This window comes from Humulus lupulus, chromosome 9 (genome assembly GCF_963169125.1).
Source record: "Humulus lupulus chromosome 9, drHumLupu1.1, whole genome shotgun sequence".
Lineage (NCBI taxonomy): Eukaryota > Viridiplantae > Streptophyta > Magnoliopsida > Rosales > Cannabaceae > Humulus > Humulus lupulus.
The window spans coordinates 89,737,304-89,881,482 of record NC_084801.1 but is presented as its reverse complement, the minus strand read 5'-3'; positions in this window follow the sequence as shown (position 1 = coordinate 89,881,482).

Here is a 144,179-nt window from a genome sequence, read left to right as displayed (position 1 = left end):
GTTTGAATTGAGAAATGGGCAGGGGAGCTGGGATTGTTGGGTCAAGTCGCGACCAAGTTCATCCAAGTCGCCACTTGGACCTAAGCCAGAGCCTCCCCTAGGCTCTGTTAGGCAGGCGCGCCGCGACTTGATAGGCCAAGTCGTGACCCACCCCTGGTACCCCAGACAGATTGCTCTCTGTCTTGGGGGTGCGCCGCGACTCACTAGGCCAAGTCGTGACCCGCCCCTTCCTTTTGTGCTAGGGAGGAGTTTTTCAAGGGTTAGGCTCGAGGTTTCTTTTCCTAAGGCTCAAGATCGAATCTACTATCCATTTTAGTACGATTCAAGGCCCCAGGAGCGAGGTTTTAGATTGTAAACCCTTTTATTATTTATTTTTATTGATGGGATTCTATATTGGTTATGACTAGGTGACCGCTAAGGAACTTAAGGGTTGATCGTTCTCAAAGGTCGTTCTTTTATTATTTCTCGCTTGAACCATAGGTAAGAAAACTGCACCCAGTATGTGACATGCATTGTAATGACCCGAATTTGCTAATAGGGCTTAAGGCCTTGATTAGTGTGCCTGGAGGGCAATAAATGAATTATTATGTTAATATATGAATTAATGTGAATATGTGATAATGATGCATGTTTAGTTGAGTTAAATGTGCATGTGGGCCCCGTTTGGATATTAGGGGTATAAATATGATAATTGCGATATATATGTGATATATCTGTTCAGCACAATCCGAGACAGTCCTGGGGAGCGGTTAGCCAGAAAGTCACAACGAGGTTGAGAATCCAACTTGGGGCGAATCGAGGGGTAATTTGGGCATTAGTTATTATACGGGGTTATCGGGTTATGAAAATAAATATTTGGAGATATATTTGAGGATAGAATGTCTAGGAGGGAATATTGGGGAAATTTATCATTTTGCCCTCGGGGAGTTTTGGTACCCCGAGCCTTGAGGTAACCCTATAGACTTAAGTTGAATAAAACAAACCTTAGAATTTCATAGAACTCTCAGAAACCGACTCACCTCTTCTCTCTTTCTTGAAGTGGTTTTTCTTTTCTTTGAAGGCTTAAGGAAGATCTTGGTGAGGTTAGCTAGAAGCTAAGAGAATTCAGTTGGGAAATCTTGGGAGCTAGAAGCTTGAGGATTAAGGATCAAATTCAGAGATTTAACTCAGCATAGGTAAACTCTAACCATGGGAATTAAGCTTGAATTTTCGCTGTGTTTTTATGATATGCATGTGATTGGAACTTGATTTGTTCTTGAGTGTTTTAGTTGAGTTTTGGAGCAGGTTTTGATAGGTTTTGATGTTGATATTGAGCTAGAATGTTTGTGTTGATTATCTGGGATTGTTAGCTAAGTTTTGGGTGAATTGGCTTGAGGAAAAATGCAGAAAAATGATGAAGATTTCTGGGTTGGAGGTGAGGGCCGCGGCCCTAGGATGGGCATGTCGCGACCCGTGTGCGCGCGCGGCCATGGGAGGCCGAGATGCTTGAGGCGCGCCGCAGTGCTTGGTGATGTGCGTCGCGGCCCGTGTGGATTACAGAGAGGTGCTAGCCTCTGTTTCAAGGCTAGCTGCGGCGCTTGTGGGAAGGGTCGCGGCTCTTAGTTCCAGTTTGTGTTTTTAAGGGTGTTTAGGCTTGGGAACTCAATGGTTAAGGCTCGGGATGGATTTATCACCCGAATAGATAGAATTCATGGTCCCAGAGGTTAGAGATATGGCTCAAAGTTATTTACTGGATTAGAGCTTGATGGATGGATATTGTTAATGTGTTGTGACTAGGATTTTGGCGAGGCTCAAGTTAGAGGACTGTGCTCTGTATAGCGGTGCTCGGAGAGCTCGGGACTCAGGTAAGAAAACCCTTATTCCCATAGAGCTTGTAAGCAGGGCTGAGCCCAATGTGTTTGAATTGTAGGGCGTAGCCCCTTTGATTGTATTTGCTAGTATCATCTACTTGTTTATTATGCTATGAGTGCAATTATGTGAATGATCGGCAAGAGTTGGGAACGGTGTAGGCCGAGGTCGGCAGGGGCCAGGAATGGCAAAGGGCCAGGAATGGCGTTGGGCACGTTGAGTGCAAGGCCGAGTACGGCAAGGGGCCGAGAGGAGCGTTGAGAACATGGAGTGCGCGTTGCCAGGGTGAGTCCCTAAAGGATACCTGGGATATCCTCACGGTGTGGACCGCGAACCCAGGGCCTTGTAAAGCGCCTGGGAAAGCTAGGCCGTATGTGTTTAGCCTAATGATGGCCAGTTTATATACTTGGTGTATGTTTTATATATGTTATAAGTTATGGGTTTTCTTGCTGGTCTTTGGCTCACAGATGCTTTGTGGTGCAGGTAAGGGCAAGGAGAAAGCCAACCAACCATGAGTGTAGCAGGCATGAAGCAGCATGTACATGTTTGGCCTGCCTGGCTGCCACAGCCAGTGGATTTTGGGAGATGATTGTGAATAAACCTAGATTTTATCGTTTAGACGACTTGGTTCAATTTATATGTTGTAAATGTTTCTAAACTGTATTCTGGGATCCCAAGTGTTAAAATTTTATGATTTTCAATGAAATGGAGTTATTTCTAAAGTTTTTCCTCTGTTTATGGCTTAATTACATTGTTTGACTTAAAACCTCGATTAGCGAGTTGAATGCACGTTTTTAAACTCACTTAGTAACGACTCTAAAGAAGTAGGGCATCTCAACTTGGTATCAGAGCGAGCCAAGGTTATTGGTTCTGGAGATTGACCGAACATGTACACTCGCTATCAGTGACAAGCTCGACTCAGGGTTGGTTGGTAAGATTGACTAATATGTTTGAATATGTGTTTGAATGCCCTGTTTTCCTGCTTATCTTATATAAAGCATGATGAATGAGTTAACATATGCATGATGCTAGGGCATGGCCCGTTGTGTGTTATATGCTATATGAGTTATTGCTTGTGGATGGCTAATGTGTTTGGGAGGTGGTTTTTGGATGTTGTTATCATGCTTGATGAGCGGCGTCGTTGGTTGCTGGCATATTTGTTGAGATGCCTCGGCAATCAGCTAGACTCCACGGCAGTAGGGCCGAGGATGACAACCAGGATCAGGACCCTCCACCTGCCCCACAGAATTGACAAGAGATGTTTGTCGAGATGGAAGCAAGACTGCAGTGAACAGAGGAAGAGTTGCGACAGTTGAGGCAGCAGACCCTACCTCAGGTTACTGGGCTACCAGTGCAGCAGGTTGCAGCGCCAGTGCCAGTGCAGTCTGGTATGCAGAATAAGTGGGAACCTTTGTATGAGAGGTTCAGGAAGCAGCATCCTCCCACCTTCGAAGGTGGATCAGACCCAGTGCGGGCAGAGCAGTGGATGAATATGACTTCCTCAATTCTGGATTTTATGAGAGTTCAGGGGAATGAGAGGGTAGCCTGTGCTAGCTACATGTTTAGAGAGGATGCCTGCATTTGGTGGGACGTGGTGGTTTAGTGAAGGGATGTATCAGTTATGACCTGGGAAGAATTCAGAAACTTATTTAACGAGAAGTATTACAGTGTGGCAGTTCGAGCTACGAAGGTTCATGAGTTTGTCAACCTGACTCAGAACCGATCGACAGTGACAGAGTATGCTTTAAAGTTTGACAGATTGGCGAAGTTTGCGCCAGATTTAGTGTCGATTGATGCGGCAAGAAGGGACAGGTTTGTGCGGGGGTTAAACGTTATGATCGTCCGCGATGTGAATATTACCTTGGATCTAGAGACTACCACTTATGGCTAGGTAGTGGACAAGGCCCTTACTTCTGAGAGGGCCGAAGATCAGATTTGGAGGGAAAGCGCTGTTAGGCGCGATGCCAGGAGGACAGTGCCTCCTTTTGTTGGATTCAGTTGTGGTGGTGGTTCTAGTGAGCAGAAAAGGAAGGCCCCAGATTTCTTTGTTCCTCCCAGTTCAGATAGGAGGGTACAGGGTGCTTCCACTGGCCATCAGGGTGGTAGTGACAACTGGAGGAGTATTCCAGTGTGTTCGCGGTGTAGGCGACGACATCAAGGTGAGTGCAGGATCAGGGCCTGCTTTGTTTGTGGGAGTGCCATTCATCTGAAGAGGGATTGCCCTCATGTTAAGAAGGAGGAGCAGAAGCAGAGTGACAGTCTTTCTCCTGCCAGGGTATTTACTTTGACACAGACCGAGGCGGAGGCTAGCCCCTCAGTTGTGACAGGTCAGATCTGTAGTGCTGGTTCTCTGTATACTGCATTGTTTGATTCAGGGGCTACCCATTAATTTGTATATGCTAGAGTGATAGACCAGCTTTGTAGACCTAGTGGTGTGTATGCAAGGGATTTTAGACTTTGTTGCCAACAGGGGAACTGGTAGTCTTTAGGAAATGGATTAGAGCATTGCCAGTAGAGGTAGATGGTAGGGAACTGTCTGTTGATTTGATTGAGTTAGAGATCGATGATTTTGATATGATTTTAGGAATGGACTTTTTATCAAAGTATGGGGAAAAAATTTATTGCAAGCGCAGAATGGTGACTTTTGAACCAGAAGGGGAGGTACCGTTTGTGTTTGTGGGGACAGTTAGTGGATTACGAGTACCAATGATTTTAGCATTGAGGGCTAGAGACCTGATGCAGGAAGGTTGCATAGGATTCCTAGCGAGTGTTGTGGATACCTCTAGGGTGGTGTCGGTTGGACCGGGTGAGACTAGATTGGTGTGTGAGTTTCCGGATTTGTTTCCAGCAGATTTGCCAAGGTTGCCGCCGCAGCGGGAGATTGACTTTATTATAAAGTTGGTAGCAGGAGCGGAGCCAGTATCTAGGACACCTTATAGAATGGCTCCAGCGGAGTTAAAGGAGTTGAAGATTCAGTTGCAGGAGTTACTTGATTTGGGGTTCATCAGACTGAGTTTCTCGCCATGGGGTGCTCCAGTGTTGTTCGTTAAGAAGAAGGATGGATCCCTTAGGATGTGTATTGATTACAGGGAGCTAAACAAGTTAACCATTAAGAACAAGTATCCACTGCCTAGGATCGATGATTTATTTGACCAGTTACAGGGAAGAACAGTGTTTTCCAAGATAGATCTCCGATCAGGTTACCATCAGTTAAGGATTAAAGAGGAGGACGTACCAAAGACTGCTTTCTGAACGAGGTATGGACATTATGAACTCCTAGTTATGTCCTTTGGATTAACCAATGCCCCAGCAGCCTTCATGGACATGATGAATAGGGTTTTCAAGGATTATCTGGACAAGTTTGTGATTGTATTCATCGACGACATCCTAGTGTACTCTCAGTCAGAGATAGAGCACGAGCAGCATCTAGGGTTGGTTCTACAGCAGTTGAGAGAGCATAAGTTATATGCTAAGTTTAGTAAGTGTGAGTTCTGGTTGCCACAAGTTACATTTCTGGGCCATATTGTCAGTAAGGAGGGGATTCTGGTTGACCCAAGTAAGATTGAGGCAATAAGAGATTGGCCTAGACCAAGCAATGTTCCTGAAGTGAGAAGCATTCTGGGTTTAGCAGGGTATTATCGGCGGTTTGTTGAGGGGATCTCCAGAATAGCTACGCCATTGACAGAACTGACAAAGAAGAAGACAAGGTATGTATGGATGGACAGATGTGAGAGCATTTTTAAGGAGTTGAAGCGGCGACTGATCACTGCGCCAGTGTTAAGCTTGCCGACAGAGAATGAAAAGTTTGTGGTTTACTGTGATGCATCCAGACAGGGTTTGGGATGCGTGTTGATGCAAGCTGGTAAGGTGATAGCCTATGTATCGAGACAGTTAAAGGAATATGAGCAGAGATATCCTACGCATGATCTGGAGTTGGCAGCGGTGGTGTTGGCACTTAAGATTTGGAGGCATTATCTTTATGGTGAGAAGTACGAGATATACACCAACCATAAGAGCCTAAAGTATTTCTTTACTCAGAAGGACCTGAATATGTGCCAGAGGCGGTGGCTGGACTTAGTTAAGGATTATGATTGCGATATCCTATACCATCCTGGGAAGGCTAATGTAGTGGCTGATGCATTGAGTCGGAGAGGCCCAGGACAGTTGTTTAGTTCGAGTCAGATATCTGACAAATTAGCTGAGGAGATGACCAGAGCAGGTATAGAGTTGGTGGTTGGTCAGTTGGCCAACATCACTCTTCAGTCTACACTCCTTGAGAGGATCAAGGAAGCACAGGGGAAAGATTCCCAGTTGAGAGGTCATAGGGAGAGTGCCTTAGTCGGAGCGACTAAGGACTTTTCCATTTCAGAGATGGGGTTACTGAAGTATAAGGGTCGGATTTGTGTTCCAATGGATTCTGATATCCGGCGAGAGATCTTAGATGAATCACATACCACTTCCTATTCTATGCACCCGGGTACGACGAAGATGTACCAGGACTTGAGAGCTCTGTACTGGTGGTCGGGCATGAAGAGGGATGTGGTGGATTATGTGGCCAAGTGCTTAACTTGCCAGCAGGTTAAGGCTGAGCACCAGAGGCCAGCAGGGTTACTGCAGCCTCTGGGGATCCCAGAATGGAAGTGGGACGATATCACTATGGATTTTGTGGATGGTTTGCCGAGGACTGTAGGACAGTATGACTCGGTGTGGGTGATTGTGGATAGGTATACCAAGTCTGCCCACTTTTTGCCTGTTAAGACATCTTATATTGTGGAGCAATACGCTGAGTTGTATGTAAAGGAGATTGTTCGACATCATGGGGCTCCGAGGTCGATAGTATCCGACAGAGACCCCACCTTCACTTCCAAGTTTTGGGAGAGTCTACAGAAGGCTATGGGCACGCAGTTACGGTTTAGTACTGCTTATCATCCTCAGACGGATGGACAGTTTGAGAGGACGATTCAGATATTGGAGGATATGTTGCGAGCCTGTGTGTTAGATTTTGGGGGATCGTGGAGTAAGTATATCCCTTTGATCGAGTTCTCGTACAACAACAGTTATCAGACGACCATCGGAGTGGCTCTGTACGAGATGCTTTATGGAAGAAAGTGTAGATCACCTATTCATTGGGATGAGACAGGTGAGAGGAGATATCTGGGTCCAGAGATGGTTCAAAGGACCAATGAGGCGATTGAGAAGATTAAAGCGCGTATGCTCACCTCCCAGAGTCGACAGAAATGTTATTCAGACCTGAAACGCAGGAGCGTGGAATTTCAGGTTGGTGATCATGTGTTCCTTAGGGTTTCACCCATGAAGGGTGTGAAACGGTTTGGTGTTCGGGGTAAGTTGAGCCCTAGGTTTGTTGGCCCCTTTGAGATTCTGGAACGGGTTGGGGAGGTAGCTTACAGATTAGTGATGCCTCCAGCTTTATCAGGGGTTCATGATGTTTTCCATGTATCCATGCTCCGGAAGTATATGTCAGATTCAACGCATGTTCTAAGTTTTGAGAATCTGGAGCTTGATCAGGATTTATCCTATGAGGAGAAGCCGGTTCAGGTTCTTGACCGAAAAGATAAAGTCTTGCGGAGCAAGACCATCGCTTTGGTGAAAGTGATGTGGAGAAACAGCAAGGTTGAGGAGGCAACGTGGAAACTTGAGTCAGAGATGAGGGAGCGGTATTCCGAGTTGTTCAGGTAATTCGAGGATGAAATTTCTGTAAGGAGGGGATAGTTGTAATGACCCGAATTTGCTAATAGGGCTTAGGGCCTTGATTAGTGTGCCTGGAGGGCAATAAATGAATTATTATGTTAATATATGAATTAATGGGAATATGTGATAATGATGCATGTTTAGTTGAGTTAAATGTGCATGTGGACCCCGTCTGGATATTAGGGGTATAAATGTGATAAATGTGATATATATGTGATATATCTATTCAGCACGATTCGAGACAGTCCTGGGGAGCGATTAGCCAGAAAGTCACAACGGGGTTGAGAATCCGACTCGGGGCGAGTCGAGGGGTAATTTGGGCATTAGTTATTATACGGGGTTATCGGGTTATGAAAATAAATATTTGGAGATATATTTGAGGATAGAATGTCTAGGAGGGAATATTGGGGAAATTTACCATTTTGCCCTCGGGGACGTTTTGGTACCCCAAGCCTTGAGGTAACCCTATAGACTTAAGTTGAATAAAACAAACCTTAGAATTTCATAGAACTCTCAGAAACCGACTCACCTCTTCTCTCTCTCTTGAAGTGGTTTTTCTTTTCTTTGAAGGCTTAAGGAAGATCTTGGTGAGGTTAGCTAGAAGCTAAGAGAATTCAGCTAGGCAATCTTGGGAGCTAGAAGCTTGAGGATTAAGGACCAATTTCAGAGATTTAGCTCAGTAAAGGTAAGCTCTAACCATGGGAATTAAGTTTGAATTTCTGCTGTGTTTTTAGGATATGCATGTGATTGGAACTTGATCTGTTCTTGAGTGTTTTAGTTGAGTTTTGGAGCAGGTTTTGATAGGTTTTGATGTTGATATTGAGTTGGAATGTTTGTGTTGATTTTCTGGGATTGTTTGCTAAGTTTTGGGTGAATTGGCTTGAGGAAAAATGCAGAAAAATGATGAAGATTTCTGGGTTGGAGGTGAGGGCCGCGACCCTAGGATGGGCATGCCGCGGCCCTGGGAGGCCGAGATTCTTGAGGCGCAGCGCGGCGCTTGGTGATGTGCACCGCGGCCCGTGTGGGTTACAGAGAGGTGCTAGCCTCTGTTTCCAGGCCAGCCGTAGCGCTTGTGGGAAGGGTCACGACTCTTAGTGCCAGTTTGTGGTTTTAAGGGTGTTTAGGCTTGGGAACTCAATGGTTAAGGATCGGGATGGATTTTATCACCCGTATTGATAGAATTCAAGGTCTCGGAGGTTAGAGATATGGCTCAAAGTTACTTACTGGATTAGAGCTTGATGGATGGATATTGTTAATGTGTTGTGACTATGGTTTCAACGAGGCTCAGGTTAGAGGACTGTGCTCGATATAGCGGTGCTCGGAGAGTTTGGGACTCAGGTTAGAAAACTCTTGTTCCCATAGAGCTTGTATGCAGGGCTGAGCCCAATGTGTTTGAATTGCAGGGCATAACCCCTTTGATTGTATTTGCTAGTATCATGTACTTGTTTGTTATGTTATGAGTGCAATTATGTGAATGATCGACAAGAGCTGGGAACGATGTAGGCCGAGGTCGGCAGGGGCCGGGAATGGCAAAGGGCCGGGAACAGCGTTGGGCACGTTAATTGCAAGGCCGAATACGGCAAGGATCCGAGAGCAGCGTTGAGCACGTGGCGTGCGAGTTGCCAGGGCGAGTTCCTAAAGGATACCTGGGATATCCTCACGATGTGGACCGTGAACCCAGGGCCTGGAAAAGCGCCTGGGACGGCTAGGCCGTATGTGTTTAGCCTAATGATGACCAGTTTATATACTGGGTGTATGTTTTATATATGTTATCTGTTATGGGTTTTCTTTCTGGGCTTCAGCTCACATTTGCTCTGTGGTGCAGGTAAGGGCAAGGAGAAAGCCAACCAACCATGAGGGTAGCAGGCATGAAGCGACGTGTACATGTTTGGCCTGCCTGGCTGCCACAACTAGTGGATTTTGGGAGATGATTGTAAATAAACCTAGATTTTGTCGTTTAGTCGACTTGGTTCAATTTATATGTTGTAAATGTTTCTAAACTGTATTTTGGGATCCCAAGTGTTAAACTTTTATGATTTTCAATGAAATGGAGTTATTTCTAAAGTTTTTCCTCTGTTTATGGCTTAATTACATTGTTTGACTTAAAACCTCGATTAGGGAGTTGAATGCATGTTTTTAAACTCACTTAGTAACGGCTCTAAGGAAGTAGGGTGTCACATGCATGGTTATTGATGAAGCATGTTGAGTGCTCTATATATTGATATTGGTTGCATAGTAAATGCATATCAGTAAATTCATATCAGCTTTGCTTATCTGTGTATGGAACTGACTTATTAGTTAGAGAACAACAATGGTGTTTAGTATTGATCCTGAACCAGTGACTTATCTGTCAAGTTCAGCGGTGATATGAGCATTGGTCGTATGGTTGTAACACCCCAAATTTGCTAATAAGGTTTAGGACATTGATTAGCGTGCCTGGAGGGCAATAAGTGAGTTGGCATGTTAATATATGAATTTAAATGAGTATGTGATTAGAATGCATGTTTAGGTGGTATAAATATGCATGTGGACCCCGTTTGTATGATAGGGGTAAATTGGTAATTTTAGCTCGCTGAGGGCATAATTGTGATAATTGTATTATATGATTCGTACCACGTGTGAGAGGTGATATGATGGTGATGCACGTGCCGAGACGGTCCTAGGGAGCTAATTAGTTTAAAAGTCACAACGAGATTGAGCGGGGAGGATCCTAGGGGTATTTTGGGAATTTTGTACCTTGGTTTGTGAGCTAATGGTTAATGGTGATTGAGTAACTTGAGTGACCATTAGTAACTATTAAGAGTAACAGATTTTAGGTGAGGAAATTGGTAGATTGGCAAGGAATGTGAAATGTCTAAAATGCCTTTGAGGTTTAGTTAGGAAATGATTACTATGAGGGGTAAAATGGTCATTTGGTAAAGGGTAGATAAGTTTCAGCAGAAGGAAAAGAGGAACCACGTATAACACTTAGTCACATATTTGTTTATGCTGAAATTTGAAGAAAAAGCTAGAAGGAAAGGGAAACAAGAAGGAGAGCTGAAATTTGAAACCTAGGAGGAAATTCAAGAGGTTTGAGACAACCAAAATCAAGCTTAAGCTAGGATTGTTCAGAGGTAAGAGTTATGCTCTGTTTTTGCTTGAGTTTAAGTTTGATTTTTTTAGAGATTAAGTGTGGGAATTTAAAGGAAGTATGGCTGGTTTGGTTTGGAAAATTCAGTTTGAATAATCAAGGGGGAAGTGGCTTGAAGCTGGAATGAAGGAAGCTTAAGTTTGAATTATCTACTTGAGGTAAGGATTCTGTGTAATTATGAGGTTTATCTCTGTTGTGGTTTAAGGAATTTGAAGTGTGGTTTAGGTTTTTGTAGGCTTTGGTCTAAGTTTCTAACTTACTGGTTTGAACTATTGAAATTTGGAATCAAAGTGTGATTTATGGGAGTGATTATGTTTTTATGCTTGTGGATGATGTTTATAGGTTGTTAAATGGTTTATTTGGGGTTTTAAACTGATTTTGGGGTTTAGGTATGCATTGGGGTGGAATTGAAAGTGTTTTGGCTCGGGGAAAATGCAGGGGAAAACACAGAAATCTGGGTTCGCGTAGGGGCGCCGCGGCCCTTGATGGGAGTGCCGCGGCCCTAGGCAATTTTTTACAGTCAAATTTTGCATTTTTAGGACTTTTGCCCGGGGGCTTGGGGGATGGTTCCAATACATTGTTTTAGGAAATTATAGGTCCCGAGAGTACGGGATTGGTCCCGGGAAGTGGTTTTGGATTGGTTAGTATTAAAGGATGTTTTATATGTGTTTTATATGGGCACGACCCTAGATTGCATTATTGTTAGGATGTAGCTTTGATTGAATTATTATACGCTTGAGTGCCGTTTAAGTATGCTATATGTGTGGATTAGTAGAACGAACGGCAAAGGAGCCGAGAACGGTGAGAGGCCGAGAACGGCAGTGGGGCCGGGAATAACGCTTAGCACAGGAAGTGCTTATAGTTAGGGTGAGACCCCAATGGATACATGGGATATCCTTACGGTGTAGACCGAGATCCCAGGCTTTGGTAACGCTTCTGGGACGGCATGGCCGTGCATGTGTTTAATCTTATGGACTATCTGTTTATCTGTGAGTTATCTGCTATAATGGTTGTATGATATGCATATGTTATGTGCTGTGTGGGTTTTCTTGCTGGGCTTCGGCTCACGGGTGCTCTGTGTTGGAGTAAAGGCAAGGAAAATGTCAACCAGCCATGAGTACGGAGAGTGTGGGGCGGCGCGTACATGTTTGGCCTACCCGACTACTTTGGTTGGGGGCATTTTGAGAAATGGCTGTATTAAACTATGTTTTTGATAATTAGTCATCTGTAAACCTATTTTGAATTGTAAATATTTTACAAACCTTATTTTGGGATCCCAAATGTTAAACTCTTGGAATTTACAATGAAATAGAGTACTTTTAAAGATTACAGCTTTGATTTCTATTTAATCACACTTTTGTTCTAAAAACCTCGTTTAGCGAGTTAATTGCACATTTTAAACTCATTTAGTAACGACTCTAAGGTAGTAGGGTGTTACAATGGTATTGGCTTAAGAGTCAAGAACATCATTAATGTGTTTAACACAGGCCGAAATGATTAGACCTAATCACCATAAGTATGAAAGGCTTGACCGACCCGATGTTCAATAAAAACTAAAAGCGCTTGTCTAGTCTAAAGACTAGTTACATAGAGCTAGAGCCAAAAGGCTCAGGTGACTAAATGTCACGTGGCTTAGGGTGCAGAACCCAAGAGATAGACTTAATAGTCACATATCTAATTAGGGTACGGAGCCCAAAGTGTGACTCACTTATTTGATTAGGGCTGCAAGCTCCAGAATGATTACCAAAATCATTTATTGATATTACATACATGCAATAATAAGTTTTCTTTCTGAGCTTGGCTCACGGGTGCTATGTGGTGCAGGTAAAGGGAAAGAAAAATTCACCCAGCCTTGAGTGGAGAGCTTAGGTGGCGATGTGTACATATGCGGCTGCTTAACCACCATGACCAAGGTGTTTCTCAGAGGAACTAGGGGTTAACCCTATTTTTGCCGCTTAGTCGGCGGGTTATAATTTTTACAATAAAATGACCATTTTGGATTGTAAATAACTTTGTAAAGACTTTTATGGGCCCATGTATAGTTTTATGTTTTAAATAAAATATATCCATTCCTTTTGAATAGATATTTTTTTCACCCTAGCCTATTAATAACACCTAGATGCACGTTTATAACCAAATTACTCATTTAGCGAGTTAAGCACTGTTTAAAGTCCATAGTAACGTTCTTGGAGTAACCAGGGTGTTACAATTACTCACTTGAGGATTGATGTCAAATCTCAAACAACTATTGATTAATGAATGTTGAACTTCTATATTTTAACGGAGATAATCAGAAGTTCTTTCTTTCATCGTGTCTCAGTCCAATACAATCTATATTGTATACGGTACCTCTATCTCTTTGTGTCGCTACACTTAACAGTCTGGATAAACTGCTCTGTCTTAAAAAGAAAATAGACCGTACTCATAATCTTTATTAAATAAAGCTTCCACTTTATTTAGTGATTACAGACAATTTTTATATTATTATCTTGAGTTAAATCCTCTTGTATATATATCATTATACATACACTTAATTCAAAACTACATCAATAATATTGGATCTTCATGATAAATGACATGTATAATTAAATATAAATATAAGTGCAAAATATTAATTTTATTTAATTAGCAGTAATCGTTCATTAAGAAATACACTTTAAGAGCACAAATCTCAACAACATTTTAGTTGCTTATGATATCAATAAGATACCAATTGATTATTTTTTCATAAAAAAATATTCATTTTTTAGATTATATTATTTTATATACATTTTGGGTAACACGAGGATGAATAATACTTGAGAGATCCCCTAATGAGTATGAAAAATGTATTCAAATGTAGAAGAGACTTCATGTGAATCAACGTTGATCGTAATTAAGTAGAGTGACTAGTTCTTTGAGAATGATTGAAAAATATTTAATCGAAGAGGAAACTCAAGCAAGAATAACTTGGTCGATGGGAAACACAATAAAATTTGCATATATTTACATCTTTAATGCTAATAAGTTAATCCTACAAAATAGGAAAATATTGCTAAAGATATTCAATTATATAGATTTAGTAAACATAAATTGAGTATTTAAAATTTAACAAATCAAATAACTATTTCTCTTAATCATAGAAAAATCTAATGCACCGATCACTATAACTATGATGGTCATGATAAAAAATGTAACTCAATCTTGAGTATACTAATACGCTGCAAAAATTGCACCAAAAAGTAGTAATAAGAAACACGGGTGAATATAGATCACTTTTGAGGGTCCAACCTCTATATACTCAATGGTGATACCCCCTTTCTTCATTTGATTCTTAATAGTTTATATCTTGCTTCTTTTTGTAATTTTGTTTGACAAAAATATGAATCAATAGTTTAGTGCTTTTAATGATAAAATCGTAACTTTCTCGTTTTCCTAAAGTAAAACCTTGTCATTTACCACAATTTCTCCGTGTAGAGTAGTCCCCAATGCTTTTAAGAGTTCGACCGCATTAGTGGCAGTCCTTGCTAATCCCATATTATCCCAGCATCCAAAGTAAAGACTTGTCACTTTGGATATAGCCTTTTGGGGTGTTCCCACTAACGGAGCAACCCCCAATGTGAGGAAGGAGTCGTCCTCCTCAGTCAAGTTATCCTATAGGGTGTATTTCCTATTGAACTTAGCTAGAGAAATACATCATCCTATGTAGTGTTTTTTTTTCCAAACATACAACATGGTAAAATGACTATATATACATGTTTGAAATCTTGGTTTTCAAATATGCTCTAATGATATATAAATAAATAAAAAAGTTAAAAGGCTTTTAATTAATAAATAGCATTAACTAATGGTAAAAAACTAAATAAATATGTAAAATTTATTGTGGGTCAAATTTAACTCATACTACATCTTTTGTTATGTTTTAGTATGCATCAAATTTGACATATATTTTACAATACAATTTCAGTCACTTTTTTTTAAAACAAAATGTGTTAAAATATAATAATACATTATTTTTATAGCACTCAATTAAAGATATTCTTATAGAAAGAGTGGTAGCAACACTATGTTTCACTCCTTTTTACATTCACTATTAAAATGGACCCATATAATATTCATCAACAAATTTGAGATTGTTAAAGAGATTAGAGAAAAAATAGAAAAGAGAATTATGAGGATTTTCTTTTTCTTATTTCACTTTGTCTTTCTTACTTGCAACTTGCAACTTGCAACCTCGTGAAGCTCCCTTGTACTCTTTCCTCTATTCAAAACACCGGCCTTAGCTCTTAGCCCTATATGTTTGGTATGAGGACAAATGGAATTAAAATGAAAGGCCAAGAATTAATATTAAAGTTTGAGATGTATTGTTGATATATATATGGGTATTCTTTGTAATCTACATTTTATCATTTTAATTAATGAAAAAATTACTGTGAGAAATAGACATGGAAATACATACAGCATTAGGCTTAAAAATAAATTAAGGATAAGATAAACAAAAGTTTATCATGTAATGAAAAAATTATATTATTTTTAGTCTTTTTGTTTGACTTAATTTGCAAAATAGATTTTTTTTTTCTTTTGTTGGATTCTAATTTTTAAATGAATAAATTTATCTCCTAAACCCAGATTTATTGATTAAATAAAAATAAACTAAAATAACAAAATTTCTAATTATTATATTTCAACTAATTAATAAAATTTAAAACATAATTTTAATAAAATAAAAAATAAAAAACAATAACAAAACATAAATTAGAACCTAGATATAACCTAAATTAAAAACAAACAAATAAATAAACAAACAAAACAAACTATTTTTTTTTCTTCTTCCTCTTTTTCTCTTCTTGCTAGCTTTCATTTCTACACATCTTACCATTCCCAACCTCATTGGATTCATCTTCGAATTTGATCCCAAGGTCTTGATCTACTAGCTCACGTGACTGGAACATTCTGCCTTGAAACACAAATTCATTCCCTTTTATAAGTATGTTTGTAGCCTTAATGGCAAAAATCATGGACAATGTTCAATGAACAAGGTTGTCGACTAATAATGACCAATTAAAAATTTAGGGTTCTCGAATGATTTTATGTTATAGATGTTGAGTTCTTGCAATCTAAGCTGGAACTCTCTTTTTCTCTCTATTTATTTGTTTAGTTTGTTTAAGCGAAAATCCCATTCCTAGGCCCTAAAAGCTTGTCTTTGGTGCAAGATTTGTGTGTCATAAAGGTTTTAATTTTATTGGCTAACCCACATTATAGCCATTCAATGATAAAAAAAATACTTTATAATTTCTGGATTAATGCCCAATGTTTATCTCATCTAAGATGGTTTAAGAGTCTAGTTGCATTAAATAGTTGAGTGTCAATGTGCTATGAGTATGGTGAAGTACCCATTATAAAATTAGGAGAATTTATTTGTTTGGTACTCTATGTTTTTGCAAAGTATCATTTTGATACTTTATTTTTTCAATAATGCTCAGATGGTACTCTCTATTTTAAAATCATACATATTTGGTACTCTAGACTCAGATTTGATAAATAAAATTTATCAATATGACCAACTTATCATCAGTTATAATTAATTAATTATATTTAAATTTGGAACTCATATAATTGAGAATAATTTAATTAAATTGGCAAAATTGTATTAATTAAATTTGAGTTTATAATACCAAATATGTACGATTTCAAAATACAGAGTACCAAATAAGTATTATTGTAAATACATGGTATTAAAATGACACTTTACAAAAATATAGGTACTAAATAATTACCTACCTAAAATTAGAGAGCTAGACAGAGAAAGAAAAAATACAAATAAAGAGGAATGGGAAAGATTCACATGCTTGTATATGGAGGCGGAAGAAAAGAGTGGGGAGAGAGATTGAGCGAAAACTCTAATTCTAATTTAAAATTAACTAAGTTTTATTTTTAAATATATTAATATATTTTTTAGTAGATGAGTAATTTAATTCAGAAATATTTTGTCATATTTAAATTTATTTTGAATAAATTCAAATTTAGAAGATTTTAACTATTTAACAAAATAGCCATTGTTGAGGCTCAACAATTAAATTTATTATGGGATAGTGGTCGGGTTAACCCATGTTCCTTGGTGGTCAGGAGAGAGAGGCCTTTTAGAGGTCTTTTATTTCCTAATCTCCACAATTTAAATACATTTATATTAAATGGGAAAATACCTGTTGGCCCCTGTATTTTTTTCGAATACATGATCGGCTTTTGTGTTTTGTTAAATGACAATTTGAATTTTGTGTTTTACAAAATGGATCAAAATAGTACATTATACCCAATTTTGGTAAAAAAAATTTCAAATATAATCTTTCATTCTCAGCTCCTCGACCACTTTCTCCGCTTCTCTGAACCCATTGCATCACTAACGATCCGAGCCTTGATCTTATAATTGAAATATTTTCACCAAAATCGGGTCTAGGGTACTATTTTGATCCATTTTGTAAACACACACGGTCTGAATTGTCATTTAACAAAACACAGTGGCCGATCGCATATTCAGGAAAAATACAGGGGCCAAAATGATATTTTCCCATATGAAATTTATGAGCTAGTATGAGAAGATTTCCATGATTGAATTGAAATGGGTGGAAGGGATATCTGAGCTAGATCCGTATTGGCGTACTTTTGACCACGCTATTAATTATGTTAGAAAACCGGGTTGACCACCTAATATTTAGGGAGCAAGTATTTATGTTCGTTGCAACTTCCTCTAGGGCTGTCCATAAATCAGTGTAGACCGACAACCCAACCCAACCCACACCGAAAATGGGCCGACCCTTCCTAGGCCAAAGCCCATTCGATGGCATAAACAATAAGCTGAATAATTTTGGCTCGGCCACGGGCCCATATGCTGATAGCCCAATCCAACCCAATGTACCCGTATATCAAGCAGATATTATATATACATATATATATAATATTATTTACTTTTTAGTTTTTATTATTATACACTGTAAAAATTAAAACCCTACACAGTACATATAAAACCTAAATATCTCAATCTCTCTCTCACCTTCTTCCGCCTCACCCTTATTCACTCTATCTCAAAGAGAGACTCAGAGAGTCACTCTTGTTGACCCTCAAATTGGTCAACGACACGGAGTCAGATAAACAATAGAAAATGAGATGAAAACAAGAAGAAAAATCAAATGGAAAGCAAATGACACAAACAATTTATAGTGGTTCGGCCGCAATTGGATGGTAATGACCTACATCTACTTAGTGTTCTTATTGATATTGAATCCCAACACTGTGATCAATGAACTAGGATTCACGAGTTTCACAAGCCTTGGGAAGATTAAAATTTCGGCGAATAATCACACTATATTCTTCTCTCTGAGTACAAAGAACAAAGTTCCAAAATCCAAAAAACCTCCCTTCCTTGAGCCCTTTGATTCTTATTTATAGGCTCAAGAAGGTTACATGTACTCATGAGCCTTAATTACAATTAAGACTTGCGTATCAAGGTAATAACGGAAAATACAATTAATGCAAATATTATAAAATTGCATATCCATAAGAAAGTAAATGAAAGTGTGCGACCAGACTGGTCGCACCTAAGCATGAGGCTTAACGAATCAATAATTCTTTGGTCGATGGTCGAATAGGATTCATTCACTTGAAACTGTCACGTGCCAGCCATGTGTAAGTCAATCCTGCCACATCATCAGGAGCTATTTTTGGGTAAACATTTGCCACCTAAGTTTATTTTACTACGACCAGCATAAAGTAAACTTAGACTACCGACCTTTCGTATGCCTTGTCAAATCTGTCAGAGCCGCCATGCCTCCTCGAGAAAAGCAACCAATCATATATTTGTAGTTTCCCAAAAGTAGTCTGACAGCTATTACGCTTACCCATGCCTTGGAAAGTTACCCCTTATGATTACCTAGGTAACTGATCCTCGCCTAATATAAATACACCTTCAAAATTACCTTTTACTTTTTACTCTCTCCTCAAGAACACCGAAGAACACGCCATAGAAAGCCCAGAAACTCAGACGGCCTTTACGATTCACGAAGCTTCTGTCCAACCATCTGACTTAGCATTTCAGAAATTTACTCCAACCTTCATCCAAGTAAGTTTCTCAAACTTTTCAGTCGTTGAGATGTCATGCAAGATCTATTTTATATCCGTTTCAGATTCTGAGTTCTTGATGAAATTATTTTGGGGTAAATGGGCACATAGATCCCAGCCTAATATGATAGGAGAATAATATTTTGCAGGGGTTAGGAAACAGTTTGGTAGTTAGGATTATTAAGTTAGGGCATAAAATCGAAGTAAAAATTCGATTTTTAAGCTTGTAGAAAAAACTGGGCTTTTCCCGCCCTTTCAGAGTCGAAAAGTTTTTCCCGAAAAACTTTTCACTTCTGCTTTTCAATCCATTTTCCAAACTGCTCGCATAGAACTTAGTGTTTTTGCTAGAATGCTGCTGGTCGTATAAAAGCTTAACTTTTATACATGAGCAACGCTATTCCAACTTTTACACTTTCTTGGTCTTTTCGTCGTAGATTCTCATCTCCCTTTCTTTGTTCGCAGATTTTCATGCACAATCTGTGGGGAGGTGAGAGGTCGATCGACGATTACTTGCTCGCCCAGTTGCTTGAAGGTCAAGATCAGCCATCTTATCCTGGAGATTCCTTTTTCCCATAACCCTTCTAATAGACCTTCAACAAGTCCACCAAACATGGGTCGAGTAAAATCAACTGCCCAGAAAAAGAAACCAACCAACCCACCTGCAAATCAGCCTGCTCCTCGGGCTGAAATTTCTTCGACCAGTAGACGAGCTCCTCAACCATAAATCCAAACAAAGGTCCAACCTCGGGACGTCCTTCGACCAGACGTTGAATGGTACATTGCTCCTCCTAGCAATATTACTGTTAGGATGGTAACCAAATACCTTAAGAAGTATCGACTTCCTGGGGTAACTTTGAACAAACCCACCATCGACCAGCGAGCAAACCTACCTAGCGGTGCCTCCAGCGCCTAGTCGAGATACCACATTGAGGCAGGAGTAATCCTGCCTCTCCAACCTTTTTTCCAGGGAGTGGCCAATTACTTCAGGGTCGCTCCCTTCCAAATAACTCCAAACGGGTATAGAGTGTTTTCTGCTCTCTATATCCTTTATAACCATAAAAGTGGCCTGTTCCCACGCCACATGAGATCAACTATCTGTTCGATCTCAAGTCCAACCCCAACCAAAATAATACGGGGTTTTTTCACTTCTGTCATCAAGAATCTGCTCGTACTTTCCTGAGTGAGAATACCTACAAATCTAATGTGGGAAAGTACTTTCGGGAGTACTTTTTAACCATAGACCTGGTCACCAACAACTTGGCCTTCACTGAAGGAGGTAAATTCTTTATTCACTGGTCGCTTAAATTCCTTTAGCTTTCCCGCACATTTCTTTGAACTTTAATGCCATTCAGGTCCATGGCATCGACCAGCTCCTACTCCAGATATGGAAATACGAGCCGCTTCTTTGGCCAACATGACTAACATAGGAAAGAGCATCAAAGAGCTGGTCATAGAGGCCAATCTATGGCTGGTCGGCCTTCTGGCACCTCACCAGGATGCGAAGGAATCAACAGCGGGGAGTGCCACCAGTAGAGAAGTCCCTAATCAACACCAAGACATGTCACAGCCCCCGAGGAGGAGGGCAACAGGAGTGACCATCAATGAACCTTCCAGCGCCTCGCGAACTGCCGTTGCTCCAGTCCCTTCAGGGAAGGGAAAAAAGAAGGTCTCTAAAAGCCCCAAGCCTATTCTTGAGTCTTCATATGAGAACGGTACTGACTTCTCACTTTTAGACAACTTGCCCATTCTTTGTCATTTATTTGATGGGGATGACAGCTTTAAATAAACGCCTAATTTAAATTCAGACTTCTTCAAGCCAGAGAGTGAGTGTCGCTGTAGTATAGTAAATATTGTAGCGACCAGTAGGTGTAGCTCGGGTATTTTACTTATAATTTATTTGCTCTTATTTCTTTAATGTAGACAACATTTATAATTATATTGCCTGGTTGTTCATATGTTTCCTTCCTTGCAGATATGCCTGCTGAGAGAGCTTTCGACCTGTACACCAATCCTACCACCACCACTCCTACGAGCAGGAAAAAATCGAACAGGCGCCAGGCTGGAGAAGGCTGCAATGATCCATCTGCAAAGTGGGCTCGAACGGAAGACCATCCTGCTCCAACTCCTACAAAAGAGACAACTTCCCCCCAGGGTCTACCAACCAGACTCCCCCTGCAACCATCGACCAAAATCCTCAAGCTGCTGCCAACCCAAATCCTGTTGTCGAACCAGATAAAACTCTGGTCGAAGCAATCCTGAACTCTGCCTGAACTTCGGCCGGTGACAGGCTGAAGAAACTGTCCAGAAACCTGCGTAGTTTTGAATCCTTTAGTAATGCTCCTACTATGTCGATCGACCAACTCCTTAGCCGCGGGCTAAACGAACTACTCACTGTAAGATGCTATTTTCATTATGGTTTTATTGTTCACCTCTCCAATAGATACTAACAGCCTTTTCACTTTTGTGTTCTGATCGCAGGTTATTTTGACCGTGAGTACCAGTTGGCGCTGCTGAGAGGAGGTGGTCGCCAAGCCGGCTGAAGAGATCAAGGCAGCTGAGGAGAGGCTAGTCGAGCAGCACAAGGTGGTTGAGGCCAAGCACGCTGAAGAGCTGCGAGCAGCTGAGGCTAAGATCGCCAAGCTTGAAGAGGAATTGAAGAAGAAGGAGGACTCCATTGCCAAAATTACTGCCTCCAAGAATAAGTACAAGGAAGCCTTACTGATAAACTACAGAGAAGCCCACAAACTTCAATCGGAGTTGGAGATTAGCCGTAAGGAGGTCGCTGACCTTGAGGAGTCTGTAACGACCCAAAATCACTAATAAGGCTTAAGGGCCTTGATTAGTGTGCCAGGAGGGCAGGTTGGGATTTATGTGTGATTTTATGAGTGGAATGCATGGTTATGATTTAAAGCATGTTATATGACTATTTGTTTATCTGAGATGCATGACTATGTATATTAGTATGCATGTAGGCCCGGATCGTGTTAGAAGGGCATAATTGTAATTTTGGCCATGCTGGGCATAACTGCATTGATATGTGATGATTGTTGAGACCATAGTGGTATGTGGGTGTATCTATGATTTGTGACTCGAGACGATCCCAATGAGTAGGCTAGCGGAAATTCATGACGGGAATTTATACCCGGCTCGGGGCGAGCCTGGGGGTATAAGCAGGAATTCAGAGATTAGATTGAGATTTATTTTGATGATGGGGGATATTTATTTGGTGGTTTATCGGGTGTTGGAAAGCAACGGGAAAATATTAGAGACACTTGAGGATTAGCGGGATTTGGGTAAAATGACTAAAATGGCCCTACTTGGACAAAAGGATTTAGAATTAATAGGAAGGGCATTTTGGTCATTTGGCTTTTAGAGATTGATTTATGAGGCTTTACACTTAGTGGGATTTATAGAGAGTGTTGGCTGTGGAGAGAAAGAAAGAAAAGAAAGAAAACAGAGGGGTTTTCACAAGGGTCTGTTTGTGCATTTTTGCACCATTCCGCTCCATTTTTCTTGGAGCAAAGCTTGGTGGAGAGCAATGGTAGGCTGAGCATCAAGGATCTTGGGTTAGACTTGAAGATTTGGCAAGAACGCATCAACTTTTGAGGTAAGCTCTTGGAGATTTCTGTTTTAGGGTTTTGATGGTTTGAGCTGTGTTTTGAGCTAAGTTGATGGGAATTTTAGGGAATTTCTGGGCAAGCTTTGATGATGAACAAGCTAAGGAGGCCTAGGGTTGAATCAAGGTTGAAATTGCATTAATGGTATGATTTCTAAGACTCTATCTTTGTGGTTTGCATGAATTTCTGGTTTAGGGTTGTTCATGGTAGATTTTGAGTTTTGGGTTGCTTGAGCTCGGGATTGGGTTCTTGGGATGCTTGGGATGATTGTGAGGTGTTTATATGCTTGATTTTGGGCTTGGAAAAGGTTTGGACAAGTTTGGGGTTGAATTGGTTGAAGGAAATCGCAGAAATGCGATTTTGGGTTTTCTGGGCTGCAACTAGCGCTACAACGCTAGTCAGTGGGCGCTGTAGCGCTAGCCTCTGTTCTGGGGGGGTGCATTCTGCTTGTAGCGCTACAGCGCCCTCTTTAGAGCGCTGTAGCGCTGTACTGTTCACAGAGGTGAATTTTTGGGTTTTTGATGAGGGATTTTGACCTAGGGTTCGGGGCTTGATTCCGCCACTTTGTTTTGGGGATTTAGGACTTCCCGGGGGCTCGGGATTGGTCCCGAGGCTAGGTATTCAGACTTGGGGTTCGGTGTTGACTTTGACCTATGTTTGTGCCTAGGTGTGCGCTAAGGCTCGGGTGGGATCGTGCTCAAGGAGTCAGGTGATCTAAGCTATTGATTAGAAAGGTAAGAAAACTATAACACCCGTAGGATAGGGCAAGGGCCCACAGTGTGATTGCGGGGCACGGCCCTATATTTCATATTGCATGATGAGATGATTGCCGGGCATGGCCCTATATTGCATTACATGTTAGGGTGCAGATTTAAATAAATTGACATTTGTGTGAATGTTGCTTGATTTATGCTATATATGATTATAATGAAATGAACGGCAAGGGCCGAGTGCGGCATAGGCCGGGTACGGCAGCGGAGCCGGAAGTAACACTTAGCACATGGGATGCTATAGTCAGGGCAGGGCCCGGTGGATACATGTGTTATCCTTACGGTGTGAACCGATACCCCAGGCTTCGGTAAGGCTTCTGGGGCGGCATGGCCGTGTTTGCTTAGTCTAATGGTTGACTTGTTTATCTGTGGATTATCTGATATGATAAACTGTATAAATTGCATATGTTATGTTCTGCATGAGTTTTCTTGCTGGGCTTCGGCTCACGGGTGCTCTGTGTTGCAGGTAAGGGCAATGTCTGAGTCAACCAACCATGAGTACGGAGAGCGTGAAGCGACGCGTACATGTTTGGCCTGCCCGACTGCTTTGGTTGGGGGTTTTTACGAGAAATGGCTGTAATAATCTATGATTTTTATAACTAATCAACTGTAAGCTTAATTCAAGATGTAAATAGTTTTCGAACCTTATTTTGGGATCCCAAATGTTAATACTAGAAGTTTTAATGAAACGACGCATTTTCAAAGATTACAGCCTTAACTTTTTTTTGGTCACACTTTTGTTTTAAAAACCTCGGTTAGCGAGTTCATTGCACACTGTTTTGTCTTAAAACTCACTTGGTAACGGCTCTAAGGTAGTAGGGCGTTACAAGTCCAACGCGCACAACCTGGAGAAGTACGAAGGAGCAGTGTTCCAGTGCTTCTACATGTTCTAGAAAAGCAATCTTAAGGTTGATTTTACTTATCTACCCGACTTAATATGGGAGGCAGAGTTGGCAAGGTGTGCTGCCCGCCTGGAAGAGGAAGAGAAGGCTCAAGGATCCCCCGAGATATCCCTGGCAATAGGTATTGAGGGTGCCAACAAAAATGTTGGGGCCACAGTCGACTAGCAGCCTCAAGAGCCTCAACAGAATCCTTCGACTGCTTCATAATTCTATCTGCTTTCCTTTTATTTTAACTTGTAATTCAAGACACACGAACTACAGTTTGTGATGTCAATACAATTTATATTTTTATTGTTGCACGAGCAACTTTTAATTTTAATAGACAATTACATCTGAGCAGTAACTACTCGCGGTGTAAAAGGTTTTCTCTTTTGATATTATAATATTTTAATTTTATTATAACATATGTTTGCATGACCGAACTTAGCATAACACTTTGGTTTGATTTAACAAAATTTAAACAAAATTTTGAAAAATATTCCAAGTACTGTAGCATGCTTTCACTTATTTTGCTTGTGTGTTTACATACCTGTTGAGATGCTCTGCTTGCTAGATACCTTATACGCCCTCCCCCCCCCCCCCCCAATTGATTAAGGAGTTTTAGTTCCTCGGTCACTTTCCTTGACCAAGACCTGTTCGAACATTTCTCCTCGTAATAGAGATATATAAAAAAAATGATTATTATAGCAAAACAACACACGTAATGAGCAAATAATTGTAATAAATACAATAGTTGGCAAGATTGACTGGCTACGCACAGTCCCTTTTATTTCTCGTAATAAATGGACAATCGTGTCTGTACGAGTGATAAAAAATATGATCTTACACTTATAAGCTATTAGTCACAAGATTGACTAACCCTTGTTCATAAACTTGTAAAAAGTAAAATTAATACAAGCCAATTCTTTAAGAAGAATTGTTTATTGATAGTACTTGTGCATGTGTTCTCCATTCCAATAGAGAGGAACGAGATCTCCATTTAAACAAGCAAGTTTATAAGTGCCTGGATGGAGGGCTTCTTCGATTTGGTATGGCCCTTCCCAATTAGGTCCGAGTACTCCAGCAGCTTGATTGCAGGTGTTAAGGAAAACCCTTCTAAGTACCAAATCTCCCACATTAAATTTTCTTTTACGTACTTTAGATGTGAAATATCGGGCGACCTTTTGCTGGTAAGCTGCTACACGGAGTTGGGCTTGCTCGCGCCTTTCATCGACCAAATACAAAGATTCCATTAATAGCTGGCTATTAGAGTCTTGATCGTATGCTATCCATCAATTTGATGGCAGATCTAATTCAACAGGCAACATAGACTCATATCCATAAGCCAAGGAAAATGGAGTATGACCTGTTGTTGTTCAATGGGAGGTTCTATATGACCAAAGGACTTCAGGCAATTGCGCTGGCCATGCCCCTTTTACTTCTTCATGCCTTTTCTTCAAGAATTTTTTAGTGTTTTATTGACAGCCTCGACTTGTCCGTTTGCCTGTGGATGAGCAACTGAAGAAAGCTTTTGATAATTCCATGTCAATCGCAAAAATCTATGAACAGATCACTGTCAAACTGCGTGCCGTTATTTGAGACAATTTTTCTTGGTAATCCATAACGACACACTATGTTCTTGACTACAAAATCCAGCACTTTCTTGGTCATTATGGTTGCAAGTGGCTTAGCTTCGGCCCACTTCATGAAGTAATCGACAACCACCACAACGTATTTGACGCCGCCTTTTCCTGTGGGCAATGACCCGATTAAGTCTATTCCCCATAATGTGAATGGCGAAGGACTTTGCATATGCTTTAGCTCATTAGGGGCTGCTCGCAGAATCTTAGAAAATCTCTGACACATGTCACATTTTAGAACAAATTCCATCGAGTCTTCATTCATTGTTGGCCAGAAGTATCCTTGCCTTAGGGTCTTTTTTGATAAACTCTACCCCACAGCATGATCCCCACATAAACCTTCATGGACCTCTCGCATTAATTCTTTGGCCTTTTCTTTTGAGACGCATCTTAGGAGTGGAATTGAGTACCCCTTTCGGTATAGAATTTCGTCGACCAAGATAAACCGAGCAGCTTGCCTCTAAAGAGTCCTAGCTTTGTTTCTATCCATCGGCAATACTCCATATGTCAAGTACTCAATTAAAGGTGCCATCCATGTATCTTCTGCCTAAATTACCAGAGAGGTTTCTTCTGCTCTAATGCTTGGTGTGGACAGCCATTCAGCAAGCACTATATTCAGTGTGTCAGCATCCTTTGCAATCGCTAATTTGGCCAAGGCATCAACGTTTGAGTTCTGGTCGCGAGGTACTTGCTGGAGAGTATATCTTTCAAACTGTGCCAACAGATCCTTTACTATGTTCAAGTAAGCAACCATCTTCAGACCCCGGGCTTGATACTCTCCAGTAATCTGATTAACCACCAACTGGGAGTCACTATAGATTTCAAGTGACTTTATGTTCCTGTCCCTGGCTAATCGTAAACCTGCGAGCAGGGCTTCATACTCGGCTTCATTGTTGGATGCTGTGAATTCGGATCTGATTCTGTAGTGGAATCGATGTCCTTCAAGCGTTACCAAAATCACTCCGTCTCTAGTGTGATGTTCATTAGAAGAACCGTTTGTAAACAACTTCAAAGAGGGAGTTTGACCTTGAGGCTCTGTCTCTCCTGTCTGTTCGCTGTTTGGAAGCCTAGTGAGCTCTGCAACAAAGTCGGCTAGAGCTTGTCCCTTGATTGCTACTCGTGGTAAGTACGAAATTTCAAACTGCCCATTTCACTAATCAACCAGCGGCCTCTGGCTTCAGCAGAACTTGCCGTAGGGGCTGGTCAGTTAATACTGTGATGGGGTGAGCTTGAAAGTATGGCCGCAACTTTCTACAGGATAAAATCAAGCAGTAAGCTAATTTTTTGATCGACGGATACCGTAGCTCTGCTCCTATTAGCCTTTTGCTTACATAATATAAGGCTTTTTGCACATTTTCCTCCTCTCTTACCAAGACAGCACTAGCATCATATTCTGTGATCACCAAATAGATGAACAAAGTTTCCTTTTCGATCGGCTTAGATAGAATCAATGGTTGTGCATTATGGGACTTTAAATCCTGGAAAACCTGTCCTCACTCCTCCGTCCACTCGAATTTCTTATTGCCTCTAAGTAAATTGAAAAATGGGACGCACTTGTCCGTCGATTTGGAGATAAATCTACTTAGAGCAGCAATTCTCCTGGTTAAACTTTTAACATCTTTTATCTTTGTTGGAAATTTCATATCGACCCGGGCTTTGATCTTTTTCGGATTAGTTTCAATACCTCGTAAGTTCACTATAAATCCCAAAAATTTCCCTGATCCAACTCCGAAGGAACACTTGAGGGGATTCAGCTTCATCTGATACTTATTCAAGATGTTGAAGAACTCTTGCAAGTCCCCTATGTGTTCTTCTGCCTTCTTCGACTTAACCAGCATGTCATCAACATATACTTCCATATTTGTACCGATCAGCTCCTTAAACATGTCATTGACTAGTCGCTGGTAAGTTGCACCATCGTTTTTCAAACCGAAGGGCATTACTTTGTAACAGTAAAGCCCTGTATTGGTCCGAAAGCTAGTGTGATCATCATCTGGTGGGTGCATACTGATTTGATTATACCCGGAGTATGCGTCCATAAATGATAGGATCTCGTTCCCTAAAGTGGCATCGACCAGCTGGTCGATCCTTGGGAGAGGGAAATAATCTTTCGAGCAGGCTTTATTAAGATCTGTGAAATCCACGCATGTTCTTCACTTGCCATTCGACTTGGGTATTAGTACGGGATTATAGACCCACGATGGATAAAACGCTACCCTGATCAATCTGTTCTCCTTTAGCTTCTCGACTTCTTCCTTCAGAGCCTTCGATCTATCCTTGTCGAGCAACCTTCTTTTCTGTTGCACTGGTGGAAAGCTTTTATCTATGTGTACGCCCTGGTTTTCCCACGGGCTGTTTAGCAGGACGAGCCTCAGACTAAACATGATTTAGTCCGAGGCTCCCACAGGCCGGAGGCTCTATTTCCAGGACGGGCCCTTGCTAGCTCGAAGGGGTCCTGTTTCCAGCTCGCACTTGTTGCCCCAGGAGCTAGGAATAACATCCGACGGCCACGGACGGATAAGCTCGGGTTATGGACTGCTCCGGTAGCGAGCTTCTCAAGAAGCTCTGACCCTATGGGAAGTCAACACGCAAGATAAACGTGCATATTCCTGCCATCACGTGTCCGATATCCCCCTGACTTCTCAGACACGCAGCAGGAACGTGCGTATTCAGACATCCACGGACGAGTTGGGCCGTGCGGCCCATTATCTCCTTCCATACTGATTAGACCACACTTGTGTGTCAGGTTTAGGAATTAATCATGAATATCACAGACTTGATGTGACTAATGGAAAGGTCACTGGATGACCTCCCTACCAACTTCCAGGTGCCTTCTCCTATAAATATGGAGACCCTGGGAGTTGATAGGGGTTGGAAAAAATAGTCTTTGAAGAACTATATACTTTGTAAACCAATTACCCAGAGAATATCAATAATATTGACTAGTGGAGTAGAAGGATTTTAACCTTCGAACCACTTAAAAACGTGTCTCGAGTCACCTAGTTCTTTCCCCAAAGATTTCCTATCTGTGACGGTTCTACTTTTAGTACTAATCTCTTTCTCTTCTTTTCTTAATTATCTGTTGCCGAAGAACCGCGTCAACAGTTTGGTGCTTTCATTGAGAGCAAGTCCGATTAGTACTACTATAAACATACAACTATGGTGACCACTCGATCCAAACATGGCAACGAGACAGAACAGCATGATGGGCAGGAGGCCCGCCATGTTGCCCTCCCTGATGAGCAAGTTCCTGAAGTCCAGCAGAGGCCAGGAAAGCAGCCAGCGGGCCAAGACGACACTGGTAGTTCAACGCCCCGACCGCCTAATCCGAATCCGTGTTATTACACTGCGGTGGAGATGGAGAATGCTCAGCTGAGGAGCCAGCTAGCAGCAGCTGGTCAGCAAATCCAGGATATTCTGAGTCGACTACCCCCTCTCACAACCAACGGTAACGTTGGAGAGAGGCAAGGCGAGGCTCCTAAGTCTCGCCGGAGTAATCGATCCAGGCATAGTCGTTCGGGTAGACTCCCTGCAGCCAACTCCACCCCTTCACCACACCATCAAGAGGCGAACTTCAGGGAAATGCCTCGGACCGAACAGCAGCAGTACAGCCGTTCGGTTAGGACGTCAACCCCTAGCTCTCAGCCTTCCTCGAGGACGCCCAGAAGAGATCGAGGAAGTTCCCAAAGGAGGGCCGAGGAGATCCGGAGATGTCAGCCCGTCCCCGAAGAACGTCCAGTTCCTCGTCCAGCTCGCCCAGCGCGAAACCAGCAAGCTGGCAGGGCCGAGAGGCCCCCACCTAATTTAGTCCGTCCCGACGGCACTAGGATCGCCTCTCCGGTCAGGCATCCTCCTTCTCCCATCAGATATCCGTCTCCTCAGCCCATCCGAGACATCCCGACCTACGGGAATAGCAGGAGGGGCCCGCCGTCAGCTGAACCCTCTTGGCGCGGCAGGGTGCCGGAGGAAGGATCAGGTCGTGGCCGCCAAAGACGCACTCCGAGTCTGTCCAGCAGGAGTCACTGGACCGGCAGTGCACGGAGTGATCTTTCGGGAGGAGAACTGCGCCAGCGGCTAAGTTCAGCACAAAGTCACCATACTACCCAGGGAGGCGACCTTCGAGATCGCCTCAACTCTCACAGAGAGGATCGAGTTAGGGATGGTAGCCAGGCCCGCTCAGTTGGGGTCCGATCCGAAGTACGTAACGGCGGGAATGCCCCAAACGACCTATCTCAAGATAGGAGGGGCAACAACCCGCCTAATATGTACAACGGGTCCGGAGCTGTTGAACAGCCCCGGAATAACCCAGGATCTCAGGACAAAACCCTAGAGTGCTTAACTCAGATGGAGGAGCTGATGAAGAAGCTCCTGTCGGAGAAAGAAAAAGATGAATATGATTCAGGGGATGAGATGGAACTCTTCGCCCCCAATATAGCAGCAACGGCATACCCTTCTGGCTTTCGTATGCCTCACTTGTCAAAGTTCAACGGGGATGGAGACCCATCTGACCACTTAGGGATGTTCAACACCCTAATGATGGCTCATAACATCGGACCATAGCTTCGTTGCTTGATCTTTCCTTCCACCCTAACTGGACCTGCCAGGCAGTGGTTCAAGCAAAGTAAAAGGCAGTCAATCAGCTCCTGGAAGACCTTTTCGGCTGACTTCAAGAGGGCATTCCGCGCCTCTCAGGCCGCCAGGGTCCAGGCCGACTCCCTAGCTAACGTGAGACAGCAACCTGGAGAGACGCTAAAAGCCTACTTGAGCAGATTTGCAAATGTCGCTGCTCGAGCCAGAGACGCCGACGACAGCTCCAAACTCATGGCTATGAGGACCGGGATCCTAGTAGGCGGAGATCTGTGGAAGGATATTCAAAGGAGGGGGGTCAGCTCGGTTAGTGAATTCCTTAACAGAGCCCAAGAGTGGATAAACTTGGAAGAAGCTGAAGCTTCAGCCGCAGGGACCAGCCAGGTCCTCGAGAAGCCCACTGGGACGGGAACAGAGATCGTAGTGGCGACTCCCGACGTCGCGCAGAGTAACCAGACCGGTGGCGGAAAAAGAAAAGGAAATGGTGAAAACAGCCAGCACGGTCAAAAGAAGAATAAGTCCGCGGATAAATTCAAGCCCGTGTTCACAACGTATACCGAGCTCACCCAGACCAGAGAGAATATTTTCCTGGCCAACGCTATGCGAGTCCCCTGGAAAAGGCCGGAGCCAATAAAACACCCTAAGGGAAAGAGAGACGCTTCCAAATTCTGCCGTTTTCATAACGACGTCGGGCACAATACCGACGACTGCAGGCACCTCAAAGATGAAATCGAGACTCTCATCCGAGCAGGTCCGTTGGCACAATACTTGCGGAACAGGGTCCCGACAAGTCGACCTCGGGTAGATCAGGACGTCCTTCCCCCCGTGGTCGAGGGAGAGATTTCCACCATCTCTGGAGGACCACACATGGCTGGCACGAGTAGAGGCGCCCAGAAGAGGTATGTGAATGAGTTGAAGGCCCACAATGGAGTGGGGTTCGTCCCGGAACAGCGTCAATCAAAACAACAAAGATTAGAGAAACAACCGATTATCTTCGCAGAGGAAGACGCAAGCCATGTCCAATTCCCTCATAACGATCCCTTGGTCATAGCAGTCCAGCTCGCCAACCGGAGAGTAAGGAGAGTGTTAGTAGACAATGGGAGCTCGGTGAACCTCCTATTCCGGTCCACCTTAGAAAAAATGGGTCTGACCGTCTCCGAGCTCAAGGCAACCTCGATGATGCTGTATGGTTTTTTAGGAGAAGGATCAGCAGCGATAGGGACGATTGAGCTAGTGATCACCCTTGGAGACGAGTCCCGAACAGTGTCTAAACTACTCGAATTCGTAGTCATTGACTGCTCCGCTGCTTACAACGCCATCTTGGGCCGACCTACGCTCATTGCTTTCGAGGCTATCACTTCCGTCCGGCACCTCGCCATGAAATTTCCTACTCCGACAGGGATCTGCACTATCAAGGGCGATCAACTCGCTGCCAGGGAATGCTACAGCATTTCCATGAAGGGAAAATCCAAACCCAGGCAGGTGACGATGGCCGTTCAGGATGAAGAGGAATCTCGGGGACCCAAGACGGCTCCCGAGATTGAAAAACCTCAGATTTCCGAAGGCGAAGAGCTCGCCCTAAGCGAGGACATTGACCCCCGAGTAGGCGAGGACAGGTCCGAGCTCCAAGCTATTGAAGAGCTCGAAGGGGTAAGCATCGATGAACAAAACCCGTCACGGACGGTTAAGCTCGGAAAGAACCTCTGCGATGGAAGAAAGGCGGAGCTAACTGCGTTTCTGAAGAAGAACCTGGACGTGTTCGCATGGTCGCACGAGGACATGATAGGGATCAGTCCGAGCGTAATCATGCACACGCTCCACCTAGACAAAAGCGTCCGTGCCAAGTCTCAAAAGCAGAGGCGTTTAGGGACAACCCGAGCCGAAGCCCTTGAAGAAGAAGTAGCCCGGCTCAAAAAATGTGGCTTTATCCGCGAAGCCAAATTTCCTGTTTGGGTTGCCAATCCCGTGTTAGTTCCAAAGCCCAATGGGAAGTGGCAGACCTGTATCGACTTTTCCGACCTGAATAAAGCCTGCCCCAAGGATTGCTTTCCATTACCAAGGATCGATCAGCTGGTGGATGCCACGGCGGGGCACGAGCTTATGTCCTTCATGGACGCGTACTCGGGCTACAATCAGATCGCGATGAATCCAGCCGACCAGGATCATACCAGCTTCATGACCCCAACTAATGTCTATTGCTATAAGGTCATGCCGTTCGGTCTGAAGAACGCCGGAGCTACCTACCAAAGGCTAGTAAACAGAATGTTCGCGAACCAGATCGGGAAAAACATGGAAGTGTACGTTGATGATATGCTTGTCAAGTCTAAGATTGCCAGCAACCATGTCACCGATCTGGAAGAATGCTTTAACATACTGCGAGAATATGGCATGAGGCTCAATCCTCAGAAGTGCACTTTCGGTGTCGCATCGGGGAAATTCTTGGGTTTCATAGTCAATACCCGAGGAATCGAGGCAAACCCCGACAAGATCAGGTCACTGCTCGAGCTTCCTTCCCCCAGGTCGCGGAAAGATGTCCAAGGCCTCACAGGAAGAGTGGCTGCACTGAACCGGTTCATTTCCAAATCGACCGATAAGTGCTTACCCTTCTACAACCTGCTCCGGGGAAACAAGAAGTTCGAATGGACAGTAGAATGCGAAGGCGCATTCCTCGACCTAAAAATGCACCTGGCTGAACCACCTGTGCTGTCAAAGCCCAAGGTAGGAGAACCTCTTTTCCTCTACATGGCCGTAACTGAGGACGCAGCTAGTGCCGTTCTAGTGTGAGAAGAGGACCAGACTCAGAAACCGGTTTATTACATCAGCAAGAGACTCCTTGGAGCTGAGTCAAGGTACCCATTGATGGAAAAACTGGCGTTCTGCCTAATCACGGCCTCGCGAAAACTCAGGCCATACTTCCATTCCCACTCTGTACACGTCATGACCGATCAGCCTCTAAGGCAGGTTTTGCAAAAGCCTGAAGCCTCAGGACGCTTGATAAAGTGGGCGGTCGAACTCAGTCAGTTCGAGATTTTCTATACTCCCCGAACTACCATAAAAAGTCAAGCCTTGGCCGACTTCGTGGCAGAATACGCGGGATTCCATGAGATCCCATCAGAAGACTCACATCAGCTCGCCTCCTCAGGTTCATCATGGAAGATCTTCGTTGATGGCTCATCTAACGAGAACGGCTCCGGGGCTGGAATCATTCTGATATCCCCAGAGGGGCATAGATTCCACTCGGCGCTAAGGTTTGGGTTCAAGGCATCTAACAACGAGGCAGAGTATGAGGCCTTGTTAGCTGGACTTAGGATAGCTAGCGAGCTAAAGGCGAGCTCTGTCCAATGCTTCAGCGACTCCCAGCTCGTGGTGAATCAGGTTCTAGGCGAGTATCAGGCGCGGGGTCCCAAGATGGACGCCTATTTGGCAAAGGTAAAGTCCAAAATGTCTGCGTTTGGGCGGGGGTCGATCGAACAGATACCTCGGGAGCAGAACGCCAACGCAGATGCTCTCGCCAAGCTCGCCACCTCGGGAGAGACAAAAACCCTGGGGTTGGTGCCAGTTGAGTTCTTGGAGAAACCTAGCATAGATGGAGATCGAGCAGATATTGAAATGATTGACATCAGGCCGACCTGGATGACTCCCCTTATTGAGTATCTCGTCGAGGGTAAGTTACCCGAAGGGCGCAATGACGCACGACGAGTCCTTTATCAAGCTTCGAGGTATACGCTAGTCGAGGGGGTGTTGTACCGACGTGGGCATTCCTTACCTCTCCTCCGGTGCGTTCTTCCAAGTGAAGCGAAGGCCATCCTGCAAGAAGTTCATGACGGATTCTGCGGAGATCACACTGGGGGGCAAAGCCTGGCCTTGAAGATCCTCCGGCAGGGTTATTACTGGCCGACTCTGTCCAAAGACTCGATCTCTTATGTAAAAAAGTGCGACAAGTGTCAGCGGTCGCTGCGGTGGCACAAGCTCCTCCGACCGAACTAAAAATGATTTCGTCTCCCTAGCCCTTCGCCATTTGGGGGATAGATCTAATAGGCGCCCTGCCCACCGGAAAGGGCGGGGTCCGTTACACCGTGGTAGCCATTGACTACTTCACCAAGTGGGCCGAAGCAGAACTGTTGGCGACAATAACATCGAAAAAGGTGCTAGACTTCGTGGTTAAAAGCATCGTATGTCGATTTGGCCTACCTAAAAAGATCGTCTCTGACAATGGTACTCAATTTGACAGCGATCTGTTCACTGAATTTTGCAAGAGGCACGGAATTGTGAAAAGCTTCTCGTCTGTGGCCTATCCCCAGGCGAACGGCCAGGTCGAGGCTGTCAATAAAACTCTGAAGGCAAGCCTCAAGAAGAGGCTAGATGAGGCAAAGGGGATCTGGCCAGATCAGCTCCCCCAAGTTCTGTGGGCCTATAGGACCTCACATCGGACTCCCACGGGTCACACTCCCTTCTCCCTAACCTTTGGAAGTGAAGCAGTCCTCCCCGTGGAGGTGAAGGTCCTGTCACACAGGGTCCGGTCCTACGACCAAGACGGGAACCACGAGCTCCTATGCCACTCCTTAGACTTAGTGGATGAAAGGCGAGAGGATTCACAACTCCAGCTCGCCCATTATCAACAGAAAATCACTCGTTACTTCAACACTAAGGTCAAAAGACGTGCCTTTAGCGTCGGTGATTTGGTCTTGAGGAGAGTTTTCCTGGCCGGGAAAGATCCCAAAGATGGGGTTTTGGGACCAAGCTGGGAAGGACCATACCAGGTCATCGAAGTCATCAAAGAGGGAACTTATAAGTTAGCTCGACTTGGTGGAGGGGCGGTCCCACGGACTTGGAATGCTATCCACCTAAAGAAATACTATCAATGAGCCATTTGTAAGGCCTAGAAGGTCACCTTCCATGTATAAATAAAAGTCAAATGTTTCTCGTTATTTGCAAGTGTAATTTTAAAGTAACAACGAAAGACCCTTTCCCAGTTACTTGGGGGGCATATGGTACCTGGATATAACCAGGTCTCCTTAACGACTTAGGTGTTAATTTTTATCTACGGATAAGAGTTATCACAAACTAAGTCCTATCCTGGTCTTAACCAGGTCACAAAACTTAGAAGTTAACTAAAATTTGTTGACCGCGGTTCTCCTTTAAAGAGCCCGGGATACGGATAAAAGTTGACGCGAACTAAGTTTTTCAAAATAAGTTCCTGGTCTTAACCAGGTCACAAAACTTAGAAGTTAACTAAAATTTGTTGACCGTGGTCCCGGGATACGGATAAAAGTTGACGCGAACTAAGTTTTTCAAAATAAGTTCCTGGTCTTAACCAGGTCAAAAAACTTAGAAGTTAACTAAAATTTGTTGACCGTGGTTCTTCTTTAAAGAGCCCGGGATACGGATAAAAGTTGACGCGAACTAAGTTTTTTAAAATAAGTTCCTGGTCTTAACCAGGTCAAAAAACTTAGAAGTTAACTGAAATTTGTTGACCGTGGTTCTTCTTTAAAGAGCCCGGGATACGGATAAAAGTTGACGCGAACTAAGTTTTTCAAAATAAGTTCCTGGTCTTAACCAGGTCAGAAAACTTAGAAGTGAACTAAAATTTGTTGAACACGGTTCTTCTTTAAAGAGCCCGGGATACGGATAAAGTTAACTCGAACTAAGTTCATAAAAATAAAGAGATGAATTGTAACCAAATGCATAAAAATATATATATGTCAAACTGGCTGAGCAAATTGTCTCGAGATGGAAACGCCTCACATAAAAAAGAGAATTACAATAGAAAGAGAGTTCAAAATACTTAAACGAGAAGTGTCCTAAGCCCCATCAGTTGGCCCTTTGGAGGTCGCGGTCTCATCCTGCTCCACCGCGACAGAGGCCTCTCCAGTCTCCGATGGAGGAACCTCCTTATTTAGGCGGGCTTGGAGCTGCGGCAACAAGAAAGCCCAGAGGTCCGGCGGCATGAAAGAAAAGTCCGCGTCCGGATTGTGGGACCAGCAGTGATAGAACAGGTCTTGTAAGGACTGCTCCGAGACGACCCGCTCGGCTTTCAGGGCGGCCTGGGAGGCCTGGGCTTCGGCCTTCGCCGCCTTAAGATCTGTCCGCGATGCGGCCAGGGAGTTTTTAAGCTCTTGGTTCTCGGAGCGGATCTTCTCTAGCTCGACTTTAGAGGCCGCCAGCGCGTCTCTCGCCTCCTGAGACTCCTGGAGGGCGGTCTGGCGATCAGCTTCCAAACCCTCGAGCTGGGCCTTGGTCCTAACAATGCCTCTGTATGCAGCAGCAATGCCTTGCAAGAAAAGAATGATAAATTAACAAACTGGAAGGAAAAAGGCGGCGTGTGAGTGTTAAAGCCTTAAAAGAAGGGGGCACTTTACCGTTAAGGTCATGTCCATCGCAGACTCTATAACTCGGATCGGACTCGTTGTTTCGATGGCCCGGAGCTCCTTCTCCCTGATATTGTAGAAATGGCTGACGGCGTAGCTAGCCGACTCATACACCGTACCTCGGAATGCTTCGGGCATCTTCTCCAGAGCCCAGGGGTCGACCGGGATACGCACATCCGGGGCTGCCACGGCCAGATTCCCGACCTCTATTACCCCGTCCTGGGCGGCTAATGGAGATCGTTGGGGTGGTGGGTGCATGAGCCCTGTCCTGGAAACAGGGAGGTTCGCCCCCGCGACCTGGGATGGCGGGGCTTTCTCCTTCTCCTTAGCCGGGGATTTGGTGGAGGCCCCAGCCGAGCTCTTGGACTCGCGGAGCCTCTTTAACCTCGGCCCTGCTGGGGGGTTCCCACCGAACACAACGCCCTGCAAACTATTTCCGGGCTGAGACATCTCTTCTGCTAAGAACAAAAAACATGGTTATTACAAGGTAGAAATCATGCAGAAATAGAGGCCAAAATTTCAAAGGCAATAGGTAAGAAAATACTAAGGGAGCCCTACCCCCCGAGCTGGAGGAGCCTAAGACGATTATCTCGCGATCTATCGCAGGTTCTAGGTCCGGCTCTGACTCAGGACTGGACTCTCCTACGTACTGCCTAATCCCCGGAGCATAGATGCCCCCCTGGAGCGCAGGCCACGTGCACAAGTTGGTCCCGTACTCCTAAAAAAGGACCGACCTAAAGGCTAGGGTATTATCTACTACTACGGTACCCTTAGGCCGACTCTCTTGGTTGTCCAGCACGAGCTGGTCAACGCAGTGAAGCAAGAGCGTGTCCAGGTCCGGATTCCTGGGGTGACGATGGACGAGCTGCCTAGGGTTGAACCTAACCAGCCGGGGGTCTGCAGTGGCCCTATCTACGTTCTTAAACAAGTAAGGGTTACCTTGGCCGGAAGGACTCGCGGCTGCTCCGGATTGGACCCTCTCCTCGCCCATACCTTGGGCGACCTCCAAGGTCCTCTTCCTGTTTATCACGAGAGGAACTTTGTCACCTTCCTCCTCGCCTTCGTCGTCTGCGACCTCCTCCGCGACGATCGGTCTGTTGTCACGAGCTGGAGGAGGCCCCCGGGGCCTTTTCAAATTCAAAGTCTGATTTGGGAAAATCAGCTTGCAGAATACCATCGTCTCGTCCGTAACGAGCACGCGGTAGTCTTTCTCACTGGGGGGCAAGTTCGCCAATGTATCGTATTGACCCCCGAGGGTCACAGACTTTCCGGTCCTCGCGTAAATGGCTGCAAGGTCGGTTGAAATCAAAAGTGGAATAAGGGAGGAGCTAAAACAAGATAACCTTTAAAAGGCGAACTAAATCAAGGATCACTTACGAGGACGGTTGAAGTAGTGATGCTCGTAATTGCGAAACCCAGTTGACATGAAAAACTAGTCTTTGAAGTCGTTTGGATGGCTCGGCAGCTCGATGACTGCTGCGGTGTTAGGGAAGCGGGTTAAATAATAGAACCCGTCGCCTCGCCCCCGCTGGTCCGGGCTGGCTTTAAGGCAAAAGAAATATAGAATATCAGCCGGAGTGGGGACCTCCCACTCATGCTTTTGGAACAAATACCTCAATCCCGCCAGCAGACGGTATGAGTTGGGGGGGAGCTGAAATGGGGCCAACCCCACATAGTTCAAAAAATCAGCAAAATACTGATCCAGGGGGAGGAAGGCCCCTGCCTTGAAGTGTTCACCGTTCCAGGCCGCGAACGACTCGTCGAGCGGCGTGCAGCTCCGCTCCCCATCCGCAGCAGGTCGGGCGATCACGGAGGCCACCCCCAGGGGAATGTTGTGGTTGAGGAAGATTTTGGTGATCTTTGCCTGGTCGGTTATCTTCGAGACAATTCTCTCCGCCTCGAAAAACGCGTCAGGGGCCACCTCGGCTTGCTTCTCCACCGCCGGCCCAAAGTGAGGAATTGGCGAGCTGGGCACCACCGCCTTTCCTTTATCCTGTTGGGAAGACGAACTTCCCACGTTCTTCTGTGGCAGATTTCTCTTTGGAGCCATCTGGTCGCCTATCGAACAAAAGAAAACACTTTAGAAAAGGCGACCCAAGCAGGAGAGTGAAGCAAATATTAAGTACACAAGCTGGGGTAAGCCCAGCTCGTGGAGAGTGGTGCCACGCGTTCCAAGGAACACGCGCCTATGCCCTCAACAGATCCCAGATTACTCGGAATTCGTGTGTCAGAGGACTCAGAGTAAAAAATTGCCTTGGGGGAAAAGTTTCAACAGGCAAGGCGTGGCAAAACCGCTTTTAAGGCGTATTCCCTAAGCTACCCGGTTTTTGCACCCAAAATTCCTAAGGATCCTACCCAGAAATTGTTCCTAAGAGAGAACCATGGAACCCATATTCTAAGACGATGTCCCATGGCAAGTGTGCCCTAATCTAAGAAGGGCTGTCACCCTCCATATCCGCGCGACCCAGAAAACCTCTGCATGTGGCTACAGTAAATTTTTTTACCTAAGCTACAGTGGCATGCTTTCAAAAATAAACTGGGACAGAAGACTTACAGTATATGGTTAGATGGTGAGCGAGGTTGCTGCGCTGGTAGGAGCTTCGTTGGTACAGTGGTCTCCAAGGCTTTGAAGGAACTCGTACGCTTAAGCTTCGTCAACGGAGAAGATGAGAGCAATGGAAATGAGGGTTTCGTTCTTCGGAAGGTCAAAGAGAAAAGAAGGAAATTTGAGAGGTTTTGAATGGTAAGGTGGCCTGTGCGTGGGATGACCACCCCCTTTTTATACAAGGGAAGGATCACGTGCAAAAGGCTCTTGGGAGACCCTCCACTCGAAATGTGAAACGACGGCTGGACAGTAGGCTAGGCCATTTAATGCGGTTCTCGTAGAGTGTACCGTCGTCACCCACGGCGTTCCACGAATCAGACGCCTACGAAAAGCATGGAATACGAAGGGTTGTGGGGGAAGTCTAAAAGCCCCTACTATGGTCTCCCATATCTGACGTCATAGACCGCGAGCAGGAGCTTGCGGGGCAGATGTACGCCCTGGTTTTCCCACGGGCTGTTTAGCAGGACGAGCCTCAGACTAAACATGATTTAGTCCGAGGCTCCCACAGGCCGGAGGCTCTATTTCCAGGACGGGCCCTTGCTAGCTCGAAGGGGTCCTGTTTCCAGCTCGCACTTGTTGCCCCAGGAGCTGGGAATAACATCCGATGGCCACGGACGGATAAGCTCGGGTTATGGACTGCTCCGGTAGCGAGCTTCTCAAGAAGCTCTGACCCTATGGGAAGTCAACACGCAAGATAAACGTGCATATTCCTGCCATCATGTGTCCGATATCCCCCTGACTTCTCGGACACGCAGCAGGAACGTGCGTATTCAGACACCCACGGACGAGTTGGGCCGTGCGGCCCATTATCTCCTTCCATACTGATTAGACCACACTTGTGTGTTAGGTTTAGGAATTAATCATGAATATCACAGACTTGATGTGACTAATGGTAAGGTCACGGGATGACCTCCCTACCAACTTCCAGGTGCCTTTTCCTATAAATATGGAGACCCTGGGAGTTGATAGGGGTTGGAAAAAATAGTCTTTGAAGAACTATATACTTTGTAAACCAATTACCCAAAGAATATCAATAATATTGACTAGTGGAGTAGAAGGATTTTAACCTTTGAACCACTTAAAAACGTGTCTCGAGTCACCTAGTTCTTTCCCCAAAGATTTCCTATCTGTGACGGTTCTACTTTTAGTACTAATCTCTTTCTCTTCTTCTCTTAATTATCTGTTGCCGAAGAACCGCGTCAACACTATGTTCAGGACATGGTTGATGACTGCTAGGTCAATTCCAACCATGTCTTTATGCGACCAGGCAAAGACTTCCTGGTTCTTCTTTAAAAATTCCACCAGTGTTTGTTTTATTGTTGTCTCTAAGTTTTTATCAACTTTCACAACCCTGGTCGGATCTGCTTCATCAAGTTGAACCTTTTTGAGGTCCTTGATCGGTCCTACTTCTTCCTCAAAATCCCCAAAGTGAGGATCCAAATCCCTATCCTCACTTTGGGCAACACCCTAATTGGCGACGTGCTCACTTGATTGGGCTTGTGTTTCATTGGCTAACTGCAACTCATTCCTGGCATCTTCCCTCGATCCACCTCTCTTTGCCTTAGATATCGAGGAATTATAGCATTCCCTCACTTCTCCCTGGTTTCCCAACACACATCCTACCCCTACGTCAGTTGGGAATTTCATGGCAAGGTGCCAAACCGAAGATACAGCTCGCAGGTCAACTAGAATAGGCCTTCCAATCACACCATTGTACGCGGAAGGACAATCAACTACTATAAAAGTAGTGAGTAATGTCCTATTCACGGGCGCAGTTCCTACTGTAACCAGAAGCCTAATTGATCCTGTTGGCGCGAACCCTTCGCCAGAAAAGCCATAAATGGTTTGATTGCACGGGTCCAGGTCCTTCACGGACAACTTCATCCTCTCTAGTGAAGATTTGTACAAGATGTTGAGTTAGCTCCCTATGTCAACCAACACCTTTTTGACCATCATGTTGGCTATTTGGACGTCCATGACTAGGGGATCTGAGTGAGGAAATCGGATATGCTGAGCGTCAGACTCAGAGCAAGTTATCAATTCTTCCTTTGTTCGAGCCTTCTTGGGCGTTCATTCCTCCACATTCAACATCTCGATGTCCTGGTCATGGCGTAAAGTCTGAGTGTATCGTTCTCTTGCCTTCCCACTATTTCCTGCAAGGTGTGGTTCGCCACAGATGGTCAGCAACGTACCTACCACAGGAGCTGGCTGTAATGGTGGCGAGCGTTGGCGTCCAGGCGCCTGCTTGTTGTCTCCTTGAGCCTCTCGCTGAGAACATCCAGTGGCTCGTACGTATCTCCTAAGGTGTCCCTATCTGATAAGGAACTCAATCTCATCCTTCAGCTGGTTACACTCATTAGTGCCATGACCATAGTCATTATGGAAATGACAAAACTTTGTTGTATCTCTCTTGGAGATATCTTTCCATATTAGCATTGGTCGCTTGTAAGGGACATTGGTGTTGGTAGCTTGGTAAACCTCTGCTCTGCTCTCGACAAGGGCTATGTAGTTGGTGAACCTTGGGTCGTATCTATTGCCTTTGGGGCGATTATTTTCAAACGTTGATGGTTCAGCGTTTGCCTTTTTTCCACAGGATCTTCTCTTGTTCCCTTGTCTTTTGCAGGCGATTTCCCCTCGTTGGCAATCGCATCCTCGAGCTTAATGTATCGATCTGCTTGATCAAGAAACTCCTGGGTACTCTTCACCTCATTCTTTCTTAAGTTGTTCCAGAGGGGAGAATGGCGCCTTACTCCAGCAGTAAGGACCGTCATTTTCCCTTCATCTCTAATAGTTTTAGCCCTAGCAGCTGCTTGCATGAAGCACTAGACATATTCCTTTAAGGATTCTCCCTTCTTCTGACGTATCTCGACTGGCTGGTTGGCTTCAGTCAGGTGAACACGACCAGCATAGAATTACCCATAGAATTCCTTCACGAACATTTCCCATGATACTATGCTAGCAGGAGGGAATTTATAGAACCATTCCTGAGCAGTGTCGGAGAGGGTGGCCGGAAAGATCCTACAGCGAGCATCGTCCCACACTTTCTGGATATCCATCTGTATCTTAAACTTGTTAACATGAGATACTGGGTCCCCGTACCCATCAAATTTTGGCAATACTGGCATTTTTAATTTGTTGGGGGTTTCCGCCACAGCTATTCTCTGTATGAACGGGGTACCTCTTCTCCGGTCGTACTCGATGTGGGATGCTTGGCTTCCCACCAGTTTCTGGACAACCTGGTTTAGTGCATCAATATGGGCTTGTATGGCGTCTAGGATCGCTGGGGCGACTAGTGCCGAAGGAGCATACTCATTGTGCCTTTCACGCCTATCGTTAAGCACATCCCTTAGGTCATCATCTCTGTGCCTTTGCTCGCTAGCGCCCAAATGATCAAAGATGTTATCCTGCCTAGGCTGCCCCCAGCATTCTAGCTCGCACGCCTATTTTCTCTTGGTGGGGGGGTTCCTTTCTTCACCTATTTCTTCTCAGCCTCGACCAGCATTCCTTCTTCCGGAGTCAGCTTCATTATAGTCATGGCCGTCCCTGAACTGCGACCGACTATGGCGTGACTGGATGGTCATGCTGTTCCCCCTTCTTGCTAGCACCTCCTGAGCGTTAGGGGGAGGCCTGCGTTGGTCGGTAGGTCCCCAGGCATTATCATGCCATTGGGGTCCCCTAACCATAGAGCCTGACTCAGTGTACCTTTTATTGGCAGAAGGATGTTGCCTCCTGCTCAGTGGATTTGAATCATCAGCCATTGGGCGTCTAGGGCTTCGGGGAGGCTGGCCAGTCCTATTCTGCCTTTGATGCTGGGGATTATCTCGACCAGCGTTAGAAGGCAGCTGCTGCTCAGCATCCTGAATTAGGATATCCTATTGAGCTGTAGGTGGTTGCTCCCGCCTTTGAGGACTCACCGGTTTAAGCAGAGGACTCGGGTTTGGGGCCCGTTGTGGTGGTGTGTTTGGTGGCTGATCCAGTTGAGAAGCAAGTGCAGCTTGCCCCCGGGCCAACTGAATGGTTGCTTCTAGGGCGGTAGTGGCATCTCTCTACTGGTGGTCCATGTCTGCCTGTCGCTCATTCAGTTCTTGGCATTGGCGTTCGATTTCCCTCTGTTGTAATGCCAACATCTCAGACACATTCTCTTGATTGGCCCTTAGATTGGCCAACTCCTCTTGCAACACACTCAGTGTTGTCCTCAGGTTAGGTGGATGTAGCACCAGGAGTCTGCCCCGTCTTCTTGGATGTCTTCGCCATTTGATCTTCTTGAAGTGATTTATTAGTCTCTCAATGAAAACACCAAAATGTTGACCCTCAAATTGGTCAACAACATGGAGTCGTATAAACGATAGAAAATGAGATGAAAACAAGAAGAAAAATCAAATGGAAAGCAAACGACACAAACGATTTATAGTTGTTCGGCCCCAATTGGATGGTAATGACCTACGTCCACTTAGTGTTCTTATTGATATTGAATCCTAACACTATGATCAATGAACTAGGGTTCACGAGTTTCACAAGCCCTCTGAAGATTACAATTTCGGCGAATAATCACACTATATTCTTCTCTCTTAGTACAAATAACAAAGTTCCAAAATCCAAAAAACCTCCCTTACTTATTTCCTAATGGTTAAATAATTCTCAGCTTGATGTGCTCAATCAAACAGGTTCATTTGTTACATGGACGAATAATCAAGAAGGCCAGGCTCGAATTTATTCGAAAATTGATCATGCTTTTGCTCATAAGAAATGGCAGGACTTATTTCCTACTGCCACAGCAATATTCAAATAGGAAATAATTTCGAACCACTATTCTTGCACGATATCTATTCAGACTAAGGAGTTTCTGGGGGTCAAACTCTTTAGGTTCTATAATTTCTGGGCAGACCATAGAAGGTTAAAATCAGTGGTTATTGATAGCTCGAGCAAATTTTCTCAGGGGACTGGCTTAAAGGCTCTGTATTATAAACTGTTGAGGCGGAAACATCAGTTGAAACAGTTTAATAAAGATCAAATAGGAGATATTGGCTCTCAATTTCTAAAGGCTAAATCTGACTTTCAAGAGGCTCGTCTTATTGCTCAGCGCTTCCCTGGTGATATAGCACTTCAGAATGCTGTTAAGACAGCTGCTGAAATATTTGGCAGGAAAGATCAGATGTATCATAGTTTTTTGATGCAGAGAAGTAAGATAGATTGGCTTAGGAAGGGAGACTCTAATACAGCTTATTTCCATGCCTACTTGAAGAAACGAAGAGCTGAAAACAGAATAGCCTCGTTTATAAATGAACAAGGCAGTTTGGTGGATAATTTTTCTGAGGTGGTTTCTCATTTTTTGAACCACTTCAGGAGTATTATGGGAAGACCTAGTTCAGCTAAGCAGAAGATAAATACTCATTGTGTAGCGCTGGGTCCTAAACTGAATGTTGACCAGCAACTCTCTTTGTTAAAGCCATTTTCTCATCAGGAAATTCGTACAGCTATATTCAGCATTCCTTGCATAAAATCCCCAGGTCCGGATGGCTTTGGATCAGGATTTTTCAATGTAATGTGGCAGGAGGTTGGGCATGAAGTTTTTCTAGCTATTAATCAGTTTTTTGATACAGGGAAAATCCCTGAAGAGTTCCTAGACACCACGTTATCTCTGGTCCCCAAATGTGAGAATCCTTCAAGAACTAGTGACTATAGACCGATTGCTTGCTGCTCTACCATTTATAAGTGTATTTCCAAGCTAATTTGTTCTCGATTAGCTAAGGTTCTACCTGTTTTGGTTCAAGCTAATCAGGGTGCATTTGTTAAAGGCAGATCACTAGCTCACAATATAATGATTTTTTAAGACCTTATCAAGAATTATGGGAGATCAGCTGCCTCCCCAAGGTGTGCTATTAAAATAGATATAAGCAAAGCTTATGACACTGTTGACTGGTGGTTTGTTGGTGATCTTTTATTTGAGTTGTGCTTCCCTGAGAAATTTATCAAATGGATTATGACTTGCTTGACTAATACCTCCTACTTTTTGCTCATGAATGGAAGGGTTCAAGGAAAGTTTAAGGGTGAAAAAGGGCTTAGGCAAGGGGATCCTTTGTCCCCCCTTTTATTTGTTTTAATCATGGAATACTTAACTCGGAGGCTCCAAATGGCTGCTTGTGACTCTTCCTTTAGACACCACCCGATGTGTAAAAGCTTGAATTTACTTAACCTATGTTTTGCAGATGATGTAATCTTGTTTTGCAAAGGCACCTTAGCTTCGGTCCAAGTGTTGAAGGAAGCTCTTGAGGAGTTCAGTTCAGTGTCTGGGCTGGAAATCAGTACTAGCAAGTCTCATGTTTATTTTGGAGGTGTTCCAGTTGAACAAAGGCAGAGGCTGGCTACTGAATTACAACTCACTGAGGGCTCGTTTCCCCTTAAATATCTTGGGGTGCCAATGAGACCTACTAAATGGAAGCATGAAGATTGTGACATCATAATCCAAAAGTTTAGAGTGCGAATTCATAGCTGGGCTAGTAGGCACCTATCTTTTTCAGGTAGAATTCAGCTTATTCACTCAGTCTTATTTGGTCTTAGGAATTATTGGATGGGGATATTCATTCTTCCGTAGAGCATAATCAAGGAGATTGAAAAATTATGTCATATCTTTCTTTGGGGAGTTAATGGGAACAGAAATAAAATTCACTTAGCTTCTTGGAATAAAGTCTGTCTCCCTAAAATCTATGGTGGTCTGGGTTTTAAGAATGGTTTTGCTTGGAACAAAGCAATTTTAGCCAAGTACATATGGGAAATCACTGAGAAGTTGGACTTGCTGTGGGTTAAATGGATTAATGCAGTTTATTTAAAAGGGGAAACTTTCTGGTCTTATCAGGTTCCACAAGACACATGTTGGTACTGGAGAAAGCTTTGTAAACCCAGGTGTTATCCAGATTTCCGGATAGCGTTTAGATTGATGACCTCGGGGAAGCAGAATTATCGATGTCTTTCACGGTAGGTGACCAGAGCTCGCGGATGAACAGAAAGGCTTTGCCTCTCCCGTTTAGTGTCCGGATTACTCTTCCAAGCAAACACAATACGGAAACTCGTCAACTCTCCCGGACTCCCGAAGGGGTATCCTTCGGGGAAGCTCCTTCCAGGAGAAGCTCTTCGAGTGGTCTCCGCGGAAGCAGTTCCGTGCCTCGCACGGAACAAAGCCAAACGGTCGAGTCCTGGAGGAGGCATATTTGGAATGATATCCGCCTGACACAGGATCCCGCCTGACACGCCCGTCAGGTCAAAGCCGCACACATCCCAGCACGCCTAAGGGTACCTTTTCGCCTACTGTTCCGCTGACAACTTGGAAAAGACGGCTGACTTTGTGTGTTCCCCATACTTTCACGTAAATATACCCACATAGAGTCTTGTAGCCATGCTACTATAGTAATTGTATCCCTATTTATGGCTGGTGTAATTAAGACTCATGTACGTAGAGAAAAACCCTAATCCAAAACCCTAGCTATAAAGACCCCTTCATTTTACAAGAAGGGGGACGAACAAATCATATAGCAAAAACTCTACTAAAATCTCTCTAGCTTCATCTTCTTCAAGAGAACCCGAGAGAAACACTGTGAGTGTGTGAAGTTCTTGTGCACCAGCTATCTTACTGTAACCTTTTCCAAGTATAATAACATCGACTCGTGGACTAGGGCTTGTTAACGCCTGAACCACGTAAAAACACTGTTTGTTTAGTTACATTTCAGCATTTCTACAGTTCTTATCTTTTTATTATTCTGTTAGTTATTCGTTTCCGAAAAACTCGGTAAACATTTTGGTGCTTTCATTGAGAGCTGTACGAAGTAGTTAGTCAGCTCTTTTTCTGTGTACGTTTTTTGTATTCACTTCGTGCTAAAGAGATGGTGACTACAAGAAAATCCGCTGTTGACAAAAATGCTACGGTCAACCCCGATACCGTGATTGAAGATGTGGTGCAAAGCGAACCCTTGAACTACCAAGGTGAAGACCCGACATCCCGCCAGGATCGGGTCAGTACCGAAGATACAACATACTTAGAAGACGAAGAAGAGTATGTCCAAGACGGTTATTACAAGGACGGCTGCTATTATGAGAAGGACCCAGAACTGGTCCAAGTAGCCGAAGAACTGGTGGCCACCAAGGCCAAGCTTGCTGAGCAGGAGCGCGTCTCCGAAAGAATGCAACGCATGATGGAGCGCCTCCAAAGTAAGTTCGGAGACCTAGGCGACTCGGACGAGGATGCCTCTGTTCTAGGTGGTGCTGATGCCCCCATGCCGGATCCAGCCGCTGCTGGACCATCCAAAGCCGCCCCTAACAAGGGCAAAGAAAAAGTTGGAGAGCCTGTGCGCGCTGACGCCCCTGCACCTCCTAAAGGCGTGAATCACCAGGCCGACTGCCCCCCCCGCGCGCAGAAGGTCTCTGGCGCTCCTAAGCCCAGACGTCCTTCAGCCCCAAGGGGGCACTCTGTGCCTAAAGGGCCCGGTGCTAAGGCACCCAGGCCTAGGGGAAGGAACAACCGCCCCAGTGATTCCATCAACCAGGACGGTCGGGCTGCGAACTCGCACTCCGAGGATAGCTGGTCCACGGTGGACCTAAGAAGAAGGTTGGAGGCCAAGTATGAAAAGGCCAAAGGAGAAAAGGCCCGGCCTCGCGGAGATGACCTCCGAAATCATATTAATGACAAGCTCCGGGGACATGACCTCCCGGAAAGTGATACGAAGAGGCTCGAGGAGCAGATTGCGGCCTTGACCAAGCTGGTCCGGAAGCAAAGTGGGGCCCTGTCAGACTCTGAGGATGAAGACCCGGAACCATGTATTCGGAGGATCACGGAAACGTCCCTCCCGGATAACTTCAAAATGCCTCACATAGAATTATATGATGGGAGGACAGACCCGCGTACCCACCTAGCTAAATACAATAAAATGATGCAAGTGGCGCGTGTCAGTGAGGACGCCAAATGCATGTGCTTCTCACTCACCCTTACCAAGTCCGCGGAGGACTGGTGGAAAAGATTAGCTCCCGGATCGATCCACAGTTGGAAGGAGCTACAGTCCGCGTTTAGGAGGCAGTTTATTGCTGCCCGGGACCACGACATGGAGGTTGGTTCCTTAACCAACATCAAGCAGCAACCCACGGAGAACCTCAAAGCTTTCATTCAGAGAATGATGGAAGCTGCTGCAAAAACCAAGGTCAGCGATGACATGAAGCTGATCGCCCTTCAATCGGGCCTTACTGTCGGCTCCCTGCTATGGGGGGAAATGCAAAGGAGGCGGGCAGAAACGCTGTCCGAATTCATGTCAAAAGCTCAGGGAATCATCAACCTTGAGGATGCCTACCAGCAGGCCTTTGGAGTTCCCCCGGCTCCAACGCCTTCTGTGACTGCGCCGAGCTTTGCTTCGCAAGCTCCCGCACCAGTCCTCACGCTTCCAGGAGCCCGATTCACTCCCAGTGTGTATGGGCCTTCCGCGTCTGCTCAGACGCCGAGTCAAACCCATTTCTCTGGGTACGGAGCAGTACAAACCGGATGTAGTATCGCTCCTGGCATGCCGCAGCCGCAAGCGGAAGCCCCATAACGAAATTTGAGCCAATCGCGGAGCAAACGAAGCGGAAGAAACTCCAACCGGGGAGACCATTCAAAGAAACCCCGGAAGGACTATGAGCCCAAGTTCACGGAATATACCAGTTTGATAGACTCGCGAAAGAATGTCTATCGGGCGACCTGTAATATGGTCAACTACAGGAAGCCCCCAAAAGTGTCTCACGGAGGAAGGCGTCCGCGAGACTCCAATAAGAGGTGTGAGTTCCACGGAGACGTGGGGCACACCACGAATGAGTGCCTTCAGCTGAAGGATGAGATCGAGTCCCTGGCAAGAGCGGGACACCTCGGTCAGTGGGTGAGGATACCCATTATCTATCCCGGACAGGGGGTAGTTCACGGAGCTGCATATTCCCCGGGACAGAGGGGGGCCGCTAGCGCTCCTGGAGCCGGTCACCCCCAAGCTCCCGGGTCTCAGTTCCCAGCACTTCCTGCTCCACCCGCTCCGGCGCCCATTGCCTTGTTGGCTCCAGGACCAGGCAACCCATATCCGCCCGGCCTTGCTCCGCCACCCGTTGACGGACACGTCGCCACCATTTCTGGAGGACCGCACCTTGCCGGAAGTACCCGCAACTCCCAGAAGAGGTACTTGAGGGAGTTAGAGCACGCCGAGGAGATGTGCGCCTTGGTTCAATCACCTGCTCAACGTCCCCGAATGATGGATCTTCCCATCACCTTCACGGAGGACGATGCTCGACATGTGCACTTCCCCCACAATGATCCCCTCGTGGTGGAAGCCCAGATTGCCAATAAGAAGGTCTCACGGATCTTGGTCGATAACAGAAGTTCCGTGAACATCCTCTTCAAAGCGGCCTTCCACGCGATCGGACTGACCGAGACGGACCTGGCCCCATGCCCCATCCAGCTTCAAGGTTTCAATGGGGACGCACTCATGCCATTAGGCAAAATTCAACTTCCAGTCACCCTCAGAGGAGAAAGCGACGCTTGTGCCTTCAAGCATAGCACATTCGTGGTGGTCGACTGCCCCACGGCGTATAATGCCATCTTAGGCCGACCGGTCCTGATCGATTGTGGGGCCATAACCTCGATACGCCACTTATGTTTGAAGTTTCCATGCGACGATGGGCGTATTGGCACCCTCCGAGGAGACCAACGAAGTGCACGGAGCTGTTATAACGTCTCCGTCCGATCCGTCTGCACGGTCCAGGAGACGTTTGCCGCCATTCCTTTGGCGGAAGAATTACCAGAAACTGGGGGTGCTCAGGAGGCATACTTTGACGAACTCGACCCAAGAGTGGGAATCGAGAAAGCAATAGAGCCGATGGAGGAAGTCGAAGAGGTGATCCTCAACCCGGGAGAACCCACCAAAGTCATTCAGGTGGGGAAAAACCTGCCGTCGGCCATTCGAGATAAAATCGTGGCCACTGTGAAGGATAATCAGGATATCCTGGCATGGTGCCATGCTGATATGATGGGGATTAATCCCAATGTTGCGTGCCACGCTCTCAACATAGACCCATCTGCAACTCCAATTCGCCAAAAGAGGAGGCCGCTGGACCCAGTGAGAGCCGAAGCCGTCAAAGCTGAAGTGGACAAATTGATGTCCATAGGCTTTCTCCAGGAGTCGTACTATCCCGTGTGGTTGGCCAACCCAGTTCTGGTCCCGAAACCCGATGGGTCCTGGAGAATGTGCATTGACTTCACGGACCTAAACAAGGCCTGCCCGAAAGATTGTTTCCCTCTTCCGCGAATCGATCAGATGGTAGACGCTACATCCGGGTACGAGCTCCTATCCTTCATGGATGCGTACTCCGGATACAACCAGATCAAGATGCATGTCGCGGACCAGGAACACACCAGCTTCCTCACGGACAAGGGTGTCTACTGTTACGTGGTCATGCCTTTCGGTTTGAAGAACGCTGGGGCGACGTACCAGCGTCTGGTAAACAGAATGTTCAAGGACCAACTGGGGAGGAACATGGAGGTGTACGTGGACGACATGCTGGTAAAGTCCAAGAACTCTGGGGACCACAGTGACGACCTTGAGGAAGCTTTCGCCGTGATCCGAAAGTACGGGATGAAACTAAATCCAAAGAAATGTACTTTCGGGGTCTTGTCTGGGAAGTTCCTCGGTTTCATTGTCAGCTCCCGCGGGGTGGAAGCCAACCCTGAGAAAATAAAGGCGTTCATAGATATGCCTTCCCCCCGGAAGCATAAGGATGTCCAGAGCGTTACCGGAAGGATAGCTGCTCTCAGCCGCTTCGTATCCAAGGCCACTGACAAGTGTATCCCCTTCTTCAATGTGTTGCGAGGAAACAAGAAGTTCGAGTGGACCCCCGAATGCGAAGCAGCCTTCCAACACCTCAAAGAACATTTAACCCAAGCTCCTATTCTGTCCAAACCTGTCGAAGGAGAGGCATTGTTCTTATACTTAGCTGTGACTGAGCACGCAGTGAGTGCCGCTCTCGTCCGGGAAGATGGCCGTATCCAGCTCCCTGTGTATTACGTAAGCAAGAGGTTATTGGACGCCGAGTCCAGATATTCAATGATTGAGAAACTCTCCCTCTGCTTGCTGATTGCTTCACGGAAGCTGAGGCCATATTTCCAGGCGCACACCATCAAAGTACTCACCAACCACCCTCTCCGACAAGTCCTGCAGAAGCCTGAGTCTTCTGGCAGATTGCTTAAGTGGGCCATGGAACTGAGCCAGTTCGACGTCCACTACCAACCACGTGTTTCCATAAAAGGTCAAGCTCTCGCGGACTTTATTGTGGAATGCTCAGGAATGAATGACCTCCCGGAAGATCCTGTCCCGGAACTTCCCACATGGAAGGTCTATGTAGACGGAGCCTCAAATGAAAAAGGAGCTGGAGCGGGGGTCATCCTAATATCTCCCCAAGGACATCAGCTCCAGAGCGCCATCCGCTTCGCGTTCCCAGCATCCAACAATGAGGCAGAACACGAAGCCATGTTAGCTGGGTTACGACTGGCCAGAGAAGTCGGAGCCCAAAAAATCGAAGTATACAGCGACTCCCTACTTGTGGTAAACCAAGTATCCGGGGAATACCAGACGAAAGGCGAAAGGATGGCTGCCTACATGTCTCTCTCCCGCGACCTACTGCAGCATTTCAAGGGCTACCAAATCCGCCAGGTCCCCCGGGACCAGAACTCACTCGCGGACACGCTGGCCAAGCTTGCAACGGACCCGGAGATTGAACAGTATGGCTTAGTCCCCATCGGGCACTTAGAGGCCCCCAGTACTGAGACACGAAGGATAAACGCCATCATCTACCATTCCCACTCCTGGATAGGACCCATCCTCAGATTTCTCACCACCGGAGAGCTCCCCACTGATAAAGCTGATGCAAGGAAGCTCCAATATCAAGCTCCCCGATACGTGGTTATGGATAGAAAGCTTTACCGCAGGGGGTTGTCCATACCCTTCCTTAGGTGTGTTGCCGGAACCGAAGTCAGCACCATCATCCATGAGATTCACGGAGGCTTCTATGGCGATCATACCTCCGGGCTGAGCCTCTCCAAAAAGATCCTTCGACAAGGATACTTCTGGCCCACCATGAAGAAGGATTGTGTGGATTATGTCAGGAAATGTGAGCAGTGCCAGAGGTACGCCAAGGTTCCGCGAGCGCCGCCTACAGAAAATACCCTAATGACCAGCCCCTGGCCGTTCGCCGTTTGGGGCATTGACCTAGTAGGTTCCCTCCCAACTGGAAAGGGTGGAGTGAAGTACGCCATAGTCGCGGTAGACTACTTCACCAAATGGGCTGAAGCTGAACCTATGAACACGGTCACATCTAAAAAAGCACTGTACTATGTCATCAGGAATATAGTGTGTCGTTTTGGGCTTCCACGAAAAATTGTGTCCGACAACGGAAAGCAGTTTGACAGTGAACACTTCACGAACTTCTGTGCTTCGCATGGAATTATCAAAAGCTTTTCCGCAGTCGCCAGACCCCAGGCTAATGGGCAAGTGGAAGCTGTAAACAAAATATTAAAGACCACGTTGAAGAAAAAACTCCAAGCCTGCAAGGCTCACTGGCCGGAAGAACTTCCGCGAGTACTTTGGGCCTATCGCACAACAGAGAGAACTTCGACAGGGCACACGCCTTATTCCATGACCTTCGGTTGCGAGGCCGTCATCCCAGTAGAAACTATGATCCCCTCTCACAGGCAAGATACCTACGATCCTACCCGGAACCATGCCCTCCTCCAGGAGTCCTTGGACATGATCGAAGAGCTCCGGGAGCAGTCGCAGGTCCAACTAAAAATGTACCAAGGCAAGATAGCCCGACACTTTAACATGAGAGTCCAGAGCCGTACATTCGAAGTTGGGGATCTTGTCCTACGGAGAGTATTTCCTGCTACGCAGGATCCGGGAGTAGGAGTCCTCGGACCCAACTGGGAAGGCCCCTACGAAGTCCAAGAAAAAGTGGGCCATGGGACGTATCACTTAAAGAGACTCGACGGATCTAAAGTCCCGCGCGCCTGGAACGTGGAGCACCTCCGCCGTTACTACCAGTAGGCCCCGGACCATCCAGTCGGAAGTCCTTGGTGAAATTAGCAAAAGTGAAAAATGTGGAAATAATCCTCCCTATTGTAAAACTCACGCCTAGCAGGCTAATTTAATGAAACACGGAGAGATTCACTCCGCTTTTACTGCACTTTTTATCCCTGTGTTCAAAGCTGCGTTTTAACAAGTGACCACGCGGTCCGGAGACGTCCGGACCCCACGCTCACTTGGGGGGTATACATGGCTAAGGCATAGCCATACGCCCCTTGAACAAAACGTACACAGAACACCACTTATGTGCTAGCATTGTGTTTGAAATTTTTAAATTGTTTGAAATGTTTAAATTGTTAAGCTTAGGTTTATTTGTTGCCATGAACATGTTTGCAATGCGTGTCATATGTGCATTATGTGCTTATGCGAAAATTGCCATGGAAATGCCTGCCATTATGTATCATGAAAATTATCTCCTGTGTAGCCCAGCGATGGACGAGACTGGGGGTTGAGGCACGTTCATAGAGCTACGCCAAAACACCCCCAACTCCCTGACAAGTCCTTTGCAGAATTCTCCGCGATCGCTGTAGAGCTTCGCTTCGCAAGCTCCAGCTCCTGGTCTCGGAAGGCGAAAGATGGCAAGATCCGCGAGCGCTGTAGAGCTATGCTTCGCAAGCTCCAACTCCGGGTCCCGCAAGGCAAAAGATGGCAAGATCCGCGACCGTTGTAAGCCTTGCTTCGCAGGCTCCAACTCCGGATCTCACAAAATAATGCATGGCAAGCTCCATGGCCATTGCAAGTTTCAGCTCCGGAAGCAGACATGCTCGATCCCCCACTCACAGCCGGCTTTGCTTCGCAAAGCCCCTGCTCCAGGATCACACCTGGTGGGCGTGGCGACTTCCCCGACAGCAATGAGCCTTGCCTCGCAGGGCTCCATGCCAGGTCCCTGAAGTTAGCCACCATGAGGTTCGCAACAACAGTTAGTTTTGCTTCGCAAAGATCTAACCTTGAGTCTAGCGACGCTCACCGAAAGAACTCCCGTTCCAAACAATGGAACGACTCACCTTAGCAATCCCAGCGAACAGTATAACTACAAGTCCCGGGATTGGCTATTTGCCTCAGGAAAGCTAAAATACGGTGAAAGGAGCCTGGCCGTTGGAACCAGGAAACCTTCGTAACCTAGAAACTACGTGGGAAAAGACATCATCCGTTAAAGCTTCAAGTGGGAAGTGCATAGGTTTTGGCCGTTGGAACCAAAACCCCATACGCCCCTACAACAGTTTCTACCGTATAAATGTCTATCCTAAGCGCAAAGATAAATAAAGAACTCGGCAGAAAAGAAAGGAGAATGCTATGATTATGGAAAAAATGTCCGCAATGAAAAACTCAAAATAAAAAATAATTAAAGATAACACCCCTTCAAGCATTGGGGGTAACTACAGCTTCCACGACCGCAGCCTCGGGAGCATCGGTTTCAACTGAGGCTGGCGGAGTCGGCTCATTGGAAGGCGGAACTTTGTCATGAGAAGGTTCAGAGGTCCCCGCCTCTCCGGGATCTCCCACCTCAGGAGCTCCAGCACGTTCGTCAATGTTGTAAGTTTGGACGTACGCCTCTGGGCCCTGATCCCACACGAGCGGCTTCTCCCTCATGGCTTCGGCATCATCTCCCAGATAGCCTAATACCTCCGGGTTCACTTTCCAGAGTTGATGCATGAGGACCACGTGCGATATATTAATCGTCCTGTTCAGTATCACCTCAGCATCCTCCTTCTCCTTCAAGCGCTCCGCCTCGGAGGTTGCCAGCTGTGCCTCCGCGACAGTTAGTTGAGCCCTCAATTTTTCCAATTCGGCCTTGGAGGCATCACGCTCCCCCTTAAGAGAATCAATCTCCTTGCGCTGTTCCCTATTTTGGCTCAGCACGGATTGCTTCTCGGTCGCATGCCCCCTGGCAGTGAATTGTAAGGCCCCGATCTCTTTATCCTTCTCGGCGAGCCCCAACTGCAGCATAGACACGAGATCCCTGCTCCTCTGATGGAGTTGCTCCTCCCCGTGCAGCTTACTCTGAAGAGTGGAATATTCCTCTTGCTGCTTAAGGAGGAGATCATTTTTTGATTGCAAGCGAGCTTCCAGGGTATCCTTCTCCACCTTAGCTTGGGACAGCTCTTCCCGGAGCTTAGAGTTTTCGGCCTTCATCCCGTCCGACCGCTGTCTAAACTCATTCTCTGCCTTGGCCTGGTACTCCTGATATTTGGCAAGATATTTCTTGTCCGCCTCTTCCTCAGTCGTGCGCCGGGCCTGATCAATCTTCTCCGAGGCCTCCAAGGCCTGTTGGGTCAGTTTCTGCTTCTCCGTCTCCAAGGCCTGGCGAGCCAGCTGGCTCTCCTCCAGTTGAACCAGAACTGCACCAACCTCCCGGAACGAGCGTTCCGCGATCATAGAGGCCTGCAAGGAAAGACAACAGAATGAGCTAAAGCCGGACAAAAGACAGATGATCCCAAAAAATAACAACTGACGGCTTACCCCGGATAGTTGCTGCTTCACAGCGTGTGTCAGTAACAGCGGATCCTTACTGCTACTGATGGCCCATTTCTCATAATTGAGCTCGCATAAGCTCAGGGCCATGTCCTCCATCATCTTAGCTCCGAACGGCGCCAATGCACGTCCGAGCCTAGGCACCAGCCTCTTCTCCAAGGCTGGACCATCCAAAACCGCTCCGGCCGGGTGAAGGGATCTCACCCCCTCGGCCAGCTCAGCTCTCTTCACGGCAGACAAGTTATCCGCCCTTCCCTGAGTAACAGCCTTCTCCGCCTCTAACCGCCTCTTCAAAAAACTATCGGCCCGTCTTACACCCTCCAGGAGAGCGGCGGGGAAACTGGTTGGCTTCCGCGGAAAGTGGAACTTCAGGCCAGGCAGGGGAAGATTGGTTGTCTGAGAAGAAGGAGACCCCGGAAGGGTGGACCCCCTTTGGGCTGAAGGAGGAGGCAGACGGGTCATTAAGGCCCCGGCCTGTTGCTTTTGCTGCTGCGGCAGCAGAAGTAATTGCTCTTGTTGCTGCTGCTGGTTTGGATGTTGTTGTTGCTGCTGCTGCGGCGTTGGTGATTGTCTCTCTTGTTCTTGTTGCTGCTGTTGTTGTAGTTGTGGTTGCTGTCGTTGCTGCTGTTGTTGCCTTCGACCGGGAGAAGAGTGTCTAAGGCGTTTGTTCTTAGCGCCCTCAGCATCTTCTCCGGGACGCTTGCTCACCCCAGTTGTCCTCACGGGGAACACAAGCCCTTCCCCGTCACTGCTGCTACTCGAGACCATCATAGTCTCGGAAGGGCCGTCAGCAGGGGACTTCTCTACCCTCGGAGACGCTTGCGCCTCGCCACTTGTCTTCTTGGGGGAGGCAGCTTTACCTCCCCTACCAGCCTTGGTCTTCCGTCCTTTCCCCGTGGACGGGTCTAGGCTGGTGGCAGCCTTCTTAATGAGTAAAGTAACCCTCCCCAACATCTTGGCTTCTGGATACTCTGCAAGAAACGTACAAAGCAAGGTTAACGAACCAACAAGCAATGAGAAAGAAGATAAGCGGAAGACAAGACAGTCAACAACATAAAAGCACAAGCAAGCCCGCCAGCAGGGAACAAGAGACAAGAAAAAGAAAAGTTTGAAAGGGACGACCATGCACGAGAAACGTGGATGGCCTTCCCCGAGCAAAACAAAGCATCGCTTCCTGCTCCAGGAAGCTCCCGTACTCCTTGAAGTCCGGGAATGACATGCTGAGAGAAGAAGGGTCAACCATGATGACACCTTCTGGCAGACTACCGTCACTCAGACACCAGAGGAGCTCATCTACCCTATCGCAATACCTGTCGAAAGGTATCCTACGCGGATCTAGCCTAAGGAAACGGGGATCAAACCCCATCTGAGAGGTCCGGGAAACCTCAGACAGGCTGGGGGTGTGGATCAATCGAAAACTAGTCTTACCTCTCCCGGAGGTACTAGCCCCCGGAGCCCCTTCGTTAGGGTAAGCCGCGGCGTGGCGAGCCTCGATCTCCTCTTCCTCCGGCTGGGGGTCGGGGAACCTCTCCGCCCAACTAGGAGATAAAGTATTTTCGTCCCGAGCTGCTTGGGTGATCACCTTAGACAGCTCCAGGGCAATCTGCTCCCGGATGTCAGCTGACACCTGAGTTTGCCCCCTGCCACTCACTGGCTCGATGTTTTGGAAGGAGGCAAGTAACCCATACTCCCTCAACGATTCAGAGGTCACAAGTCCCTCCACTTTCAACTCTTCCTCAGAAAGCCCTTCGTAGAACTTGGACCTCCTTATCATCTCCGCGCAGCGAGGTGTTCGCGGAACGACTTCTGCAAGAATCAAATACAAGCGTTAGAGATCCTCCCAAAAGGCAAATCAAACGCAAAGAAACAAAGTTGAAAAGAAGAGGAAGGAGCACTCACCAGGGATTTTGAAGTCCAAAGATAGGGCTGGCACCCTCTTCAGCGGGAAGCCAGTCGTCAGGAACCAGTATTCCCGGAGGTCCGGAACCCTCGCGGTATGACAAGTGGGGCACATCACATCCGGGTGCCTTTCTAGCCTGTAAAACCCCACCTTGTCTGAATGACCCCTCATAGGCTGAGACTTCAACCCGTAAAAGTACAGCACCTCCTCCGGGGTAGGAGCTTCTAGTCTCCGGGACTTGCAAAAGATGAACCACCCCGCTAGGAGCTTGTAGCTGGGAGGAATCAACTGGAAGGGGGCAATCCCCGCCTTCACACAGAAATTGGCGAAGTAACTCCTTAGGGGCAAGTGCGCCCCACACACTATGTGTGCCCAGCTCCAGGCACCAAAGCCCTCGTGACTCTGGCTAGCTGACTCGCCCAGCACCGACAGACGGTGCCACATCAGACCTGGGATGTTCTTCAGGCCTGCCTCAGAGGAATACAGCTCCAGCATGCCATAATTCCTGAAAAGGTTCGGCTTTTGGTCCATCTCCCAGATGGAACTATTGGAAGTCGGTGGGCTAGCCGCGACCACTTTCGCCTTTCCTTTCCCCTTTCCACCAACGACAGGAGAGCCCTTCTCTTGGGCAGAATCAGCCTCCCCCACAGCAAGGAGTTGTTCCTTTGAGATGTTCGTCACTGGACAAAAGAAAAGAAAGAAGAAAACACTCTAAGCAGTCAGCACCCTTGTCATACCCTAGTGGTATCAAAGGCGTCGGGGAGACCCTCCCCGAAAACTGCTTGGAGAGGCTCCCACCGAGCTTACCGAGGGATTGGCACCATGCCACCCGAAGGGCAGCAAGGAACCAGACTCAGACCCCGAGCCTAAGCCCACCAAAAGAAGTGTTTTTCCAGAGAAAGACACCCTAAAGGCGTTCATGCTTATGCCCTAAAACAGCAAAACAAGGGACGACTTTCCAAACGCAAATCGCCAAAGCATGCAGAAAAGGCTACTTATCGACTCACAATCAATCACATGCCTACCAAAGCCCTATTCACGCATGCACATAAGCAATAATGGCAGAAACCTCTACTCTAACAACTACCAACAACCTAAGGTCTGGGAGGAAAGAGCAAAGTAGAAATACTTACTGATATTCGGGTAGTTGGAGGTTGAAGGAGTAACTGGATCACTGCACAGCACGATCACGAGAAGTAAAAGCTGCAAAGACGAACGGCGATTCAAACCAGGAACTTCGGGGAATAAACCCACTGCCAAATCAAAAAGAAAAGTTTCCAGATACTTACCAAAAGAAATGGCAAGTTCGGGGGAACGTAAGCTGGGAAGCCTGAGAGTTCGAAGGTTTGGAAATCTGAAAATCCTAAAGATGGAGAATCTGAAAGCGTAAAGAGGAAGAAAGGTCCTTTCCCTCGTTTTTATAGCAGGGAAGAAGCCGTTTCGAATTCCTCAAGTGGACGGTCCCGATCTTCCCATTCCGTGTGCATCAGATCCAACGGCTGGAGAGGAAGCGACGATCCTATTTATGACTCCTCGGATGGGAATAAAGTATTTATTTCCCATCATTACACCACCTCGGGCCCTGAGTACCATTAAAAACCGTCAAATCATTAGTCAGATGACTGACGCACGCATACTCAACCAGTCACCTCACGCACACGTCTTGGTCGCAGAACCATTCCCAGAATGACACGTGGTCCTTGCCGCACTTGAGTACTTGATCTCAAACAGAAGAAATTCCCTTTCTTTTTCATACTAACACTCAGGCGGGAAAAAGGAACCCTTCCGGGAACACAGAAGGTGCCCCCTCGCCTAGTCTAAGAAACCGATTGTACAAGCTCCCGGATCTCTCAAAGCTCCGTGACCTTGGGGGGTAAATGTTATCCAGATTTCCGGATAGCGTTTAGATTGATGACCTCGGGGAAGCAGAATTATCGATGTCTTTCACGGTAGGTGACCAGAGCTCGCGGATGAACAGAAAGGCTTCGCCTCTCCCGTTTAGTGTCCGGATTACTCTTCCAAGCAAACACAATACGGAAACTCGTCAACTCTCCCGGACTCCCGAAGGGGTATCCTTCGGGGAAGCTCCTTCCAGGAGAAGCTCTTCGAGTGGTCTCCGCGGAAGCAGTTCCGTGCCTCGCACGGAACAAAGCCAAACGATCGAGTCCTGGAGGAGGCATATTTGGAATGATATCCGCCTGACACAGGATCCCGCCTGACACGCCCGTCAGGTCAAAGCCGCACACATCCCAGCACGCCTAAGGGTACCTTTTCGCCTACTGTTCCGCTGACAACTTGGAAAAGACGGCTGACTTTGTGTGTTCCCCATACTTTCACGTAAATATACCCACATAGAGTCTTGTAGCCATGCTACTACAGTAATTGTATCCCTATTTATGGCTGGTGTAATTAAGACTCATGTACGTAGAGAAAAACCCTAATCCAAAACCCTAGCTATAAAGACCCCTTCATTTTACAAGAAGGGGGACGAACAAATCATATAGCAAAAACTCTACTAAAATCTCTCTAGCTTCATCTTCTTCAAGAGAACCCGAGAGAAACACTGTGAGTGTGTGAAGTTCTTGTGCACCAGCTATCTTACTGTAACCTTTTCCAAGTATAATAACATCGACTCGTGGACTAGGGCTTGTTAACGCCTGAACCACGTAAAAACACTGTTTGTTTAGTTACATTTCAGCATTTCTACAGTTCTTATCTTTTTATTATTCTGTTAGTTATTCGTTTCCGAAAAACTCGGTAAACACCAGGGAAGTCTACACTTATAGAGAGATTACAGCAGCTGATCATGCAGGGAAATTTTAATTGTCTCAGCTGTATAACAACTCTCTGTGTCAGTAGCAAGTTGGTTATCACAAAGTTGTCTGGTGCAGGCTGTCACTGCCTAAGCATCTATTTGTGCTATGGCAAACAGTCAATTCTTATCTCCTAACTTGTGACAATTTGGTTAGGTTCAAAGTGAGGATTGATTCTCAGATGTGTCCAGTATGTGGAGTGGTTAATGAGTCCCATGGTCACTTGTTTTTTGATTGCTATCTGTCAAGGCAAGTTATCAAATTAATCTTTAGTTGGCTGGGGTTTCAAAATTGGCCAATAGACTTTTCTAGCTGGCTGGTTTGGCTAGCTAACAGGCGATCTGGTGTGATAGCTGACATCTGTTTCTCTATGATAGCAGCTGTGGTGTATGGAGTTTGGAGGAATAGAAATCGGTGTGTTTTTTACAACTGTTCTTGGACAGCTTCCAGTATAACTTCTGATATAATAGACTGTATGAAGTATAGGCTTTTTATTGTTAAAAATAGGAATCTCTCTAGCCTGGAGCAGAGGTTCTTAGATAGATTACTCATGTAATTTTCTTAGCTGTCTTTTTGTTAGCTTGCATTGAAGGGTGTCCCGTTTGGGACTGGTTGTAGTGTTATCTGGTTTGTAATGTGTTTTGCTGGTAGATTAATGAAGTATTATTCTTCTTGATCAAAAAAAAAACCTCCCTTACTTGAGCCCTTTGATTATTATTTATAGGCTCAAGAAGGTTACATGGGCTCATGGGTCTTAATTACAATTAAGACTTGCATATCAAGGTAATAACAGAAAAATACAATTAATGCAAATATTATAAAATTGCATATCCAAAAGAAAGTAAATGAAAGTGTGCGACCAGACTGGTCGCACCTAAGCGTGAGGCTTAACGAATAAAAATTTCTTTGGTCGATGGTCGAACAGGATTCATTCACTTAAAACCGCCACATGCTAGCGACATGTAAGTCAATTCTGCCACATCATCAGGAGCTGCTCTTGGATAAACAACTCTAAAATACACTAGCAAGCAGCCACCCCCTCATTCTCTCTCAGTCACTCTTTCTTAGTCTCAACTCTCAAAACCACCCTATATCTCCTGCAGCTCACAGCACTGACGACACCAGCCACCAGCTCCTCACGCACATCAATGACAACATGATGCCATTGAGCCTCTCCACTCTCAGGTATATATTTATACATACTGATCATATAATATATATATGTGTGCTAATAAATATCATATAATATATTAAGTAAATATATTTGCTAATATATATATATAATTATATAATATTGTTTAGCTGAAAAATTCTCTTATGTATTGATTTTATGAAAACAGAAATACTTTAAGAATTCATTATTGCGCTATTGATAATTTTTGGTTTGTAAAGGACAGAAACAAAAACAAGTGGTATTCTCATCATTATAACTCTGTATTTATATTTTGTGTGCTGATATATATATATATATGCTCTAAATTAAAAATATATATATGAGCCTCTACTTTCAAATGTGGATGCGACTTTGTATATATAAATACATTGTTTACCCTAAAAACGGCTACTGATGACGTGGCAAGAATTTCTCCTACGTAATTGACGCGTGGCAGAAGTACTGCTCGACTATCGACCAGAAGCACACCGCTTTGTCAGGGTTAATTTTTAGATACGACCAGGGTGGTCGTATAGCTTGATTTATTTCCTTCTTAAGTTGTAATCTTATAATAACTGCGTTGAATATTTCTTCATTATTATCTTGATACGCGATTATTAAGGAAAGATAGAGCACTTTCGCATATGTACCCCTCCTTGAGCCTATAAATATACAGGAAATAGCTCAAGGAAGGGACTTTTGATCCCTGAATATTTTTGCTAAGATAGAGAAAAAGAGAGAGCTATAGTGCAATTATCCATCGCATTATTGTATTTCTTCCAAAGCTTGTGAAACTCAAGAACCCTAGTTCCTTGATCACTACTTTGAGATTCAATCTTAATAATAACATTAAGTGGACGTAGGTCATTACAATCCTTTGGGGCCGAACCACTATAAATCTTTGGTGTTTTATTCTCTTCCATTAGATCATCTTTCTTATTTATCGTTTTATCCATTGTCATATATTTGACTCCGTGTCATTGGCCAAATTGCGGGTCAACATTCTGGTGCTTTCATTGAGAGTTTGACAAAAAACTGTGAAAAAAATCTAATGGCGAAAACATCCAAGAAGACTGGACAGGCTACTGGCGCTGCACCATCCCAACCTCCTCCCCCAAATGTGGCCGAGAATGAACCACATTTGGAGTTTGATGAGGAGGAACTAGACTCTGAAACACTGAGGGAAACACTGGGAGTGTTGCAAAATGAGTTGGCCAATCTGAGGGCCAATCAAGAGAATGTTGCGGAGACAATGGCGCTGCAGCAAAGGGAAATAGAACGCCATCGCCAAGAGCTGAGTGAGTGGCAGACAGAAATGGATCATCGGCAGAGGGATGCCATGGCCGCCCTTGAAGCAGCCATTCAACTGGCTAGGAGTCAAGCTGTGCCGGCCTCCCAGCCAGATCAGCCACCAAGCACACCACCTCAAAGAGGTCCCAATCCAAGCCCTCCACTCCAGGAAACAAGCCCTCAAAGGGTGAATAGGGTAGCCGCCTATGGCTCAGGATGATGTCCCACCTAGGGATTCTAAGCAGCAGCCTCCATCCCAGGCTGATCAAGGCAATCCCCAGCGCCAAAGGCAGAATAGGGCAGGACAGCCACCCCGTAGCGCTAGATGCCCAGGAGATGAAGAGCTGAATCTACCGAGCAGGGGGCAGCGTCCTTCTACCAACAGAAGGAACATCGAGTCAAGCTCTGCAGTCAGGGGCCCCCCACGGCATAACAATGCACGGGGACCCAATGACCAGTGCATGCCTCCCCCTGACGCTCGGGAAATGCCAGCCTGAGGAGGAAATAGCATGAACAGCCGGTCACGCCATAGTCAACCATAATTCAGAGATGGCCATGGCTATAATGAAGCTGATTTTGGTAGAGGAAATGCTGGCCGGAGAAATGAAGAGAGGGGTGGAGGCAGAAGCCCCCCACCTAGAGAAAATAAGCCAGCTAGCCACAACGCTGGGGGGCAACCCAGGCAGTCGAACGTCTTTAGTCGGCTGGGAGCTATCGTGCAGAGACGTAGAGACAATGATCTTACGGACGTACTTGACGACCGCCGTGAGAGGCACGACGAGTAAGTTCCCCCTGCACCGGTGGCCCCAGCAGTTCCAGAAGCTATTCAGGCTCAGATTAATGTCCTGAACCAGGCGGTTCAGCAGCTAGTCGAGGACGAACGTCCCATATTGAGTACGATAGGAGGAGGGGCACCCCATTTCTATGGTGGATTGCCTCGGCCGAAACCCCCAGTAAGTTCAAGATGCCTACATTGTTGAACTTCGACGAGTACGGAGACCCAGTATCTCATGTTAATAAGTTTGAGATACAGATGGACATACAAAAAGTGTCGGAAGATGCCTGCTACTGGATCTTCCCTGCGACACTGTCTGACACCGCTCAAGAGTTGTTCTTCAAGTTCTCTCCTGCTAGTATAGTATCTTGGGAAATGTTCATGAAGGAATTTTACGGACAGTTCTACGCGGGTCGTGTACACCCCACAGAGGCCAACCAGCTGGTCGAGATACGCCAGAAAGAGGGAGAGCCCTTGAAAGAATATGTCCAACGCTTCATGCGAGTAGTAGCTGGAGCCAAGACAGTGGGCAATGAAGGTAAGATGATGGCCCTAACTGCTGGGGTGAGGCGCCATTCGCCCCTCTGGAATAGCCTCAGAAAGCATGGGGTTAGAAGTACCCAAGAGTTCTTGGATTGAGCTGATCGATATATCAATCTCGAAGACGTGCTTGCCAACGAAGGGAAATCGCCAACAAAAGACAAGGGACCCAAGGAAGAACCCACCAAAGCCACCATCGGGTCGGAAAATCCCAATGGCAACGGCAAAGGCAACGGGAATGACAATGGTAGGATTGGTGGAAAACGGGCAAACTATGAACCCTCAGCTTCTAAGAGTAAACACCTCAAAGGTAATCGATAGGAGTTGAGATTCACCAACTACACGGCCCTTGTCGAAAGCCGAGCTGAAGTCTACCAGGCGACCAGCTCAAGCGTGCCTTACAAACGACCCGTAGCTATAAGGAAAGATATCTCCAAGAGAGATACGACAAAGTTATGTCATTTTCACAATGACTACGGGCATGACACCAATGAATGTAACCAGTTGAAAGAAGAGATTGAGTTCCTGATCAGGCAGGAACATTTGAGAAGATATGTGCGAGCCGCAGGAGGGTCTCAGCGAGAGGCTCAAGGTGGCAACGAGCAGGTGCCTGCATGCCAATGCTCGCCACCTCTACAGCTAGCTCCTGTGGCAGGCACTTTACTCACCATCTGCGGAGGCCCACATCTTGCAGGAGATAGTGGGAAGGAAAGGGAATGATATGCTCGAACCCTACGCCACGACCAGGGTATCGAGATGATGAGTGTGGAAGATCGAGCACCAAAAAAGGCTCGTACAGAGGAGGAATTGATAACCTTCTCTGATGACGATTCCCAGCACGTACGATTCCCATACTCCTATTTGCTGGTCGTAGACGTAAAAATTGCCAACATGATCATGAAAAGGGTGTTGGTCGACATAGGGAGCTCGGTTAAGATCCTATACAAGTCTTCGCTGGAAAGAATGAAGCTGTCTGTCAAAGACCTGGAGCCATGCAACCAAACCATTTATGGTATTTCTGATAAAGGGCTCGCCCCAACAGGGTCGGTCAGGCTTCCAGTTATAATGGTACTGCACCTGCTAATAGGACATTACTCACTACTTTTATAGTAGTTGATTGTCCTTCAGCATACAATGCCATGATTGGGAGACCAATTCTGGTCGACCTACGAGCCGTCACCTCGATATGGCACCTCACCATAAAATTCCCAATAGACGTAGGGATAGGTTGCGTATTGGGAAATCAGCAGGAAGCGAGGGAGTGCTACAATGCCTCGATCACCAAGGCGAAGAAGGGTGTATCGAGAGATGTTAACGGGAAAGAGTTGCAAGTGGCAACTGATGCCTAGGCTCACTCAGGTGATAATGTCACCAAATAGGGCATTGCCCAAAGTGAGGATAGGGATTTAAATCCTCACTTTGGGGATTTTGAGGAAGAAATTGGACCCATTGAGGACCTTGAAGAGGTCCAACTCGATGAAGAAAATCCGACCAGGGTTGTGAAAGTCGGTAAAAACTTAGAGACAACAACAAAACAAGCATTGGTGGAGTTTTTAAGGAGGAACCAGGAAGTCTTTACTTGGTCGCACAAAGACATGGTCAGGATAGACCCTGCAGTCATCAGCCATGTCCTAAACATCGACAAGAGTTTTCAACCAGTGCAACAAAAAAGAAGGCTGCTCGACAAAGATAGATCAAGGGCCTTAAAAGAAGAAGTCGAGAAGCTGAAGGAGAATGGGTTCATCATGGTGGCGTTTTATCCATCCTTGGTCTCTAATCCCGTGCTAGTTCCCAAGATGAATGGAAAATGGCGTACGTGCGTGGATTTTACAGACCTAAATAAAGCCTGCCCCAAAGATTGTTTCCCACTCCCAAGAATCGACCAGCTGGTCGATGCCACTACAAGACATGAGATTCTCTCATTCATGGATGCATACTATGGGTATAATCAGATTAGTATGCATCCCCCTGATGAGGATCACACTAGCTTTCGGACTGATACAGGACTTTACTGTTACAAAGTAATGCCCTTCGGTTTGAAAAACGATGGTGCGACTTACCAGCAACTAGTCAACCACATGTTTAAGGAACTGATCGGCACAAACATGGAGGTCTACATCGAAGACATGCTGGTTAAGTCAAAAAGGGTAGAACGACATGTAAGGGATTTGCAGGAATGCTTCATCGTCTTGAACAAATATTAGATGAATTTGAATCCCCTTAAATGCTCTTTCATAGTAGGATCAGTGAAGTTCTTGGGATTTATAGTTAACTCGAGATGAATTGAAGCCAATCCCAAGAAAATTAAAGCCCTGATCGATATGAAATCACCAGCGAAGATTAAGGATGTTCAAAGTTTAACCGGAAGAATTGCCGCTCTTAGTAGATTCATCTCAAAGTCAACAGATAACTGCATTCCATTTTTTAATCTACTTAGAGGCAACAAAAAGTTTGAATGGACGGAGGAGTGCAAGCAGGCCTTTCAAGCATTAAAAACTCACATGGCGCAACCACCCAACCTGTCAAAGCCGGTCGATAAAGAAACTTTGTTCATCTACCTGGCGATCACGGAATATGCTGCTAGTGTCGTTTTAGCAAGGGAGGAAGAAGGCGTGCAGAAGGTTGTTTACTATGTAAGAAAAAGGCTAATTGGAGCAGAACAGTGGTACCCGCCCATCGAGAAGCTAGCCTATTGCCTAATTTTGGCCTCTAGGAAGCTGCGGCCTTACTTTCAAGCTCACCCAATCACGGTTTTGACCGACCAGCCTCTACGGCAAGTCCTGCCTAAAGTAGAGGCTGCGGGTAGATTGCTAAAATGGGCAGTCGAACTTGGGCAGTTCGATATATCTTACTTGCCGCGAGCAGCGATAAAAGGGCAAGACCTGGCTGACTTCATTGCAGAATTCATTGAGCTTACAGATAGCGAGCGGGTTGAAGAGCCTAATGAGCCTTAGTGTCAAAACCAAGCTTCCTCGTGGAAATTATTTATAGGTGGTTCTTCTAACGAGTGCCACACTGGAGCAGGAGTGATATTGATAACGCCAGATGGGCATCGATTTCACTGTGCAATCAGGTTTGACTTCACTGCTTCTAACAACGAGGCCGAGTATGAAGCATTACTTGCTGGGTTGCGTTTAGCCAGGGATATGAATATAAAGGTTCTCGACATCTACAGTGATTCTTAGCTGGTGGTGAATTAAGTCATGAGAGAATACCAGGTGCGAGGTTTAAAGATGGTTTCCTATCTAAACAAAACAAGAGATCTATTGGCTCAGTTCGACAAATACAGCCTCCAGCAAGTACCTCGCGACCAGAATTCCAATGATGATTCTTTGGCCAAATTAGCAAGTGTGAAGGATGCTGATACTCTGAATATAGTGTCGGTTGAACAGCTATCGATGCCAAGCATCCTAGCAGAGGAGACCTATAACGACCCAAATTCGCTAATAAGGCTTACGGGCCTTGATTAGTGTGCCTGGAGGGCATAATGGGATTTTGTGTGTGACTTTAATGAGTTAAATGCATGATTATGATTTAATGCATGTTATATGACTATTTGACTATTTGAGATGCATGACTATGTGTATTAGTATGCATGTAGACCTGATTGTCTTAGAAAGAGCATAATTGTAATTTGGCCATTTTGGGCATGACTGTGTTGATATCTGTGATCTGTGACTCGACACGATCCTAGAATGAGCGGGTTAGCGGAAAAGTCAAAGCAGGAATTTATACCCGGCTTGGGTTAAGCCTGGGGAGTTTAAATGGGAATTTGGAATATATATTGAGGTTAATCTTGATGATGAGGAATGTATATTTAGTGATTAATCAGGTATTGGGTAGCAAGCGGGAAATTATTAGAGACACTCGAAGAATTAGTGGGAATTGGGTAAAATGACTAACATGGCCCTACATGGACAAAAAGGTTTAGAATTAATAGGGAGGGCATTTTGGTCTTTAGGCTTTTTAGAGATAAGGTTAAAGGAAGCTTTATACTTAGTGGAATTGGTAGAAAAGAGTGATAAGGCTGTAGAAAAGAAAGAAAAGGAAAAGAGAGAAAATAGAGGGGTTTTGTTTCAAAGGAACAGTTTGTGGTTCTCCCACCATTTCCCTTCATTTTTCTTGGAGCTAAGCTCAGTGGTGAGCTAGGGTAAGCTGAGCATCAAGGATCCTAAGCTAGACTTGAAGATTGGCAAGGGATTAGCAAGAACACATTAAACATTGAGGTAAGTTTTAGAAATTTCAGTTTTAGGGTTTGACTGGTTTGAGCTGTGTATTTAAGCTAAATAGATGGGGATTTTTGGGGAAATCAGGCCAAGGTTGAGAAGGAGCAAGCTAAGGAGGTCTAGGGTTCAACTCAGGTCGAATTTCCATCCACGGTATGATTTCTAAGTCCTTAACTTTGATGTTTGACTAAATTTCTGGGTTTAGGGTTCATTATGGTAGATCTTGAGTTTTGGGTTGCTTGAGCTTGGGTTATGAGTTCTTGGGATGCTAGGGATGAGTGTGAGGTGTTGATAAGTTTGTTTTTGGGTTTGGGAAATATTTGGACAAGTTTGGGGTTGAAATGGTTGAAAGAAATCGCAGAAAACGATTTTGGGTTTTGCCCGTCTGCAACTAGCGCTACAGCGCTAGTCTTTGGGCGCTGTAGTGCTAGGCCCTGTTTTTGGGGATGTGTGGTTCTGCTTGTAGCGCTATAGTGCCCTCTAAAGAGCGCTGTAGCGCTGTACTGTTCACAGAAAGGGGTTTTTGGGCTTTTGTTGAGGGATTTTGACCTAGGGTTCGGGGCTCGATTCCACCACCTTGTTTTGTGGATCTAGGACTTCTTGGGGGCTCGGGATTGGTCCCGAGACTAGGTTTTGGACTTGAGGTTTGGTAATGACTTTGACTTATGGATTTTGTTTAGGTGAGCGCTAGGGCTCGAGTAGGATCGTGCTCGAGGAGTCAGGTGATCAAAGCTATCGAATTGAAAGGTAAGAAAACCGTAACACCCGAGAACAGGACATGGGCCCACAGTGTTATTGCAGGGCATGGCCCTAAATTGTATTACGTGCGAATGTATAACCTTAAATGAATTATTATATGTTTGAATGATTATTTCGAAATGTACTATATGTGTGATTATAATGAAATGAACGGCTAAGGCCGAGAGCGGTGAAGGCCGAGAACAGCCTTGGGGCCGGAAGTAACACTTAGCACATGGAGTGCTTATAGCCAGGGCGGGACCCAATGGATACATGAGTTATCCTTACGGTAAGGACCGAGACCCCAGGCTTTGGTAAGGCCTCTGGGGCGACATGGCCGTGCTTGTTTAGTCTGATGGTTTTCCTATTTATCAGTGGATTATATGTTAGCGATATTCTATGCATATGTTATATACTGTTTGAGTTTTCTTGCTGGGCTTTGGCTCACGGGTGCTCTGTGTGGCAGGTAAAAGCAAAGAGTCAGTCAACCGGCCATGAGTATGGAGAGCGTGGGGGCGGCGCGTACATGTTCGGCCTGCCCGACTGCTTTGGTAGGGGGCATTTTGTATATGGTTGTATTAACTTATTCTTTTGATAGTTAACTAGGTGTAAATCTATTTTTGAGTTGTAAATATTTTGTAAACCTTATTTTTGGGATCCCAGATGTTTGACACTTAATGTTTTCAATGAAACTAAGCATTTTCAAAGACTACAGCCTTAACTTCTGATCAAGTTACACTTTTTGTTTTAGAAACCTCGTAGAGTCAGTTAGATGCACAATTTCCATTTTAAACTCACTTAGTAACGGCTCTAAGGTAGTAGGGCGTTACAAGACCGCTATGGTGATCCAGATGGCGGATACGTGGATGACACCATATATAGAGTATCTTACGCAAGGTGTGTTACCAACAGACAAAAACAAAGCCAGGACCCTTCAGTGACAAGCTGCTAGGTATATCCTGGTCGATGGAATCTTGTACCAAAGGGGATACTCATTGCCACTCCTCAAATGTATCCCAAAAGAAAAAGCCAAAGAATTAATGAAAGAGGTACACGAAGGCTTTTGTGGGGACCACGCTGGGGAGCAGAGCTTGTCAAAAAAGATCTTGAGGCAAGGATACTTTTGGCCGACGATGAATGAAGACTCGATGGAGTTTGTACGGAGGTGCGACAAGTGCCAGAGGTTCTCCAAATCCCATGAGCGGCCCCTAATGAGCTTAAACAGATGCAAAGTCCATGGCCGTTTGCAGTTTGGGGAATAGATCTAATAGGATCTTTGCCCACAGGAAAGGGTGGCGTCAAGTATTCAGTGGTTGCCGTCGACTACTTCACTAAATGTGCCAAAGCTGAGCCTCTCGCAACCATAACGACCAAGAAGGTGCTGGATTTTGTGATAAAAAACATCGTTTGTCGCTATGGATTGCCAAGAAAGATCGTCTCGGACAACGACACCCAGTTCGATAGTGATTTATTCACGGATTTTTGTGGACAGCATGGCATTATCAAGAGTTTTTCTTCAGTCGGTCATCCCCAAGCAAATGGACAAGTCGAAGCAATCAACAAAATGCTAAAGGATACTCTAAAGAAAATACTAGAAGAAGCTAAGGGGGTGTGGCTGGAACAATTTCCTGATGTCCTTTGGTCGTACAGAACTTCCCACCGAACAGCAACAGGCCATACTCCATTCTCTTTAGCTTATGGATATGAGGCTATGTTGCCTGTTGAGTTAGATCCGCCTTCGCATCGTAGAATAACGTACGATCAGGGCTTGAACAGCCAACTAATGATGGGATCCCTAGACTTGGTCAATGAAAAGCGTGAGCAAGCCCAACTCCACGTAGCTACGTACCAGCAAAATGTTGCTCGGTATTTCAATTCTAAAGTTTGAGAAAGGAAATTCAGTGTCAGAGATCTGGTACTTCGAAGAGTTTTCCTGAACACTCGCGACCAAATTGCTGGAGTACTCGGACCTAATTGGGAAGGGCCATATCAGATTGAAGAAGTCCTTCATCTAGGCACCTACAAACTTGCTCCCTTAAATGGAGATCTCGTTCCTCGCTATTGGAATGGAGAACACCTACGCAAGTATGTAGGACCATATCAGATTGAAGAAGTCCTTCATCAATGAACAATCCTTCTTAAAGGATTGGCTTGTATTAATTTTACTTTTTACAAGTTATGAAAAAGGGTTGGTCATTTTATGTGACTAATCGCTTATAAGTGTAAGATCTTTTTGATCACTCGTACAGACACGTTTTGTCCATCTATTACAAGAAATATAAGGGACTGTGCGCAGCCAGTCATTCTTGCCAATTACTGAATTTTATACAAGTATTTGCTCATTACGTGTGTAGTTTTGCTGTATTACATTTTTAATTATTTTGCTACGAGCAGTATTGTTCAAACAGGTTCTGGTCAAGGCAAGTGACCAAGGACCTAAAGTTTCTCAATCACTTGGGGGCATATAAGGTATCTAGTAAGCAAAGCATATCGAAAGGTATGTAAACACATGAGCAAAATAAGTGAAAGCATGCTAGGGTACTTAGAGTACTTTTTAAAATTTTGTATTTTGTGATATCAAACCAAAGTACTATGCTAAGTTCGGTCATGTGAACAGATGTTATAATAAGATGCAAATATATTATAATATCAAAATGTTCCTTTTACACCACGAGCAGTCGCTGCTCGAATGTAATTGTTCAATTAAAAGTAAAAGTTTCCCATGCAGCAATAAATAATTAATTGGAAAATAAGTGTCTTTACACCACGACCCGTAGGCCGTGTACTTGAAAAATTAAAAAGAAAGAAAAATAGCGGACTACGAAGCTGGAGGATCTTGAGGGGTGCCCTGGTCGACGACATTTGTAGTTTCATTGTCCGCCCCGTCCACGCCAGTCGCCAAGGAGATTTTGGGCGAGGCAAGTACCCTTGCCCTTTCCTCTTCTGCCAGTCGAGCAACGCAGCGGGCTCTCTCGGCATGCCTTGCGCGCTCGGGAAGGTAACTGAAATCAGCTCCTTGCTTTTGTTTCCAGAAGTCATAAAAACACTTACTCGTGGCATTCTTGTACCTTTCCAAATTGCTGGTGTTGGCCTGTTCAAGCTTCTCGATACGGCCGCCCTCCAAGGTTGTAGTCTTTTGTGTACTCGCAGCCAACTCCTGCTTGAGCATTTTGGCCTCGCGATAGTTGATGCAGTTAGACTCCTTGAAGTTGTATTTTTGCTCGATGGCTTTATCCAGAGAAGTCTGCTTCTCCCTTAGCTCCGCAGCCAGTTTATTCTTCTCCTCGAGCACCACCTCAAGCTGCTCAGCGTATTTAGCTTCGGCAGCTTTGAGTTCTTCAATGTGTTGTTGCTCCAAATACCTAGACTGCTCGGTGACGGCACCCGAGCGGAACCGACCGGCAGTAAGGGTTAGAATTGCCTGCGATCAGAGCAAAGATTAGACTGACTGTAGAATATAAAGGGGGCTGTCCCCATAGAAAAAGATAACTTACACTGGCAAACTCATTCAATGCGCGGTTTAGGATCTGGTCGACGTCCACTGTCTCAGTCAAACCCATTGCCTATCGAGAACGATCGTGCTTCAAAATTTTGGCAACCCCGTCTTTGATCGATCTTAAGGTGCATCTCGTTATGTCGCCCCCTGTTGAAGCAGGACCAGCCTGTTGAGTTTGGTCTGTTGGGGCAGGAGGAGATGGTATCGACCCGGCAGGAGCAGGGGGAGTCTACTGCTCGAGAGGAGAAGGAGGTGGTATTGCATTTGTCGAGGGTCCGTCGGCCGGAGGGCCTCCAGTGCGGGCTTTCTTGGCCTGAGGCATTTTACTGCTTTCCCCGGGATGCCTCTTGCTCGTTTTCTTTTTGCTCGAGGGAGCTTCGAGAGCCTCAGGGACACTGTATATGTCGAACACGTACTCAGAGTCCATGTCTTAAAAAGAAGCAAATACTCGAACAGTGATATAGTATAAACGATTGAGTATGTTACTTCGGGAAAAGAAACAAAGAAAATTGTAAGTGAAATACCCAAGCTATCATTACTGGTCGCTACATTGTATACTCTACTAGTCTTACACTCACTATCTGGCATGAATAAGTCTGAATCTAAATTTGGAGCATACTTAAAATTGCCATCCCCGTCAAATAAGTGACAGGGAATTGGCAAGCTATCTAAGAGCGAGAGATCAGTACTATTCTTATCCAAAGATTCGTTGAGGGGCTCGAGGGGTTTGGTGGCTTTATTTTTCCCTTTTCCTTTTGGGGCAGGGGGAGCAGCAGCCTGCGGGGTGTTGGAGGGTTCCCTGATTGTTACTCCTGTGGCCCTCCTTGGAGGGGGTTGTTCCACATCTGGGTGCTGCTCGAGAACCTTTCCGCCAGTGGCACTCCCCGCTCTTGACTCCCTCACATCCTGATGAGGGGCCAAAAGGCCGACCAGTCTCAGATTGGCCTCCGTGACCAGCTATTTGACACTTTTCTCTATGTCGGTCATGCTGGCCAGGAGGGCTGATTGCATCTCCATGTCTGGGGTAGGGTTTGGTCGCAACCATGGGCCTAAAACGCACTAAATTTCTAAGGAAAATGCAGCAAAAAATTGAAGAAAGATTGACAACCAGTGGTATAAAGACTTTACCTCCTTGAGTGAAGGCCAAGTTGTTCGCGACCATGTCAGTCGTCAGGAAATACTCCTGATGGTACTTCCCCACGTTCGAGATATGAGTGGTGTTATCCAAAAAACAGGCACGAATGACGTGGCAGGTGATTTATGAAGACGTGGCTGACACTTGGCAGAGTTCTGTTAGAGTATCGACCAGTAAGATATTGCAAGCATAACAGTTGAGTTTTTCTTACGACTAGCCTGGTCGTATGCTTCGCATATTTCAAGATGATTTTCTAAGGATCATAGTCAATCCCGAGATTGTCTCCAATAATTCCTGATGATCCGATTAATTAGGAGAGAATATCTGTAACAAATTAATGTAATCCTCCTTGAGCCTATAAATAGAGGAAGATAGTTCAAGGAGAGAAACTTTTGACATTTTGATTATTTGAGATTACAGATTTACGAGAGAATTAGAGCTAATACATTACGATAAATTTTTTATTCTTCAGAGGTTGGTGAAACTCATAGAACCCTAGTTCTTTGATCACTCCTTTGAGATCTCATATCAATAATAGCTCAAGTGGACGTAGGTTATTACCAGTTTCTGGGGCCGAACCACTATAAATTCTTGTGTGCTTTACTGTTTTTGTCATTGTATTCATTCCAACATATCTGTCCAAATCAAGCATTTTGACTCCGTGTCAGTTGACCAAAATCAGGGTCAACATTCTGGTGCTTTCATTGAGAGCTTGATACGATATTGTTGAAATAGTAATGGCGAAAACCACAAAGAAGACTGGGCAGGCAGCTGGCGCTGCACCATCTCAGCCGCCTCCTCCTCCAAACGTGACTGAAGATGAGCCACATTTGGAATTTGATGAGGAAGAGATGGATTCCAAGACGTTGAGGAATACCCTGGGGGTATTGCAGGATGAACTGGCCAATCTGAGGGCCAGCCAGGAAAGTGTTGCTGAGATTATGGCATGGCAGCAACAAGAGATTGAGCGACAGCGCCAGGAATTGAGTGAAAGATAGGTGGAGATGGATCGTCATCAGAGGGAGGCCATGGCAGTCCTCGAAGCAGCCCTACAGTTGGCTAGGATTCAGGCTACACCTGCCTCACAGCCTGATCAACCTACAAATGGGCCACCCCAAAGGGGTCCCAATCCTAGCCCACCGATCCAGCCCTCGAGCCCCTAGAGGCCCGAGCAGCCACCAATGCCTCAGAATGATGTCCCGCTATGGGATCCTGAAGTACAGCCTCCGTCCCAGGCTGGTCGTGACATTCCCCCACAGCCAAGGCAGAATAGGGTCGGGCAGCAGCCCCGCAGTCCTAGACACCATAGGGGCGAAGAGCCGAACCCACCGAGCAGAGGGCTGCGTCCTTCTGGTAATAGAAGGAACTCAGAGATAAGCTCTGTAGTCCGGGGCCCCCCACGGCATGACAATGCACGGGGACCTACCGACCAACACAGGCCACCCTCTATGCTCGGGAAGTTCCAGCCGGAGGAGGCAACCGAGGGAACAGTCAATCCCACCATAGCAAGTCGAGGTTTAGATATGGCCATGGTTACAATGAGGCTGACTCAGGCAGAGCAAATGCTGGTCGGAGAAATGAAGATAGAGGTGGGGGCAGAAGCCCACCACCTAAAGAAGACCAACCCGAGAGACGTGACGCTGGGGGGCAACCCAGGCAAAATAACGTCTTTAACCGGCTTGGAGCAAGCGAGCAGCGGCGAAGAGACGAGGATTTTAGAGAAGTACTCAACGATCACCGGGAACGGCACGACGAGTACGTTCCCCCAGCACCAGAGGCCCCAACGATTCCCGAAGCCATGTAAGCCCAAATAGATGCCCTGAACCAGGCAATACAACAGCTTGTCGGGGGAAGGACGTCTCATATCAAGTACGACAGGAGAAGAGGCACTCCTTTCGTTCAAAGGATAGCTATGGCAGAAACTCCTAGCAAGTTTAAGATGCCCACGATTCCAAACTTTGACGGGTATGGTGACCCGGTATCTCATGTCAACAAGTTTGAGATACAGATGGACATTTAGAAAGTGTCTGAAGACGCTCGGTGCAGGATCTTTCCTGCAACACTTTCTGATGTTCGTAAAATAATTTTACAGACAATTCTATGGGGGTCGTGTGCACCCAACTGAGGTGAATCAGCTGGTCGAGATACGCCAGCAAGAAGGAGAGCCACTGAAGGATTACGTCCAGCGCTTCATGCGAGCAGCGGCTAGAGCCAAAACAGTGGGTGATGAGGGCAAGAAGATGGCCCTAAATGCGGGAGTTAGGCACCGCACGCCTTTGTGGAGTAGCCTCAGAAAACATGGAGTTAAAACTACTCAAGAATTTTTGGATAGAGCTGATCGATACATCAAGCTCGAAGATGCCATCGCCAGTGAAGGAAAACCCCCCAAGCAAGGATAAGGGGACTGCCGATCCCGCCGAAGCCGCCAATGGGTCAAAACCCAACGGCAACGGTGAAGGCAACGGGAACGGCAATGGCAATGGCAAGAATGGGGGGAAACAGCCGCATAATGAGCCTTCCACCTCTGAGAATAAACGCGCCAAGGGCAATCGTTATGAATCGTGGTTCACTAACTGCACTACCCTTATTGAGTCTCGGGGAGAGGTGTATCAGGCCACGAGTTCTAGTGTGCCTTATAAAAACCTACTCCCATTCGAAAAGATATTTTGAAGAGAGATACTACCAAGTTCTGTCATTATCATAACGACTACGGACATGATACAAATGAATGCAACCAGCTGAAGGATGAAATCAAGTTCCTTATTAGACAAGGACACTTGAGAAGATACGTACGGGCCTCGGGAAATTCCCAACGAGAGGCTCCAGGTGGGAATGAGCATGCGCTCGCACTCCAATGCTCGCCACCTTTGCAGCCTGACCCCGTAGCTGGCACTTTACTCACCAACTGTGGAGGCCCGCACCTCCCGGGAAGCAGTGGAAAGGCGAGGGAACAATAAGCTCGGACCCTACGTCACGACCAGGACATCAAGATGATGACTGTGGAGGACAGGGCATCAAAGAAGGCTCGATCGGAGGATGGTGAGATAACCTTCTCTGATAGCGACACCCAGCATGTCCGGTTCCCACATTCCGATCCGCTGGTCGTGGACGTTCAAATTGCCAACATGATGGTGAAGAGAGTACTAGTCAATACAGGAAGTTCAGTGAACATCCTATACAAATCCTCGCTGGAACGCATGAAGTTGTCCGTCAAGGACCTGGAGCCCTGTAACCAAACGATTTATGGCTTCTCTGGTGAGGGACTCGCCCTGGCAGGATCAATTAGACTTCCAGTAACAGCAGGTACAACGCTTGCTACCAGGACATTACTCGCTACTTTTATAGTAGTCGATTGTCCTTCGGCGTACAATGCTGTCATTGGAAGGCCCATACTGGTTGACCTTCGGGCCGTCACCTCAGTATGGCACTTGGCCATGAAATTCCCAATAGATGCAGGGGTAGGACGTGTGTTGGGAAATCAGAGGGAAGCAAGGGAGTGCTACAATGCCTCAGTCACAAAGGTAAAGAAGGGAACGTCGATGTAACGACCCAAATTCGCTAATAAGGCTTAAGGGCCTTGATTAGTGTGCCAGGAGGGCATTACTGGAATAATTGTGATTTAATGAGTAATTATATGTTAAATAATGTTTATATGATAATTTATTGTATTATGTGGTAATATGATATGTGATATATGTGGGAACCACATTATTATGTGGACACGTTCGTTGAGCACGACTCAAGACGATTCTAGGGTCAGATAGCGGGAAAAGTCACAATGGGGTTTAAGTTATGACTTTGGAGAATTCGGGGATATTTTTAGATAACGGGTAGTGATTTGGGTTATCGGGACATGAAAATAAATATATGGAGATATATTTGAGGTTAGGATGTCTAGGCGGGAATAATGGGGGATTTTACCATTTTGGCCTCGGGGACGGTTCCGGCACCCCGAGCCTCGGGACTAGCATAACACGTGAGACAGACTTAAGGAAGCCTTTAGAAGAAAAACATAAACCGAATTAATTTAGACTCAGCTCTCTCTCTCTCACGCTTAAGGAAAACAAAGGGGAAAACTAAGGGAAGAAAACACTATTAAAATCAAAGGGGAAACAAGCTGGAATTCTGGGATTTGAGGTGAGGAATTGAAGGTTTAGCTCAAGGGTTTGTCAAGCATTAGAACATGGATTAAGGTAAGCATCTAAACATCTTTTCTGTGGTTGAATTCTGTGCTCTAGCTGGATTTTTGGTTAAGTGTTGAAACCAGTATAGCTTTGGTGTTTTAAGGTAGAATTAAAGAAGGGAACTTGGGGACCTAGCTTGGCTACAGCTTGGTGAAGTGGTTCTACAGCAAAGGTGAGTTCTAACTCCAAGTTTAGAGGTTTTAGATTGAGTTTGGTGGCTGGTTTGTGTGTGTTTTGGCATTTGGGCTTCAGAAATTGAAAGGAGGAGATTGGAGTGTGTTAGGCTGTGTTTTCTTGGGAGTTTTGTTGTTTAGATCATGTTAAAGAGGTTGGGAATTAATTGGTTAAGAGTTGGGGAGTTTTGGGATGGTTTAAGGTGAGGTTTTGAGCTTTAGAATCGTGAAAAATCTGGGTTCGTAAGGGAGGGCCGCGGCTCTGTTCTAGAGCGCCGCAGCCCTAGCATGCAAAGAAGACAAGGAGGTTTGGCCAAGGGGGCGTGCCGCGGTGCCCAAGGCAAGGGCCGCGGCGCGTGTGTGGTTCAGTGTAGGGGTAGTTTCTATTTTGGGGAAGGACTGCGGCTAGGCTTTGGGGGCCGCAGCCCTTGGTTGCACACTTGGGATTTTGAGGGTTTTAAGCATGGGAGAGTGGTCTTGGGTGCTCGGGTTTGGTTTCACCACCGTGCTTGGTGGAATTAGGAATCCCGGGAGTTAGTTTTGTAACTGGAAACCTTTATTTGATTATTTATGAGACCCTATGCTTTGGTTGTGGTTATGTGATAAAAGCTTAGGCAGCGGAACGAATCGTGCTTGAGGGACGTTGCTCGTAATTCGATAACCATACAGACTAAAGGTAAGAAAACTGTACCTGGTTGAATATATCGGACATGACTAAGGGCTCCCTATTGTAGATGCTTGAAAAGATGGTATTATGCCATACAAGCCATTTAGTGAACCAACGACCTAAGGGTGCCAAGGGTCTCACTAGCGCACAGGGCGCGGCTCGGACACTGGTATCCGAGGACAACTTATTATGCACTGAGCTTGGTTTAAGCGGGCCAGAGTCAGTGGGTTAAACAAAGGGTGCGGCCTAAGTCGTCGGCCCTGAATATTATGTGATATGAACGTTATATGAAATAGAATGTGTCTTGGATTGAATTGTATATGTTGATTATCTGTTGTGGAATATCTGATAAGTATACATGCCTACTGAGCTATTTGCCTGTTGTTATTGTTTGAGTTATCTGTGATGTTTTCTTGCTGGGCCTTGGCTCACGAGTGCTACGTGGTGCAGGTTAAGGCAAGGGCAAGTTAGATCAGCCCTAACTAGAGAGCTCAGCGAGCGGAATGTACATAGCCAGGTGCTCGGCCGCCACGATTGAGATCTAAGCAAGGACATGGAACCTGAAGACTGTCTGTTTTGGCCTTAGTATGGCTAGTGGTTCCTCATGTATTTTTGGGAGTCTGTAAACTTTCTTTAACTTCGTTTTTGTATGGGATCCCATGTTACTATAGTTTATATATGCTAAATGAGTCTTTTGAGACCAAAACCTTTTTGACCTTAGCTCTTACATGTTTAGCGACACGATTTCAAATTAATGACTTGATTAGTGAGTCTTGCACCTTTATAAGTACACAGTGTAACGGTCTTGGCTATCCAGGGCGTTACAGTCGAAGAGCACTCCCCCAGATAGGTTGCAGATGGCTATTGGTACACAAGCCCAATCCGGTGATCGAGTCACCAAATAGGGCGTTACCCAAAGTGAGGATAGGAATTTAGATCCTCGCTTTGGAGATTTTGAGGAAGATGTTGGACCCATCAAGGACCGGGAAGAGGTCCAACTTGACGAAAAAGACCTGACTAGAGTTGTGAAGGTCGGGAAAAATTTAGAAGCAACAACGAAGCATGCACTGGTGGAATTTTTGCGACAAAACCAGGAAGTTTTTGCCTGGTCACACAAAGACATGGCTGGGATAGATCCTGCAGTCATCAGCCATGTCCTGAACGTTGACAACAGTTTTCCACCTGTGCAACAGAAAAGGAGGCTGCTCGATAAGGATAGATCGAAAGCCTTAAAAGAGGAAGTTGAAAGATTGAAGGAGAATGGGTTCATCAGGGTGGCGTTTTATCCATCCTGGGTCTCTAATCCAGTACTGGTTCCCAAGCCTAACGGAAAATGGCAAACCTGTGTGGATTTCACAAACCTTAATAAAGCCTGCCCAAAAGATTTCTTCCCACTCCCAAGGATCGACCAGCTAGTCGATGCAACTGCAGGACATGAGACCCTCTCTTTCATGGATACATACTCAGGATACAATCAGATCAGTATGCATCCCCCTGACGAGGATCACACTAGCTTTTGAACCGATATAGGGTTATACTGTTACAAAGTAATGCCCTTCAGACTAAAAAACGCTGGTGCGACTTACCAGCGATTGGTTAACCACATGTTTAAGGAGTTGATCAGAATAAACATGGAGGTGTATGTGGATGACATGCTGGTAAAGTCAAAAAAGGCAGAAGGACATGTAAAGGATTTACAAGAGTGTTTCAACATTCTGAACAAATATCAGATGAAGTTAAATCCTCTCAAATGTTCCTTCGGAGTAGGATCAGGGAAATTTTTGGGGTTCATTGTTAATTCAAGAGGAATCGAGGCCAACCCCGACAAGATCAAAGCCCTGATCAACATGAAATCGCCGATGAAAATCAAGGATGTGCAAAGTTTAACTGGAAGATTGCCGCACTAAGTAGATTCATTTCCAAGTCGACGGATAAATGCGTCCCTTTCTTTAATCTACTTAGAGGCAACAAGAAGTTCGAATGGACCGGAGACTGCGAGCAGGCTTTCCAAGCCTTAAAGGCCCACATGGCACAACCTCCTGTTTTATCAAAACCCATAGACAGAGAAACTTTGTTCATTTACCTGGCAATCACCGAATTTGCTGCTAGTGCGGTACTAGTACGAGAAGAAGAAGGCGCACAAAAGGCAGTTTACTATGTAAGCAAGAGGTTAATTGGGGCCGAATTGAGGTATTCTCCCATTGAAAGATTATCCTATTGCTTAATCTTGGCTTCAAGGAAGTTACGTCCTTACTTCCAAGCCCATCCCATCACAGTCTTAACTAATCAGCCCCTTCGGCAAGTTCTGCAAAAGCCAGAGGCGGCTGGACGCTTATTAAAATGGGCAATCGAACTCGGGCAGTTCGATATCACATATTCACCATGAGCAGCAGTAAAAGGACAGATCTTGGCTGATCTTATCACTGAATTCACTGAGCTCCCAAATGACGAGCAGTATGAAAAACCTAGTGCGCCTGAGCCCCAAGTCGAAGCTCCTTCGTGGAAGTTATTCACAGACGGATCGTCCAACGAATCTCACACAGGAGCAAGGGTGATATTGATAACACCAGAAGGGCATCAATTTCACTGCGCTATTAGGTTCGATTTCATCGCATCAAACAGTGAGGCCGAATATGAAGCACTACTCGCTGGACTAAGGTTGGCCAAAGACATGAGTATAAAAGTACTTGATATTTACAGTGATTCACAGCTGGTAGTGAATCAGGTCTTTGGGAAGTTTCAAGCACGGGGCCTCAAATTTGTGGCCTACTTGAACAAAACTAGAGATTTGTTGGCGCAATTCGAGAAATATACCCTCCAGCAAATTCCCCGAGATCAGAATTCAAACGAAGATGCTTTAGCCAAACTCGCGAGTGCAAAAGAACAAGACACTTTAAATATAGTGCCAGTAGAGAGATTATGCGAGCCGAGCATACGAGCAAACGAAACCAATATGGAAATCCGGATGGAGGATACATGGATGGCACCGTACTGGGAGTATCTCACAAATGGTGTACTACTAGCAGATAGAAACAAAGCCAGAACTCTTCAGAGACAGGCTGCTAGGTATATACTGGTCGATGGTGTTCTTTACCGAAGAGGATACTTCATGCCACTGCTCAGATGTGTTACACCAGAAAAGGCTAAAGAACTAATGAGGGAAGTACATGAAGGCTTCTGTGGGGACCACGCTGGGGGGCAGAGCTTGTCGAAAAAGATTATGAGGCAGGGTTATTTCTGGGCGACTATGAACGAAGACTCAATGGAGTTTGTGCGAAAATGCAATAAGTGTCAAAGATTTTCCAAGATCCCACGCATAGCTCTCAACGAGTTAAAGAAGATGCAGAGTCCTTGGCCTTTCGCAGTATGGGGTATCGATTTGATTGGATCCTTGCCAACGGGAAAGGGTGGAGTAAAATACGCAGTCGTAGCAGTTGTCTACTTCACCAAATGGGCCGAAGTTGAGCCGCTCGCTACCATAACGACCAAGAAAGTTCTTGACTTTGTCATCAAGAATAGTGTTTGCCGATATGGTTTGCCTCGAAAAATTGTCTCAGAAAACGGCACCCAGTTTGGCAGCGACTTATTCACAGACTTCTGCGAAAGGCATGGAATCGTCAAGAGCTTTTCTTCAGTTGCACATCCATAAGCAAATGGGCAAGTTGAAGCAGTGAATAAAACACTTAAAGATACCCTGAAGAAAAGGCTCGAAGATGCTAAAGGAGCATGGCCAGAACAACTGCCTGAAGTACTATGGTCGTATAGAACTTCTCATCGAACAGCGACAGGTCATACCCCGTTTTCCTTAGCATACGGGTATGAAGCTATGTTGCCCGTCGAGTTAGATCCGCCCTCACATCGAAGAATCACATACGACCAATACCACAATAGCCAACTGATGATGGAGTCCCTAGACTCGCTTAAAGAGAAACGGGAAAGAGCCCAGCTCCGAGTAGCTGCGTACCAGCAAAAAGTCGCCCGGTATTTTAACTCAAAAGTGAAAGAAAGAAAGTTCAGTGTCGGAGACCTAGTACTTCGACGAGTTTTCTTAAACACCCGCGACCCAACTGCTGGAGTACTCGGATCAAACTGGGAAGGACCTTACCAGATTGAAGAAATCCTTCATCCAGGCACCTACAAAATTGCGCGCTTAAATGGAAATCTCGTTTCGCGCTATTGGAACGGAGAACACCTGCGCAAGTATTATCAATAAACAGTCCTTTTTAAAGGACTTGCTTGTATTAATTTTTACTTTTTACAAGATTTGAAAAAGGGTTAGCCATGTTATATGGCCAATCGCTTATGAATGTAAGATCTTTTTAAGATCACTCGTAAAGACATTTTTAGTCCATTTTAATACGAGAATTATAAGGGACTGTGCGCAGCCAGTCATTCTTGCCAACCTTTGTAAAAATTTTACAAGTATTTGTTCATTACGTGTGTTGTTTTGCGGTATTATAAGTGTTGCATTTCCTATCGAGCAGTAATGTTCGTACAGGTCATGGTCAAGGCAAGTGACCAAGGACCTAAAGCTCCTCAGTCACTTGGGGGGCATATAAGGTACATCGATAGCAAAGCATACCAAGAGGTATGTAAACACATGAACAAAATGAGTGAAAGCATGCTACGGTACTTAGAGTATTTTCCAAAATTTATATTTTGTTAAATCAAGCCAAAGTACTATGCTAAGTTCGGTCATGCGAACAGTGTTATAATAAGTAGAAATATTATAATATCAAAAGGAATTCTCTTACACCGCAAGCAGTACTGCTTGGATGTAATTGTTTAAAGTAAAAGGAAAGTATGCTGCCCATGGAGCCAAATTAAAAATAAAATTCAGTCTTCACATCACGACCCGTGGGTCATGTAATTAAAGAAAATTAAAAGAATAAAAACTTCAAGGAGCATTAGGAGCAGGAGGATCTTGTTCAGCACTCTGGTCGACTACGTTCCCGACGACTTCTCCTCCCTCCTCTCCGGTAGTTGGCTGAATGCTTGGGGAAGCAGGAACTCTAGCTCTTTCTTCGGCAGCCAACCGAGTAGAACAGCAGGCTAAATCGACATTCCTAGCATCCTTTGGAAGGTAGTCGAAGTTGGCACTCCGGTTGTGTTTCCAAAAATCGTAGAAACACCAAAGTTTTGCATTCTTATACCTCTCCAGATCCTTGGCGTTGGTGAGCTTAAGCTGCTCCACCTGGCTTTGAAGAACGGCAATGGTCGCATCCTTAGCGAGATGTTCCTCCCTAAGTTTCTTGAATTCGCGCCAGTGAAGGCGGCTAGAATCCTGGTAGTCGTCCCTCTGCTTCCTAGCTGCCTCCAGAGCAGCTTGCTTTTCGGACAACTCCGCCACCACAGCATCCTTCTGCTTGACAACCACCTTCAACTCCCCAGCAAACCTGGCTTCCGCGGCATTAAGCTCCTCAACAACCTTCGACTGAACTTGCTCGATTCTAGCAGTAGCGCGGGTACGAGCAGCGGTTATGGTCAGCATGGCCTGCAGTAAAAAAGTAAAAAGTTAGGCTATATTACAAGAAGAAAAAATAAGGGCCAAGATTGCAAGAAGAGAAAGAGTACTTACGCTGGCCACTTCGTTAAGAGCTCTGTTGAGGATTTGGCCGACCCCGATGTTCTCAGCCTCAGCCATTGCCTCCCTGCAACGGTCATGCTTCAGAATATGTGCAAGGCATTCTTTAACTGATCGCAGGGAACGACTCGAGAGTTTGGCCCCAGGAAGTTCTGCTTGTGGGGCCTGTTCTTTTTGAGCTGCAGGCGAAGGGTTGGCGGCAGGTGCAGTCTCCTTCTCAGTAGAGGCAGGAGGATGGGCAGAAAGTTGATCAGTGGGCCCATCCTTGGAAGGATCAGCTATTCGACCCTTCTTGGCCGGAGGTGCTTGGCTTGACTCGCCATCTTGTCTCCTGACCGTCTTCTTCCGGCAGACTAGGGGATCTTCCTCCTCCTCCTGAGTCTGGTACAGATCGAAAACATTGGGGGAAGCCATCTCTGCAGAAAAAGAAAAGCATGCAGAGAGTAAGAAAAAAGTAGATAAAAAATCATGGCAAATCAGAAAAGAGGTCACAAAGTACAACTACTTGTCGCGATACTACTGACTCTATTAATCATACACTCACTCTCTGGCACGAAGAAGTCTGGACCTAGATTTGGAGTATACGTAAAATTTCCATCCCCGTCAAACAAGTGACAGGGAATTGGAAAGCTATTTAAAAGTAGAATAACAGTACCATTTTCGTCTGAAGACTCATCCAAGTCTATGACGGGCTCTGTTGCCTTTTGTTTCCCTTTCCCTTGGGGCGCAGAAGACCTCTCTGCTGAAGGACCGCCAGTGGGTTCCCTGATCATAACCCCCATTGGCCTCCTACGGGGAGGAGACGCTGGAGGTTGCTACTCGGGATGCCCCTCAGCAGTGGCGTCTGCCATCGTGGGTCCCCTCATTTCCTGACGAGGAGCGAGGAGGCCAGATAGCCTCAGGTTTTCATCAGTGACCAGGGACTTAACGCTTTTTTCAGCGTCTGCCATCCTGGCCAGTGCATTGGACCTCAACACCATGTCTGGTGTTGGGTTCGAGCGTAACCATGGTCCTGAAAGGCACAATATACTTTAGAGAAACGCAGAAGAGCTTGCTAAGGAAAAGTAGCGACCAGTGAAAAGGGACATTTACCTCCTCGAGCGAAGGCCAAGTTGTTCGTAGTCATGTCTGGCATGAGGAAATACTCTTGATTGTACTTCCCCACATTGGAAATATGAGTGCTGTCACTTAGGAATGTTCGGTTTGTTTCTTGGTGACAAAGAAGAAAAAAGCCCGTCCCGTATTGTTGAGGGTTGGACTTAAGGTCAAAGAGGAATTTGACCTCGTGAGGAGTGGGTTCTGGCCATTTTTTGAGTTTATAAAGGATATAGAGTGCGGCCAGCATTCTATATCCGTGTGGGGTAATTTAAAAGGGGGCAACACCGAAGTAGTTGGCCACCCCCTGATAAAATGGATGTAGAGGAAGGGTAGCCCCCGCCTCTATGTGATACCTTGACCAAGCGCTGTAGACGCCCCTGCGCAAATTAGCTCTCTGGTCAGCACCAGAGATTTTGAGATTAACCCCGGTAAGAGGATACTTCCTAAGGTAATTAGCAAGCATCCGGGGAGTCACCTGGCTAGTGGGAGAAAGATACCACTCGACATCAGGAAGGTTTTGATGCCGAGGGTGAGCCCTAACTTGAATGCGAGGGTCCGGGGCAACGTTTTCTCGACCACTGGTCGAGGGAACCCTAGCCTGCGAATCAGGCTGGGCAGGTAGATTTGCATTGTGTTCGGGGTTTGGTTTTTTCTTGCCTGGAGATTTAGAGCGAGCCATTTGGGATGGTGATGGGTGAGGTCTAGAAGAAGTTCTTGGAAACGGAATCACGTTAACACGCTGGGCCGGCTGTTCTTCGCCTTCAAGCAGTTGTGCAAGAAGATCCTCGTCGATTGGTCGCTCACCTCCCCACAAATCTGGCATTAAAATCTGCGAACAGAAGAATGGGGAGGTGAGGATGAAGAATCTAAATTAGTTTTTTAGAATAATGCTGGTCGTGTATAAAAGTTAAACTTTTATACAACAACATTCTAACAAAAAACTAATTTTTTTTCACACGAACAGTTTGAAAAACAGATTAAAAAGTGAAAGCAAAAAGTTTTTTGAAAAAGCTTTTTCAACTCCTTTTAGGGCAGGAAAAACTCAGTTTTTCAACTGTCATAATAAGGCTTAAGGGCCTTGATTAGCATGCCAGGAGGGCATGATAGGATATATGTGTGATTTGATGAGTTAAATGCATGATTATGATTTAAAGCATGTTTTATGACTATTTGTTTATCTAAGATGCATGACTATGTATATTAGTATGCATGTAGGCCCGGATCGTGTTAGAAGGGCATAACTGTAATTTTGGCCATGTTAGGCATAACTGCATTGATATGTGATGATTGTTGAGACCACATTGTGATGTGGATGTATCTGTGATTTGTGACTCGAGGCGATCCCAGTGAGCAGGCTAGCGGAAAGTCATGACGGGAATTTATACCCGGCTCGGGGCGAGCCTGGGGGTATAAGTAGGAATTTAGAGAATAAATTGAGATTTATTTTCATGATGGGGAATATTTATTTGGTGGTTTATCAGGTGTTGGAAAGCAACGGGGAAATATTAGAGACACTTGAGGATTAGCAGGAATTGGGTAAAATGACTAAAATGGCCCTACTTGGATAAAAAGGATTTAGAATTAATAGGAAGGGCATTTTGGTCATTTGGCTTTTAGAGATTTATTTATGAGGCTTTACACTTAGTGGGATTTATAGAGAGTGTTGGCTGTGGAGAAAAAGAAAGAAAAGAAAGAAAAGAGGGAAAACAGAGGGGTTTTCACAAGGGTCGGTTTGTGCATTTTTGCACCATTTCTCTCCATTTTTCTTGGAGCAAAGCTTAGTGGAGAGCAAGGATAGGCTGAGCATCAAGGATCTTGGGTTAGACTTGAAGATTTGGCAAGAACACATCAACTTTTGAGGTAAGCTTTAGAGATTTCAGTTTTAAGGGTTTTGATGGTTTGAGCTGAGTTGATGGGAATTTTAGGGAATTTCTGGGCAAGCTTTGATGATGAACAAGCTAAGGAGGTCTAGGGTTGAATCAAGGTCGAAATTTGCATCAATGGTAAGAATTTTAAGCCTTTAACTTTGTTGTTGACTGAATTTCTGGGTTTAGGGTTGTTCATGGTAGATTTTGAGATTTGGGATAAATGTTCTTGGGATTTGAGGATTTTGGATGCTTGGGATGAGTGTGAGGTGTTTATAAGCTTGATTTTGGGTTTGGAAAAGGTTTGGACAAGTTTCGGGTTGAATTGGTTGAAGGAAATCGCAAGATGCGATTTTCGGGTTCTGCTGGGCTGCAACTAGCGCTACAGCGCTAGTCAGTGGGCGCTGTAGCGCTAGCCCCTGTTCTGGGGGGTGTGTTCTGCTTGTAGCGCTACAGCGCCCTCTTTAGAGCGCTGTAGCGCTGCACTGTTCACAGAGGTGAATTTTTGGGTTTTGATGAGGGATTTTGACCTAGGGTTCGGGGCTCGATTCCGCCACTTTGTTTTGGGGATTTAGGACTTCCCAGGGGCTCGGGATTGGTCCCGAGGCTAGGTATTCGGACTTGGGGTTCGGTGTTGACTTTGACCTATGTTTGTGCCTAGGTGTGCGCTAAGGCTCGAGTGGGATCGTGCTCAAGGAGTCACGTGATCTAAGCTATTGAAGGGAAAGGTAAGAAAACTATAACACCCGTAGGATAGGTCATGGGCCCATAGTGTGATTGCGGGGCACGGCCCTATATTGCATGTTGCATGATGAGATGATTTCCGGGCATGGCCCTATATTGCATGACATTTTAGGATGCAGACTTAAATGAATTATTATTCGTTCGAATGTTGTTGTGTTATACTATATGTGTGATTATAATAAAATGAACGGCAAGGGCCGAGAGCGGCGTAGTTCGGGTGCGGCAGCAGGGCCGGAAGTAACACTTAGCACATGGGATGCTATAGTCAGGGCAGGGCCCGGTGGATACATGTGTTATCCTTACGGTGTGAACCAATACCCCAGGCTTCGGTAAGGCTTCTGGGGCGGCATGGCCGTGTTTGCTTAGTCTAATGGTTGACTTGTTTATCTATGGACTATCTGATATGATTAACTGTATATTTGCATATGTTATGTTCTGCATGAGTTTTCTTGCTGGGCTTCGGCTCACGGGTGCTCCGTGTTGCAGGTAAGGGCAAAGACTGAGTCAACCAACCATGAGTACGGAGAGCGTGAAGCGATGCGTACATGTTTGGCCTGCCCGACTGCTTTGGTTGGGGGTTTATTCGAAAATGGCTGTAATAATCTATGATTTTTATAACTGATCAATTGTAAACTTATTTTAAGATGTAAATAGTTTTCAAACCTTATTTTGGGATCCCACATGTTTAATACTAGAAGTTTTATTGAAACAACGCATTTTTCTATGATTACAGCCTTAACTTTTAATTAGTCACACTTTTGTTTCAAAACCTCAGTTAGCGAGTTCACTGCACACTGTTTTGTCTAAAAACTCATTTAGTAACGGCTCTAAGGAAGTAGGGCGTTACAATTGGCCACCCCTTGGAAAAAAGGATGAAGAGGCAGGGTCGCTCCTGCCTCAATGTGATACCTCGACCAGGCACTAAAGGCGCCTCCAGGCAAGTTCGCCCATTGGTCTTGAGTGGGTTTAAATAAGTCACCCCAGGGAGTCCATATTTTTTGATACAATTAGCGATCATCCTGATCGTTACCTGGCTGACAGGTGCGATGTACCATTCAACATCTGGTTGAACGATGTTTTGGGGCTGAGCATGAGTCTGAATGTTTGAGTCGGGGATATTCCTTTCCCGACCACTAGAAGAGGGAATTCTAGTCTGAGGAGTGGGCTGGTCTGAAGGTTTGGAAGATTTATTTTTCTGGGTTGTAGATTTTACTCTACCCATGGCTGGAAGGTTTGTCTGAGGTCTATTGGGTGGGGTTCGAGAAAAAGGAATCTCGGGTACTAGCTGTGATGGATGCTCCTCATCTTCAAGTAATTGGGCAAGCAAGTCGTCGTCGATAGGCTTCTCACCTCCCCAAGGATCTTGCATGAAGAGTTGCGAACAGAGAAAGGGGGGGGTGAGAACGAAAAGCCTAAAAATCTATGTTGAAAGTTAGAATAACGTTGCTCGCGTATAAAAGTTAAGCTTTTATATGATCAGCAGCATTCTATCAAAAAACACCAAGTTTTCTACGAGCAGTTTGAAAAACAGATTGAAAAGTAGAAGTAAAAATTTTTTCAGGAAAAATCTTTTTCGCCTCCGAAGGTGCCGGAAAAACCCAGTTTTTCAACTAGCCAAAAAATCAAATTTTTACTTCGATTTTACACCCTAAGACTACAATCTCGACTACCAAACTGGCTCTTAACTCCTACAAGATGTTATCTCATCATCTTTTCAAGCATCGGTTAACATTCCCAATCTCCCCAAAGCAGTTTCAGTCAAGAATTGAGAAATCAAGAATAGAGACAAATGAGTATTGCATGACATATTAACAAATGAAAGGTTTGAAGAAACGTACTTGTATGGAAGATGGAGTGGAGTTCTGAGGCACTAAGTTGATTCGGCTGGGCAAGAGCTTCTTGATCCATCTGAGTTTCTGGGCTTCTAGAAGTATTGATCCTAGTTCTTCAGTTTCTTGAAGATAAAGTTAATGTGTAAAAAGTAAAAACTGATTCTGAAGGGTTCTTTATATTAGCCGAGGAGTGGTTACCAAGGTAATCATAAAGGGTAACTTTTCAAGGCGTGGGGAAGTGTGATAGCCGTCAGACAAGTTATTGGGAAACCAAAGAGACTTGATTAGACATGATTGGTCACATTTTTCGAGAAAGCATGGGCGGTTCTGACAGATTTCGTGGGGTATTCGAAGAGTCAATTTCCTAAGTTTACTTATTGCTTGTCGCAATAAATCAACTTGGGGGCAAATTTTTACCCTAAAAACGGCTACTGATGACGTGGCAAGAATTTCTCCTACGTAGTTGACGTGTGGCAGAAGTACTGCTCGACTATCGACCAGAAGCACACCGCTTTGTCAGGGTTCATTTTTAGATATGACTAGGCTGGTCGTATAGCTTGATTTATTTCCTTCTTAAGCTGTAATCTTATAATAACTGCATTGAATATTTCTTCATTATTATCTTGATACACGATTATTAAGGAAAGATAGAGCACGTTGGCATATGTAACCCTCCTTGAGCCTATAAATATACAGGAAATAACTCAAGGAAGGGACTTTTGATCCCTGAATCTTTTTGCTAAGATAGAGAAAAAGAGAGAGCTATAGTGCAATTATCCATCGCATTATTATATTTCTTCCAAAGCTTGTGAAACTCAAGAACCCTGGTTCTTTGATCACTGCTTTGAGATTCAATCTTAATAATAACACTAAATGGACGTAGGTCATTACCATCCTTTGGAGCCGAATCACTATAAATCTTTGGTGTTTTCTTCTCTTCCATTAGATCATCTTTCTTATTTGCCGTTTTATCCATTGTCGTATATTTGACTCCGTGTCGTTGGCCAAATTGCGGGTCAATATATATATTTACTTATTTGTTTTTAGATTATAAATTATAATCATAAATGTGATTATTTTTTATTTATGGGATTAGTTCCCTAACTTTCTTATAAATTTGTTATATTATGCTTAATATTATAATCAATTTTTTATTTTGATTTAGTATCATGTTTGTTTACTGATTTAGTATTTTAACAACTATTTGTATTTTTTAAAAAATAAATTGAGTAATGTTTGTTTTTTATTTTATTTGTAGACAATCCAATTATTTTTATATGCTATAGGTAGATTTGAATTTGTAAATATTTGTATTTGGATGATATACAAGCTTATGAGTTTCTTGAAAAAGGTAAATAAGATGACTTCTTAATAATGTTCTTTCTTTATTGTGTTTTATTTTCAACAAGTGTGTAACTTTAGTTTATCAATTTTAGACAACAACCTTAAGGACAAGACAGCAACAAAGGAGAAGGCTAAGGCACCTATTGCCATTGCCATTGTTGATGGATGGATTCAAGATTTTTACTCTGTTTTAATTTCTATGAACTATCTATTTGCTATTATGGATGACTGTAATGATTATATTTGGATTGTTAAGTACTAACTAGTCTTATAACTACTAAGACATGAGTTTCTTCATTTTAAGTTTTAATTTGATTTACCATTTCTTTATATTGTTTTATTGATTTTGAAAAAAACTTGATAGATTTTTTCTAAATAGGTTATAACCCAACTCAACTCTTAATGTAATTAGTAAGATTGGGTTATACATTAAAATTATTTTAAACGGGTTAGAATTTTCTAAGCCGATGTAATTGAGTTGGCTCATTCAAATACCCTTAACCCGACCAATCCAACCCATGCGCTGCCTTAGCTTCCTCGGCTGTACAGATCAAATTTTCCACGTGTTTGGCCGAGACATCCTTCTTCAAGGACCACAGACCACCTTTTGGTTTTCTTGGGTCAGAGTGTATTCTGTTGTTTAGACTTAGGCCTATAGATTTCTGCCATTTTTGGTCCTAATCGTTTTGATTTATGCCATCTTTTCATCTTGTAACTAATTTATATTTTTTAATAGAAGATCTATCATGTAATTTAGTTTAAATACAGAGACCGATCTATGTAAAAAAAATATTATGAGGTATATGTGATAACTAATATCTAATATGAAACCAATATTAATGTTCTTAACATTTTCATAATAAAATCATCTATAAAAAATACAAACATTAAAAATAAAAAAAAACAGATGGGTGTCCATAGTTGAGCTACATTTGGCAAAAAAAATATATGTTTATTCTACGTGGCATCTCTCTAAGTAAATAAGAGATTAAGGATGGTGTTATCAAGATGTGATTATTAAAAAAAAGAGATTGCGTTATCAAAGTACATTGATTTATGACATGGGTCTCTAGTTTAGGCTTTTTGTCTAACTGTATTTCCATAAATTCTTAAATAAATAAATAAATAAATAGCAATTACCTTTTATTCGTTTTTGCAATTTGTAATATATTTATCAATTCTCTTTTAAATAATATAATCTAATTATCCATGTATATTTTTTTAACAGACAAATAGCTTAATAAATATTTTTTTAATCAAGTATAGTTAAAATGATGTACTAGGAACTAGAAGTAGGTATTTAAAATTGCATGGCTATATTACCATTCGGGTGATTTTGTACGTACAAAGTAAATTTGCCCTTCCTTAAAAGAAGTGGACTGGTTGATTGACTAAAGTTTCAAACTTCATTCTGCATGCATAGAATGTCATTAGTAATTAAAATATTAACAACTTATTTTACTCCATTAATAAATAATACAATACAAACAGATTTGAAAACTTTAATCAAATAAACAAATATGTCACAATCACCAGCGGACCCAGTGTAACATAAGAGAGCGGTTGCCCCCTCAATTTTTCTATAAGGGGTAATTTAGACTCTTTGTTTTACAAAATGGAATAAAATAGTACATTTATCAAATTTTAGTCAATTTTTTTTAAATATAATATTTCATTATCAACTCCTCGACCATTTTCCTTGCTTCTCTGAACACATCGCATCATTAACGATCCGATAATTGATCTTATAATTGATTTTTTTTACCAAAATTAGGTTTAAGGTACTATTTTGTTCTATTTTGCAAAACACAGAATTCGTATTGTCATTTAACAAAACACAGGAGCCGTTAGGTAAATTTTGCAAAACACAAGGTCCAAAATGATATTTACCATTCTTTAAAAGTAATAATAATAATAATTATTATTATTATTTAGTCCCTCTCACGACTTAGTCCCACAAGTGGGGCCCATTAAATTTGACAAGTGTTAAGATATGAGCTAGTTTGGTGTATTTATTTTTTATATTGTTTTACTTGTAAAAACCAATTGTGGATAGTTTTATTGATGTGGTTGTTTAAGGTAAGGGCAATGGGTTAATTTTATGTTCAGAATAGTGTACAGTTGAGGAGAATATGGTCATCTTGATTTGGAACTGACTTACAATATTGGTAAAATATCCTTTTGCCTTGGGTAAGTTAATTTGAAGTAAGTAGTAAGTAATAATGTTATAGCAGAAAATAAAAAAAACCTAAACTAATCTGTTACTTTTTTTGGGTGTGAATCAAACTTCTGAATACTAGAAAATTTTAAACACAATCCATCAATGTAAATATTGTACCTCGAACAATGGCCGACGATTGGCTCTGTTACATTGACCTCACAGCATTGAACAAAAATGATACCTCCACCCGTGGCGTCATGAAGAAACGACCACCCTCAAAATGGGACGACAAAATCGAGTATCAAACAAATCGACAACCCACAAACGATGATGCAAAATCATAATATACTTGCTAGTCGACTTCTACAACCAACGAAGCTAGCCAAATCAAACGACTATGGCATAAAATTTTCAATTTCTCTTACCAAACCCTCATCAGAATGAAATACTCCAAAGACAGAATGAACGTGTCTTTTGAGTTTTCAAAAAAAAAAATTAAAAAAAGGAAATGGTAGCATTTGGGTAATTTAAAGCCTCCTCATCAGGACATTGAATTCAGGTTGTCTACATTTACAAAATATCAATCTAATGGCTCAAACTAACTGAGGGACTAATTCCTTCATTATGAACTGAGGGATGGAAGAATTCTCCGCAAACAACAACAATAATAATATAATAAAAATAATAATAACAATAATTTTATATTTGAAACATTTTGATATAATATTTTCATTTATGATCCTGTTAGATTTTTTCATTTAATTTTTTGTACATGATATTTTTATTTTTGCAAGGGTGATGGCAGTGTTGATCCTTGTGAAGCTTAAGAGTCAACAAATGGTTTCACTCCTTTGATGACTCAAACTGAGTTGATTTTTTATTCCCTGTCCTAGGACTAGGAAAATGGTGTTTTTTCTTTCAACATAGAAATATACTAGGCTTACTGCTCAAGTCATAATAGCTCTTGTCATGGGATTTTTAGATTGTTCACTTGAAACTTTCCTCCTCTGCTTAAGAGTTGGGTCAAAATCACCCCCCCCCCCTCCCTCCCTCCTCCCCCACCCGCACCCCCAAAATATTTTCTCTAATTTCATCTAATTATAAAATCAATGCTTTTCACTTTGTTGATGAGTATTGCTTGAATCATACACATTTCATTTGCATGGCTAACGATATGAATGCGTTCTTCATTAGAATGAGTAGAGAGAACAAATGGGGTGTACCTTGGTAATGCCCAGAATCCCTAATGCGGTTTAATAGCTAGATTAGTAGACCGGGAGGGCCATAACTGTTTAATTATTCCATTAAATGAATATATGCATGTTTATGTGAATTATATTACAATATGATGTTATATGCATGCATGTGGGTCCACATTCAAATATTATGATATTTTGATAATTTGGCCCATTAAGGGTATATTTGCATATTTGGGTGCATATTGTGATTTGTGAATGAGATCCCATTATTATGGAGATATATTCGAGCTATTCGGCATGAGACGGTCCTATTTAATGGATTAGCAATTTTTTCATAACAGGGTCAATTATTGGGTAATAGGATTATTTATTTGATGATAAATTAGGAGTTATTGAGATCAGGAAGAAATTTTGGAAGTTTTGACTATAATGTTCCTGGGGGTGTTTTTGGGGTCCCGAGCACTAGGTTTTATTTGAGGTTACTTAAGCTTGAAGTAGCTTGTCAGATAGAACATACGTTAGAAAACCTCTTGTTCTTTCCCGTTAGTTCATTTTTATCGTTCGGAGCGTTTTCGAAGAAATCTCAAGTTCTAGGAGTCAGAATTAAGTGAGGATCGAGGCATAGCGATCCTAAAAAATATTAGAAGCTTCTTGACCGAAGGATTCGACGAGAAACAACCCAATCAAAGGTAATCTAAGTTTATGTTTTGAGTTTTTAGAGTTTCTAAGCTTTGAATTGGCTTTTGTGAATCGTTGAGTTTTTGGTTCGTTTGAGCCTTGGGTTTTGATGGTTTTGGGCCATTGGGAAGCTTGGTAACTTTGATTTGATGATTTGGTAATGTTTAGGCATGAATTTGGAAACTTTGGGATGTTGGAGAACGAGTTTGGGCATGTTTTGGGTTGGGGGCCGCGGCCCTGTTCTTGGAGTGCTGCGGCCCTAGCTCGAAGAAGCAGGTGGTAGAAATTGCCTTTGTTGGGCGCCGCGGCCCTTACTTCAGTGGTGGCTGGGGGCCGCAGCCCAAGGTGCCAGGGCCGCAACCCTTGAGCAGGGTTGAGCTCGTTTGAGTGTTTTGGCCCCGAGAACATGGTTTTAGGCCTCGGGATCGTTCCTACTACCCGGATTAGTGAGGATTGATGTCCCAGAGGCTAGATATTGGTTTGAGAACCTATGTTGATCATTTTTTTTGATGATGTCCCGTGTTTGGTTATGACTAGGTGACCGCTAAAGGACTAAAAGTTGATCGTTCTCAAGGGTCATTCTTTTATTTATTCTCGCTCGAGTCTGAGGTAAGAAAACTGCACCCTGTGTATATATAACATGCGTAATTGTTATTGAGGCATGTTGATTGATAAATGTGGACATGGATTGCATATTAAATGCTAGTGAATATTGTTTACTTGTATATGGCACTGACTAGTCAGGGACACTGACCTAAGAGTCAGAAACGACAATAACGTCTTGAACGCAGGGTCGAATGAAGATTAGATCTAATCGATATCAGCGTTGAATGGCTCAAAGGCATTAATGCTGGACCGACCCTGAGGTCGATGAACTTATAAGTGCTTGGCTAGTCTAAGACTAGTTACTCAGAGCCAGGGCCTAAGGCCCAAGTGACTGTTTGTCACTTTGCTAAGGAACGATGTTCCAGGGTTATGACTCTATGGTCATGAGGAAGGTTATGTTGGTGACCAGTCACCATGCACCTATCCTGTTTAAGCTAGTGAAAGGTTCACTTATCTGTTAAGCCCCGGTGACCCTATCGTCACATGGCTAAAGGGAGCTATACCCAATTTAGTGACTTTTGCGACAGTCCCCTATCTGTTTTGGACTGATAGTCCTGAGTAATTATTATGATCATTGTTGATATTATATCATGCTATATTGTGTTTTCTTGCTGGGCCTTGGCTCATGGGTGCTATGTGGTGCATGTAAAGGGAAAGAAAAGCTCACCCAGCCTTGAGTGGAGTGCTTAGGTGGTGATGTGTACATATGCGACCGCTTGACCACCACTGCCAAGGAGTTCTCAGAGGAACTAGGGGGTTTACCCTATTTTGCCGCTTCGGTCGGCGGGTTTGTAAATTTGAAACAGTAGCGACCATTTTGAGTTGTAAATAACTTGTAAATATTTTGATAAGCTCATGAGCAGTTATATAATTAATAAAATATATCCTTTCCTTTTTATTGTTTTTCCACCTTAACCTGTTAATAACAGTTAGAGCACATTTTTAACCAAAGGACTCGAGTAGCGGGTCAAATTTCCGGTTCACCTGTAACAACCCAATTTCGCTAATAAGGCTTAAGGGCCTTGATTAGCGTGCCAGGAGGGCATAATGGAATTTATGTGTGATTTTATGAGTTTAATGCATGGTTATGATTTAAAGCATGTTATATGACTAATTGAACATTGAGGTGCATGGCTACGTGGTTAGTATGCATGTTAGGTGAAATAATTATGCATGTGGACCCCGTTTGCATGATAGGGGTAAATTGGTAATTTTAGCCCGTTGAGGGCACATATGTGATAATTGTATTCTGTGATTTGTACCACGTGAGTGTGGTGTTATTGTTGTGATGCACGTGCCGAGACGGTCCTAGAGAGCTAGTTTACTCAAAAGTCACAACGGGATTTTATATCCGGCTCGGAAGGAGCCTAGGGGTACTTTGGGAATTGTTAAGGTTAAATTGAGATTTAGCGGGTAATGGTTATTGGTGATTGAGTAACCTGGGTAACCATTAGTTACTGCTGTGAGTAACAAGTTTAGTTGGAAAATGGTAGAATTGAAATATAAGTGGAAAGACTAGAGTGCCCTTGAGGACTTAGTTGGGAAAGGAGTATTTGGAGGGGTAAAATGGTCATTTGGCTGGGAATTTGATATATGGCAGCTGGGTATTAAGGGGTACACGGTTTGGGGTTTGGTCATTGGAGGCTTTGATAAAATTAGAAGAGAAGAAAAAGGAGAAGGAAAGTTAGGGCATGAAGAAGAAGAAGATGAGTGGAGGAGCTGAAATTGGAGACTTAGAGGATGAAGGAAGCTTAGAGATGGATTCTCTACTTAAGGATTTCGAGGAGGCTCGTGCTAGAGGACCGTGCTCGTGGCCGTGGTTCATCGGAAAGCTCGGGATACAGGTAAGAAAACTATAACACCCGTAGGATAGGGCGTGGGCCCATAGTGTGATTGCAGGGCATGGCCCCAGATTGTCTTGTGTGCAAATGTTTAACCTTAAATGAATCATGATGTGTGTGAATGATTATTTCGAATGTACTATATGTGTGATTATGATGAAATGAGCGGCCAGGGGCCGAGTGCGGCGTAAGCCGGGGCGGCCGTGGGCCGAAAGTAACACACAGCACATGGGATGCTTATATTCAGGGTGGGACCCAAGGGATACATGAGTTATCCTCGCGGTGAGAACCGATACCCCAGGCTTCGGTAAGGCTCTGGGGCGGCATGGCCGTGTTTGCTTAGTCTAATGGTTGACTTGTTTATTTGTGGATTATCTGATATGATTAACCATATATATATATTTGCATATGTTATGTGCTGCATGAGTTTTCTTGCTGGGCTTCGGCTCACGGGTGCTCCGTGTTGCAGGTAGGGCAAAGACTGAGTCAACCAACCATGAGTACGGAGAGCGTGAAGCGACGCGTACATGTTTGGCCTGCCCGACTGCTTTGGTTGGGGGTTTATTCGAAAATGGCTGTAATGATCTATGATTTTATGATTTCTTAACCGTAACCTTATTTCAAGATGTAATTAGTTTTCAAACCTTATTTTTGGGATCCCAAATGTTAAATGATAGAAGTTTTAATGAAACTACGCATTTTCAACGATTACAGCCTTAACTTTTAATTAGTCACACTTTTGTTCAAAACCTCGGTTAGCGAGTTCATTGCACACTGTTTCGTCTTAAAAACTCACTTAGTAACGGCTCTAAGGAAGTAGGGCGTTACAACTTGGTATCAGAGCGAGCCAAGGTTTATTGGTTCTGGAGATCGACCGAACATGTACGCTCGCTGTCAGTGACAAGCTCGACTCAAGGTTGGTTGGTATGAATGATTAATATGCTTGAATATATGTTTGATTGCCCTGTTTGCCTGCTTATCTATATGGAGCATGAGAAATGAGATGACATATGCATGAGATACTGATAGGGCCTGGCCCTTGACTATTGCATGTTGAGATTGATGCATGCTGAATAATACTATTATGCATATGGATGAATATTGGCATAATGGTTCGCATATTGAGTGTATGTGGTTAATTTTCTGAATTAATTCATTAGTTATATCTGTTTATTTGCTTGTGTGAAGCATGTTGAGATCTGGGTATACTTGGTGATGATGAATTTGGTAGCTAAATGTATATCATTGTGGATTTGACCTAGTATATGCTTGTGCGTGCATTATTCCTGTGGATGTTTGGACCTAGTGTTGGTTTGGTTCAGAGTAGGGACCACAGAGTTCAGGAGTTGGGTCAGTTTTGACAGGTGAACTCGTGTTGTTGGTTCCTAGAAGGGTTTGTGGACCTAATATTGTGTTGAGAGAGGGATTCTAGGTATAAGTTGGAGTTGGGATCTCCAGTTATCCCAAAAAGCAGCAGCAGAGGGTCTCTAGTTTGTGAGTAAGCTGCGGAGTTTGTTAGTCGGGATGGGATAGAAGAACAGCGGATTTCTCTGGGGAAATAGCTGATTCCGATGTGTTAACAGTAAGGTTACCAGTGTTGGTTTGCTGTGAGGTATGGACAGATAAGGGTATTATATGAAAGGCTTAAAGGGTGTTATCCTCGGGTTTTGAGGAGAGTCCGAGTTGACAAGGAAATTTATCAATAGTTGAGCAGAGTTAATTCCACCCTTGGTTAAGAGGACGAGAGATCCTGATTAGAGGGTTATGTTAAATGTTGAGGCAGAGGGATGCCTGGAATTGGTACTCGGGCTGAGGTACTGGCTTAATGGGTTGGAAAGAACCTAGATGATGAATGGTTAGAAGAGATTTTAAAGACATGATTTGAACTGTGGAGACTGGTGGACTTATAAGTTTGGTTTGGACTGTTGGGGGTAACAACGGCGTAGATCGATGGGTTTGGTGATTTGGGTAATTCATTTCGGAAAGTAATACTGATGGATGTATCCAGAATTGATGGCGACCCATTTAAGGATTTGAGATCGGGAATAGTCTAAGGTATTTGGGCTGCGCTGAGGTATGAGGTTATCGTCTGCATGTGGATGGCGGAGAGGGCCATGTTGTTCGAGGAACTGATGGTTGATGATTAGAGCATGAGTGCTAGAGCCGCAAGGGCGGTGCTTCCTTTGATGGAATTAGTAAAAAAATAGATTCGTGATAATCAAGATGAAAGAACCCCGGATAGTGTTGTGGCTTCTGGATTGCCAAGAAAAAGGGGAAAAGTCTGACTGATAAGACGGTACTTTTGTTGATAGAACGCAGCGAGGTCGGATTCTCAATTTTGAGGTAAAATGACTCCAAACAGTGCTTGGGCACCTAGATAGAGATTGGAAAGAAGCCTGATCGAAAAGGTAGTTATCGAGATGGCGACAGGAACCAGGAGGTTAATTGGTATGCACATGAGGAAGAGGATGCCACCTGAGAGGGGGTCAGGTGAGGACATGACTTCTACGTAGAATGACTCGAGATGTTAGGATGGATTTCCCATGGTGCGGGAAACGGAGAACTGGAATGCGCCGATACATTCGAGGTTCGAGGCTGAGTCCTCAAGGATGAGTATTTAACTGGCGAGCTTATGCTTTGGGCATGTAGCGAACTGGAAGGGGTTCGGTGATGAGAATGTTCCGCGAGGGAGATGGACATAGAGAGGTTGCCTCAAAGGTGCCATTTGAGAGACCGAGGACAGTAATACTTATTGAGAAGGAATTAGAAACTCTGGCAGATGGATTGTTGAGGATATCATCTGGAGTACGTAAAGGAGACAGAGCTGACCAGTAGGAAAGTTATGTGGGTATGCAAAGAAAGATTTAGGGAATACTTCAAGGTCAGACTACAGATAGGATTGGTATAAGGGATGTTGTAGAAGACGGTTTTGGCCGACAGAAAGTCTATTGAAGAAATCGAAGGAATTTGATCTTCGATTAGCCAGAGTGTTATACTGCGGGGATTGCTAGTATCGTCGGGTTAGGATGAAAAGTGCAATGTTGGATACAAGAGGGGACGATGTCCCCAAGAGTTGATCTACGACCTAGTTATTGCCAGTTGGAATCCAAGGATAGAGATATTTCGTGGGTTGTCTAGTTTGCGCCGGCTAGAGTGTGAGGAGTTGGTAGCAAAGATTCTGGATTGGTTCAAGCTACAGCAGCACAGGTAAGCTCTTTAGGCAGAGAATGCATGAACGGTGTGGGCAAGTCCCCTTCAAGCTCACGAGCAGTGCATGTGGATTACTCCCAAACGGAAATGGTGAGCAACTGATTATTATGCTGAAGACGTTAGTACCCAGAAGGCAGAGTCTCAGGTAAGGTTCTACGGAGTGTTAGTTGGGTGTCGTCAGGAGTTCTCAGATTACAGCTGCAAGAAGAAAGGACAGGTATGAGAAGATTTGGTCTGAAGTCGCAAAGAAGCTAATGAAAAATGTCTGAAGAATTGAAGGCATAACAAGACTGGTAAGCGCGTCATCTATTGCACAAGCACCTCCGGAGACGACTACATCAGAGATGAGGAGAACAGTAAAACTTGAGGTTAGACGGATTGAGTGGTGTCAAATCATAAAGAAATTCAGAAAACAAGGTAAGATTTGATTGGTTACGGATGATGATGGAATTTGGGTGTGTGTTATGATTAAGTAAAGAGTGATGGCATAAAGGACTTGATCTATAATGAGGACATGGACTTGTAGGGGTGCATCACGGATTATGCACGCCCAGGCGCATCTGGCGCGAGGTTGGATCGAACCTTGCGGGAGAAGAAAGAATGAACACAGTTGATACACTTGGAGCATTAAGTTGACAGTTATGGATATCATAAGATGCTTAAGCCTTGGGTATTAGTGAGAAAGGTTAACGTTGAGGCACAGATGTGATGAAAAGTAACAAACGGATGATCAGTATTTGAAATCCTCGATTGAGCGAGGGGAGTTATAATTGGAGACGGAACTCCTAGCTGTGAGGCGTGTGTCAGTCAGGGGATAGCGCCATAGACTGTGATAGAGTGGACAAGGCAACGACTGAGTTTGGCGTAACGCTAGTAGGTATGATTAGCTGGTGAGTGTCAATGATCTATGGAATTCAAAGTGTTGGCTTGAGTTGAAGCAAGGAAGGACCCTGCTACGGTAGTACAAGTTGGGATACCAGGAATGGATGAAGGATCCAATTAGATTTGGTTTATGAACGAGAATTCTGAATGGATATCATTCCACCTCCTAGGGTACGTTGTACCGGGAGGGTCGAGCGGGTGACGGAATCTAGTGTTTTCCTTTGGACCCTGAGGGGTTAAGTGATGTGGTAGGGTATGATGGGAATAGACCACTTTAGACCTTGAGTAAGGTGTTTGGACATGAAAAGTTTTAACTCAGTTGATGGAATTAATGTGGTTGGGTCAAGTGAACTAGTTTCAGGATGGAGCGTCGATGATATCGAATTGCGACACTATAGTATTTTAAATTTTGGAATGGATTTAGAGAACAAAAAAGAACAGAGTGGGAATCTGGAATTATCAGCTGATTGCAAGTGGAATGGCAGTCTGAAAGTTTATCAGATATCTTAAAGAATTAAGTGTTGAGTAGGCGAATACTTGAGGTATTAAGGGAAGTGTATTCCCTGAGGAATTAGCCGTGGGGGTAGTTGCTGGTGTCTTGTTAATGTGACGCGACATAGGGCTTGGTAAGAGGTGAAGGATAGTGAATACTATAGTTTGGCTTTAGTTCAGAGTGAAAGCCAAAGAGGGCGTTGAAACTTCTTAAGGCAGGGGTGTCTGTCTATTTGAGAGAATAAAGAGCTGGTAAATTGTTAAGTTATGAGGAAATAAAGTTCCGGAAGGAAAGAGCTGAGTCTCTGCGTAATAACAGACGAGGATCTGTAAGGTGTTCAGAGGTTGAAGGGAGAGTTCTGACTCTTAATTCAGCCTAAAATTCTGAAGTTGTACTAAGGGTAGGCCGGCGGGGCCTACAAACTGATCCCACCCAGTTGAGGTGATGACTTTGAGTATCTCTGGAATCAGGGATAAGACAATGAATTGGTCATTGTAATCTAGGCAGACCCTGGGCTTCGGCATGGTTGCGGTGTTAGCAAGAAGCTATCGAGAACTTGGCTATTAGGCAAAATCTTGAGGGGCAAGATTGTTACTCTTGTGAGAGTGTCATTGGAAAGTAAAGTAAAGGCGGTGGACCTTGGGATTCAGGGTCAGAGTTGCGAGTTTTCTATTGATGTGTTTGGATAAATTTCGAGGACGAAATTCTTATGAGGAGGGGATAGTTGTAACAACCCAATTTCGCTAATAAGGCTTAAGGGCCTTGATTAGCGTGCCAGGAGGGCATAATGGAATTTATGTGTGATTTTATGAGTTTAATGCATGGTTATGATTTAAAGCATGTTATATGACTAATTGAACATTGAGGTGCATGGCTACGTGGTTAGTATGCATGTTAGGTGAAATAATTATGCATGTGGACCCCGTTTGCATGATAGGGGTAAATTGGTAATTTTAGCCCGTTGAGGGCACATATGTGATAATTGTATTCTGTGATTTGTACCACGTGAGTGTGGTGTTATTGTTGTGATGCACGTGCCGAGACGGTCCTAGAGAGCTAGTTTACTCAAAAGTCACAACGGGATTTTATATCCGGCTCGGAAGGAGCCTAGGGGTACTTTGGGAATTGTTAAGGTTAAATTGAGATTTAGCGGGTAATGGTTATTGGTGATTGAGTAACCTGAGTAACCATTAGTTACTGCTGTGAGTAACAAGTTTAGTTGGAAAATGGTAGAATTGAAATATAAGTGGAAAGACTAGAGTGCCCTTGAGGACTTAGTTGGGAAAGGAGTATTTGGAGGGGTAAAATGGTCATTTGGCTGGGAATTTGATATATGGCAGCTGGGTATTAAGGGGTACACGGTTTGGGGTTTGGTCATTGGAGGCTTTGATAAAATTAGAAGAGAAGAAAAAGGAGAAGGAAAGTTAGGGCATGAAGAAGAAGAAGATGAGTGGAGGAGCTGAAATTGGAGACTTAGAGGATGAAGGAAGCTTAGAGATGGATTCTCTACTTAAGGATTTCGAGGAGGCTCGTGCTAGAGGACCGTGCTCGTGGCCGTGGTTCATCGGAAAGCTCGGGATACAGGTAAGAAAACTATAACACCCGTAGGATAGGGCGTGGGCCCATAGTGTGATTGCAGGGCATGGCCCCAGATTGTCTTGTGTGCAAATGTTTAACCTTAAATGAATCATGATGTGTGTGAATGATTATTTCGAATGTACTATATGTGTGATTATGATGAAATGAGCGGCCAGGGGCCGAGTGCGGCGTAAGCCGGGGCGGCCGTGGGCCGAAAGTAACACACAGCACATGGGATGCTTATATTCAGGGTGGGACCCAAGGGATACATGAGTTATCCTCGCGGTGAGAACCGATACCCCAGGCTTCGGTAAGGCTCTGGGGCGGCATGGCCGTGTTTGCTTAGTCTAATGGTTGACTTGTTTATTTGTGGATTATCTGATATGATTAACCATATATATATATTTGCATATGTTATGTGCTGCATGAGTTTTCTTGCTGGGCTTCGGCTCACGGGTGCTCCGTGTTGCAGGTAGGGCAAAGACTGAGTCAACCAACCATGAGTACGGAGAGCGTGAAGCGACGCGTACATGTTTGGCCTGCCCGACTGCTTTGGTTGGGGGTTTATTCGAAAATGGCTGTAATGATCTATGATTTTATGATTTCTTAACCGTAACCTTATTTCAAGATGTAATTAGTTTTCAAACCTTATTTTTGGGATCCCAAATGTTAAATGATAGAAGTTTTAATGAAACTACGCATTTTCAACGATTACAGCCTTAACTTTTAATTAGTCACACTTTTGTTCAAAACCTCGGTTAGCGAGTTCATTGCACACTGTTTCGTCTTAAAAACTCACTTAGTAACGACTCTAAGGAAGTAGGGCGTTACATCACCGTTCACCGTAACTGTTCTGGGGTAACCATGGTGTTACACCTACAAAAGATACTTTGATGCTTAAGTCAGCACAATGTTCTCTCTCTTCATTCACAATCTATTCAGACTTTTTCTGATCTAAAATTTGATGTCCCAAAATTTGTCCCTCTTTGTAACGTCCCAAATTACCTAATAAGGCTAATGGCCATGATTAGGGGGTCATGATGGAAAATTATGGAAATTATGTGTTATGTGATATATATGTCTATCATTATATGATTATGTGAGTTATATTATAATATGACTTGATAGGCATGTTTATGTGTATTAAATATGTATGTGGGCACATTTCTGATTAAAAGGAAAATTTTTGTAATTTGGCCTGTTATGGGTATATTTGGCATATATTTGACATATGTGTGGGACCACATTATTATGTGGATATATTTGGGTTACTCGGCACGAGGAGATCCTAGGTAGAAAGCTAGTGGGAAAGTCACAACGGGACCAATACTTTACTCAGAGAGAGTCAATGGGTATTTTGGGTAGTTAGTACATTACCCAGAAATTGGGTAATGAGAATGAATATTTGAGGATATATTTGGAGCTAGTGAGATTAGGGTGAATTATGGGGATTTTGACTATTTTTCCCACGGGGACGCTTTTGGGTACCCCGAGCTTTGGGATTTGCTTAAGGTTACTTAAGTTCGAAGTAACCTCTTAGAACTATAAACTCATAAAACAGTCTCATTCTCTCTCTTGTTCTCTCACTTGACGCCTGTTAGCGTTTTCGAAGGAAATTCGAGTTTTAGAGCTCGGATTCAAGCGAGGTTAGAGTCATAAAGATTATAGGGAAGATTAGAAGCTTGATAGCTGGAGGATTTAGCTGGAAAACGACCTAATCAGAGGTAATTTAAGCTTTGAATTTATGAGCTTCGTTTTCCTTGAGTTTCGATTTGAATTAGAGATTCGGTGAAGGTTTTTGAGTGAGATGAGCTTGGGTTTTGATGGTCTTTATGTGCTGATAATGTTTGAAGGATTTAATTCTGAGTTTGGGATTCAATTGTGTTGGATTTTGGGTGAAATTGGATGAGGAAAATAGGGGAAATTCTTGGTTCGCGGGGTCGTGCTGCAGCCCTGTTCTTAGGGCGCCACGACCTGTGTGAACTCAGGGACCAGGAGGGGTACTATTTCAGAGGCGCGTTGCAACTCTCTGGGGCAAGTCACGGCTCGTGTCTTAAATTTCATACACGGGCTCTCTGTTTTGAGAGGCGCACCACGACCCCACGATCCTTAGGGTCAAGTCGCGACCCGCTTAGGAAACTTTGGCCACCTTAGGCTTTTAGTGACGGGAACTCAAACGTAAGGGCTCAGGATCGATCCTACTACCTGGCTTAATAGAGTTTGACATCTCAGAAGCTAGGACTCGGCCTGGAAGCCTTTATTTGCTAATTATTGATGGGATTATGTACTTGGTTGTGACTAGGTTATCACTAGGGCTAGGAACTGGGATCATGCTCTAGGGTCGTTCATTCGTAACCTATGCTTGGACCAAAGGTAAGAAAATTGCACCTGTTATGTGATACATGTGATTATGGCTTGGCCCGAATTTTTGAATAGGAATATGAATAGGGAATGAACGTTTGAGAATGTCCATGATTATGATTATGCTTGTGATTGTTGATTAAGCATGTTGAATGCTTTGTATTTGGATATTTAATATATGATATATGCTTGAGTGTATTATCTGTTTGAGAAAAGCATTGACTTATAAGTCAAGGGCGGCAATAGCGCGCGGAGCGCTGGTCGTTTTGGTTAGGCTAACTAGGAGCGTATCATACGCTTGTCTGACCTAATGGTCATGGAAAACTCAGCACCAGGTACTCTGGATCAGCTCCAAGGCTAGTTATCTAGAAGATAAGGCAATGGGCCCAGGGTGACTTATTAGTCCCATATCCTAGGGCTGGGCCCCAGACTTGACTTATGAATCAAGAAAGAAATTAGCACGCTAAGTGTCAGTCAGAAGCATTGATTTATAAGTTAGGACGACAATAGCGCTGGTCGAAAAACATTGAATTATAAGTCAAGGGCGCAATAGCGCGCTGATCGCTGGTTAATATGGTTATGCCTAATCAGGAGCATGACATACGCTTGACCGGCCTATTGGTCGTGGAAAACTAAAGTGCCAGGTTCATTGGGCTAACTCCAAGGCTGGTTATACAGAGGATCTTGGGGTGACTCATTAGTCCCATATCCTAGGGCGTTGAGCTCCCGTATGATTTATTAATAATGTATTAGGGCGCTGAAACCTAGTATGATTTATTATTAATATATTAGGTCACTGAGCCTCAGTATGATTTATTGATCATGTATTAGGGCGTTGAGCACTAGTATTATTTATTAATCACATATTAGGGCGCTAAGCCAAAGTATGATTCACTAATCATGTATTTTGGGCATTGGGCCTCGGTATGATTCATTGATCATTTATCTTGGCATATTGGTCCCATATGACACTGTAGTCATTTATACGAATGATATGCATGCATGAGTAGGGTTATTACTGCTAGGCATGCTTATTGTGATTTGGTAACATGTTATTAACTGCTTGTGAGCATGTTTAAGTTTTCTTGTTGAGTCTTGGCTCACGGGTGCTTTGTGGTGCAGGTAAGGGGAAAAGAAAGTTGGACCATCCTTGAGTTGGATAGCATCGGTGACGATGTGTACATATGCAGTTGCTCGACAACCACGACTGAGGTTTTAAAGAGGAACTAGGGTCAAACCCTATCTTGCTGCGTAGGTCGGCTAGTTGTAACTTTTCAATTGTAGTTAACATTTTTAAATGTATTTTAGGATCTCATGTATGAAGTAAACATTTTAGTGAAACGGTTGTACCTTTGACCAACATTTTTTATCCTAAACCATTAATCACGTTTAGTTACACGGTTATGGTCAAATGACTCGTTTAATGAATTTAGCACTATTTAAAATACTCAGTGTAATAGTCCCTGAGTAGTAGGGCGTTACACTCTTCTACTATTTATAGAAAAATGACAAGGAATACGATTTGATAATCTTGTCGTGATTGTTCCACGTGTCCAGCTTCAATAACTTTCTTCCTGCCTTTTTCTCTTGTTCGTATTCTGATCTCATGTGCTCATCAGTCCTTTTCCATGACTTCTTCACAGAACTCTTTGTGATTCATCTATTCTGAGCTTTGTGCCCATCAACCTATCTTACCATATTGAGTTCAAAGCTCATTAATCAGTGTGATCACTATAAGCGCAACACTCATTCAACTGTTCAATCATTTAAGCTCAGAGCTCATCAATATGTTCAATCATTTGAGCTCAGAGCTCATAAATCTATTAAATCTCTTGTGCTCAGACCTTCAATTTACAATGTTACGTCACTAATAGAAAAATTATTCCCATACACATAGCTCCTCTTCAGAGCATTTACTGAGAAGAGAAATGACCATGAACCAGCTCATAGTCGAAGTGTCCCCTAGATTGTTTAGCGGGAGCTACTTGTTACCATTCATAGAAAAGTATCTTTTTACCATACTACTGTAAGAAGCATAACTTTAAACGATTAAAGTTTTCAAGTCTTTCACCATGAAGTATGTCAAACTCACCATTTTGTGACCAAATAACTGGTGGTCGAGAATTTGATAACTTTAGTTTTGGTAATGTTTGTTATGAAAAAGAAATTCATTATCGTTTTTCTTGTCAAAAGATCTTTTTGGTGAGAAGCGGGCATCCCGGCCATGCAAACTGCATTGTTAAAGTATTATAGTCTTAATAATTTTTTATTTTTATACATTTTGTATGGTCAATACAATTATTTAAATTTTTGCCGACAATAATTTCTAAGTTCCCCACTAGTTACAAATTACAATCATAATAAACAAGAAATTAATAATATTTATTATTAGCAAGGATGACAAAGTGAAGACCTAGTTTTACAAAACTGAATAGGAAAAGCTTTACTGTACAAGTGGCACTGATAGAGAAGATTACTACATTGAATAGGCCACTGATTGAGAATTCTAATAACCTTGGGAGACAAAGAAAAACATAAATAATTGATATGCCTTTAACAAAATTCACAATGCGTCAAAGTTAATTGTCCACTTTCCCGAGTTTGACTCCACAACAGGGAGAAAAGAAAAAAAGAAAGAAGAAAAAGTGAACCATCTTTCTAATATTAAGGCTAAGTTAGTAGTTCGGTAGTTTCTTTTAATAATAAACAATAGAAAAAAAAAATGCTTGTCTTATCTTGAGTTAAAGTAATATCATAAGGGTTATTGGTATGATTATGCATTTAAAATTGGGAAATTTGAGATTTTATACGTATTGTGAACTCTTAAATCTGAAAAGTGCTACCTATTCTAACATTACAAAATAATGCTATTATTTGCATAGTTTCCAAAAATGTCTCTTCTATTTTTTTCGCCTCTCCCTTCCTCTGTCTTCTCTCTTGGTTCACTCTCTCTTTCTCTTGGGATAGACATGACAGCCACCACCACACCATTATCACCACAAAATTTCTTTGAAAAAAACATCCACAACTTCGGCACTCTTCTCCGATTTTATTTTTCTTTCTTTTGTCTTCTCTCTTAAGTTATCCATGGAGACTAAAAAAAAATACCCTATAATAGTTTTTGATGATTTAAAACTTAAACCCAATACATGCTCAATTAAGACACTAATCTATGCATTTTGAATAGGTCTGGATATGATTTTTTTGGTTTTTTTGTTATTTTTTTTCACGATTTTCCATATCTAAACCGTAAAAATATGAAAAAATCTCGATACACCTCGATGTACCTCGATGCCTAGCTTAATGGGCCCTTAAAAATCATGATTTTCATGAAAAAATGATTTGGCTTGATGAAATTCGATGCACCCCAATATACCTTGATGCACTATGATAAAATTCGATGTAATTCATTAAAATGCATAAATTTTCACTCGGGTGTCCGTTTGAGGTGTTTTTTTTTTAATTTGAGTATTTTTTTGAGATCTACACGTTTAAGATGTGAGCATACACATTTAGAAAATTTAAATCTTGAAAACACCCCAAACTTCAAATTAATATTCTAATTTTTTTCAAACTTGAGTATGGTTTTAACCTTTAAACTTCTAAATGTGTATGTACACATCTTAAATGTGTAGATATCGAAACAATACCCAAATTAAAAAAAATCACCTCAAATGGACACATGAGTGAAAAGTAGTGCATTTTCAATGAATTGGATCGAGCTTCATCGAGGTGTATCAAGGCCTAGCTTGATGCGCACTTAAAATCATGATTTTCATGATAAAACTAGATACACCTCGATGTACCTTGATGCCCAGCTCAATGAGCCGTTAAAAATCATGATTTTTATGAAAAAAATGATATGCCTCGATGAAATTTGATGCATCTGGATAACCTCGATGAAACTCGATGCAATTAATTGAAAATGCATAAATTTTCACTCAGGTGTCCATTTGAAGTGATTTTGTTTTTTGAATTTGGGTATCTTTTTTGAGATCTACACGTTTAAGATATGTACATACACATTTGAGAAGTTTAAAGCTTGAAAACACCCCAAAGTTTAAAATAATATCCAATTTTTTTTAGGTTGGGTATGGTTTTAACCTTTAAACTTCCCAAATGTGTATGCACACATCTTAATAGTGTAGATCTTGAAAAGAATACCCCAATTCCAAAAAAAAAATACCTCAAACGAACACCTGAATGAAAAGTTATGCATTTTTAATGAATTGCATCGAGTTTCATCGAGGTGCATCGAATTTCATCGAGGCAGATCATTTTTTTTTCGTGAAAATCATACCCCATTGAGCTGGACATCGAGGTGCATCGATGTTTTTTTTTTGTAAATTTTTAAGTTTCAGATCAGAAAAATCGCTAAAAAAATTGTATAAAAAACTAAAAAATCATGCCTAGATCTATTTGAAATGCATAAATTAGTGTCTTAATTGAAATTTTAGTAGATTAAGTTTTAAATCATAAAAAACTATCATGGTTTATTTTTTAGGCTCCATGGATAATTTAAGAGAGAAGACGAAAGAGAGAGAAAAATAAAAACGGAGAAGGGTGCCGAAGTTGTGAATGTTTTTCTTAAAGAAATTTGGTGGTGATGATGGTGTGGTGGTGGCTGTCGTGACTCTCCCAAGAGAAAGAGAGAGTGAACCAAGAGAGAGATGTAGAAGAGAGAAGATAGAGGAATAGGGAGGATAAAAAAATAAAACGGGTATATTTTGGAAACAAAGTTTGTAATGTTAGAATAGGGTGGCACTTTTTGGATTTTTTAGTCCACAATATGGATAGAAAGTCAAAATTCCCTTAAATTTTAGGTATTAACCAATTGGCTATTGGTTTCTTTTAGCAATACATCATTTAATTGAATTCAAATAGGGGTAAACACCAACTATTAAAGTTTTAGTAACTATATACATAAGGTAAATACCACTGGAGGTCCCTTTTTTATACCAATAGTATCACTTCGGTCCCTATCTTAAATTTTGTAGCACATAGGTCCTTATTTTTCTAATATCTGCTTTCTTAAAGAAATGTCATTTTGGTAATTTGGACGGACCAAGGGTATATTGGTCATTTTGTGAATTATGTGATTGTTGGCGCGGTTCTTCGACAACAGATAATTAATAGAATAAAGAGCGGGATTAGTGCTAAATAATGAACCATAATAGAGGAATGATCTCAAAGTAAAAATGGTAACACGAATACTTTTTTAGGTAGTGAAAAGGTTAAAATCCTTCTAGTCCACCAGCCAATATTATTGCTATCTTTCTGATATTCTTTGCAGGGTATTTCTTTACAAAATAGAATCCAACCCTTGGCAACTCCTAGGGTCTCCATATTTATAGGGAGAGGGCACCTGGGGGTGGGCAAGGGAGGTCATCCCGTGACCTTCTTACCCATCATGTCACTTCTGTGACATTCATGATTAATTCCTAAAAGCTGACAATGAAGTGTGGTCTAATCAATAGGTAAGGGGGATAATGGGCCGCACGACCCAACCCAGTCATGGGTGCCTGAACACGCACGTTTATGCTGCGTGTCCGAGAATTCAGGGATGGATCAAACACGTGATGTCTGATATATGCACGTTTACATTGCGTGGTTGACTTTATAAGGGGTCAGAGGTGCCAACTCAAGCTCGCACCTCAAGTTTGATGTACTCTCAGCTCGTGGTGTCCATACTCCTGACCCGACTCCTTAGTAATCTCATTAAGCCTTTGGTTACCTCGAGCTAAAGAGGTAGGACTTGGTAACAGTAGCTCCTGGTACGTGACATCCACGTGGCTGATATAATTATGCCATTTCTCAGCTCGCTAATAGCCAATGGATATTTAGGGTGTACATTTTCCCCCCAAGCCCCTGCTCGTGGCATAAGACGTCACCTGGGACCACAGTGGGGGCTTTTAGGCTTCTTTGTGGATTCTTCACATTCCGCCCATTACGCTGGCGTCGAATACGTGGAGCATCGTGGTTGGTGACGGTACGTCTTCCAAGAACCGCATTAAATTGCCTAGCCTATATTCGGCCGTCGTTTCGTCTTTCGAGTAGTGATCCTTGTATCCTACATCAAGGCGATCCAACGACCCTCCTCCTTTGGCCTTTTGCGTATATAAAAGGGCTGGCCACCTTTCGCATGGGCTACCCGTTCATTTCAAAATTTTCTCATTTTCTCATCTTCTTCTTTCTTCTCAGTCTCAAAACCCTCTCTTTGTTCCGGTCACTGTTCCCAGCGTTCCAGAAATTCAGGCACGAGAGCTCCTTCGAGACTCCGGTACCAGAAATCCCAGCAGGATTCTAACCCAAACGACCCTTTCAGTCTCATCACAGCAAAACATTTCTGTAAGTCCTCCGTTTGTGCATGTTTTAAATGTTTTCCTTCACTGTTGCTTAGGTAAATTGTCTCTGTAATCGCATGCAGTATGTTGCTGTTTTTTTGTTGGTATGTTATGCGTAGGTTTATATCCTAGGGGTATCGACCGTAGGAAAAACCATTTAGGAGCATGACTCATAGGGTACACTTTCTGGGTAAAATTTTTGTATGCCTGTTCGGAATAACCAATTCTTAGGGTGCAAAAACTAGGTAGCTTAGAGGACACGCTTCACAGGCGGTTTTGCACTATTTTCCTTCTGAAACTTTCCTTCCAAGGCAAACTTTTACTCTGACCCTCCTGACACACAGATTCTGAGTAATCGGGGACCCGTTAGGAGCACAGGCGCGTGTTCATAGAATCGCGCGGTCTCACTCTCCACGGGCTGAGATTACCTCAGCCCGTGTAAAGGAAACACTTCACGCTAGATTCTTTCTTATGCTTAGGTCGCCCTTTCTAAATTTTCTTCTTTTGTTCGTTTGGCGACCAGATGGGACCAAAGAAGAGCACACCCAAGAAGAGTTTTGGCAGCTCGTCTTCCCAGCAAGCCAACAAGGGAAATGAGGTAGCCATGGATTCCCCGATCCCCACCTTTGGTCCATCTGTGGAGAAGGAGGTCGAGGTGGAGCCTGATGCTTTCTTCGAGGCTGAGAGGATCGCCTCAAAGGTCACCACCTAGGGGAAAGTGAATAAAATCTTCCTTTCCCATAACATTGAGAAAGGGAGGGGCGCCCTAGACACCTGACCTCCCCTTGAAGGTGAGCGGAGCTGCACGCCGCTCGACGAGGAGTACGCCGCTTGGAGCGAAGAGCACCTCAAGGCTGGGGCCTTCCTTCCGCTGGACCAGTACTTCACAGATTTTTTAATTTACGTGAAGCTGGATCCCTTCCAACTCCCCCCTAACTCATATCGTCTGTTATCAGGGTTGAAGTATCTATTCCTGAAGTAGGAATGGGATGTCCCCACGCCAGCGGACATTCTCTACTTCTTCTGCCTCAAGGCCAGCCCGGAGCAGTGGGGGTGAGGCGACGGGTTCTACTACCTGACCCATTTTCCAAATTCGGCTACAGTCATCGAGCTGCCCAGCCACCCCAACGACTTTAAGGACTAGTTTTTTATGTCCAAGGGGTTTCGCAACTGCAAACATCATTACTTCAACCGTCCTCGTAAGTACCTTCTACTCTCAGCTCGTAAGTTGATTGTTGATTAGCTTCTTTTATTCGTTCCTGACTTACAAACTATCATGCAGCCATTTTCGTGAGGACGACCAAGTCAGTGACCCTTGGGGGTCAATATGAGACCTTGGCGGGGCTCCTCCCAAGTGAAAAGGATTATCGCCAGCTCGTGTCCGACGAGACGATGCTGGCGTGTAAGTTAATTTCTCCGGGCCAGACTCTAGCCTTGAGGAGATCGTGGACCATCCCCACTGCTCGCGAGATGGCGCCCATCCCCAAGGTGGAGGCCGCGGGTGAGGATGAGGACGAGGAGGACGAGGTGCCCCTCGTGCGGCAGAAACGAGCTCTGGAGGTCACCCAAGATGTAAATGTGGAGAGGAACCAGTCCGGGGCAGCAACCGGCCCCTCCGGCCAAGGCAATCCTTATTTATTTAGGGATTTAGATAGGGCCACCGTAGATTTAAGGCTTGCTAGGTTTAATGCGGCCAAATCGATCACCGCCACTGAACAGACCCAGACCGCAACATCACTTTACTCCAGTGTGTTGACCAGCTCGTGCGGCGTAATGAAATGGGTCGCCCTAGAGGAACGACAGTAGTAGACAACACCCTATCCTTTAGGTCGGCCTTCTTTGAGGAGTATGGGACCAATATTAGGTCATGGCCCTCCCTCCTGGAGGGTGTAGTAGCTCCGGGTCTTAGGCAGTACGTAGAAGAGTCCAGTCCTGAGGCAGATCCGGACCCAGAGCCTCTTCCAGCTCGCGAAGTCATTATCTTAGACTCCCCTACTGAAGCTCCGGGGCCGGAGGTCATGACCATAGATTCCTCCTCTAGCTTGGAGGGTAGGACCCCTTTCAATACATACTTGAGCTCTGTTTTCTTTTTTTTGTTGTTTTGCACAAATATTTTTACATGTATATTAATGCTTTGTCTTTGTTTCAACAGAGATGTCGTAGGCCGGGGATGACAACTTGCGGGCCATGTTCCAGGAGGGAAATCCTCCCTCCGGGCCTTTGGTGAAGAGGCTCCGGTTGACGAAGAAGGTTGTTAGGACATCCTCTAAGTCCCTAGTTAAGGGGAAAAACCCAGGCCCTTCTGCCACTGAAAAGGTGCCTCCACCCCCTCCTACCGCAGAGAAGATGGCTCCATCTCCATCGCGACCTCCCGTCCCTGCTCGGGAAAAGGAGGTGGCCACTGGGACCTTGCCAACTACGCCCCCCGAGTTGCGCATCCCGGTCAACCCCCGGCCTTGGAGAAAATCCTCGATGTCTTTCGGGGGACGGTCTACGAGACTGCGAGCTACACCGTGGACCACTATTACAACGCCACCCCGAGGGACCTGCGGGAGATCGAGACGAGGAGTCCCAAGAATGTGATGGAGTCTTCATTGGGGATGACCCTCATGGTAAGTAAGCTCTACCATTCATTTATTTTCATTTGCTTTATTTCTAAGGCATCTGCCTTACACATTTTTTCTTTCTCGCAGGTGACTTTGGCTCTTCACCGGAGCATATCCCGATTCAGGGCCAGGCTCGAGGATATGAGGAGCGAGCATCAGACTACCCTAGCCGCCCTTGCGACTGCCCAGAAACAGGAACAGGAAGCCAAAGACGCCCTGGCGACCATGCAGGATGAGCTGGACGCATCTCAACCTAAGCTGCTGGGGGCCGAGTCCACCAAGGTCGCCCTGGATACCGCGAGGGTGGAACTTATAGAAGGCGACCTCCGCCACCTCCATGGAGAACATGTTGTACCATTGCTGGGCCTTCAACCCGGATGGTGACTTTTCCTTCTTGGGGATCGAAGCGTGGGAGTCCTTCCTGGGGAAGTTCAAAGCTCACCTCCAACAAGAGGCGCCCTCCGAGACCGGGGAAACTCCGGCTGCAACCGAGCAGGTTGGTGAGGTAGTGACTTCAACAGAGCAACCCGGCGGGGCCTAGGAATTTTCTCCTCTTTCTTTATCATTTATTAATTTTTTGTAACTTTATGTGATGAGGTTTTCTAACCTCGATAAAATTGATTTCTTCAACTTTATTTTTAATTGATTTACATCTTTTTGCCTCTATCTCATTTATCTTCTATGCATTTGGTAATAATCTTAGTTTTTGTTGGTGTTGCGATTGATATCTTATGCTTTTCTAAGAAAAACATTTGTTAACCAACTTGAACCAACTTCTAAGAGTTAAGTCCTGGTTGTATCCAGCACATTAATTTGAAAACTTAGTTAGTGTTAATCCTGTATTAATATCTCGTGCTTTTTAAGAAAAACATCGATCAATCAATTTGAATTAACTTCTAAGTTTTAGGACCTGGTTACATCCAGGACGTTAATTTGAAAACTTAGTTCGTGTTAATCCTTTATTAATATCTCGTGCTTTTTAAGAAAAACATCGATCAATCAATTTGAATTATCTTCTAGGTTTTTGGACCTGGTCTTCTCTAGGACGTTAATTTAAAAACTTAGTTCGCGTTAATACTTTATTAATTGTTGACAGTGAGAACTCGTCAACTAAGTTGAGTTGGAAGAAATTATTAAGTTAGGATCGTCAATAAAAAAGCTATAGAAATCAAAGCAATAACTCAAGAATTATGACAGAATAACAATGGAAAAATCAATCAATCTTTCATTAACTCTCAAGCCTTTGCTACAGTAAAACTTCCAACCCCCTTTCAGGTGGTGTTAGAGTTAATTTTATAGTAGGCTCTACTGGCCTTAGGTACATAGTGGTCCAAGAGACCAAGGGGTACATAAGTACTATGTTAGGGGAGTGGCTTCAAAGGTTGTGGTCGTACGTCAGTACAGGAGCAGGTGTCAGGAGGATGTCTCCACTACTTTTCTGTACCCATGTCTGATGAGTGGCGGCAGGCGTAGTGGCGCAGGTGGTAGTGGTGTCGACTCTGACCTTTGGCCGTAGACGTACGGGCCATAACTCTTATCCCAGCAATCCCTCTGGTACGGGTGACCGTACTCAGTACTAGGTCGTCCAAGTATGTCCCATTCGACTCGTACCGGAGCCTCTGAGCATAGGGGTCTTTAGGTGTAAGGAATGGGACCCTTGGTGCATGGCTCTACTCTGTGACGTAGTTTTCATTCCTTCGCGAGGCCCCCTCGGAAGGTTTGTTGGTGGCGCGGCTCTCTTGGCTGTTCACGGGGCCGAATGTGTTGCAGATGTGACCCCCATGAGGCTATGTACGAGGCCGCCACCATGGGGCCTATTTGGCGAGGCCACCCTGTAGCGCCCTACTACCTTAGAGCCGTTACATAGTGAGTTTAAAACAAAAATCGTGCTTTTGACTGACTCTAAGTGGTTTCTAAAACCAAAAGTGTGAATAAATCAGAATTTAGGGCTGTACTCTTTGAAAATGTTTAGTTTCATTGAAAGCGTTAAGTATAAAACATCTGGGATCCCAAATGTTGGTTTACAAAATATTTATAGCTCAAAAATAGATTTACACTTGATCAACTATCAAAAGAATGGTTTAATGCAGCCATATACAAAATGCCTCCAACCAAAGCAGTCGGGCAGGCCGAACATGTACGCGCCGCCCCCACGCTCTCCATACTCATGGCCGGTTGACTGATTCCTTGCTTTTACCTGCCACACGGAGCACCCGTGAGCCGAAGCCCAGCAAGAAAACCCAAATAGTACATAACATATGCAAATAATATAGCTGGCATAATTCACTGATAAATAGGAAAACCATCAGATTAAACAAGCAAGGCCATGACGCCCCAGAGGCCTTACCAAAGCTTGGGGTCTCGGTCCTCACCGTAGGATAACTCATGTATCCCTTGGGTCCCACCCTGGCTATAGCATCCCATGTGTTGAGCGTTACTTCTGGCCCCAAGGCCGTACCCGGACTTCGCCGCTCTCGGCCTTAGCCGTTCATTTCATTATAATCACACATATAATACATTCAGAAATAACCATTCAAACATATAATAGTTCATCTAAGATTACACATTTGCACATAATACAGTCTAGGGCCATGCCTTGCAATCACACAGCGGGCCCATGCCCTATTCTCGGGTGTTACGGTTTTCTTACCTTTAGATTTGGTAGCCTTGATCACCTGACTCCTTGAGCACGATCCTACCCGAGCCCTAGCACTTACCTAAGAAAAATCCACAAGTCAAAGTCATCACCAACCTCAAGTCCAAAACCTAGCCTCGGGACTAATCCCGAGCCCCCGGGAAGTCCTAGATCCCCAAAACAAAGTGGCGGAATTGAGCCCCGAACCCTAGGTCAAAATTCCTTCATAAAAGCCCAAAAATCCCTTCTGTGAACAGTGCAGCGCTACAGCGCTCTAAAGAGGGCGCTGTAGCGCTACAAGCAGAACCACCCCACCAGAACAGGGACTAGCGCTACAGCGCCCCCTGACTAGCGCTGTAGCGCTAGTTGCAGACCAGCACTACCCAAAAATCGCATCTTGCGATTTTCTCCTACCATTTCAACTCCAAACTTGCCCAAACCTTTTCCAAACCCAAAAACACACATAACCACACCTCACACTCATCCCAAGAATCCTATGAACTCAATCCCAAGCTCAAGCAACCCAAAACTCAAAATCTAACACAATGAACCCAAAAACCAGAAATTCACTCAAACAACAAGGATAGGGTCTTAGAAATCATACCGTGGGTGGAATTTCGACCTTGAATCGAACCCTAGACCTCCTTAGCTTGCGCCTTCACAACCTTGACCTGTTTTCCCAAAAAACCCCATCCATTTAGCTCAAAAACACAATCCAAACCAGTCAAGCCCTAAAACAGAAAATCCCCAAGAACTTACCTCAATTTCTGATGTGATCTTGCTAACCTCTTCCCAATCCTCAAGTCTAGCTTAGGATCCTTGATGCTCAGCCTACCCTAGCTCTCCCCTGAGTTTGACTCAAAGAAAAATGAAGGAAAAAGGTTGGGAGAGCCACAAACCGTTCTTGGACAAAACCCTTCAGCTTTTCCTCTCTTTTCTTTTCTCTTCTTTCTTTCTTTCTTTTCAGCCTATAACTTTTTCTCTACTAAATCCACTAAGTAAAAAGCCCTCCTTTAATTCATCTCTTACAAGCCTAAAGACCAAAATGCCCTCCCTTAGTAATTCTAAACCTTTATGTCCATAAGGGGTATTTTAGTCATATTACCCAAATTCCCACTAATTCCTCAAGTGTTCCTAATAATTCCCGCTCGCTACCCAATACTTGATAAATCATCAAATATACATTCCTCATCCTCAAGATTAACCTCAATATATTCCCAAATTCTCATTTAAACTCCCCAGGCTTAACCCAAACCAGGTATAGATTTCCGCTTTGACTTTTCCGCTAACCCGCTCCCTCTAGGATCGTCTCGAGTCATGGATCACCGATATCAACACAAAACATGCCCAAAATGGTCAAATTACAATTATGCTCAATCAGGTCTACATGCATACTAATTCACATAGTTATGCATCACAAATAATCAAATAGTCAAATAACGTGCATTAAACCATAATCATGCATTTAAACTCATAAAAGTCACACACAGAATCCCATTATGCCCTCCAGGCACACTACTCAAGGCCCTTAAGCCTTAATAGTGAATTTGGGGTCGTTACACACCCCGTGGGCATGGGCGAGGCCACCATGGGGCCTATTCGGTGAGGCCACCTTGAGGCCATGGGCGAGGCCATTCGGGCCAATGTGGCGAGGCCACATTGGGGCCACGGACGAGGCCACTTTGGGCCTAAGTGGCGAGGCCACCTTGGGGCCATGGGCGAGGCCATTCGGGCCTATGTGGTGAGGCCACATTGGGGCCACGGGCAAGGCCACTTTGGGCCTATTCGGCGAGGCCACCTTGAGGCCATGGGCGAGGCCATTCGGGCCTATGTGGCGAGGCCACATTAGGGCCACGGATGAGGCCACTTTGGGCCTATTCGGCGAGGCCACCTTGGGGTCATGGGCGAGGCCATTCAGGCCTATGTGGCGAGGCCACCTTGGGGCCATGGGCGAGGCCACTCGGGCCCTTGGAGATGCGCGCGCGGTGGCCGAGCGACGCCATGGAGATGCGCACGCGGTGGCTGAGCGACGCCAGGGAGACCCACGCGCGGTGGTCGAGCGACGCCGGTGGGTGCGCGCGCGAGGAGGGCCTCGCGCCTGGGGCATGGCCGAGCGTGGCCATGGTGACGGGGCTGGGACCTCACACATCGCGAGTTGCTCCGAAGTTGCCGTCAAAGGATGATGGGCCTTCACGGGATCTTATATGGGCGCGGAACATTGAGCGTCCACACTTGCCCCCCAGTCTAGCAGAGGACCTTTAGGTGATCTTGTAGACTATTCACCTTGATTCCTATAAATAGGCCCTCATGCATGGCCTAATATTTTCACCTTACTTATTTGGCTTATTGGTTTGGAGAGCCCTTCCTTTTTAAAGAGGTGAGGGGTTCAATCCTCCACAACCCTGTTTTTTCCATAGTTTCATTTGTTTTATTTTTTCACTTCATTTCATCATTTTTTTTTTTTTTACAGATGAGCTAGTTTTATGGTGTTTCTATTTAGCGACTAACACATCTTTCTGGTCCATTCTTGCAGACGCGCATTTTCGTCCTGTTGGTGTTTTTCGCCCCTCAACCTCCTTTTGACCCCAACTTCGCTCTCTTAACCGCTTGAGGTATATTTTCTTTCCTTCTCCCTTTTATTTTTTATCGGATCCAAACTAGCATTATTCGGGATGGGGTACCTTAGCCTGAGCTTATAGTGAGTTTGACCACACACATGCCCCCTTTTTTTTTGTATACCCTGTAGGGGGCCATTTAGGACGCTTGCATCTAGAGATATTAAGCCTATTCCTTTGTGTTTTGTAGCCATCCCCTCAATTACACGCGAACCCCCTTTTCGCTTTCAGGACGAGGTTTCATGGCCAGTGACGGCCCGTCCGACATACCTCCGGGGGCTGAATTTATTGACCTGTCTTCAGACTCAGAGTCCCCTGAAGGCAACCCTCACCAAGACTATGAATCCTTAAGGCAAGCCCGCATCCGCCACCTTGAGTGCATGGCCGAACTTAGGCGTAAAATTTGGGTGGTGGAGAGCGAAATTGACTCGGTGTCGAGAGGAGACGCAGGACCTTCACCCCCGGACCTTAGTGACCATATAGCGCGCCTTAGGACGACCCTTTTTGAATTGCGGTGGGAGTTAGAGTTTATGGAGGGGCACCTTCCCCCAGAACCTCCCACTCCCTCCTCGCCTGATGACGGTCATGGGGCTGCTAGCTCCTCTCCCCAGCCCCTAGTCTCAGTTTATCCTAGCTTAGTGCTTCCGCCATCGCTCCCTCGATGGAAAACTCTTGCTAGGAAGAAAAAGTGGAGGGTTAAGTGCTCTGCCTCTTCCTCACATCTTTCTTTTGATTTTGCAGGTATGCCGAAAGCACGCAGACAGGTGTCTGTCCAGGAAGAGGACGACGCCCCTTTACTGGCGTCCAGTTTGGTGTCACATGTGTCTGCGAACAAATTGAAGGAGATCGTGAAGCACTACCGTGTTGCTCCAGAATACACCCTATATGCTCCTCAGGAGGCATGCCGGGCCGACCGCCCTTAGAAGGGTCATGTGGCTTTGAGTGAGCATATTTTGAAGGCGGGTGGTACCATTCCTTTGCACCCATTTTTCGTGGCGGTTCTCAACTACTTCGACTTGGCCCCTCTTCAACTGTCACCCAACAGTTGGTTGACTCTAAGTTGCCTTTTTATTTGGGTCAAGGAAAAGGTCGGACACGCCCCGACGGCGCAAGAGGTGCATTTCCTGTACAACCTCATGGCAGTGCATAAGTCCAAGGGCTTCTACTACCTGCAGAAGGCCAACAACGAGCTCCCCTTGATAGAGGGCTCGGTGTCCAACACAGGGTCTTGGAAACAAGACTTTTTCTGGGTAGAGGGCCCTCTCTCTGTTCGTGAAGACTTTCGCGCCGGCCCCAGTAAGTACCCTGGTCCTTCTTTTCTTCTTATTAGAACTTACTGTTTTGTACTCCTGCTTGTACTGACATTGGCGTGGATCCTGCAGAGTAATTTGCTGATCCTGCGGTCATTGGGGCGGAGGCGGAGGCCATGAGAAACCTCATTAATGTAGACTCTGCCCTGAAGAAGGCGGCGTTCTTATTTACTACAGCGAACCTCAACCGCCACCAGCTGTCCCCGGTCTCTGACCCCAACTCCTGTGGTCAGTTACTAGGTCTAAGAAGACTACGGCTACGCCGGTTGGGCCGTTCCTACACGACGGTGAGGCCGAGGGGGAGTCGGGGGATGGCCCCCTTGAATGTGGGGGATCTCATTAGCGCCCCCTGTCCCCCGGGGGATGCCCCCCTATGGCTCCTATGACGAGGACATGGCCTTTCAATTTCTGGACCCGCAGGCCACAGCAGGATGTTATGCTCCCCCTGACCTTGATGGTTATGACGCCTTCGCTCAGGATCCTCATGATATTGGCTTACCGGGGGCTGATTTCGTCGACCTCGCGGAGCCCCCCTCCAATCTACCAGGGTCTCAGTTTTTCTCCTTCCCTGCGCCCCCTCCTGCTTCGGTGAGCGGGTCGTCCGTCCCTATCCAACAAGATGCTCCCAGTACGGAGGCGGAGCCTTGGGTGACTAGGATGGCCTCATCTTATGGGCAGCGTTACATTCAAATTGCCTCGGGCCTCCCTGTCTCCGACTGGAGGGGTGTAGGGAATGTGACTCAGCCAGACCTTGGGGACACCCTAAGGCGGGCCGTGGCCTGGGTGAGTTCTTGCACCTTGCGTAGATTAGTATTATGTATGGGTGTACATGTGTTTTTGTTTTTGTTACTTATCGTTGACGCCATTGATTTTCTTGTGCAGATCTACACCGTGTCTCTTCGGTATGCTGACACGTCTGGCACCCTCTCCGCATCTACTGCTGAGAGGGACTGCCTCATAGCCCGGGTCCAGAAGCTCGAAAATAAGGTTAACGAAACCAAGGTCAAGTTGTCGAAGGCCCGGACTAAGTTTTCCAACTTGTTCTCAAAGAGGGAAAAAGTAAAGGCCAAAACCCAGGAGCTAAAGGGCAAGGTTAAACGCCTGGAGCGTGACCTCCAGGAGGCCAAGGCAACTGCGGCTGCGTCGCAGCAGAGGGTTTCCCAATTGAAGACTGAAGCCAAGGCCCTTAGGGCCGAACTACAGTCGGCGCAGGAGAAGAATGCTTCCTTGGAGGCGGAGAGGGCTTCCTTGGAGGCGGCGAGGGCTTCCTTGGAGGCGGAGAGGGTCACCACCGAGTGTAGGTCTATAGATCGTGCTCTTTACAATGTGTGGAGGCAGGATCCTAACTTCGACTTCTCCTCTTTTGGTGAACAGGCCGTTGCCCGAGCGGCCTTGTGGAGTGCACACTTTTGGAGGCCTTGAAGTAGTCTTGCTCTTTTTTTTTTTTACTTTGTAATATCATTATCACTGCTACTTTTCTTTTGCTAACTCTTGTACTATCTCAAGAACTCTTTTTTCTAATGTATAAATACATGTGCTGCTATTTATTTCTTGTTCTACTGCATTTGAGGCCCTTTTAAGCTTGCGTTTGAGGCCCTTTTAAGGCTACCACCTCTTTTATTTACCAGGCTGGAGGTCCTTTGGAGCCCATGTGAAAGGGTTCACTGAGACCTCTTTTGGTGCCTCTTGATTACTTTTATAAGGATATTTTGACCCCTTGGGTCCTAGCTATCCTTTTATATATTTTTGCGCAAGCTTATTATTTGTTGCGAGAAGCGTCCTTCTCGTCATTATGCATAGTACTATTTTTAGAAGGGTCTCTTTTGGGATCCTTTTTGGCTAGGTGGCTTGGCAGCCGCTTTAGACTTATTATTGTCATTACCATATAATGGTTAGACTTATTATTGGCTAGACGGCTTGGTGGCCGCTCTAGACTTATTATCATTGTTACCATATTTTTTTTTTGTAAGTCCCTAAGGCCTCCTTGATATTCACAAGGGTAGCTAATCCTTGTGATCCCAGGAGATGCCTTGTAAGGACTCCGCTTAAGGCCATGATATAGGGGGTCCCTCTGGGATCCCCATTGAAGGGTCCTTTTTGGGGTCCTCCTGATGGAGGGTTGTTTTCAGGATCCTCTTGGTAGAGGGTCTCCCTTAGGAGTTAGGAAGGCAAGGGGTCCTTTTTAGGATCCTCCGTTAGAGGGTCCCTTTTTAGGAGATAGGGGGGCAAGGGGTCCTTTTTAGGATCATCCGTTAGAGGGTCCCTTTTTAGGAGCTCTTTTGCTGGCTGCATGTTCTTGCCCCCTGTCCTGCCCCCCAAGTGCTTGGTGAAATTTATTTCGGCAGGCACTTTGGCTGATGCTCGTGCAGCGAAGAAAATAAACACAGGAAGTAGCAAACTGTTTCATTCATAGCACGCAGTTTACATCTAACTTTGTAAATAAAAGGGGCGGGGGGGGGGGTTACATCTAACTAGGAGGCTACCTAGGGTAGCCTCTTTGATTCTTACTTAAGCTAAAATAACGAAGAACAAGCTAAACATAGTTCATTTGGCATTAAGAGCCGAAGCCTTGCTGGTAGCACTTCTCGAGAGGCTCCGTAACCTGTCCCATCTTGTGCGGATCTAACTTGTGTGAGTCGCTCCTTCATGCACAGCCATTGTCATTAACATGGATGGTTTGGTGGCTGCGCGGAGGGACATGTTATAGCATTCCCTCGCTTCCTTCTGCTCCCCTTTCACACATGCTACTCCCCCAGGGGTAGGGAATTTCATGGCTAGGTGATACACAAAAGTTATCGCCTTCAATTCTCTCAGAGAGGGTCTCCCTAATACCGCATTGAAGGCTGAGGTGCAATCTACCACGACGAAGTTAGCCATTACGGTGGTTTGCCTAGGTTGCTCCCCCATGGTGAGGGCCAATTTGATTGTCCCCAGGGGTTGCATCGAATCTCCCGTAAACCCATACAAAGTCGTAGTGCAAGGCTTTAGGTGACGGAGGCTCAACCCCATCTTTTCCAGCGCCTGTCGATACAAGATGTCCACGGAGCTCCCGTTATCCACCATGACCCGATGTACCCTCATGTTAGCTAGCTGGGCGGTTAGCACCAGGGGGTCGTTATGAGGAAAGTGCACCCCCTGCGCATCTTCTTCAGTGAAAGTGATTGAGTCATCCTCGCCCTTGAAGCTCTTCGGGGGGCGTTGCTCCAAACTTAAAACACAATGTGGTGGACTTCGTCGGGCCTCCATGGCATACCTGTCTAGCCCTTTCCTAGAATCGCCTTCGAATCCTGGTCCTCCAAAGATGGTCCTGACCTCCCCTTGCACTTCCGGGGCCACCTCACGTGCCCGCGGCGGGGACACTCCTCCTTCTGGCCTCTGGTTATCCTTGCGCACATACCTGCCCAAATGTCCCCTGCGGATGAGTTCCTCAATTTCTTCCTTCAAATGGATACACTCTGCCGTGGTATGACTGGTATCCTTGTGGTACTGACAGTATCTACTAGGGTCCCTTTTGGACCGGTCCTTTCTCATTGGTGGGGGCCTTTTGAAAGGAACTTGATCTTCATTGGTGAGGTAAATGTGCTCCCTGGTATCTGTGAGGTCTGTGTAGTAGGTGTAAGCCGCTTGCCTGTGATCATTCCCCTGTTTGGTTTTCCTCTGGTGGTCATCTCTTGATCCATCGTATGCCCTTTTCTTCTTTGCTACATTCGACCCGTCGTTAGTTGGGGGCTTCACGTGGGGCTCCTCCTTTCCTGCCTTCAGGTTTGCGTGGCCATCCTCCACACGTATGTACTTCTGCGCTCTCTCGTAGAAGTCATCTAAGTCAGTGACCTCCCTCTTCAGCATGTTGTCCCACAACTTGCTTCCTGGTAGCACCCCGGCTGTAATGGCCATTTTTAGCTCTCGGTGAGTCAGGCTCCCCACTTTCGCGGCCTCCATATTGAACCGGTGAATGTAGCTTTTCAGGCTCTCATTATCCCCTTGCTTCACGTTGGCCAAGCTGGTACCTGGCATCGTGTAATGCCTCACGGCATGATGCTGTTGGAGGAATTCGTCAGAAAACTGCTGCCAGGACCTGATGGACCCCGGCCTTAATCTTTTGAACCATTTGTAGGCGGGTCCTTTCAGAGTAACAGCGAAGCAATGGCATCTGGCACTACTTCCAATCCCCCTCAGTTTCATCAGATCATTAAGCATCCAGGTGGTACTTTTGATCCGTGCTCCCTTCGTAGGGGGTCATATTGGGCTCCTTAAAGTTGGCAGGGAGCCGGATGGCCTGTATCTCCCTCACAAAGGGCGACTCGTGGTCGAAGTCCTCCTCAAAGGCCTGGCCGCCTGATGCAGTGAGGATTTTGCTCCGCAGGCTCCTCATCTTGCTTAGAGTGTCTTGCTTAGAGTGTCCCTCAGAGCTGACGGGCTAAGATCCGCCTTTCCCTTGCCCTCCCGGGGCGCCTTAGGGGGCGTGGTCCCTTTGCCCGCCCTCTTTTTATTGAGCTCCTCCTGTAAGTCTGAGGGTGCTCTTTTTGAGGTGACCTCGTCCTCATTGCGAGGGGCAGCGTTGGTCCTCGGCGCTGGTTTCTGGGCCTGCTTAGGCGGTTCGGGGTGCTCACGTGGCTTCACGTGGGGGGTGTTACTGGTTGAATGTCGGGTCCTCCCATCATCTACCGGTACAGTGGTCTCCACCCTATCCTTGCCCTTCTCCTTAGGCAAGGTCACGCTCGACTTACCCTGCAACAGGGCGTTCAGGACCTCTTGCATGTTCTTTAAGGTGGTTTCTAACCTTTGGTTCTTACGGTGGAGCTCGCGTATTTCCTCTTCATAAAACTGAGATTTCGAACTCGAGCTCACGGAATAGACCCGAGGGTGCTTATCATGCCTACGGGCAGAAGGGCCTGGGTCCTGCCGGCCGGAGTTCGGTACCTGCGGTGGTTTTGGAGGAGGGAACTCAGTAGCATTTCTCGGTGGTGCTCTTGGAGGACTTTCTCCAGGTGGAGCGGCCGGTGACGAGGCCACCCTATCACCTCCGTGACCTTCAGGGTCCTTAGGGGGCTCCATGTCTCTGGGTGGAGGAGCGTCCTTCATGGAGGCCTTCAGCTGGACTCCGTTCAGGTGAACCTCTACTTCCCGTGGCCCCTTCAGTCACTTTGAACGTCTTGGAATTTTCTTCTTGCTGGAAACAATGGTGGAACAGTAGCTTGAAACTAACGTTCCCACAGATGGCGCCAAACTGTTGACGATGAGAACTCGTCAACTAAGTTGAGTTGGAAGAAATTATCAAGTTAGGATCGTCAATAAAAAAGCTATAGAAATCAAAGCAATAGCTCAAGAATTATGACAGAATAACAATGGAGAAATCAATCAATCTTTCATTAACTCTCAAGCCTTTGCTACAGTAAAACTTCCAACCCCCTTTCAGGTGGTGTTAGAGTTCATTTTATAGTAGGCTCTAATGACCTTAGGTACATAGTGGTCCAAGAGACCAAGGGGTACATAAGTACTATGTCAGGGGAGTGGCTTCAGAGGTTGTGGTCGTACGTTAGTACAGGAGCAGGTGTCAGGAGGATGTCTCCACTACTTTTCTATACCCATGTCTGATGAGTGGCGGCAAGCGTAGTGGCGCAGGTGGTAGTGGTGTCGACTCTGACCCTTGGCCGTAGACGTACGGACCATAACTCTTATCCCAGCAGTCCCACTGGTACGGGTGACCGTACTCAGTACTAGGTCGTACAAGTATGTCCCATTCGACTCGTACCGGAGCCTCTGAGCATAGGGGTCTCTAGGTGTAAGGAATGGGACCCTTGGTGCATGGCTCTACTCATGAGGCCACTAGGTGACGTAGTTTTCATTCCTTCGCGAGGCCCCCTCGGAAGGTTTATTGGTGGCGCGACTCTCTTGGCTGTTCACGGGGCCGAATGTATTGCGGATGTGACCCCCATGAGGCTATGTGCGAGGCCGCCACCATGGGGCCTATTTGGCGAGGGCACCCCGTGGGCATGGGCGAGGCCACCATGGGGCCTATTCGGCGAGGCCACCTTGGGGCCATGGGCGAGGCCATTCGGGCCTATGTGGCGAGGCCACATTGGGGCCACGGGCGAGGCCACTTTGGGCCTAAGTGGCGAGGCCACCTTGGGGCCATGGGCGAGGCCATTTGGGCCTATGTGGCGAGGCCACATTGGGGCCATGGACGAGGCCACTTTGGGCCTAAGTGGCGAGGCCACCTTGGGGCCATGGGCGAGGCCATTCGGGCCTATGTGGTGAGGCCACATTGGGGCCACGGGCGAGGCCACTTTAGGCCAAAGTGGCGAGGCCACCTTGGGGCCATGGGCGAGGCCATTCGGGCCTATGTGGCGAGGCCACATTGGGGCCACGGTCGAGGCCATTCGCACCTATGTGGCGAGGCCACCTTGGGGCCACGGGCGAGGCCACTTTGGGCCTAAGTGGCGAGGCCACCTTGGGGCCATGGGCGAGGCCATTCGGGCCTATGTGGCGAGGCCACATTGGGGCCACGGGCGAGGCCACTTTGGGCCTATTCGGCGAGGCCACCTTGAGGCCATTTGGGCCTATGTGGCGAGGCCACATTGGGGCCACGGACGAGGCCACTTTGGGCCTATTCGGTGATGCCACCTTGGGGCCATGGGTGAGGCCATTCGGGCCTATGTGGCGAGGCCACCTTGGGGCCATGGGCGAGGCCACTCGGGCCCTTGGAGATGCGCGCGCGGTGGCCGAGCGACGCCAGAGGGTGCGTGCGCGAGGAGGGCCTCGCGCCTTGGGCATGGCTGAGTGTGGCCATGGTGACGGGGCTAGGACCTCACACATGGAGAGTTGCTCTGAAGTTGCCGTCAAAGGATGATGGGCCTTCACGGGATCTTATATGGGCGCGGAACATTGAGTGTCCACATTAATATCTTGTGCTTTTTAAGAAAAACATCGATCAATCAATTTGAAATAACTTCTAAGTTTTAGGACCTGGTTCTCTCGAGGACGTTAATTTGAAAACTTAGTTCGCATTAATCCTTTATTAATATCTCGTGCTTTTTAAGAAAAACATCGATCAATCAATTTGAATTAACTTCTAAGTTTTTGAACCTGGTTATATCTAGGATACAACTTAGTTCGCGTTAATCCTTTATCGATATCTCGTGCTTTTGAAGAAAAACATCGATCAATCAATTTGAATTAACTTCTAAGTTTTTTAGGATGACCTGGTTATATCCAGGATACAACTTAGTTCACGTTAATCTTTTATCGATATCTCGTGCTTTTTAAGAAAAACATCGATCAATCGATTTGAATTAACTTCTAAGTTTTTTAGGACGACCTGGTTATATCCAGGATACAACTTAGTTCGCGTTAATCCTTTATCGATATCTCGTGCTTTTTAAGAAAAACATCGATCAATCGATTTGAATTAACTTCTAAGTTTTTAGGATGATTTAGTTATACCCAGGACATATGCCCCCCAAGTAATTAGGAAAGGGTCTTTCGTGGTTACTTGACATTACACCCACAAACATACACAATAATGAAGAAAGATTTAATTCTCATTACTTAATAAACAAAAGATGGCCTTTCTGATTATGCCTTACAAAGGTATCATTGATAATATCTCCTCAAATGAATAGCGTTCCAAGTTCGTGGGACTGCTTCTCCATTAAGTCGAGCTAACTTGTAGGTTCCTTCTTTTATGACCTCGGTTATTTGGTAGGGCCCTTCCCAGTTCGGCCCCAATACTCCATCTTTGGGATCCTTACTGGCTAAGAAGACTCTTCTGAGGACCAGGTCGCCAATGCCAAAGGCGCGTTTTCAGACCTTTGAGTTGAAATAACGAGTGATCTTTTGTTGATAATGTGCGAGCTGTAGCTATGAATCTTCTCGTCTTTCATCAATCAGGTCGAGGGATGCGCAGAGCAATTCGTGATTGTGGTCCTTGTCAAATGCCTAGACTCTATGCGAGGCTACCTTTACTTTGACAAGAAGGACTGCCTCACTCCTGAAAGCCAGGGTGAAAGGAGTATGACCCGTCAACATTCGATGTGAGGTCTGGTATGCCCACAATACCTGGGGGAGCTGTTCTGGCCAGACTCCCTTGGCCTCGACCTGCCCATTTTCCTAGGGATAGGCCATGAAGGAGAAACTTTTTACAATGGCGTGCCTCTCACAGAATTCAGTGAAGAGGTCGCTGTCGAACTGCATTCCATTGTCTAATACGATCTTCTTTGGCAGCCCGAATTGGCAGATAATGCTTTTGACCACGAAGTCGAGGACTCTTTTTGAAGTGATTTTTTCCAGGGGTTCTGCTTCTGCCCACTTGGTGAAGTAGTCAATAGCCACCACCGCATAACGGACTCCTCCCTTTCCAGTAGGGAGGGCGACGACCAAGTCGATTCCCCAGACCGCAAATGGCCACGGGGACCAGATCATCTTCAGCTAGACTGGGGGAGCTCGGGCAACTGTGGCGAATTGTTGGCATTTGTCACATTTTTTGACGTAGGAGATCGAGTCATTTGACAGAGTGGGCCAATAATATCCTTGCCTTAAGATCCTCATGGCTAAGCTTTGCCCCCCAATGTGATCTTCGCAAAAACCTTCGTGCACTTCCTGCAAAATGGTCTTCGCTTCGCCTAGCAGAACACATCGTAGGAGGGGTAGAGAGTGTCCACGCCGGTATAATATCCCATCTACAACTGTATACCTTGGAGCCTGGTAAAGTACCCGCCTTGCGTCATTACGCTCTTCAAGTAACTTTCCTGCTGTGAGATATTCGAGGATGGGGGTCATCCAGGTCGGTCTGGCGTCGATCATCTCGACCTCCACCCCAACTTCTTCTATGCTTGGTTTCTCCAAGAACTCTACCGGCACTAACCCCAAAGTCTCCGTCTCTCCAGAGGTAGCGAGCTTTGCCAGGGCTTCTGCGTTGGCATTCTGCTCCCGAGGTATCTACTCGATTGAGCCCCGCTCGAATGCAGATAGCTCGCTCTTTACCTTCGCCAGGTAAGCAGCCATCTTGGTTCCCCGTGCTTGGTATTCACCTAGCACTTGGTTTACCATGAGCTGGGAATCGCTGTAACACTGAACCGAGCTGGCCTTCAGCTCCTGGGCCACCCTTAGCCCGACCAGTAATGCTTTGTATTCAGCCTCGTTGTTGGATGCCTTGAATCCAAATCTCAACGCCGAGTGGAATCTATGTCCTTCTGGGGATATCAAAATGATTCCAGCCCTGGATCCGTTCTCGTTAGATGAGCCATCTAAGAAGACCTTCCATGAGGCCTGGACTAAGGAGGCCTGGGGTGAATCTTCCACAGGATCTTCTCGGAATCCTGTGCATTCTGCCAAAAAATCAGCCAGGGCCTGGCTTTTTATTGTAGTTCGCGGTGTGTACAAAATCTCGAACTGGCTGAGCTCAATAGCCCACTTCAACAGACGCCTCGATGCTTTAGGTTTTTACAAAACCTACCTTAAAAGCTGATCGGTTATGACATGTATTGAGTGGGACTGGAAATACGGCCTGAGCTTTCGGGAGGCCATAATGAGACAGAAAGCCATCTTTTCCATCAATGGATATCGGGAATCAGCTCCGAGAAGCCTCTTGCTGATGTAATAGACTGGCTTCTGAGACTAGTCTTCTTCTCGGACTAATATGACACTAGCTGCATCTTCTATGACGGCTAGGTAAAGGAAAAGAGGCTCTCCTGTCGTTGGTTTGTACAATAAAGGTGGCTCAGCTAAATGTGCTTTCAGGTTGAGGAAGGCACATTCGCACTCCTCGGTCCATTCGAACTTCTTATTCCCCCGGAGCAGGTTGTAGAATGGCAGACACTTGTCAGTAGACTTAGAGATAAACCGATTAAGGGCCGCCACCCTTCCTGTCAGGCCTTGAACGTCCTTTCGCGACCGAGGTGAGGGTAGCTCGAGCAACGACCTGATCTTATCGGGTTTTGCCTCGATTCCTCTGGTATTGACAATGAAACCCAGGAATTTCCCTGATGCGACCCCGAAAGTGCACTTCTGCGGGTTAAGCCTCATGCCGTATTCCCTCAATATCTTAAAGCATTCCTCCAAGTCAGAGACATGGTTATCGGCAGTTTTTGACTTGACCAACATGTCGTCAACGTACACTTCCATGTTCTTCCCGATATGGTTGGCAAACATCCTGTGGCCCCAACGTTCTTCAGCCCGAATGGCATGACTTTATAAAAATAAAGGTTAGTTGGGGTCAAGAAGCTAGTGTGCTCCTGGTCCGTTGGATTCATGGTGATCTGATTATAGCCTGAATATGCATCCATAAAGGACATGAGCTCGTGCCCCACCATGGCGTCTACCAATTGGTCGATCCTTTGCAAGGAGAAACAGTCTTTGGGGCAAGCTTTGTTCAGATCGGAGAAGTCGATGCAGGTCCGCCATTTCCCGTTGGGCTTTGGGACCAACATAGGATTGGCGACCCAGACCGGGAACTTAACCTCACAGATAAAGCCGCACTTTAATAGCCGGGCTACTTCCTCTTCTAGGGCTTCAGCTCGGGTTGTTCCTAGGCTCTTCTGTTTATGAGATTTCGTAGGCACGCTTTTATCCAAATGGAGGGTGTGCATGATGACGCTTAGACTGATCCCCACCATGTCCTCATGAGACAATGCGAACACGTCCAGGTTCTCCTGTAGGAACTTAATCAGCTCCACCTTCCTCTCGCCACATAGATTTTTCCCAAGCTTTACCATCCGCGAGGGATTCTATGGATCGATATTTACCTCCTCGAGCTCTTTGATAGCTTGGAGCTCGGATTTATCCTCGCCTATTCTGGGGTCAATATCATCACTTAAGATGATATTTTCCCCTTCGGCAGTCTGAGGTTTTCCAATCTCAGGATTAGGTGCAGGTTCCTGAGATTCCTCATTTCCACCTTGGACGGTCATCGTTAATTGCCCGGGTTTTAATTTTCCCTTCATAGAAATGTTGTAGCATTCCCTGGCAGCAAGTTGATCGCAACAGACCGTGCATATCCCCATGGAAGATTGGAATATTAGAGCGAGGTGGCGGATAGAGGTTACGGCTTCAAACGCTATTATTGTAGGTCGACCCAAAATGGCATTGTACGCGGTGGGACAATCGATGACCACAAACTCGAGTAGTTTCGAGACTGTCCGAGGTCCCTCTCCCAAGGTGATCACCAGCTCGATCGTTCCTATTGCCGCCGATCCTTCTCCAGAGAATCCGTAAAGCATCATGGAGGTCGCTTTCAACTCGGTGACAGATAAACCCATCTTTTCCAGCGTGGACCAGAACAGAAGGTTTACCGAGCTCCCATTATCGACCAGCACTCTCCTAACCCTCCGATTGGCAAGCTGTACTGCTACGACCAGAGGGTCGTTATGAGGGAACTGGACGTGGCTGGCATCTTATTTAGTAAATATGATTGGTTGCCTCTCCAATCGTTGCTGCTTTGGTTGATACTGCTCAGGGACGAACTCCACTCCATTATGAGCCTTAAGTTCGTTGACATATCTCTTTTGGGCACCTCTGCTCGTGCCAGCAGATGGGGACCTCCAGAGATCGTGGAAATCTCTCCTCCTATCACAGGAGGAGGCACGTCCTGATCTACCCGAGATCCGAGCTGACTGACCGGGACTTCCGGAGCTGGATGGCCTGCGGGAACTCTATTCCGCGCATATTGAGCCAAGGGTCCGGCTCTGATGAGAGTTTCGATCTCATCCTTCAGGTGTCTACAATCATCGGTATTATGGCCAATGTCATTGTGGAACCGACAAAACTTGGAAGGGTCTCGCTTACCCTTCTGGTGCTTTAAGGGTTCCAGCTTTTTCCAGGGGAGGAGAGCAGAATTTGCTAGGACGATGTTCTCCCTAGAGTGGGTGAGCTCGGTATAAGTCGCGTAGACTAGCTTAAATTTTTCTACGGACTTGTTCTTCTTTGGGCCGTGCTGGTTTCCCTCGCTACTCCCCTTTCTCTTGCCTCCACCAAACTGGTTATTCTGTGTAATGGTCTTGATTGCTGTCATGACCTCCGTTCCCACTCCAGCGGGCTCTTCAGGGGCCTGGCTGAGGCTCGCTCCTCCTCCAGGTTGATCCATCCCTGGGCCCTATTTAGGAATTCATTTACGGTGCTAACTCCGTTCCTTTGTATCTCTTCCCAGAGTCCTCCACCGATGAGGATCCCAGTTCTCAAAGCCATGAGCTTGGACCTGTCATCTACGTCTCTGGCCTGAACATCGACGTTCGCGAATCTGCTCAGGTAAGCCTTCAGAGGCTCGTCGGGTTGCTGCCTTACGTTTGCCAGGGTGTCGGCCTTGACACGGGCAGCCTGGGATGCTCAGAATGCTCTCTTGAAGTCAGCAGAGAAAGTTTTCCACGAGCTGATTGGCGGCTTCTTACTCTGTTTGAACCATTGTCTGGCCGGTCCAGTCAAGGTGGAAGGAAATATTAGACACCTTAGCTCGGGACCAATGTTGTGGGCCATCATCAGGGTATTGAACATGCCCAGATGATCTGATGGGTCCCCGTCTCCGTTGAACTTGGACAAGTGAGGCATACGGAAACCAGGTGGATACGTCATTGCTACTATGCTGGGGGCGAAGAGCTCAAGTTCGTCCTGTAACGACCCAAATTCGCTAATAATGCTTAAGGGCCTTGATTAGCGTGCCAGGAGGGCATGTTGGGATTTATGTGTGACTTTAATGAGTTAAATGCATGGTTATGATTTAAAGTATGTTATATGACTATTTGACTATTTGAGATGCATGACTATGTGAATTAGTATGCATGTAGGCCCTGATTGTGTTAGAAGGGCATAACTGTAATTTTGGCCATTTTTGGCATAACTGTATTGATATGTGATGATTGTTGAGACCACATTGGTATGTGGATGTATCTGTGACTTGTGACTCAAGACGATCCCAGAGAGCGGATTAGCGAAAAGTCAAGGAGGAAATTTATACCCGGCTCGGGTTAAGCCTGGGGGTATAAGCAGAAAATATTAGAGATACTTGAGGATTAGCGGGAATTGGGTAAAATGACTAAAATTGCCCTACATGGACAAAAGGGATTAGAAATTAATAGGGAGGGCATTTTGGTCAATTGGCTTCTTAAGGATAGATTAAATGAGGCTTTATTTAGTGAGCGGGATTGTTAGAGAGTGTGAGAAATCTGAAGGAAAAGAAAGAAAGAAAAAGGAAGAAAAGAAAAGAGAGAAAACAGAGGGTTTTCCTAAAAGGGTAGGTTTGTGCATTCTTGCACAATTTCTCTTCATTTTTCTTGGGGCAAAGCTCAGTGGAGAGCTAGGATAGGCTGAGCATCAAGGATCTTAAAGTTAGACTTGAAGATTTGGCAAGGATTAGCAAGAACACATCAACTTTTGAGGTAAGTTTTTAGAAATTTCAGTTTTAAGGGTTTGGCTGGTTTGAGCTGGGTTTTGAGCTGAGTTGATGGGAACTTTAGGGAATTTCTGGCCAAGCTTTGAGGAAGAGCAAGCTAAGGAGGTCTAGGAAATGAATCAAGGTCGAAATTGCATCAACGGTATGAATTCTAAGCCTTTCTGGGTTTAGGGTTAATCATGGTAAATTTTGAGATTTGGGGATGCTTGGGATGAGTGGAGAGTGTTTATAAGCTTGATTTTGAGTTTGGTAAAGATTTGGGGAAGTTTGGGTTGAGTTTGGCTCAAAGAAATCGCAGAAAAAGAGATCTGGTGTTGCCTGCCTGCAACTAGCGCTACAACGCTAGCCTTTGAGCGCTGTAGCGCTAGGCCTTGTTTCTGGGGTGGTGCCGATTCTGCTTGTAGCGCTATAGCGCTCTCTTTTGAGCGCTGTAGCGCTACCCTGTGCCCAGAAAAGGGTTTTTGGGCTATTTGTGAGGAATTTTGACCTAGGGTTCGGGGTTCGATTCCACCATCTTGTTTTGTGGATCTAGGACTTCTCGGGGGGCTCGGGATTGGTCCCGAGGCTAGGTTTTCGGACTTGGGGTTCAGTGTTGACTTTGACCTATGGCTGTGTTTAGGTGTGCGCTAAGGCTCGAGTGGGATCGTGCTCAAGGAGTCAAGTGTTGAAATCTATCAAATTGACAGGTAAGCAAACTATAGCACCCATAGGACAGGGCATGGGCCCATAGTGTGATTGCAGGGCATGGCCCTATATTGCATTACATGTTAGGGTGCAAACTTGATTGAATTGATATATGTTCAAATGTTATTTGAGTTAGACTATCTGTGATTATAGTTGAATGAAACGGCGAGGAGCCGAGAACGGCAATGGAGCCGAGAACAGCGAAAGGCCGAGAACGGCAGTGGGGCCAGAAGTACCACTTAGCACGTGAAGTGCTTGTAGTCAGGGTGGGATCCCATGGATACATGTGATATCCTTACAGTGAGGACCGAGACCCCAGGATTTGGTAAGGCTTCTGGGGCGGCATGGCCGGGTCGCTTAAGTCTATTGGTTGACCCGTTTATCTGTGGACTATCTGATATGATTAACTGTATAATTTGCATATGTTATGTACTGCATGAGTTTTCTTGCTGGGCTTCGGCTCACGGGTGCTCTGTGTTGCAGGTAAGGGCAAAGATTGGGTCGACCAGTCATGAGTACAGAGAGCATGAAGCGACGCGTACATGTTCGGCCTGCCCGACTGCTTTGGTTGGGGGTTTATTTGAGAAATGGCTATAATAATCTGTGATTTTATTAACTAATCAACTGTAAACTTATTTTAAGATGTAAATAGTTTTCAAACCTTATTTTGGGATCCCAAATGTTTAATACTAGAAATTTTTAATGAAACATCGCATTTTCAAAGATTACAGCATTAACTTTTGCTTAGTCACACTTTTGTTTTAAAAACCTCGGTTAGCGAGTTAATTGCACAAAGTTTCTTGTAAAAACTCACTTAGTAACGGCTCTAAGGAAGTAGGGCATTACACGTCCCCTGAATCATATTCATCTTTTTGTGTTTCTGATAAGAGTTTCCTCATCAGCTCCTCCATCTGAGCCAGACGCTCAAGGGTTTTGTCCTGATTTCCTTGGTTATTCCGGGGCTGTTCAACAGCTCTGGATCAATTGTACGCATTTTGCGGGTTATTGTTATATGGGACGTTCCTGCTATCGCGTACTTCGGACAGGTCTTCCCTTTGGCGAGCATGGCTGCCGTTTCCCACTGGGTCTCCCCTTTGAGAGTTTAGACGATCTCGGAGCTCAAGCGTTGGAGCAGGTCTCCGCCGGAGAGGTCACTTCGATGGCTTCCCATCCAATAGCTTCCATTTGAGAAGCTTGGAGCCTGCCTCTGGGGATGAGGACCCGGGACTTTTCTGGGCGCCCGGCTACGATGGGAAGGTCCGACGGAAGGAGGATTTCTCCTACTGCTCCCATGAGCCGGAATGTCTCGGACTGGCCGGGGAGGATATGGGTATCTCATTGGTGAAGGAGGATGCCTGACCGGAGATGCGATCCTAGTCCCGTCAGGGCAGATCAGGTTAGGTCGAGGCCACTCCGCTCTACCATCCTCTGGGTCCTGTGCTTGGCGGTCTGAGCGGGGTGCAGAACGGCTGGCCGGGGTGGGCTGTCGCTGTGAGCCCTCCCTGGATCTCCTTCGCAAGCTCCCTCGAGCACTCCTGGGCGCGCTCGAGGGTGGAAGTGAGCTGGGAGTTGAGGTCCAGACCAATCGGTTGTACTGTTGCTCGGCCCTAGGTAGTTCTTCGAAAGTGGTTTCCCGGTGGTGCGTTGTGGGAGTGGAATTTTATGTCGGGGGTCTGATCGACCGACTGGGCCTGGACCGATTACCCCGGCGGGACTTATGAGTCTCACCTTGCCTCTTTCCAATGTTAGCGTCGGTTGTAAGAGGGGGTAGTCAGGCCAAAACCTCTTGAATCGGTTGGTTAACTTTTGCCAGCTGACTCTTCAGCTGTGCATTTTCCATTTCCACCGCCGTGTAAAAATCTGGGTTCGGATTGGGCGGCTGGGGAACCGAACTGCCAGTGTCGTCTTGGCCTATTGGTTGCTTGCCCGGCCGCTGCTGAACCTCAGGGTTCTGATCATCGGAAATGGTGGCATGATGGGCCTCCTGCCCATCACGTTGGTCCGCCTCGTTACCATGTCTTGAGCGAGTGACTACCATTGTTGGGTATTTGCGATAGCACCAATCTAACATCTCTCAATGAAAGCACCAAACTGTTGACGCGGTTCTTCGACAACAGATAATTAATAGAATAAAGAGCGGGATTAGTGCTAAATAATGAACCGTAATAGAGGAATGATCTCAAAGTAAAAATGGTAACACAAATACTTTTTTAGGTGGTTCAATGGTTAAAATCCTTCTAGTCCACCAGCCAATATTATTGCTATCTTTCTGATATTCTTTACAGGGTATTTTTTTACAAAATAGAATCCAACCCTTTGCAACTCCCAGGGTCTCCATATTTATAGGGAGAGGGCACCTGAGGGTTGGCAAGGGAGGTCACCTCGTGACCTTCTTACCCATCATGTCACTTCTGTGACATTCATGATTAATTCCTAAAACCTAACAATGAAGTGTGGTCTAATCAATAGGTAAGGGGGATAATGGGCCGCACGGCCCAACCCAGTCATGGGTGCCTGAACACGCACATTTATGCTGCGTGTCCAAGAATTCAGGGATGGATCAGACACGTGATGTATGATATATGCACGTTTACATTGCGTGGTTGACTTTATAAGGGGTCAGAGGTGCCAACTCAAGCTCGCACCTCGAGCTTGATGTACTCTCAGCTCGTGGTGTCCATACTCCTGACCCGACTCCTTAGTAATCTCATTAAGCCTTTGGTTACCTCGAGCTAAAGGGGTAGGACCTGGTAACAGCAGCTCCGGGTATGTGACATCCACGTGGCTGAGATAATTATGCCATTTCTCAGCTCGCTAATAGCCCGTGGATATTTAGGGCGTACAGTGATGTCATATGTGAATGTTTATATGGATTATATGTGTTTAAGACGGTCATTATGAGAACGAGCATTTATATTTGATTTAATTGATTATTGCATTTTATTAATTTTCAACAATAGTGGATTCTTTCAAGCGATAATAGCGGAATGTCACAAAGGGAAATATTTGACTTAGGTAACTAGTAATAGTTGTATGATTACCAAACTACCCTTGTAGATGACTAAGTGGGTAAAGAGATGGGAGGGGCGTTTTAGAGTTTTGGTATATGTTTAGAAAAGATGACCATTAGTCTTTTCCCCTTTCATTTCAGCATTTGTTCTTCTTCTCCTCTAAGATACCAAGGGAAATTCGAGATTCTTAAAGGGTTAGATTGCTACCAATCACTTCACCATCATCTAGGATTCGAATCTCAACGAAAGGTAAGGGAATTTATACGCTTGTTCTTCATGTGTTCTTGATGAAAATTTGAGGGTTTAGATTAATTTTCATAAATTGATGATGTGAGCCTTGAAAAATGGAAAGAGAAGCCATGCAAGAAGCAGGCATCCAAGAGGTGCTGCAAGAAAAAGGAGAAGCCTGAAGACCAAGTCCACACCCACCAGGACCCCCAGGGGCGAGCTCAGGGGTGACCAGGGGGGCAACCTTAGCTTGAGGGGGCGAGCTCAAGGCCCCCTTGAAGTCTAAGCATCAATTTGACCTTACTCAAGACCACAGGGCGCATGTGAAGCTTCCTAGAGGCTAGGAAGATTATTCAAAGGACTTCAACAACCATGGAGTACGGGCTTAGGAGCACCATTGATTTTGAGAGTAAATAAGCCCAATAGGTCCATACAACCTGAAGGCATAGTACCTCCTCAGATTCAAGCTATGAGCACCTTACACTCAAGCTCTCAAGGGCTCATCAAAATATAGACAAAGTAGGGGTACAAAAAAAGTTTGAGTAGTATGGAGTACGAACCAGACATGACAAATAGAGGAGTGGTGGTTGTGTTAAGTCAGAGGAGTAGTGGTCGTACAAAGTACGAGGAGTAGGACTACATCCTCCCATTCCTCCGACCACAATCAGGCCGACAAGCCTAAAGCCTGACATCATTACCGCCTGCACCATGATCATCTAAAGTGGCCTGTAGTACCACTATTTCTTTGTCTATTTGAGACTGATCTTGTACGAAGATCTATTAGAGCTCCCCTATAAATAGGGCCTCCTCTGATCTTTAGAGGGGGTTGGAAAATTCTTGAAACACCAAACTATTCTAAGAGCAATATAAAATTTTCTTCCATTGTTCTTCTGCAATTTTTCACTAAATTTCTACAAGTTTTTCTATGTTCATAAGTTTCTTGTTAAGTCTTCGAGTTTTTTGACCTTAATTCATTGACGAGTTCTGTTGCCTCTCGAATTCGCTATTAAGGCCGAGTGCCTTGATTATTGTGCCAGGAGAGCATAATCAAACTTATATGTGGAATTAATAGAATATATGTGTGATTATGCGGTATAAATGATTTATATGGTAATGTGAATAATTATGCATGTTTATGTGTATTAAATATGCATGGTAATTTTTGACCCGTTGATGGTATATTTGCATTATGTATGCGTTATGAGTGAGACCCCTGTCTTACAGGGATACATTTGAGATGTGTGATCCGAGGCAATCCTAGTGAGCAGATTAGCATAATAGTCACAACGAGGCTAAATACTCGGCTCGAGGTGAGCCTAGGGGTATTTTGGGCACTTAGGGTGTATTCAGGATTTACCGGGCTACGGGTAGTTATTTGGTGATTATTTGGACATGTCAGGATTAACTAGGAATATATAGGATTCCTTGAGGATTAGCAGGGAATGTGGTAAATGATATTTTCTCCCTCCGGGTCATTAAATAATAAGGCTATGATTAAGGGGTATTTTAGTCTTTTATCAAAGGGATAAACTTAACCCTTGGATTGTCTTAGCTGCCAAAAGACCTTAGGAAGCCTAGAATCAACTAGAAAACAAAATGAAACAAACACTCTTAGCCTCTTTTTCTCTCTCACGGTTTCAAGAGATGAGGAGGAACCCGAGCCATGCACTGAAGAGGCACATGATCTGTAATGCCCTGGATAGCCAAGACCGCTACACTGTGTACTTATAAAGGTGCAGGACTCGCTAATCAAGTCATTTAATTAAAAACGTGTCACTAACCATGAATGTGCTTGGGTTAAAAATGGTTTTGGTCTCAAAAGATACAATTTATATAATTAAACAGTATTACACATGGGATGCCAAAAAGAAACAGTGTTTAAAAGTTGGTTTACAGAATCTCCAAAATACAGACAACCATCAGCCATTCTAAGGCAAAACAGACATTTCGAATTCCCCTGTTCCTGCTTTCCCCTCAACCGTGGCGGCTGAGTAGCTGGTCATGTACATTCAGCTCGCGGAGCTCTCCTAGTCAGGGATGATCGAGTTTTCCCTTGCCTTTACCTACACCACGTAGCACCCATGAGCCAAGGCCCAGCAAGAAAAACATAATATGCATCACAAACAACAATAATAGATGAGTAATCCTTTAAACATGATCAAACACTCAATATTCTTATTAACCACATAGCACGTATTCAGAATCAAAGATGTAACCAAGCATTAATAACAATCAAGTTACATAATAATCAGGGCTGACAACTTAGGCCGCACCCTCTGTTTACCCCATTGACTCCGGCCTGCTTAAACTGAGCTCAGTGCATAATAAGTTGTCCTCGGCTACCAGTGGCCAAGCCGTGCCCTGTGCGCTAGTGTAACCCTTGGCACTCTTAGGCCGTTGGTTTACTATTTACATGGCATAATACCATCCTTTCAAGCATGCATATTAGGGAGCCCTTAGTCCCATTACAAATACACAACCGGGTGCAGTTTTCTTACCTTTAATTTTTACGTTCATTGATTACGAGCGACATCCCTTGAGCACGATCCATTTCCCGAGCCCTAGCTTTAACACCTAGTCACAACCAAGGTAATGGATTCCATTAATATTGAAATAAAGGTTTCCGGGTACAATACTAGCTTTCGGGACATCAAATTCCACCAAGCACGGTGGTGAAATCGATCTCGAGCACCCTAGGTTAAGTTCCCGCGCTTAAAATCCCCAAAAGATCAGAAATGCACCTAAGGGCTGCGGCCCTTGAAACCTTGCCACGACCTACCCCTAAAACAGAGCCCAAGCCCCCCAGTAAGAAGACACGCGCTGCGACCCTGCCCTATGGTGCCGCGGTGCTCTCCTTTGGCCGAGCGTCCCTGGCTCTCTTGCTTTGTAGGGCTGCAGTGCTCTAGAATAGAGCTGCGGCCCTACCCTTCGTGCCCAGAAAATCCACCATTTCTAGCATCCTAACCTCATTCAAAACCATCCTAAAGCACCCTAATTCAAAATTCATTAATCACAAAACGTTTAACATGATTCTAACAGCAAAATCCAACAGAAATCAAGCTTAAAAACCTACTAAAATTCCATTTTGATTTCTGAAACCCAGCAACTCAAAACACCAAAACAAGTCATGAAAAACTCAAATTTTAACCTCTATATTACGAATTGAAGCTTACCTCCATTGCTGAACCACTTCCTTGACAACCTCTGAGCTAAAACCCAAGCATTCAGCTTCAATTCAGCCCTTAAACATCAAAATCATAAACACCTTAATAATCAGCCAAAAACTCAGAGTTCTAACACCCAAAAACACAACTCAACTCTTACATTAATCTTGGTTGAGTGACCCTTAGTTTGAACTAAGCTAAACCTTCATGAATTCAGCTCAAACACAGAATTTTCCAGCTGATTTCCCTTGAATTCCAGTGGTTTCTTGAAAGAGAAAAGAGAAGGAAGAGAAGAATCAGAAGAGCTGAGAAGGTTGGTTTGTGTTTAATTCTTCTGCTTTCCATTAACTTAGTCTAATCTTAGCCAGTTAAGTCAATCCCGAGGCTCGGGGTACCAGAAACGTCCCCGGGGGCAAAATGGTAAATTTCCCCAATATTCCCGCCTAAGCTTCCTATCCTCAAATATATCTCCATATATTTATTTCCATAACCCGATAGTCTAAATAACTACCCGATACCTAAAAGACCCCTGACTTATCCAAAGTCAAATATTAAGCCCCGTTGTGACTTTTCCCGCTATCTAGCTCCCTAGGATCACCTCAAGTCGCACACTGCAAATCTACCCACATAATAATGTGGTTCACACAGATATAACATTTAACCACATTTACATTCATATAATCATACAAGCATGCTTATCATATAATCATGCATTAATTCAATAAATTCACACCTAAGCCAATTATGCCTTCCCAACGCACTAATGAAGGCCCTTAAGCCATATTAGAGATTTTGGGTCGTTACACGGCCTGAGGCCCTGCTTAACCACACGCACGCACAAGGCCCAAGCCTCCTGCAGCCGCGCGCTAGACGCAACCCCAGCCGCACGGGTCCCTGCGTGCAGCCCTGTGGCAATAGATGATAACTCACACCATAATAAAGGCAATATATTTTATAGGCTTTTAAGATAACCAACTTTATGTAAAAAGAATTTTAGTAAAGTTAGATGAATGTAATGGGCTCTTTTATAATTATGATTTTTGTAATTAATAGCATTCATAGGGTTATTAATAAACTAGTAATTAATTTTTTAGTTTAATAAAACACATTTAATCTAAAATAGTTAGTGGGAGAAGGTGAACATCTCAATGTGACCTATGGTCTCCATTATTAGTACAACACTGTGAGATATGAATAGGGCCTCGAAGTGGCTTTGTTTTCGGCCCCCTAAGGAAGGTTTCTAGATATATTAATACCAAGGTTGGCTTCTTACGAAGATAGGAGGAAGTGATGTATTTTAGGCTTGACCGATCCTAAGACGACACTCTCTAAGTTAAGTCATGAATTCTGAAATAATGGGTTACACTTACAAAGATGTAATTAAGCTTTTGTGGTGGATAATTACATCTTGACCAAACCAGCGGTACTTAATATTTAAAAGAGAAAATAAAGAGTTATTTTAAGTTTTAAATTATAAAGATAAAATTGTCTTATAAGCTGTCTGAATTTAACTTGACCGACCCTAAGGCGATACTTTATTTGTTGGGTAGTTTTATCGTGGAAAAGTAAATGTTAATTTATGTGTTTTAATTGTTGCATTCATGCATCATGTTTACTGTCCAAAACATTGATATTTTTTTCTTCAAATTATTGTTTTTTATTTATTTCAGTAATGTCGAACGGTGACAATCCAATAACTGCTTTACTATCACTTGAAAGACTTAATGATGATAATTTTATAAGATGGAAATCAAATCTAAATCTTATGTTAATGTGTGAGAAACACAAATT